Source organism: Rhopalosiphum maidis, chromosome 2, assembly GCF_003676215.2.
Source record: "Rhopalosiphum maidis isolate BTI-1 chromosome 2, ASM367621v3, whole genome shotgun sequence".
Taxonomy (NCBI): Eukaryota; Metazoa; Arthropoda; class Insecta; order Hemiptera; family Aphididae; genus Rhopalosiphum; species Rhopalosiphum maidis.
Window position 1 is genome coordinate 39,323,652 of NC_040878.1, and position 144,179 is coordinate 39,467,830.

Below are 144,179 nucleotides of genomic sequence, written 5' to 3' on the forward strand. Positions count from 1 at the left end.
ATATTTAATCTAAAAAAAGAAACTAAAATTGGTTAAATCAATTTTGAAATACATTTATAGTTACAACTTATTTGAAAAACTAATTAAAAATTATAAAAAAATGTGTTCTAACGTTCAATGACCTATTTAATATTTTTAACGAAACCTTGTCCAATTTTGAATAAATATAGAGCTCTGTCGAAATAGTTTTTTTTACACACGTTGATTTATCATCGCTTTTAAATTTAAATAATCTCGTGCAAGTGGCCAAGTCAACTACCCAATCCTTGATTACTTTTCATGATAATATATTACATAATACTATGAATAATTTTATTTTGAAGTTGTTGACTAATCCTATATTTATGTTTTAACATAAACATAATAATTTTTATAATTTCTTGAATTTAATTCGAATTAGGTAATTAAACAATTCTAATCAATTAATTCACACAAACGTTGTGATTCTATAATTAAATTGTGTATTTGCATGAGTTAAGTAGGGTTTAGGATTTTAGTAGAATAATTAATTAAGTTCACAATTATGCAAATTTAAATAATATAATTATAAATTATAAATCTGAAAACGTAAAACATAATTAAGTAGTACTAAAATAGACATTTTTTTAATATTATGATAAATCTTGATTTAATAACTAATAATAATATTGTATCATTATTTTAAGAATACATTTATTGAGATTTTAGTTTTAGATAAAATTTTAAGTTATATTTCAACTATTTTTTCTCATAAGTTGATTGAAGTTTTATTAAATAAATATACAAATCAAATTTATTACGTTACAGTAATTTATTTTATCTTTTGTTGTGACTTAGTCATTTTTTTTTCGATTTCGTGTGGTTAAATATATAAACACATTTTTATTTGCTAATTTTATAATGCAAAATATCACTAGGTGCCGGCGTTGAATAAACAATTTATTCATTAAATGGTTCACTAAAATTTAATGAACTACTCGTTGGCCACAGAATCATGAAAGACATTGACATATATAAGATAGATATAATGTTTATGGATGTCGTATCCACAATCATTATTTATATTTTAAATGCTTGATGTGCTAAAATTTACTTTCAGCAGTTACAATTTCGTGTTGTTAGCTAAAATATTAAATATAAAAAAAAATAACCTATATAATCAAATTTAAAATTAAAAATATTATCTGTATTATTTTGTCGAATTTTTGCGATATTTTAATTTGTAAGTAAGTTAAAAGTACGTAAATTATTAATATTTAAAAATGTTTATGGCTCACTTAAGAATTAAAACAATGTATAAAACCATTGAAAAACATAACTAAAGTTTTTACCTTAAAGTTTGCGGGTAGGTCAATTCATTCTAATATTAAAGTTAGTTATATAAAACTAACAAGCTTATTATATTTTAGTATATTATGTATAAGTAAGACGGAGATGACACGTGTGGGTATAATATCCTCTTAAGGGATCATTAGATTACTTTTGATTCATTAAACGAATTTGTATGCAACTAAGAAAGCATATATATAGGTATATTTAGTTGAATTGAAAATATTACGTTGGATATTTTTGGTTCTCACGGGAAAATAATAATATAATAATGTATGTCTCGGAAAAAATAAAAGTATATATAACAATAAAAATGTATTCTGAAGTTTTGGCAAATGTTAATTTAGATGTTTAACAAAATTGTTTGAATTTGAAATATGCCAGTGATACGCAATAATATAAAATGTGCTATAGCAAAGATTCGAATGCACTTTTTCTTTGTATAGATATATTTTACGATGTAACCCATAATACAATTTTTAATAATATGATTTAAAATGTATTTATTTAATTGTATATTTGTATGATATAATTTATATTGATATTTTTATAATTTTATTTAGCATTTTCTATTTATTTTTATACATATATTTATGGATGTTAGACTTTCCTATGACCTCATCTGTAGCTAAGAATCGCTGTGATCTAGATCAAGGTTTTATAGGGTATAGGTTTGACACTTGAAGGCAACCACATTTTAGTTCCACTCAAAACAAAACATAAACTTCAGTCACTTATTGACTTTGAATATCTCATACAATTTAAATAAATATGTTTTTATCTAAAAAAACTATTTAATATTAATATATTTGAATTTTCCATTCTGCCTTCTATTAAAATTTGAGAAATAATTATAAGATAATTAACTATTTTTGTTCAAAGTATATTATTAGGTATTAAGTAAAATTAAAGTATGAAGAGATAGGTGTATCGGAAAATACAAGAAAAGAGATCGATATGGAAAACAATTAGAGACATGAGATAAATATGGATAGAATAGGACACCTGTTAAGGAACAACGCATGGATCACATCTATAATTGAAGGAAAAGTCAGGAAGAAGAAGACCATAACAATCTTATATGAAAAAAATCATGTTGGATTTAGATAAAGGATCTTACAGAAAATTATAAAACGTTGCTATGGATAGGTAGGAGTGGAAGAACATTTTATTTATAAACCAATCTACAGATTGAAAAATAATTATTTATCATAGTTTAATCGATGGCCAAATAAAAATTAAATAATTTTTAAATTGTTCGTGCAATTTGTAGAATGATTTTATTTAGCTTACAGTCAACAAGTGTTTTACCAAAAATATCATTATCCAACTATTATGTATGGTTTAATTTAAAGTTATATAGCGTGGTCAAATGTTCAAATAATGCAATCTAAGCTTATCAAGGTTTATATAATATTATATTATGTTGTTGAAATAATACACTTTGAGTACATACATATATTTATTATGTGGTAGATGATGCTATGCACCTATATAATTTAGTGTCCTTCTTTCTTTCACGCATAATATAATATGTATACCACCTATCGATCATCAGCTGTCCGAATATCCGACCGTATATTGTTATTGTCTATTTTTATTTGTTTTTAGATACCAAGATTCACAGTTGAATTTATTTATACGGTCGATTTTCCAAATAGGTTTTTTTTAAGCCATGAAATTCACTATCCAACTGTAGCTTATAATTTTTAGGTTAGGTTATATACATTAAAACTCAATCCCTATTCGGAAAAACGATTATACTTAAATAGTTCATTGATTAATATATTGATTATATATTATGTGTAGTGTGTACAGGTATACAGTATTCACTATGTAATGTTCTTATACAATTGTCAATTAATAAATCTCCATTAGATTATGATGACTTAAAGGATAACATAGATACGTAGGTATATTAACTAATTTCAATAAAAGAAATAAAGTTACGTTTTGTAATAATTAAAATCATAGCCTATAAGACTATAAATGATATATAACATACAATAATGTAATTTTTATGTAGACATTAAAAACTGTTATGCATAAAATAATACAGCAATATGATACATTATTTTTAATTATATGATACATATAAATATAGTGATTTGTAATTTGTATTATGACTATTTACATATTACTGTCAAACATTTTCAGGGTAAATGTTATAAGCAAAATAACGTTGAACTTAAAGTATACCTAAAACACAAAAGATGAAATAACCTATAATTACTAAAAAATAACGTTAAAGAAAAATATTATTTTATACTAAATTCTTTTGTTGACGATTAGTTTTCAAACTATTGTGACTTCTTTAAATGATATATTTTTTTAATCATATTTGCTTTTACTGCTTATACAACAGAATAATATTAATTGCCTGGTTTTTTATATCATTATATATTATACTATATTACCGTAGACGGCAGCGAGGGCTGCAGATATTGCACTTTGTCGTTATTAATACATTTTCCATTTTTTCGTTGGACAATTCCAGGCGCTGGTTTCCGATGAAAAACGACGAGTCGTTAAAAACGAAATGAGATGGAAGGATTTTGTGTCCATACTTCGATTTGATTGAAAACACATGCGTGCTAAACCAGGAAGGGCTATTTTGCATATACACGATCGCAATCTGTTATTGTGTCGGAGTAGAAAAAAGCGTATACACGTTTCCCGTGTTAGGGTCGAATAAAGAGTTTTTGTTTTTCGAATGAAATGACCCAGCAAGTTCGTCTGTATATAGGAGCGAAAAAAATACAAGCTTGGCACAAATAGAATTTTGTGGTTTTTTCTTTCTCTTCTTGTTAAAAAAAATTAAACGTTTTAAGATGTATACATTAAAAAAAAATATATATCAGTAAAATAAAACAGTAGAACTTTCAAAACAAACACATTTAAATAACACACACACATATATATATATTTTAGATTAGACGAGTGTAAGTGTTTTTCTTGTTATGTTATTATTTGTTTTGTGTGTATTGAATTAATCTTAGTTGTTCTTATGATACATTACAGGTTGCCGAAGATAATCATAAAGTATTAAGAAATTATGTTGTTTAAGATAATTAACCAAAATTTAAATATTATGAAAATATAATTTAAGACATTAGACCATCTTTAATCACATTTAAATAGAACTTATAACTCAGCAGTGTTTAATTTTGCTATTAATAAGACTTAAATATATTTCTGAAAAACTATTCAGTTTAGTTTTTAAAATAATTTATTTTTATATTATATAGCCAATATAGGTATACTTAATTTGTGTTGCTTATCTATAAAATGTTTTAAAATAAATAGGTTTGTATTTTTATGAAATGGTTTATAATTATATTTTATTTAAATTTAATTAATATACTACATTGTTTCATAACTTGACGAAATATATAAACACTATTTTTTTCAGTTTTTTGTTTAATTATTATTTAATACGTAGTGAACAACTTAAAATAAATTAGTAAAATAAGTATATATTAGTAGTAATTTTATATTAATACTGGATTAGTCTATATAATTAACGAGGCATACTTGCAAATGGAACCATACGTCCCTGGGGTCTACCGTTAATTTAGCAAGTTTAATAAATATTTGTTTCGGATTCAGAGCGGAGCTATGTGCAGCTATTTTAGTTTTAAACAACAATACAATAGTGTGCCGGTAAACATTTTTTAAGATAGTAAAAAACTAAAAAGTTATAATTTACGACTATACAGAAATAATTTTTCTAATTTTTCAGTGGTATTTGAACTCTAAAATATGAAAATGAAGTAATATTTTAAATGAGTGATGCTAGTTGTAATCAGTAATACGCTGATGAAGTATAGAAATAATTTTTATTTATTCTTTCACTCTGAAAGCTAACTTAAACTTAATTATTTATTGAATATTAATAATTTGACAACGTAAGTATTACGAGTATTATTGTTTCCATATTTATATTCATGATTTTCATAAAACTATTAAGACTTTTACAAAATAATATATATAAATCAAATCTAATAGATTCAAGTTTCGACTAAGATATCTTAAACAAGGTAGCATAAATAATTTAAAATTTTAAAATAGGTACACTCTCACGTATTTTTACTGTTACGCGTGTTATAAAAAATAATGCTTTACATAAATTATCTTTTGAACTTCAATTTCTAGCCAAATCTCAAGTCTAAAGTTTACGTTCGCCAAAACCCTCTTATACATATTTAGAAATGACGACCTGTTTTATTGGAAAATGTTAGTTTGGTGTACAATAAGGATTGCGGTAGACGGCCGACTTATAAATAAATCATGAATTATACTGAAGAGAGGAGAGGTATAAAAAATGGGTCAGAAAAATACCCCTGGGCTAAGAAAATAATGAAATACACGCGGGTTTCGTTGAATTGGCATTAAGTTTAGTTTCTCTCTCTCTCTTTCTCTCCCTATTTTGTTGTATAATGGCCTTCTATAATTTATACGAACGATTCATCTCCATAAGAGTGAATTTCCGAATTAGGTTTTCTTATCCTTCAATATCTGTAAGAGCAAATAACATCCAAATACATTTTTTATATATATATCTCCTACGTAGATTCACTGATTTTGGGACTTACGAAAACTCCCGATGACAATATACCTTGCATTTATCATAATTTCATATTATTTATGTGTAATACTATTTATGTTCAATACATTTTAACGTTTTCGTTATAATTAAACTTAAACGTTAGGAATTTTAGTGTAATCGATAACGTTATATAGATTAAAGTTGTATGTATAGTATACACATCATTTGATTCTATTAGTTACGATTTGATTTATTATGATGATTTCATTACATACCTGCTAGTGTATTCATTAAATAATTCATTTTGATAAGTAATTAATATAATGCATTGTATATTTTTAATTACATTTATACAATATTGTTAAACAGTATTTAAACATTAAGTCAACATTTATGGAATATGAAATAGATTGACAGATAAAAATAGACTCCATTATATAAATATTTTATAATAAAATTGTAGCCGGTAAAAATTGAAGATTTATTGGTTCACTATAATGTTTAAAATATTTTGACTTGAAATTTGGCTAGAAATATTGGAAGTTGGATTAAACTGTTATAAACGAACTTTGAATACGAAGTCATTTTAGACGTATATTAGTTCGTGTCGTGGGAATTGAATGTTTTCGAAAACCAACATTACAGCATAGCACGTATTTGAGGTTCGGAATGTTCGAAGTATATATAAAAGACCAAGGAAAAACAAATTGAAACGAATTTAGTTGGGTAACGGGAGCAGACGACATTGTTCTCTTGGGTGTTTGAAATTTAAGTGAAAATAACATACCTACCATTCTATTCTCTAAAAATCAATGGTCGGTTTAAACTTATACAGAATGAAATGTAAAAATCAGTAATCCTGTTTTAAAAAATGAAAAAAAAATACTTTAAAAAGGATATAGAATATGTGAAACAAAATAATATTAATGCTATCAAAAATGACATTTTAAGTATTTCACAAATTAAAAATTGATATTTTTATTTAAATATTCAATTTTTACCGTACTCCGAATAACTGCCTATTTAAAAATATAAAAATTATTCTACTAAGAATAATATGTCTAGATGACGTTAAAAGACACAAGATTAATTTTTTTACATACTTTATTGTTAAAATAGTAGAAATATAGAAATTTTTAAAAGTGAAATATCCCTACAAATGGATACTACAGTTTGAAACGGAATACAGGTATATGTTATAGTCGAATCATGTAACAAAAATCAACAAAAATTAATCGCGATTTACAAATCTTAAATTTTTTGTAACTATTTATGTATATAGTAATAATATTTAACATAGAAACAGTGGTAGTTATTATTTATATGAAATATATATTTTAATCAGTGATCAAACTCGTATTATGGAGAAGCGGGGTAATTGTAGCTTGTATATATATCCAACGCCTGTAGGTAATCATAAATTTGGGTACTTTCATAATATCGTATGCGCTACATTGAAATTAAATGGGTGATTAAGGGGTAGACGACGTGTTGCAAATCACCGGTTTGGATGGCCTACGATGGTGTCATTACAGAGGTTAGTATGCCTAGTAGCTAAAGACGTTTGTTAAATACCGCGTCTGTCGGAACTACTGCAGTAACAGGTGTGGATTGCTCGTCACAGTAGTCCCGACGTAATTATTTCCTCGTTTATGGTTTATTAAACTTTATTCGAGTTTTTTCGAATTATTTTTTTTTACATTTTTCTACCAAAATTAATAAGAAAAAAACGTATACCTACATTTTACGTATCACAGTATTTCACCTAAAACACATATTCAAGATACACTTTGGTGAACAAATTTAGACGCGCGCTGCAGTGTTTATACGTATCACTCAGAATCGGGTTAACCTCCTGTTCTATACCATGTGTCCATGTGTACTACAAATGTCAAATATACAGTAGGTATCTATTATAATGCTTAGTATCAGCCATCAGTTGGGTGTGTGAAGGTGTACGATGAAAAAATGGATAAACAGCAAGTGTGTGTGTAATTGTATACGCGATACTTGTGTTCAAGTGCAACCGCCGATTCTAACCATGTCGGAGTCCCGCACGGATAGTAAGTCATACTATGTACTTTGTGTATTTCATATTCTATTAACTACATCTCTATTTATTTATAACTATTTGTAATCTATTAATTATATATTTAATTATTAGCACAATAGTCAATAATACTACCTATCTTATATTTTAGGTTTTATAACCCGGTGCATTGCATTCCGAATATCTGAAGTACTTTAGGTATGAACATATTTAATATATTATTATTTTCACATTATTTAATTTGGTTAACATTTTAATAGTTAACCACTTGATTTTCACGTTAATATAGTAAGTACGAATTACAAAACATAAATATCTTTTTAAAGTAACACGTTATTGGTATATACCCTAAAAATGTAACTCACAGGTCTGAATATAATTCATTTTTAACAACATATATTTTAATAGGCTATTTTACTAATTGTACTATTGTTCTTCGGGGAAGTTGATTTATTTTGGTTAAGAAATTTTGGATTCTGAATATTTTTTTTGCATTAATATCAACAATTGACTCTACATAATTGTGATACAATTAATAATATAAATATACAATTAATGAATGTTATCATTTAAAATTATAGAATTTAATTTGATAATGATTAAATAAAGGTAAAAAAATGAAAACAAATGGTTTAAAATAAATTTTATTTTACATTTTTAAAAATGTAATCATCTGAAACCATAATTAAAATATATATATTCGATTGAATTTAAGAGAACTGAATATCATGAAGTACAACTAATATATTCTATAATAATAATAATTTTAAATTGTATATTATCCTTACATTCTAAACATTCAAAATAAATTCTTTGCTGATAAGGCAGCAGACCTCGCAATTGAATAATCTTCTATCTAATAATCACTAACTTATGACATCAAATTATCTATCAAAGATAAAATATACGCGTTGTGACAGGTAAAATTATCAGTACTTAATTTCTTCCGTTGATAAACTTAAAATAATTAAGAAAAATACAAAAATAATGACTTTTATTTCCTCGCCATCTCAGCAGAAGATAAGAAGTTGTCAGAAAAAGAATTAGAATAGGATTCACTCACTCTTTATTCATCAGAAAAAATCTTCATATCACATGCGATAAATGTCAAACTGACCTTTCCGTTCAACACATAATTCAAAATTTAACGAAACAGACATAAAAACCAATCTTTCTTACCACCGAGCATGGAAGAATAGCTTTTAACGAAGATAAAGACAACGCTATAATAATTATCAAATTCTTAACTAAAACCCATCTTATAAATAATTTCTATTGTATAAATCTTATACATACCATAATCTTTATTAAGCACTACCATAAACTTTTTTTCTTTTCTTTTTCTTTATTTATTTATATCTTTAATTTTTAATTTCTAGGCAAATGACCTGTGATGTTGAAACATTTATTTAATAATAATAGTAATAACAATTCTTTGTTATTTTCCGATAATAAAATCTTTATATTAAGTTAAACAGTGTTTATAGAACAATCATAACAATATTAGCTTTATTTAGACTAACGTTTAATAATAATAATAATAATATAGTGCGTTACATGACTACAATTGACAAGTATCTCAAGTATTTGTGAGTAAAATACTGTGAGTATTTGACAAAAAAATGTCCATAATAATCAATTATACTATTATATACTATTTGTATACCTATATATATATTCTATATGTATACTAAAAATTAAATTATATGTAAGATGAAATTGATTGTTAGTAAAAACTATCTTGTTTAACTAATAACTATAATACCTTTCACCTTTCTTAGTAAATTTATTTTAATGTTGTAAAAAAGTTGATAATGTCAGATTTCATTATTTTAAATCGTACAATCAAAATCAATATTTATATTTAAATGTATAGAAAATAATTATGATTTTTTTAAATAGTAATAAATAATTTTAATTATTCGTATGAACTAAGAAAAAGACTGTTAATTAGTTATTCGGTTATTCCGATATGCAACATCGAGTTACGAGTATTATGGAAACATCGGTCGATTGTTGGTTGCTATAGTTGCCACTATCGATACAAGCGCATGCAGTGTTTTTAGAATTCTGACCGACAACACATGGCCAGTAGACAGTAGTATTCGTTTTGACGCGGTCGTAAGTACATTCGTGCACTCCGTCCATTCTTTAAAAATACTCGTACTTCTTCGTATCCGGAGTTCCAGAATTTTGAAATAAAAGAGGTAAATAAATAAATATTTTATTAAAAAAACTCTTCAATAGTAATAATTTAAATAATTTAAAACTAACATCATAATAATCAAATAAATAAAATAATTTTGTACGCTACCTATATATATAAATTTAAAAAAATTTGCTTATTTTTTTTTATCTTAAATATATATATATATAAAAAAAAAATACTTTATAAGTTAGTAACAAATAAATATTAAGTTTTGTAGGACTATTATAATATATAGAATTTATTATATAGAAATTTCTTTTAAAAATAATCCCGAAGTACTTATTAAAATTATTTGGTTTCAATTTTCAATTCATTACATATTCTTTTTTACTTTAAATTTTTAACAGCGTAAAGCGATAAAGTATTAATTTTACTATGAAGTGTATTTTATTGTTTTTTTTTTGTCTGACATCACCTTTGCAGTAAAAATGCGTAAATCTTCAACTTAAGCTATTTTTGTTGTTGTATCCGTAAAAATGTTTTTAAATTTTTTATTTTAAATAAAAAAGCTTGAAAAATTAATTCAAAATAAATATGTTGTTCTTACAGCAATTAAGTGATGTAGAAAATAAGTCATAACTCAATAATAACTTTTTTTTTATAAACATTTAAAAGTTTAAATACTAATAACATTTGTCTAAATCAAAAAAATGTGTAAATTATTCATATATTTTTTAATAAACAAAATAATTTATATGTGTTTAAGTTAAAATTTTGAAAATTTGTAAATTACATTGTATTTAAAAACTATTAATATTTTAAATTTTAATAGTTTCAACTTTTAAAATAAATTTAAATAATTACAAGGTACATTGCGAAAACATCAAAAAATGCTTTATATTTTGTAGACATTAAAAAATTGAAATTTGAATGAAAATAGATATTTAAACGAAAAATAACGATTTTAATTGTTTTTTATGGTTAAAAAAATATATTAACTGTAGAGACTTGAAACTTTTCGTAGATTAAAATTTTTAAATTATTTAGACTACTTTTAAGCTATATTATATGTTATACTCTTATTTACTGATTGTTACACTTTACAAAATACTGACATTTAAGTTAATAATAATATTACATGATAGTATGATACACTTAATATTATAAAAATTAGCGCAACATATTGTAGGTACCTACTTCTACCTAATAATAATATAAGTAAATTATAAAATATTCTTAATATATAGACACGCAATCTACACTAAACATCGTTTTTCTTATGCAATGATTCATCATTAAATTCAAATTTAACATATTATCCATTACAGTGACCCACTTAAAGCACATGGAACCTAATATTATGCAGCTGAGTGACTTATCTTATTTTTTTTTTAAATATTTTTAACCAATTTCGTTTAACTTCAATTTTCTATTTATATTTTAAAAATATAACGCAGTATTTTCATTTTTCTTTTTGTACCCTGTACACGAGCCAGTACGAGATCTCCAAGTTGCAATATAAAACTCTTCCAATGTCGTATTTCTGTTACAGTAATTCCCACTGTACGATAGTAACGGTTACTATTGTCCTTTGCTACTGTATTTTAACCGTTTTTCAAGCAGGATGTTACTGTATGGATATATTTCTCATCTGATATCTACAGGGGATAGAATTATAAGGTAAAAAGGTGTTATTATATCAATTAAAATCTCATTTTGGTACTTCAAATGTATTCATTTGTATATAAATAGTAGGTAGTAGAAACATAGAAATATATTATTTTTTTCAAAGCAGTTTATTTTATTTTTATTAGTTTTTGTCTAGACTATACTTTCTTTCTCCAAATTATCCAGCCCAAATGACCCATACTAAGTAAATTTACTAATTTTAATCCGTAAATGATACAAATTCATAAGAATTAAAAGTTATTTTTTATTTTAAGGTGCAGGTGAATATTAGTTAATATTTATAATTCATGCATAATTATATCTATGTTTATTATAGTATTTAAATTTATCAAAATTATTTATTGATTTATAAATTTGATTTTAATACATTACCTTTATTTTATATCGTTATAGAAGAATATTAATAAAAAATATTAATATAATAGACATTGAATAAAAACTCAACGTACGCAAATATCATGAAATTAAATAATTTTGTTTTATAAACTATAATATTAAACTTAAAAATTATTTTTATATAACCTTACTGGTTAAGGTTTTGGCTTTCTACATGTAGGTTTTTGAAAACTGTAATATAAGATACTTATTTTATCATAAACCTTTAAATAATACTAAACAAAACAAATATTCCAATATTTATAAAAACATTGAGATTTACTCTTGTGAAAACAAAAACTTATTGTAGTTTATTTAATGCATATGCCTTATTTATTTATGTAAAATCATTTGGAATGTAAAAGAAAATACTTAGGTTTGCAGTAACTAGAAAATACAAACAGGTACTTTAAACAATTTTTGTCGTTTTTTACTCGAGTAAACTTTAGAAAGACAATAAAAAACTCTACCAGATCAGTGCAGCAGAGCAAAATATCTAGTTTCCTTTGTTAAACTGTAGTTACAGGCTGCCGAACATGATACGTTGTAGTTTCTAGGTAAAAAATCCTAAATAATACAAGTTTAATGACCCTCATTTTATATGGAATCACTAAGCATTGTACTTGCGAATTTAAGTTTCGATTTTGTATCCGTTATATAAACATTAGTGTACGTATAGGGTTTCGGTCGTCCTTTTCTTGTTATTTTCATAATTTATAGTCACCGGTTTCATAAATACTGCCTTTCCAAAATCATCAGTCTTCGTACGTGTCAATTGTCACACCAGGATTTGGATGCAATACTTGGTCTGCATACGTAATTATTTACCGAAAATCAATGTTTCAATATCATTTCCCGCGGTGATAGGTACACCATTATTATACCTACCGGAACCGATGTGGCGATGGTGAAGGTGTCTCCCAGCCGTGATGTTTGTGTATAATATAATAACTAAGTACAAACGGGTATTATATTTCGTGACATACGCTCTTCCTAGCTGTAACTCTTTCTGTTGTCTTATATACTGCATTCGATATTTTGATAACTATAAAACAATGCGAGGACAATACATAGTTTGATAAATAAAATTGTCGCAAGTCGGACGTTCTCCGTATAATTATTTTAGTTGTCACAATTCTCTCAACGATAAGTCTTGACGGGTATCTAGTCGTCGGATTTGACTTTGATGGAATAGTTAGAAGACTTTATGTTTAATAAATCATCCCAAGTAGATATAAAATATAAGTGCTCATAAAACCTGTATAAGTTTACTAAATAAATATAATAAAAATAGTTCTTAACGACACTACACGAGGACTAGTAAACATAATAATATTCAATATTACCCGTGTGAAAAATAATAATTTAATAATTTAAAATTTATACTAATTAAAAACTATTAATTATGTCCTCCCGTTTCAGTTTTTTCACATAATTATTAATTATTGGGGTTTTAATTTATCACACATAATAATGTGCTGATTATTGGTTATAATGTCATTAAACTGTGGAAAACGCGTTTTATCACCAACCTCCCCGGTATTTATAGATACAGTATGGTGGGTCATCAGTTTCAGACTTTCAGTGGTGTTAACCGATATCGTTGTACAAACAATACTTTTTCCATACAAGTACTCTAGGTCTCTAGGTTATATATACGTAGATTTCTATCGGGAGACCATATTGTAAAACGTTATTCGTTCTGGCCTATGTTATGATGTAGGTAGTGTAAACCGGAGTCGCTGTATTTATAATTTATACGTTATTTGCTCCATACCGTTTTAAACTTGAAATGTGTCGATACGCGTGCACCTATGTATTATTATATTCTGCCCTCGAATGTATTTTGGGAAATGTGATTGGACGATCGGAAAATAATCGGGCCAACAATAACAATATGCGACTTCGCGTATGTGCTACAGTGAAAACAAATTTGCCGAATTCCCGATATCGAACAGGACCGATTGGAAATCCTGCCAATAACAGGTGTGCTCACGCAGTCACTTTATTTTATAATATGTCAAACGTGTGCTGTTGTTGTGTGTGAGCTAGGCGTTCTGCGACGTATACACTGTACAATATTATACCTGTACACCCATACCCGAGTAATGATGTAACAACGCCTGCACACTATAACAACAAACTACGGGGTGGGTTTTAATGTGTTTTTATGTATACCGATACATAATAGTCTGCGTGGTCATTTAGTACAAAAATGTATATAATGCTGTAATACAGGTCGCGTCATTGTGGATCTTCGGGACACGACGACCAATAACCATACAATGTACGCACCACCGACTTCCATTAACAAGCTATCTATACAACCCAGTGCCCACCCCATCCGTTTATCACTACCGTTGTCCTGCTATGTATTTTGCTTATTCATCTACACCGAGATACGCTAAGAAAAATATTAAAACGTATTTAAAAATACATTTAAAAACAAATAAGCTTTACTGACTCGAGCATACATATTTCTTGCATAATATGCTAAGTATGCTTGACACCTTAGAACGTTAACTCTAATAATAGTCCGGTATACTTGGACTATTTTTATAAATTATACATTTTGATAAATTGATATTAATTACCAAAATTTAAAGTCACCATAGCTTTCGGTATTTCACCTAAAAGTCCGGCGAAAAAAAGTTCTGCAAAAAAAAAGTTCTGTGAAAAAAGTCCAAGAATAAAGGTTCATTATAAAAATCTAATATTTAATTTTATAATTGCATGATATGCAGGTACTATTATTCTTTAAATTAATATTTAACTTGTTTTTATTTTGCTTAAATACAAAAAAAAATCATTAACACAGTCATACAATAATGTCTAAAAACATAATACAAATTTATATGAGTATCTTTTATAAAATTAAAACAATTTAAGTGTAATATATTTATGTATATATAAACATACATAACATCTACAAAATATCTATACTATAACATTACACTACAATAATATAGAATACATTATAGTAAAGTTATAATAGAAAATAAACATAATACATTCATATTCATTACAAGGGAAAATTTCAATATACCATAAGATTTATATGAGGTTTATTCTTCGCGGCTAATTCGAATATATAATTTTCCGATTCAGAAGTATTAATATAATAGTATACATTTATATCAACATATCTATAGTTCTATTTTCAATACTGATAAATTTATCTATATATGATCCCTACTTAATAAAATTACTTATAGCCTAATAATTTTATAATTGTTTTACATAAGAGTACTTACTCGTGGATTTTCGTAAATAAATATTTGTTCCATTAGACTTTTTGTACTAGTCTTTTTATTGTCAGATTTATTCTCATAGGACTTTTATTTAGAGATTCATATCCCTCATATCTTCTAAATGCATTATCATGAATTTATTATCCTTAGTACTAAAGTTAAATAATTTAGAAAGAAATCATTTAAATTTTGATTTTGATACCTCAACATTTTCAGAAAAATTATTTGCCAAATAATTTACGATTGAAAAAGGGGAGAGAGTATAAATATAGAAGTTTTTATCTCAGAAAATGCTCCTTATAAGTAGTAAAACAAAATTTAAGATTTTGACAGTATTTCCTTTAAAAAAAATGGAATAAGCATTCACATACTTGACGAATAACCGTATATATAGCAAAACCCGTCGTAATGTATATGGTTGGACTGCAGAAAAAATTATAATAGAAATTTTAATTATTTTAAAATATAGACCATAGAGAAGCGGTATGGTGGTAACAAAAATGTATCGTTTAAATTTTCGCGGCTATATCTAGTGAAAGACTTACAAGGTAATTGAAAACAATTGCCCGTGGCAGTTAAAATAAATAATCGTGTACCTTGAAAAGTTTAAACCGTTGATTTTGTTCTAATTTCGTGACGATCCGGTCGTCCTTACGATGAAAACAAAAGGTCAATATTAGTTTTGCCATACATTTTTAAATCAAGTTCACAATTCGTATTATATAACGACTACATAATGAAGTTAACGCCGCCATTGGATAATTATGTATCTAATTAATAAAACTCCCATATACTTTTATATTAGGTACTTACTTATTTTTGTCTATCGGCCAATATAATAACAGATGTAGATTAATTGACCATAAAAAAATTCAACACTTTGAGGTATTTTTAAATAAACTTTTATTTTTAGTAAATATCAAACCATAAATAATATTTTGTAAGTAAAGGTTCCCGATAAATTTACTCTTTGAATATCTTAAGAAAATTAATACCCACTGACTATCCGTATATTTGATGTAATGACTATAAATCACGTGCAGTTTATTTAGACTATCGTTCTCCTACTTGTCGGAAAGGTGAATAGGGACGGTAAATCGAAAATAAGAAAGTTCCGATGACTGTAATTACTATAATCTCTTATCAAACCGATTATATGTTGTTATAGTTTCGTTAGATATATTACAAACCGTAATTGGACATTAAAACTAAGATTGAAGTATTTAGCGTTTGTTATTGTACGTAATATAGAACTAGTAAGGTTTTTTTAAACATAAGTAGCATAGGCACTTCAGTTTTACTCCAAGGTTATATTATATTGTAGGTTATAGTTTTATGTTGAATTTACCAGAATAATATATAGAATAAATACTATATTTATGTATACTTATAATGGTTTTGGTGTACAAATATTAAATTTACTGTGGGAAATAAAGTCGTCGATGTCCAATATGATCTTAAATTATAGTCACCCATTTGATATAATTTCAATGCATCAAATTATGAGAAATATGGATAATATATTGTTTAATAATTTAAAATGTATACTTCTTAGACTTAAAATAAAATAGAGGAAATTTTTTTAATAAAAATCGTTAGTTACATTACAAGCCATTTTCATTATAGTCTTCTTTTATTCCCGGGTATTGTAATCGCTGGGTTTCCGTCAAAATCCATTTTTATTGCTTTGCTGTCTAAATAATCGGTTTAAATTGGTATTTTTATATAATAAATATACGAATACAACATATTTATATATACGTGATATGGAGCTCTTGGAAACGCGATGAACACTTGATGAATGCTTTTCCTCACTACCTTATACCTTATCAAATCAGAAAAAAATACTTCCTGCACTCTATGCAAGTTTATATATAACTCACTATGTGTTTGATACATTATATGTTACACGCGTGCGTTGTAAATCCAAAAGGGTTAGTGGTTACTTATAATAACGAGAACGACAATATGTACGTGTATTGTTCAATACATTATGTATTTATGTAAATCGTAGACAGGAAATCCACATCATTTATCCTCATTCCTCGCGACCGCGGTGAGCCGGTGAATGGTTCGTATATAATATTATTACAGTTATAGATAGGATTAACACTTACGTGTAGTTGGTATCCCGACTTTGTCTGATCGGTTTAGTATTTGGTGTCATATTTTTGCAACAAATATTTGACAAAAACGTTATTATTATTACTATGTTAAATACTCGTATACTGATTTAAATACGTATTGCGGTGGTAATTGTCAAATAAAGTCTATTCAAACCAAGTCAAGTGCAAAAAGATATGTTTTAATCGGGGTAAACGCTGTACAGTTATCACTCATGCATTGGTAGGAAGGCTTTTAACCCTAAAGTCTACACACACACATTATTACTTATATTATACACAAAAATGTGTAATAATAATACGCGTGATGGGTTACTGACCACGCGTCAACCTTATGGCCTCACAGGAAAGCGTATAAACGCGATAGCCCACCCCGTATCTTAAACGTCGAGTCAGTATCACCCTCGAACCATGGGACATCACCCTCGGAATGGAAACGTGACGCGCCAGTGAAATTGCTGCGGCAAAATCAAGTAGGGCCGCGACGTGCCCGTGAATAGCTTATGCGACTTTCGCTATCGGGACTTGGGCATCGTTTGGTGGTAATTATACGCTTGTATGTATCTTATGCGAGGGTGTGTACCGTGCAGGGTAGGTGTTAATAATTGGAGTTTTCATTAAATCAGACGTGGCCCCGTCGTGGAGTGCGATGCGATAGCGGTAGAATCGGTGGTATTCAGTAACCTCGGTGCTGTAGCGGTTAGGCCCCCCCGAAGGTATATTCTCCTCGACCTTCCAATGTCCACGCAAACCCCTTCCATCACGCTAACCTATGATGTATTTACGTATGTATGCGCGCGTTGCCCCAAGACTTGCTTCACTCTATCCGTTTATCACTTTTGGCCGCCGATGACTGTGCACGCGTGAAAAAAATCAGATGGTATGTATAGATAATATAAATATATAATATGTGCATACGTATACAGGACGGGCTGCCGTGTAAAGTAGCCGACTTCCGTTCCATTAAATAAAACAAAACGATAGAAACTCCGAGGTCCACCCTGTATATGCGCATTTATAGCAGGTTAGGTGTATACGGGAAGGAAAAACGACTTACTGCTGACGCGATGATAATGTTATGACGGAAACGACGAAGCGAGTTAAATTAAATTTTTCTTTTACAACGTCTGCGGTGTGTAGATATTATTAAATACGACTATGCGGTGTGTAAATATATCTTCTTATTTTCGCGTGCTTTGACGGAAAATAACTTGGTTTTATTTTCATTTTTCCACTAGTGTATTGTGATAAGTAATTTTTTATTTTTGTTAGAAAAAAAAATTATAATAAAAGATTAATACTCTACACACTTATTATTAGTTATGTTTAATTGTTGCATTTAAAATTTAAATAATAAATGTGAAATGAGAACTCGGATACGTATTAATAATATTGCTATTAATTGATCTTAATTTTAATAGTTTAGTTTATAAAAATAAGTAATCAGAAATGTGTTTGCTTCGATTGATTAAACAATTATTCTTGTTCGACACCAATGATAGATCTGCGTCAAGCTGTTGACTAATTTTTACAACGGTTTATTTAACGGATTTAGTGCTTTAAAGTTTATTGAAATACGCCCATGAAAATAATATGTAATAGCATGAACCTGAACACGGATCTTCTAAAAATGTTAATTTTAGTTATGGTTTGACAGTGACTGTCTAAAAACCGTACAGCGATGTTATAGTCCCGGCGTAATAAATTCGTATCGAATGAAAAAAATCTGCGTTTCTATGATATCTGTTGAGAGTTTAGATCAAGTCTGATCAGCTGAAGGACATTTTTGTAAAAATAATAAATTTCTCATTTCGATAACCTCGAAATCTGTTAACGCGTTGTATAATGCTTGTTATTTTAAGCCTTAGGCTTTAAGGATACTGAGCGTTTAATTTTGTAATACAACGCCAACACCTCAAGTCTGAGAATCATTTCTTTTTCCGTCACACTCGCCGTATACATGCCGTATTGTTTTAGTAATTCATTTTAACTGGAATCCATACACAAGCTGATTTATGAATTGATTTTTGTTTGTGATTTTGTCTATTTTATTAATAACAAAATTTCTTTTTGTAGTTCTATGGGCGTGGGATGGAGCTTTACATACATCATTTTCCGATAAACAACTCAAAATAAGTTCTTAAAATTTTTCCTCTGATTGAGAGGTTATATTACACATATTTTTAGTGGGTTCGAGGGCTAGCTAATGGCACACTTATGTTATAATCCCTTGCCCGTGCATAGTTTTAATTACATAATTTCTATATGTATATAATGTATACGATACAACTGAAGAATATACTAGATTGTTTCGGTTAGGTACAGTATATAATATATGTTATACACATTGCACGTATGTAATATATCGCATTAAATATACTATGTAGTACATGTCACATTATATTTTGACATCAAGCATTCGGAATTTGATGATACGACGGGATAATGTTCCGCGTATTAAGTCGAGTCGCATGTAACTAATTGCGGTCCTGCACCGAGGGATTTACGATGACACCGTCCCATTTGCCCACTGAACGTATTTACTAGGTATTTGTTGCGGTCACTACCGTACATTTACAAATATACAACTATCGACTGCAGACTGAATAATATTGCGTTATATGTATAATTCCAACGAGGTTATCATTTTGATGGCGAAGCGGTGTAAATATACATACACTGCGCCGTATATATATATATATATGGATAATATGTAGCACAGTGTGACTGCTCTGTTTGCTGTGATTAGTAGTTTTCCATTATACGAGTACCCCATAATAGTCGTACGATTGTTTCGAATTTAAACCTTTGTACGAGAATATCAATTTGAGTGGTGATACCCAATCGTGTCGAAATTTTTTTAGTGTACTAGTAACCATAGAAAGTTTTTATCTCGAAACGGCAAAACTAGGCGGCAGACCGATTTTAATCGAAAAAGTTGAAAGTATTTTTATCAAAACTTTCAAAAAATTAAAATATTGTTGAATAATATCATTCTAAATCTATATCGTTATAAGATCTTAGATCGTTGAATATTTATCAAAGTCAAATAAATTCTCAGTGATGGTATACATCATTTTGATTTCACATAACATGAATATACTTATAGTTATACACCGATAGTGCTCGTTCGTTTTATACTAAATTATTTGTTATTGTATATCATAATAATTTATTATGATATGAAATTTTGATTCGGTTTTTTCGTGACCCGATTCCTTCGCGGAAGATCTTAGAGGTTTTCGCCTTTGTTTGTGAACTATATAAAATAATAATACACGTAAACAAAAGCAGACTTATTATACTGTATAACTTCGCAAAACTATTCAACTTTGATCCAAACTACGAGTCTCGCCAGTCTCGGTAGTCATATAATAATATGGTTTCTTTCATAGTAAAATTTTAACGATCATCCATAATATTATACAATGTATGTATAAGCTGATACATCACTTGCTACGGGCAACCTATATATTCCAATAATGACTATAAAATATTCTCGAAATTTCGTTTTATGTCGCTGCTATAAATCAATCGATAAAAAACTTCTGATAGAAAATAATAGGTAATTATTAACATATTCGATAGACTTATATAGCAAACCAGATTTTTATCGATTTATAAATTATTCGTTTTTTATGAACTCAAACTCTTAGATAATATATTATAGTATTTGTACTGTTACTAGAGTTTTTTGTTTGAATTAATATTATCTTATAATTATTTTAGTTAAATTTTTTTAATTTCCATAGATTTTTGGAATGTCATTATGCATATTGTTTTATTTTAACATTTTGAATTTTAAAATAAAACTATTTTGGTGAAATACGTAATTTCATGCGAGTAGATAATAACTAAGTTATTTATACTCATCTAGTTCTATGCGCACATACGTAAACTTAATATATAGGTATTAGGAAATCGTGATTATATAGTTAATCATTATACTGTAATTTGTTTGTATTTATAAAATTATTTTTTACCATAAAATATTTTTTTTTTAGTATATGAACTGGTTGCAGTTTTTATTCGGCTTAATAAAAAACCCCCGTAGGTACGCGTACCTATTATTATAATTTCTGAGTGACTTTTGTTTCGGTGTCAGCGTTTATGCCTCCTGGTCACCGCATCGGCATTCAAAACACAATCGTGATTTATTGACTTGGTTGGTAAGAAAAAACAGATAAGAGTGAGAGAGGAATGAGCGCAATGAGAAACGTATTTTACCCAATCCTTTCCGCGTGAAGATTTATCGTCATGTTAAATACTGTCCACGTCGTGCTGTAACGTTGCACGTTTTGCCCCTTCTATATATGTTGATACACCTAATATAATGAAAAACAGATGTTTCCTGTATAGTTATATGCCAAACGATACATATTACGTTGAATTTATGGGGGGTCCACGTGAACGAAATACTAACCATGGATTATTTTAATTATTTCCTTCAGTAAGACAACAAAACGAAAAGTTTTCATCTATTTACACAAAAAATCAGATTTGGCAAAACCATGCATAGTTCAATAGGTGGTTGTTCTGTTTGATGAAATACAAGATTATAATTCAATATACTGCAGACGTTAACATTGGTATGATACGAAAAAAAAATGAATAAAAAAAGTAAAATTGACAAACGTGAAAGGCTAGTTTTTTTACTTTTTTATTTATTACCAGAAAAAAAAATAGTCCATTGGTAGAAATTAATTAGTTATTCGTCTTTAGCTGTTTGGATAACCGCACTTTTGAGTCTTTTCATTAAAACCAAATTAAACCGTATTTGAATTCCAAGATTTTGTTTGATGTTCTACCGACTTAATAGTTAACGACGTGTTAAAATCGAAAAGGACAAACGAACAGTTTCTATACATTTAACGGGGTAAACTCTACTATTGCAGACATTCAAAACTGGTAAAAACTGGTATTCTCCAATCAAAAATGTATGTGAAAAAAAGAATAATAACATTTTCTACAATCCTATTAAAGTAAATCTTAATTATAATTTATAGTTAATTTTGAAAATTAACACCGTAAACAATTCTTTTAGCCAAAGTAAATCAAGTACATTTTTCTTCTATAGCTTCATTAAATGTGTTCCGATTCTTCTCTTCCAATTGTTATTATAACCGTAAATAGTATTTAAAAAGTACATATATTATGTGCAGAGATATAAGAAACAGCAGCTTACAGTTAGGTAAACTCGTTAACTGCGATATAGATGGTAGTTATACTATATTATTATATACCTAAATTATACAAAATATATACGATATTTATTGCAAATTGAAATATCATTATCTTGAAGACATCATTAGATGCTAACGATTATATATATATTTAGTAATAATCTTTATAAATTTATAATTTTAGTTTATGTTCGTATTATTATACACACGTGGTTTATTCTAATAGGATTAAGAAAATTCGATAACGATGAAAACGCTGAATCCGCTGTCGTTCATTGAAATTATAACTCAATTTTATTCACGAAAGATGCGAGTTATTTATTCTCGTTAATTAACTAATGTAATGGTACATCGTACATTGATGCCAAGTTGTAATAATTAGGAAATTGTTTAGTATAACGAAAAACGAGTAGGTACACTGAAACGTAATAGGTAACTATATTGTGTTTTACAAATTAATAATAATTGTTCACGGAGCTCGGAAGTCCAAACGAGAGTCATAAACAAATAACAAAAAGTATTGATTTTGAATCAAGCATTGAATGTAACGAATTTTTATACGTCAATTACAAAACAGTTTAAGAAAACGATTTGACATCAGTTTTGGCTTTTATAGAATTGTATTTGGGTAACCTGAAAGTCTGCAAATAATAGTAGTAATATTAGTAGGAGCAAGAAAATAACCTTTGTTTATATGTGATATTTCATCATTTTTAAAATTTAGTGTTATTATATTAATCATATTCATTTCATCATTAAGAAATATTGATATCAGTTAAATTACTACCTTTAAAAAATAAAATGATCATTAAATTATTTTAGTATTTAATATTATTTATTAAAACGTTTTTTTGAAACGCAAATAATGTTTTTTTCAATTTATTTGCGCTACGTTTACAAAATTATTAAAATTTTACTAAAAACTGGTTTAAAACTTGAATAGGTAATTAGCATGAGAATAGTATAAAATGTAGAGATTTATTATAAAAATTAGCGGACTTACAAATACTAAAAAAAAAAAAAAAATAATACGCATATATTCATAATTATAATTTAAGTTTTAAAATATTAAAATTTATTTAAAATAATTTAATCATAAACTATAGAAAAACTACATACCTAAGATAAAAAAAACAATAATAAATAGGTATATCGTGTATTTAATGAATTCCGAAAATAGTTCGATTATTGATTATTATTATTAAATTCTAGTACTACTTATATAATATTATTTACCTATAATACAAAAACATGAAGTTATTTTTGTCTTTTGAAGTCACATTTTTATGAATAAATATATACAACTGAAGAGACTAAGATCTTAGTGGGTATACGAGTATGTGTTTTATGTCTGGTGAATGGTGATTCAATGTATAGACATTTTTTTCACATTACACCTAACATCTAGGCCAACGAATAACGAATAACGAATTCTAAGGTATATATTATTGATATATGACATGAAAAATTCACGTATACAGAGCTGTGTTTTATTCTTTGTATGATTTGTTGTATTATGAATATTCTTTATCGTTTATTAATACATCAATCGTTTGTTAACTACGTTACACGAATCAAACGTACGAACAAGCAATCCAAATTTCCTATACCATTATGTGACTATTGTCTACCGGGGTTTTTAATATTCTAGCAAAATATTTTTATAGACAATTTTTTTTGGCAGAAACATATAACGACGTCATTGTATTATTACAAAAGTATTTTGGCTGAATTAAAATGAGTATATGATAAATTTTTAATGTTATATCTACCCAATTATTGCTATGTAAACAATATATTTTCTAGAATTTTAAATTAAAAGATTCCATTGTAAATAAATTTATTTTAATTATTATTTATAATAACCCGTACTTATATATAGTTATAATATTAAATACACTTTTTTTAACATCATGCATGTTAAAAAACTCGTTAGTATTGATATAATATTTGTAAGCTTTTAAAATTAATGTGTTTGATAGTAAATATTAAAATATATTGACTTGGAGAATTTGATATATACCGATAAATAAGTATACATGAGCGAACTAACTCTCTTTTTGGTCTTCTAAAGAAGTAAAATATAAAAAAAATATTTATATACTCATAAACATATTATTTTAATATTATACACTGTACTACAGATAGACATTGAAAGATAAAAGTATAAAACACTTTATTATGCATTTTAAAACAAACTATTTAAACACGAGTTTTGAAAAACCCTGAACTTGGGATTTATAACCGTCATTATGTCTATCTGGTTTGTGTAATATTTTATGAAGCGACGAAACTTTTTCCAAAAGAATATGAATGATAATTTTCTGAACTATAGGTAGGTATTAGTGGATATAACAATTGTATAAAATATATAATATCGACTATCAACTATTCTGAGACTCCTGAGAACAGTCAAACTCTCCTCTGAAATATATATTCAATGCAATAGTCAATAGGTATATTATTTGTATAATATTTTAGTCGCTTAAAGTTTTTTAAAAAATTAATTGATGTTACGTCATTACAGTTGACGGTGAAATTCTTTTTATAGTTTTTTGTTTGTATTTCCATGTAAGGAATATTCGCATATTCCCATAAACTTGTATAAACGACCACGCACGTGTTGTTTTTAATTGGCTTGCACCGTGTACACATATTATGTAGGTAAATCTGCCAGATTTTTCGATAGTTGCGTGCGCGGGATTTTTCTGCTTCCTAACACTATATGTATACTCGCCCAGTACTATGTGCGAATTAACAATGTATATATAATGTATTATATATTTGTGTGTATTATATAAACTTGTAATGACGGCGTTCCATACGTAAATAATATGCATAAAAATGTATACAGTGTCTAGTTGTATTCGTAATTTTCGGAGAAAAATTACTTTTTTCCAACTAAACCTTTTTGAAAAAATATATTACTTTATCGGATACATAGGTAATTATTGTTTTCTAAATTCAAAATTAAAAAATTATATATTTTTTTTTTTTTGGTCGCTCTAGTTCTAATAGAATTATTTTGGGCAAAGTAAAAAACAGTCAGCTATACAGATCACAGGCTCATGTTTAAATTAAATACTATACTTAGTTAAATAAACAATGAACGTATATATTATAGAATAAGTATAGTATTTTTAAATTCAAATCTTTTTTTAGTACAAATATTTTTAGTTCAAATTATTTCAACTTAAATAAGATCTTTCCTTATGGTGTTAATTTTTTATTGTATCCAATCAAAAATTATTTAAAAATTTTTTTTTTTTAATTTAAACGGTTACGGTTACACGTCACAGCGTTCCAAACAATCAAAATAATTGGATCGGAATGTATATTTACGTAGAATTATAGTTGTTGAATTTTTAATTTCCTTGCTGTCCGTTTATAGATGACCGAATAATAGGCTTTATTTTCAATTCCGCCAGTCTGTCATCGTACGTGCGCACACAAATACTATACAAAATATATAATACATTTGTTAAACTTTAAAACGGAAAGTGAATTCAGTCGATTATCATCGGAACTTGCATACTAGTTGCAGTATAGGTATATATATTATATGTGTGTGTGTGTGTTTAAGCAATATAAAAATATAACTTATTATTTTTTTTTCGCAACGTTTTTTCTTCATTTTTTACGATCGGTAATAATTTTTGCTTATACAGTTTTATTGAACCGTCTGTATATACAATAGACATATAAACATCGGAGTACCACTATATTATATTGACTGTCGTCGGTTTATTTTTTAACGGCAATATTTGTATCGTATCATTTTCTCGTAACCGCTTTTGAATGGCTATAGCGCGAAACGCTAAACCCAACCGTTTTCCTCGCATATACGATATACCTAATAACAATATTATCGTAGAATTTACGGTTTTATGCATTACGCCACGCGGACGTATTTTATTTTATTATTTAATCTATTCGAGTCTTGATACCCCTATCCTCGTCAACGAATTTCGATAAATTATTATACACACAAAGTTGCGTATGGCGTACCACATTGCGTGTGCTCATACATCTATATACATACGAGTGCTGTTTAGAAACTTTTCAATTATAACGCAGGTGATGTGTGTGTATATTTAATATGGGCATAATAATTGTTGTCTTTAATACAACCACACGCGGCGTTTAATTGCGGCATGCTGATGATTTACCTTTTACGTTTAGAGACGACTCGAAAAGCGGTTTATGATATATTATCATTCTTCAATGTCTGGTTTATATGCATATATTATTGTATTTCCATTCTCCGTCTTTTGTAGCGGGCCGCCTTGCCATCGTCTTGTACGAGTATTCAATATATTAATATTATGTACTATATAATATAATATGACATGAGTTTTCGCTAGTGTCACCTATTGCGTAACCGTCATCGTTAAACTTTAAATTAAGGTTTTACTTTTTGTAGTAGGTACATGACGTTTTAACAGACGTGTAGTACAACTAATAATTACTATAATTAAATAAATTATTATCAACAGATCTATCTGTGAATTTAATGAACTGTAAAAAACTAAAAAATGTTAATTGTGCAATTGCAAAACATTCACATTTTTAATTGAATAATAAAACACAGATAAATAATAATACAGGAAACAATAACGTGTTTCAAAATAAAGGTTGATATTATTCATATTATTTACGTAATTTCATTTTTGAAAGTATTGTTTTGTGTATAACACTACAGTGTATCGATAACAATCAATTGCATATTATATGATGATTTGTAAATAGGTTTTAATGCATCGATAAACAATATTTGTGATAATACGTATTTGATAACGATAGTAAAATTATGTTTGTAATTATAAATCAACTTTCACTTATAAAAAATACCTCAGAAAAAACTCATCGCCAGTGTCTAAAAAAGAAAAAAAAATTGTAAATGTAAAAAGAGAATTATGAAAGAATATGCATTTATAATGCTGTAATAATATAAAAAAAATGTTTATTGAATTTATATAATATTCTACTTAAGTATCAAATAAAAACCAACGAATACATTTGCAGTGTAAACTATTATGATTTCAATTTAATTTTCAAAATTATATAAAAATTTTAGTTTAATATTATGTAATATAGATTTTAGTTTTTCATTTTTGACGTCAACTACGAGTTTTAAACCCCTACATATGTTACGTACCTTTCGGGAATATCGTGTCACTAGAGAAATAAAAATAAAAGATATTTTTGCCCTTTTGTTTAGATACCGTCGATTCCAATACTCGTTGTTTACTCCTTCATACATTCTATTGTGTTTTTATTCCTTTGTTTAAGTTTTACTTTTAGTTTTCGATTTTGCCCCAACCTTTTTCTGAAAACAGTTCTTTCTTTTTCATTATATTACGAATATATTTTATTGAAAATTAATATTGTAAAAAATGTACATTAAAAATGAAATCATCGATCAAGCTGAATGCGTTAAATGTCATTGTTACTCTACGTGAATATAAAAACACCTACTGATAACTTCATTAATAATTCTAAATCAGACATTGTTATGCTAATATTCGGCCATTCAATATAGCCTGCAGGTTTTGTTGACCTTTTCTTCCATAGTAATGTGCAAATATATATATTTGTTTAAAAACGGAGGTAGGTTAAGAATCAGGTATAAAAATATATTATAAATGTAAAAGAAGGACCTACTCAAAAAACGCCAGTCAGACATTGATAACGAAGAATAGTGTATTGGAGAGAAATATATTCAAAATATTTAGTAGTGAAGTGTTTATGAGTTTATTCGTGTCGATTTTCACAGTGATCGATACATTTGATGTCTCCAAAGTCAGAATCTTTCATTTTATGATCAACTTTTGAAATAATAATAAAATAACATTTCCAACTCAACACAGATGTGGTGGACCACGATGCGAAATAGCAATGTATGGTTATGTGAAAAATAAGAAGTTCCCATAGGGAAATCAAAAGTCTGCCTTAAAGAGTATATAAGAGAACTATATCTCTCCAAGTTTTTTTTTCCCATAACTATTTCCATATTATGAAAATCACGGAACTTTAATAATATATATTTTTATATACACGAATAAAATATGAAAAACATGAAAAGTCTACGAGAAGTTTGATATTAATTGAAGTCGTTGTAGTGGACGAAGTAGGTATTTTTGAATAGGACGTAACATGCATAGTCGTCACTATACATAGTAGTCTATACTACTATACATGCATATAAATATTTATCACAATATTTATCGCGCTTTGCGTGATATGCAGACACGAAGTGGTCGAAAATTGAATAACTAAAACCAAAAAAAGGGTTTGATCGTGATTAAATTTCAAAAAAGATTTGAATTCGACGATCATATAAGACCATAGTGTCTGTCAAGCGTCAATGCACATTGCTCGCGTGCAGCTGGACGCGTTATAGCGTGGGTGTAAGTTTTGGAGACCGAGAGAGACTACAGACAGAAACGTATACATAAATATAATATTACTCCACTGTTGTATAGCATGCGTCCATTATAATACAGTCGGATCACGTGGGATGCAAATGACAGCGCTGACGTTTTATATCTGATTTTTATTTTTTATTTTTTTAATATACATTATTAGAACACTCTTTATAATAATATTGTGTAATATATTTGAAAAAAAAACAGCCACCGTCCGAACCTCCGTCGACCGGTTTCCGCATGGACCCAGTAACGTTCCCATACTCTGCATTCTATATGCCTCATTATTATGCTATATTTATTTTATACGAAACGAAATAAATACAATTATTATTATATATTATTACCGAGAGAGCCGGGCCACCGCAAAACGATCGATTAAATACACGCGCGCGCGCGGTATTTCCAATAAATAAACGTCACATTTAATTAGTGTCGTTTACACGGCGATGGTTTTAATCGCGTTATCATTATATATTATTTTTATGTGTGTCGGCTAGGAATTCTAGAGACCTGTGTATGTATATGTGTGTGTATGCGAGAGAGAGAGATGGGTAGGATATGAACAACTCGGGGGCAGCCGATCACTGACCGGATAAGGTCTTACCACCGCAGGGAAATCGCTAGTATGCCAAGCCGGGACAACTCGTGCAAAAGTTATCTGCACCGAAGTCAATATTACAACAATTATTAGGATGCCAAGTGTGTTATTTTGAAATGAGCACCTATTATCTACGACTAAAACTAAAATATAGTGATGTCAAAAACGTACAACACGTTACACTGAATAATGTCTATTAGTTGAAAAATGTATGTATCAACAAAACTGTAGGTTGGTGAATAACGTTATCGATAAAGTTATCGATCATTTACAGTTTTTAGTTCAAATTTCAAGAAAATTCAAAATCATTACAATGAATTTTATGCAACTCTCATAGTCAATTTATAGTTTCTGTGAGATTAAACAATAAAATTAATTTATTGTTATTTGTCAGATCTTTTATTTATTTTGGCTTTTAAGCGTGGGATGTCAATATACGGTAGATTCTAATATTAAATATTCTATTTGGTTATCGTTTGATAATATAATCGTTACCACGCATAAGCAAAATTTTAATGTATAATAACTTTAATAAATAGCAATCTACGGTTATATGCTTAATATATAAAATACATCATTAGTATTTTTCGGTATCACGGTTCACGGGTGACGAAAGTCATATTGTTCGTAATTATAAACATATGACCATAAGCAGTGGTCGGTAACCTTTTTGGACTGTGGAGCATCAATCAGAAATTAAAAAAGTTCCACGGGCTGTGTTGGATAAAAATAAAAATTAAAGTATTTCAAAAATATTTAATTATTATGTGAAAATATTAAAATTAAACAGTTCCAAATTAGAGAATAATGAAAATACTATTGTTTGGATACTTGAATGTGATTTTTGTTGTTGGATATTGTTCATTATTTTTTTGAGTTTCACATCAAAATTGCTTATGCACGTTCTAAGTACATGGTGATGGTCATCTGTTAGCGTAATCGGTGTGTGTTTTAAATTGTTTTCGAGAAAAGGCCTGTTTGCACACATAATATGTAGATCCAAACATACAATAATATTTTGCAGCTAAATTTTTAGTTTTTGAAAATAATTAAGTAAGTTCAACATAAAAAAATAAAAGTGATTGTTTGAATTTATTTTTAAGAACAACTTACGACTGAAAATCTATTATTTCCACAACAGAAACATCATTAACATCAATGTGGGTTCACAAGTAATTGAAAATTTTGGAACATCGTTTAAAATCTTGAAAGTGATTGTTAATATCGTATTAAAGTTCAAAATAAATTAAATTAATTTTATTAATGAAAATCAACATTTTGACAATTCAAAAAGAGTTTTATAAGCAGGAAAATATGCCAATTCATTTTTTTCAAGATGAGACCGTAAAAGTTTCAATTTTTCTTCAAAAGACTTAATATGAAACTACATATTAGGAATAGTTTGATTTTTACCTTGTAGTTTTATATTAAGGTTATTCGTGTACTACAATATATCAACACAAAATGCCAATTCAGAAATCCAAACTTTATTTTTAAGCATTGAAGCGCCTTTTCGCTTTTTTTTAAAAATAATTGTGTATATCTTGTTGTATTGTAAGACCAAGACTCATTAAATAAAATACAATTCAACTATTAAATTATCATTTATATAGATATTAAAAGTGTAGATTTAAGTAAATTGTTAAAATAAAAAATAATAATAATAAATTTAATTGTCATTTTGAAGCAGGCTATATGAAATAGTTACTTGGACCGTCGGTTGTCGACCACTGACCTAAGGAAACGACTTTTTTTCAAATCCATTAACTTAGTTATACTACAGTTATCCGATTAATTGTTGGTTTAAAGTTTGTCAAGAATATTATAATATCAAGTTATATCGAGTTCACTTGTAGAATCTAGATGTCGCCCACGTGTCCTTAATGCGATTGCGATCAACTCAACTTAAGTATTGATTTCAGTTAATAATTATAAAATATGCTTATATTTATATTTATAATGAAAATAAACCACGATAAACAAAAACCATTTGTTGCCGTTTTGCGAAATTATGTATAAGAAGATTTGCACATACACTACTCTTTTTCGACACAAATTACATACACTAAAATTTGTACGCTGCACATTATTACAAATTGAAGGTTAAATAACTATTAAAGTAATTATTATGTTATACACATACGTAATAATTGTGTTAGTTGTATATAGATGTACGACGTACGTATTTAATAATACAGTTAATACAATTTAATTGAAATTTGATGACCAACCGGAAAAATACGTTTCAACGGTGAAACATAACATAACAAAATTTGTAATCATATGCTTTTTAGAGGATAAAAAAAAAATCAAACCTGTTAATTAGTTTTCTCATTTATTCGTGCGTTGTTTGATTGAAAAAAAATACACATGCAAATCCTTGTGAAAATGAATGCAATAAATTGTGTGTATTTTACGTTTGCTTCTTTTGTAGATTACGACATCCTGTCGGGCCCACAGCAATGCAGTATATATGTATATAGTAATACACGCAACACTGATTAGCTTTTATCGTATTAATTTTAAATTGGTAAACTTTCCAGTAAACTTGTATATAATTAATTTCCTCATGTTTCTCGTAGACCGTTGGCAGCGAAAATTAATCGATTCGCATATGCATACCTTACCAAAGTAAACATTAATATCGGTGACTATGCAGGAGGGGAGAAGGATGTAGAGGTTTATTCTTATAAGTGAATTTAGAAGGAATTAATTTAAAAAGTCAGCCCGGATACTGTATAAAGGTTGATGGTCGGGCACTCGATTTGCCATAGCCTACCTTGGCATAGTAATGGTGGTATACTGATGGTTCTATTCTAAAAGTTAATTTCTTATATGATTAATTACTCCTATACAGGGAATAATCTAGACATATAATTTATAATATATTGTAGTTTTAGACTATATTATAGAAATGGAAGTTATGATGTGTTTTCTGATATATTTAACACTGATAAAAACAACATTAACTACTAGGTAATTAAAGTACACGTGCTTATACATTTGGAGTACATTTTGATATTGTTTACAATCCACGAATGTATTTAATTTCAAAGTACCTTTATAGTATGATAATTAAAAAAAACCTTTTTTTATTTTACCCTTTATAAATAAAATATATTTCAAATTAAAAACTTTTTTTCGAAAAAACGAATTTAAACACCTTCAGGATGTCTAAGGATTTCAAACTTTTATTTTTATTTTCGAATATCAAACTTTTTTTAAATAATTTTTTCTATCAAGGATTTTTCATACATATAAAAATCAAAAGGTACCGTAGTGATTCACGGACACAAATATTTTTGAGTAGTTTTGTGCTTTGAAATTTCTTATTAGAAAGTTTGTTTAAAGAATCCATACGTGCTTTAACTGCAAATTTCGTATAAGACATATTATTCTGCACCTGTGGTAACTATAGTTCCGGAGCTCAAAAATATCAAATTACGTAACACAAGAATATAAAAATATTTTTAGTTATTCAGACATTTATAAAATTATATTTTACACGATACGCTTATACTTTTGATATCACTATGTTATATACATATTTTTATACTGTAAATTAGATAAATAAAAAGTTTGCATAGTTTATTTATGTAAATTGGTTTAAGGTTTCATCTTCAATTAGTACAGTGAATGCACGATATTCGTAATCAAAATCTAAAATCATACGAATATAATCGAATGATCTATAAAATATATAAATATTACACAAATGGAAGTGTAACACACAGTAACTAAATCATAGTTTCTACATAATATGTATAATTTATAATTCAAAAACAACACTTTAATATCCGTTTGGATCCATCTAATACTGTTGCAAGTACCTAACCTAACCTAACCTATTACGCATGGCCGTATTATATACACAGTACACGTATTATACACAACTCTATATTGTACATACGCGTGTTTAACGTTTATTCTATATTTAATCGGACACAAGTGTGATGTCTATATATTCGAAACATGATGTACTATCCGTACAACGACCACCATGGTTGCATTTAAATAAGCTCATAAATATGCATATGGTATTATTGTATATATACACCGGATGTATAAAGGAGTGCGGCTAATTGTGTACCCTCCAAGAGATCCACACGCTCACCTTTGTACTTACATATATATATTAAACGAGCTGTAGCTAACGAAAATTCAAGTACTACGATATACCAGGCTTTTGTCCGCTGAAACGTGAAGCAAGCGTGCACATACGTTATGTGCTATATATTATAAGGGCTCGCGTTACACACTGGCTTCTTTATATGCACGGATGGGGTTATTATTACCCTTATGTCCGATATATAAACAAAGAGCATGTGACATGAAACCACTTTTGTTTTGAATTTTTCCTTGTTGTTTATTTTCTTTATATGCACCCTATAGTCGCGGTGGAGAGTATATTGCAAAGGCTTCGATAATTTTTTTTTTCATAAAATAATACGTGCACGCAAAAACTGCATAATGCATAATAGCGCTGTGCACACGTATTATAATATAGTAATTACCCTATCCGCGGATCCAACCCCCGATTCACGCTCTCACACTCGACCCATTCCCCACCCTCTGTTCCACTACTATCACCCCGGGACTTAATCGCAGAGTAAATATTCATATTATACAGGATCTGTCTATACGTAGACTATAGCGCACTTAGAACAATCGTATATGATAGGAACCCCGAGGACTCGATTTAATTATCATTTGTCGTACAGCTAGCTCTAGTTTTGTATTCGCTTGAGCACTTTGTATAGATACCTACCTATATTAGGCGGCGTCCTGCAGCGAGCAAATATTATATACGCATTATTTTCGTCATCGTACTAAAATTTGATAGATGTGCGCGTCGCATATCATTAAGAATAAAAACCGAATTAAACATGAAATAGTTGTATTTAATTAAACGTAGAAATTTCGAATGGTGTTAAATTTTTTCAACTGGTTTAATATAATAGTATTTTGTCATTATACGGTATATCGAATTGATTAAGTCGAAAACTTGTCCAAAATCTTCCCTCTACGTTCTCGGTTCCGGGGAATTTGAATCCTGGCTGTTGACTAACACAGTAACACAGACCATTCAATATAATATTGGTATGCGAATGGTAACCGTCTCTTGCAACATATGTATGGTACCTACCACGATTTCGATGTTAACAAGAACAGTTACTTTTTATATTTTGTTTTCCGATTTTCTCTTTCTATCTTTATTACTCCCGCATACACGCTCGTACGCATATATGCTGTATGCACGCAATTTGAGCTTACGACAGAGATGGCTTGAACGCGCTTTGGATAAATGGTTAGAAGAGAAATAATATGTTAGCAGTTCTTGTGTTACAGAACAATATTACAAAACGGCAAACAGACACATACATGCTATAATAGTATGTTTTCTAACAGTGATACGTGCACATTTGTGTTTTTAGACATAAAAAGCAATATTTTTGAAAAATTTGCACCTTTTGTTTTCTGACTTTATAAAATGATAGGTACACGCGAATGCATTTCAATTTAATATGTTATATCTATGTACTACAATATACAACGATTCGTCAAATATGTTCACCCCAATTTTTCATTTAATAATGAATTTATTCGAATATCGAGTTTTTCAAATAAGAACCCCTCATTTTTATTACAAATTATTTAATGGATAATTTAAAAGAAATATGTTTATATATCTAATAAAAAATTAAAACGAGCAGTTTTTTCAGTTATTTAATTATTTATACTAAGGCTAAGAGTCCTTAAAAATGGTTTTACAATAGTATGCAAAATATACGTAATATAAGATCTATAGTGTTTATATACTTCAACCATTTTTACAAATTATTAATATTAATTATTAGAACATTCTAATTCATTATCATGATAATTCATGGACCTATTATTGTTAGTGCACAAAATAAAATAACTTAAAAAGTATTGTACTCCTTAGGTAGTACGAACAATTTCAATAATCTTAAAATAAGGTCTTTAAGTATGTTTGAAAATTCCAAAAATTATATTTTAAATAACTGTGCTGTTAAATAAGAAAAACGGGGTGAGCATGCGCTTGGTAAATCACCTTGTAATGTTTAAAACAAACCCAAGGCTTTCAATCTCATTATGGCATCACATAATTTATACTCTATAATCTATATCATGTGTTACTACACATTTAACTGGCGTCGGTAATTTGTTATGAGGTTAATCGTCAGAGACGGGCTGTATTACGTGAAAATCTATATTATCTGACAACTTAAGATTGTATAATTTATGCAAAACAAATTACGCGCTACTTGAACGCGCCATCATTAAATAATATCTTAAGCAATATAATTTATAATTGCTGTGTGCATGTATGTATATCAAGAGCGTATATAGTTCCGAGGAAAATTAAATTAAAATTTTCAATCGACAAATAAAAACGATTATAGTTTTTAGCTGCAGCTGTTACTCTCTACGTAGTTACGTCCACCTGTACGTTTTTCTACTCAGTGAAAAAATACTTTAAATTATGAAATACACTTATTTAGCATTTTAGGCACTTATTAACTCTAAAAAAAAAACCTCGGTTAATTAATATTTAAATTTTACGGTACAAAAAATGATTGCAAATCGCTTTTTATTTAAATTCAAAACCACTGAGCTGTTCGTTATTTCCAATTCGAACCTATATAGTAACAAGGTATATCATAAATATATTTAGGTATCCATTTCCTAGGTACAATAGGTGAGTACCTGTCTTATAATACTATTGCAGGGGTCGTTGAAAAATTACAAGCTCGATAACAAAACCATTACAATAATAATACAAACAACATACCCTACTGCCCGGCGCGCTCACATTACACGCGTTGTATTATCGTCGATTGTTATCAATACCCTACTGTCTTGTTGGCCGTGCGTGGGTGGATAAAGCAGTGCTCGTGTCAGAACGATGGCTATTAGTATCAATAATAATGATAATGATAAAAATGCGTATCATAATATTATTATATGTATACATATATAAGCATATGAGGTATGCAAACGCATCCGCAGTGCACGGGGGTAATATATACGAGAAATAATATCATATATTATGATATTAGGTACAGCGTATATTACATTACCTCACGTATATGCACATACCGCGCGTTTACACGAAGCGATTATAATAAGAAGACGGTGCAGATGATGGAGGTTCATATCATATATATATTATATACATCTTCAATATATATATATACATACTCGTATAGGTGTACTTATGTGGCTATGTAATATACGTGCGGGTATATACTAAAACGACACAGAATGGACCGCGAACGAGGCGTTTTTTTCTATCCAACTCGGACCTGATCGTGACCAGATCCAACAGCACGCTGTGCCCGATAAATCTTTTTAATATATTACATATATATTTATACGCCATATTATCGTATATAAGTACAAGCGTATACATAATATTTTTATCTTTCTACCAACTTCGCCGCCACCACGGTTGTGCATTATTCAACGAAGTGTCCCCGTCAATATCGCAGTGTGTGCTATTTGTATATAATGTACAGAGCGATCCATTACTTAATACAGTAGACGTCGCTTATAAAACTCATGGATATAAGGTTTAGTCGCTTATTAGACTCAAAATCATCAGGAGCGGTCCAGGCGTATCAAAATACATTAAAAAAAAATTGGTTATAAGACTCAAATTTCGTAAAATAAATAGTAGAAAATAAAGTTTTTTGGTTATAATTTAGAAATAAATTGGTATTGAAAAATTAAATAATATTCGTATTGATTATTTCTAGTTTCTGTTGGTACCTTATAACGTATAATAATTTTTATCGCAGATAAAAGTTCACATTTATCGCAACGATTATCGTTATTATATTTTCGAAATATTAAAAAAAAAATAGAAAACAAACTAAAATTACATATTTTTTTCAAAAATAATTTTTCAAAATAAATAATAAATACATCTTTTATAATTTTTTATTAATGTATAATTTTCATAATATTTTTATAATATGTAATATTTACCTATTATAATTTTAGTTTTTTTTATCAAGATTATTAAATTTATTTAATAATAAGTATGTGATATGTAATATGTGTTAAAGTATTAAAATTAAAGCAAAATATGTAGTAAAATAAAATTTATAAATACGTAATTAATTTTTTTTTTCCACTTCGCCTGTAAGATTCATTCGGTTATATGACTCATTTTGTGCTGGTCCCAAAGTGAGTCCTATAAGCGACGTTTACTTTATATTATTCAACGGCATATAAACGTTTTGCCCTCGACTTTTAGGATTTATAAAAAAAAAATTGTTTCTTGGTAATTAAAATAACAGGTATTATTGCATTATAACACTACATTAAAAAATGATTAATTGTTTAGTTACCATTTTTTTTTTTTATCAAAAAAACGTTTCAATTTTATATCGTGAAACATGTTATATAATATTATTAAGCATAGTTTTTAAAAATGTTTAATAAATATTTAGATATATTAATTTTATTCAAAAGCATTCCAAGTCAAAATGTAATAAAAAAAATTAGACCTGAACGAAAATATAGTGTTATTACGTCGTATACCTATATATTAATGAACATAGTAAAAAAATAATTTTTTTTAATTCTTGGAAATTTCCGAGCAAATTACTTTGTCCCGTTAAACTTGAATAAAATTGTTCACTCTGTATAGTGTATATATGCATATGCGTGTGCTTCACGCTATAGGGTCATTAGACTTGTTGTTAGTCAGCGGCTATCTCATATTGTGTCGCAGCCGCGTTTTTTGCAAAAGATGACCGCCCGCGATAAGTCTGTGCCGTCGGCTGATGTTTTGCAGATCGCGGCGATCACGAGAAAATAATGTACCTATCTCTCTCTTTTACTCTCCTCTTACTACTTTTGATTTTTTTTTTCCTTTTCTATCTATTTGTTCTTAAACGCCGTCGCACCCCACCGACGTTTCTATATAGTTTTCATGACGATCGCCTTTAGGCGATGAGTTGGTATAATAGGTGAGCATCGAGAGGTTTTTCACGATTTTATTTTAAACCACGGCGGTATACCTATAGTATAATATACATATTGTATGAAAATTATTTATGTCAGATAGGTACAACAATATAGTATAATACATTTATGCATATTTAAGATTCGGAACAGGTATCCATTAAAATATTATCAGCTACTATATCGTTTTATAATATTCCAGCAATAATAATATATACGTTTTTTTAATTTTTTTTCTATTTGCAATTTTTTTTTTTTTGTTTTTGCTAACCGGATCTCTGCGGCAATGCATATATCGTTATTGTACCGTGGGGTAACTCAATTATAATAATAATTTTAATTCGTAATATTCAGTGTATCGTAGTGATACTATGTATCTTTAGTAGACACATCATATTGCATTATATTTTATTTTCTGAATTATTAATATATGATATAGATTATTGTATGTATTATGTGCTTTGTGCATTATAAAATATGATATTCATTGTTATTTGATCGCTGCAGTATTATAAATAATTTGTCAAATTATAATAATCATAAAATATTAGGCTATTTACTTTAAATAATAATTATTAATGTGTCTAATATATAAATATATAGTACAGTAAATACACACTTAATTATTTTTATTTATGTATAATAAATTATATTTTTAATTTTAATTTAAATCCCCATGTTTATTTAAATAAAACAAACATGTTATGATTTGATCATTTTTATGTCTAAATTAGTTTTAATTAATTTTAATTTTTAGTCGAAATTACAGTGTAAAGAGTGCCTATATGGAAACGATCTGAAATTAAATTTTCATTTAAATATTTTACCATAATAAAACAGTTTTTATAAAACGATATGCAATAATAATTTTGAATTTATGGAATTAGTTTTGATGCTAAATATCAAAATATATTGGATAACAAAAAATATAAAACGTTTATATTAATGACTTTTGTCGCTATTGTTTTAATCGGTCGATCAATTAATTCCACAAATGCGAGACATAATATTATATAACTGTCCCATCTATCATAATATTCTATTGTGCCCCGGTTGTGTATTATTATAATATGTAAACTGAGTCTGTACATTGTATATAATCATTTCACATCTTCAATTATTACTTTTTTTCTGCATTTTTCTTTCGGTTTTCATCATCTTTCCCCTCGATTTTTTTATCATCATTCACAAATAATTGTCATAAAAAAAACCAATTCAGTTGGTTGGTGGAATAATAGTTCCCATGTTTTAATATATATATTATATGAATACATTTATCTTCAGAGAGTGCTGCCAGAGTCCCGCGATATAACATTATATACACTACGCGCGCATATTTAAAATGTAAATTTCAATAATTAAGACACTGCATAAATCGATATCTGATATATTATATTTTATATAGAATAAATCAAACAACAGCAAAAACAATAAACATATGACACTGCATACGTATATTATACACTATTATTATATCGCAATACTTACGACCTACCTATACGAATGTACAATAACTCTTATTTATTTTTTTTACATAAAGCATGTTAGATTGGATGATTTAATGTACAACATGCATAATTGGTTGCATTTCGGGTTATTATGTATTATTATAATTATCACTGTGTACGTAAGTCGGTACCTAATGCTTTTACATCATCGTTATGTTATCATATGTGGGTCTTGGGATTTATCATGACGTATACAGTAAAATACGCGTCCCCTACACAACACACACACACATATTGAATTGCGTATGTTAGGTAATTTGTTTCTGTGAAAAAACAATCGATAACTTACAATTCGTTTGATTGCGGTGGTGGTGGCAGGACGCACTTAGCCCAAGACTTTCACTGTACGTTTACTGGCATTAAACCTACATAGATATATTGTATAATATAGCAAATGGGTTCGAGGAAGGCTCGCAGCAACGTAAAACTTATAAATTTATTCTTTTTTTATCGGGTGCCATGTATACTCACATACATAAACATACACATGCCACCTATATATACTCTTTTCGCAAGATTTTTCTTTGGCTCTTGATGAGCAGCTATATATATTATGGCTCTTACACGTAAAGAATAAACGCTATACATATATAGACATATAGTAATCCGCCACAAAGTTGCCTGTTGTTGTACGTCCTTATCGGATTCCAGTCGCGACTCGTAAACGGATTTTTCTCGTTTGCCGGTTTATTGACGATGGACCGATTGGCCGTCGTCGAATCGTTGTAATTTTGTTCCAATAAAATAGATAATATCTGTCCAATCGTTGGATTATGTACTTAACTATTTTTGTCTTCTACATCTATTTTTACCTCCGAGGACAAAGATAGAGATAATATGTGGTATTCTTTATATGGGCCTGTGGTTCTGTATATATGAACTTGTTCTAACCGAAAATCTAAAGTAGGTAATGTATATTTGTTAAATATTTATCATGTGAAATATGACAGACCAAATAGATCGAATATATATAAGTTTCTATATTATGATCCAACCTATACCTATGTATAATAGTATATTATAAATTATAACTTTGTAAATGCCGTTTGGCGTGAAGTAAATAATAAATAATTATTCAAGTTTGATCGTCTCATATAACGTAAATATTATGTAAAAAAATAAATATACAATATGATACAGTGACACAATGTACATAATATAATAATATAGAATATGCTAGTGTTAAATGAATGCAAAACGACGAACTCACAAGTAAGTTTTGTTGTAATTAAAACTTGATTATATAATATATAACTGAATAACTATATCTAGATTCTAGATAATAATGTACCTAACATATAATGACGAAGAACTTGAATTTCATATTTGAATTAATTGATGTAAAATTTAAAATGATTTGTTTATGTTATACTTTTCGCTATGTAACATCATATACATTATTCCTTTGCAATAATAAAAATTAAAAAAAATACATATATTGCACGCTTGGTACACTCAAGTACATTCCTTCACGAATATTAACTATGACCGAAACATTTTTTTTTTGAAAATGGTTATATGATATTTTAAAAAGTCGTACATTTATATGAAACACCATAAATGGGATTCATTGTATACGTTTTCATACTAATTGTAATGTATATTGTGTATAATGTGTACGCAAATGAGTAGTAGTTTTAGTAAATGTGCACAAACTAAAACTGTCTTGACTAACACAGGTTAGAGTGCATCTTGTCTATAATGATGCGCAGCAGTTTATTATATTATTATTATAATGATCTTTGCTGTAAACGCCTAAGATGTTGACGAATGGTTGAAAAATTCACGTTAACATTTGAACGCAATGATATTTTTAAACCGTTTTAAAATTATATTTTCTTCTACCGAATACCACGGCCCCTACTGATGACACACAATTCGCACGAATACCCATCATGATATTATATGTATAAAGTATATATATATATATATATAACCGCTGCAATATAATAAATAAAAAATGCACAAATAACGTATATATTCATATCATAATATTTATATTGTATATTAAATATTATGTATTTATGTATATATGAGGTTTCGAGTGCGTATAATATAATATATTATCATTTATCACAGGCGGTATTTGCGTCAGCATTTATAATAATATAAAATATAATATTATAATGTATAACTTATATAATATAGTGAATAATAAAATATGTTTTCGAATGGGCGAAATGATTTTTATTATTATCTTGCATGTGCAACTATACCTATAGGCTATATGGACGTATATAATATAAATATTTATATTTATAAATTATGTTTATTATGATGCTACTCGTGTATATATCACAGTGCAAGGCAGCGAAACGATGTAATATAAGGACGTTGAAAATATTAAATTAATAATAATAAAATAAAAATGTTATTAAACTATATAGTATAATGTTGGTCTATACATAGACCTTTAAATTCGACAAGCCTTGTGTATATAATATATATAATAGCGACGAAATTTCAACCTCGCTATATAGTACTGAAAGGGTGAGAGTTATTTGACAAAAAACAACATTTTTTATTAATTTTATTGTTCGGGAGACACCAAACATTTTATTATTGTAATGTTCTACATCTCAAGAAAATCATTAAACGCATTTTCTTTTCAATTGTTTAGTCTCATTTATTATAAAAAAAACCGTTGCTGGCAATTGAAATTCTAAAAAAGTTTTCGAAAAACATAATAGTACTTTAGATTTGTTTGTTATCTATCCTGCAGAATATTTGACATAATTTATTACATATAGGTAGGCTTTATTCATGAACTATAACAGAATTGTAATATTACTTTTTTGAAATAAAAGTATTCGATGTTATGCTAAATAAACTTTTTCATATTGCGCAAAATGTTTACAAAAATAGTAATGGTGTATACTTAATTTTAAATTCTACTCTTACATTATAAACCTGTTTCGTTTGAAAGTGCAATTTTAATTTATTATTTAAAGAATACAGAGTGCTGAATGACGTTTTCGAAATTCTTTAATGGAGGGGTAAAATTGATTACTTAGTTAACCGTGTGGTCGTAGCCCATACAACCTCTCACAATAACAAGCAATATAATGTACATTGAATTGCAATAAGTACTATGCCTTGTATTAAAAAAAGCTATAATTATTGTCATATATATTTTATAAAAGTATATCTATACATTTTTTACTATGAAATCGACATTTTTTTTTCACGCTAAATGGTCAATAATGTTTCTAAAAAAAATGACATTACATTTTGGAAAAATAATAAGTACTTAAATATAAATACTTTTAACTCTTCGGTCATTCTGTTTCAATTTTGTATAGGTTTTAAGTCTTTTCATAGATACATATAAACATGTTCTCTTGAGAGTTGACGTATGGATACTTATATATACTGAGGTATAAATGTATAATGACGTGTAATAAATAATATCATTGGTAAACACACTGAGAAGTATTGAACCAATTCGTTTTAAGTTTTTCCTGACATATTTTTAGTTCAGGTTTAAATATCTGAGTTAAGGTAAAATGTAACAAGTTTTTCAAACGGTTGATCTTGATACTCAAATCCAATATAAAAAGTAAATACCTGTTATTCGGTATTATAAAAAACAGGCCATACGGATATATATGTTCCAATGTGTCCCCCCTGTGAGGAAGGCCACAAGGATGCAAAATGTGACGATTGATTTTGCACAGTAAGCACTTCAGAGTACTAGTTCAGAAGATCCTCGAATACCGCACTGGTCCTTTTCTATTGCCTTGCATAGTCGATGCAGCGTAAAGGTCGTCACCCTCACCGCTATATGTATATTATATAATATTATAATAACGTTTTCTGCTTTTTATTTTTCACCGCAGCAAGACGTCATATCACCACGAATACAACAATATAAATATGGGTACACGACCCCAGAGTATAGGATTACAGTTTAATATACATATATACCTTTACGAGTGTATAATGTAATATATATATATATATATATTATTGATACATATAATATAACAATCGGAATAAATCTCTCTTGACAAGCAAAATATGACGAAACCTTTCTTTGACGTACACTACCGCGGTGGCATTATTATATGAAAATGCGCCCGGATTATTATATTTTTCCTTTTTGAACCGGCGGCGACGTTCGTCCGTCCGGATCGGCGTTTCCGGCGTTCGTGAAAAATAATCTTATAATATAGCGAGTGCACGGTGCACCGTTCCATATGCATACGTGAAAACACTGAAAACACTCTTTCGCCATTTAATTAAACAATATATAATTATATAATATTATATGATATACATGTGTGTCGTTGTTATTAAAGGTAGTCTTTATTCTTCTTTATTGAAGATGTATCAACCGAATCAACGCACATACCTATATATTCTTATACTAATACGTACTATTACTACGTAATATTATAAAATAAAACTATACACGCCCATTTATAATAATAATGTGATAGGTAAGGTACTTATATCGCTGAAAAGTTAAGACTATTAAAAGCCGTCCCAATCAAACAAAATTATTACATAATATGCTATGACAAATCATATTATTCTGGTTTAGAACTCCTTATTTATTTATTATTATTTTTTTTTTTTTACAGACAATGGCACCCAAAATCATGTTGCTGATCACCTTGTCGGTTGCGTCCGCAGTGCTAGTCTCCGCCGCTTCTCCGCCGTTCGTAAGTACATCTTATACTTATATGTATATATATTTATTTATAAACATTGCCCACCGTTTAAACGCAATAAAACCTTTCGTCTGTCAAAAAAAAAAAATCTATATTTTGAAAACATGCTCATGCACCACGGGGGAATCTCATTTAAATTTTAATTGCCTCAGAGGCGACCGACTAATAACAATTATTAATATTAATACCTCTACCGTGGCATATAGTTCGTCACGTTTCCCAGGTGGACCTCCTATTCCTCGACGTTATTTTCTATACACGTTTAATTAATCGTAATTCATAACTTATATAGGTGTGTATATAAACGTGTAAATTTAATATAGTTAAAATATACGTATACGTTATATGATATATATACATTATATTATGTGTAATAGGAAAATAATGATTGCCGGCTACTGTTGTGTTATAATAATATAAAGTATCGGCTGTAAAACCGCCGACGAAATCGTAAGGGATACCGGTTTTCCGGTAAGACGGGGAAATAAACAAAATAAAATAATAATGATTCGCTGAAAAATGATGACGATGGATCCAAAAAAATATTAAACTTTCCGTTATAATATTATTATCATAACAAATTACATTATGACGTACAAGCCGTGTTAGCCTCGAAGACCGGATCACGTTTTGGAATGCACTTTATATAAAATAATATTGGCCGCCGTTGGGTGTGAATTTGACATTGAAAACCATTAGGTTTGCCGGCGGTGTAGTGCGTACCTATACATTTATATATGTATATATATATATGTGCCGGATACATGTAGCGGTAGCGAAGTAAATATAGCGGTAAGAGTAACCCTTTTTTATGAGAATAATAAAATTCTATCATTTCGACATTAAAATTTAAAACACATTATATTATTATGTATCTTGATAAAATATTAATAGTACCTAGTCCGAATAGAAGAGGTAGGAAATTTCATGGTGTCATTAATACCCGCACTTTAAGACGTTTTATAAGCTATCCGTGCCAATGCAAAGAAAACCCGCAATGCCAGCGTACATTATAAACAATTTCAATAAAATACCAAACTCTCTGATAAATATTTAGATTTTTATTCAACATTTAAATATACTTACCTGTAGTTATACTGGTATAATAACTAAATACTTGAAGTAAACAGTATAATATATACTTTTAAAGATACTACAGACACGATGATAGATATATTATACTTTCATGGTTAATGAATTGTGAAAATCCAAAAATTAATTGATTTTCAATGGAATTTAAAACTTTTATTACCTACTTTAAGTATATAAAACGCGCCCTTTAAATAATATGCTCTTTTTATATATGTATTTCATGGTTGATTTTTCCGCTTTATTACTTGATGTACCTTAAAGAAACTTAATGTATAAACCTATTTCATATGTCACTATGCGAAATTTATGTCACGTATAGCGTCCGTGAAATAATATTAAATTGTTTTAACTTGAAGTTTTAAAATATGTGTGTATAAACGTTTTTGTGTTAGCTGTAGTAATTACAGACCAAGTTTTAAAAAGTGAATTCTTTTAACAAAAAAAAAAGTAATGGGAAAAAATATAATGTAATAATATGGTTGGTCATATTATATTATATATGTAATATAATAAACTATAACGTACTAAAACGTAATAAATAACTTTTTTACTTAGAACATAATCCATTACACAAATGTATAACTAGGCATAGTAGGTACACGAGAATGTTATTTAAAGTCATGACAAACAGCTCTTCTTTCAGTCACTTATAAAAATTTTCTCATTGGACGATATATTTTCCAAACTATACATCGAAACACAAACCATATAATATAAAGCTATATGTACCTACTGCATATTGTATACGTATATTGTGTGTGTATAATATACGTGTATACAATTCGCCGTGTATCCTAATTTCTATAAGCTATATTATTTAAGTGACCATCCGCACCTGTATGTAGGTATATTCATATAATATTATTATTATAATAAATGCATAATTATGCTTAAAAACTAAAACACACTGTAATAACACAATACTATTATATGTATTATATATTATATACAGTTAAAAGGTCACTATTTTACAATTTCATTCCGTGATAGTACAATTTATTTTGATCTATTCCGTAAAAAAGTGATAACTTTACTATGGCGGATGTTGAATAATTTATGTGAGACGCCAGAGCTATAATAGTATTACCTGCATATAATAATATGTATAGTAGTTTATAAAATAAAAAGCGCCTTCTGAAACTAACAAGGTGGGCCGTGTTAATGGATTTTTCTTGCAATTATATACGAGTGTAATACAAGAATATCAATTAAGAGCCGCGGTGAACTTGTATAATTTTTCGATATCTATACCTATATAAGATGTGCTACAATATATAATATAATATAGGTACGTGTTTTAAAATATAACGCACGTGGCACGTGTTTATAATATTCATAATAGCGGTATGACTTTTTGTCGAAAATTCTGAATTTGGCAAGCAAATCCGTCAACTAATCTCCGCCGTTAAAAAATGAACCGAAACGTACGTGAAGGTATTATTATCAATTTATATTTTAATAATTAATAACAGGTATAAGTACGCGATGTGACTTTTGACAGACGCTTCGCTGTGTAAATATTATGTAATATTATTTACGTTTAACTTTAAAAGCATTCGCCGAAATTAGTTTATGTTCACGGGTGTGGTTTGGACCAGAGACCATCGTTGGCGCCAATGATACACACTGCACGCACTATATGCAACGAACGGACTAAAATCAAAATGGTTATTCGAAGTGGTTTTTTCGTTGTCGACCAATATCGATCTTGTTACAGTGTTTTATTTTAATCTCGTGCGGTTTGGCCGTTCGGATTTCATTGTATCGCGAGTATATACATAAATAAGGTCAATACTCTGGATAAGAGCGTTTATACGAGTATATATATACATAGAAAAGCTTTTTTTTCTGATTTGACTAGGTCTATAAAAACGAAACATTATAGTCTAACGTTTCGGATATATACCTATGTATATCGATTGACGATGAAAATATATTGGACGGGGGTGAGTAGAATCATCACTTCGGTCGAGCGAAAAAACGGAAATGAAAACGTGTTGGAACGATTACCCACCATGTCTCTCCCTACACGTGGCCACGTATATATAGCTATATTGTATATAGTATATATATAATGGTTTTGCTGACGTGTTCACAAGTCAAAACTATAACACTACGCGTCTGTGCAGTGCACGAATAAGGTGTCAATGAGACAGTATTGAAAACGAAAGTATTCGCGTTATTCCGTCTTGAGATTCCCCACCGGAAACGTGCGAACGATAAAATCGATATTTCATAAGCCGACGGTTTTGTTATCCTTTATTCTTGAGAACGATGAGCGAGATACTAGAGGCCCACGAAGGCCGAACGCCGGGGACGCTCGCTGCTCGTGTAATGGTCCGGAAACGTCGACTGACGGATATCACGGTCGAAAAAATGCAAAAAAAAACCTCCGAATGAAAGAGTCGAAAATATAAGTGTATAATATCACGGTGGAGCCGCGAAAGTGACCCCGCTGTTAACCACCACCTCTTCACCAAAGATCGTTCGGAACGTATCAGTTTTATATTTCTATATTTTACTATTTAAGATAAAAACAAAACTAATAACAATAAAGACGTTTATCTGTAGCGTGCATGGCGCACATCTCCGTCGTCTGTACATATTTTGATCGAAAATCTACATCGTGATAATAATAATAATATAAAATGTATATGGCGAAGCCAATGTATATATTTTTTGTTTTTAAACGGTTTACGGTATCGTAAAAATAAACGCATCTCACCGTGACTTGTTTTTCGTCACAACGTCGTAACTATATTTTGAGATGCGACGGCGTAATGCACTCGAAGAATTTCAGTAAACATATATTTTAATCCAACGGCCGTGCCCGATATGACTATATACGAGTATACGTACTCTGCAGCTGCAGTCCGTAGCCGTGTTTACGAGGGTTACGTTATACATTATGTCTTAAGAGGAAATTATCCCCTACAACAGTGTTCTCAAAAGTCATTATACAGAGGATAGCAGTAAAAAACGAAATAAACTATTACAGCAGACAAGCCTCCTCGCTACGGCTCGTCCGTGCCCAAATAGTATCTATACGCGTATATTATACCAATCGATTGGGTATACATAACGACTTACGGTTACGTCGTGTTGTAATGTACTCGTGCGCGCGTGGTGGGTTTCAATAATTCGTGAAAATAATATTATTATACCGGTACCAACGCCTAAAGACAAATGTAATAAGTTATAACACACATAATATTATATACAACCGAATGCCACGCCAGTTTAATACCAGAAATCACTACGTTGTCATTGAACAACGACGCACAATGCACCGCCTATATTATATTGCAGCCAGAAACATCGACAATAAATAATAGGAGAATTCGTAAGATGTATATATACGCGGCATAGGTATAGTAATTATTCACAAAATTAATAATTCTTGGTGGTATTTAGTTTTTGTTTTCATCTATTAGATATTAATTGTGCGTGTGATCGTCTTGTACAATCGGTTTTTGAGTGTATACGATTTGTATTTATACGTATCTATAGGCTCTACACTTGTATTTAGCAGTTTCACTCATGAATGTCAAATTGTTTTATGAAAATGTTCTTGTTTTTTTTTGTTCTTTTATTTATGAACATCGTATCCGTATGATGACTGTAAATATGTCGTTATAAGATGTATCTAGCGATATTAGATCATAAAACATTCATATTGGGAAGAAAAACCATCGTTATCGCGGACTGCGAAGAACAGAATACATTTCGAAAACTTGACTATAATATCATAACTTGCTCAATTAAAAACAATAACGAAATGTTAGTATTTCAAAATCGATTAAAAAAAATCTTTATTAATGTTAACGATTTTACTGGTGAAGAACTAGTTAGACGGTATTCGTGGCAATAATAATACAATAAATAATTGTTTTTAAAGCACAAATTAATAATTTAAATAGTTAATTATCTAGTGGTATAACTTTAATTATTATTATTTACTATCTTACCTCTATTCGCTTAGAATTGGCCGATTGTAATTAAAGTGAAAACGTGCCAAGCGAGGTTCATTCATTTGTTTTAATTAAAATTATTGCTTCATTCAGTCAGACGAAACCTTGCAATCGAATTGTATTTAAGATATTGCTTACTGCTTCAAATGCTCCAATTGTTGTACATTAGCGACAAGATTTTTTTTTATATATAATACTCTGTATAAATCAGTTTAGTACATATTATATAGACCTATATAATCTTATAAAACTCCTTAAAATACGTATATATGTATAGCAGTTTTATGCTTCTAACATTCTTTAATATTTTATATAATATCATCTTCCGTCTACACTTATAAAAATGTTGATCTCTGTTCAGATTATACTTCGGGGAAGAGAACCAATTGTATCCTGTAGACGTGTATACTCTTAAAAACTAAGAGGTTATGAATTGAAAAAAAAATCGAAATGAATCATGATGAAATCTTGTCGTGATCTCACAATGAAAAACATAAAATCACTCGTGTTGAAGCAGTAGTCGCTGCTATCTTGACAGAAAAAATACCCCCATTATTGTTGCGAAATCGAGAGATTTCACATTGCTTTAAGTTATGAATTTTTTTTTCGTATAACATAATAATAAATATATATATATATATATATATATATTAGGTATATGACATATAGATATCTATATAGGACTTTTAATAACGCTCAGCGCGCTATGTCCCCCCCTCCTCACGATCCCGTTTTTTCCTATCATCAACGATTTTCAGGAAAAAGAGAACATAATGCAATATTATACAATATAAGCGCACACGATAATATGAACGACAATATTAAGTAACGTGTTGGTGACGTGCGTTTTTCGAGCTTATTATATTTTCGTCGAACATCCGTTGCGCGCGACATTGCAGTTGTCGTAAGAGAAAATAATAATAATAACAATAATCGATCAGTAGACTTTTAGACGCGGACACATGGCCAACGGGTGTATACCGAATAGATTGTTGCGGTTGGAAGGGTTGTGGTTAAATATTGTTGTTGCGGATGAGAAAACCCGTAGTGTTAGAACGACGTCTACAATCAGCCAACACCGGCAAAATGACTTTTTATTTATATACAGTTTTTTTTAGTTATTTTTTTATTACTTCTCGTCTTGACGTTTTCACTGACGACGTCATTTGCAATGCTATATATAATAATATGTTGCAGTATGTCAGTACGCTTCTACATTGCAATGCCAATCGATTTTTTTGTTATACGACAAATATATATATATAATATATAAATACAGGGTGTTTCACCATCACCAAGCATGTGAAGTAATATATTTATTCAAATTCTTGAAGTTCTTTTTATAAAATTCTGTTTTTCAAACGAAAACCCCATTTTTTACTGTAAATTATTTAGTTGATAATTTTTTTTATAAAATGTTGATGTACCTAATTCAAAAAACGAACGGATAATTTTTCAGTTATTAAAATGTTTATGTTAAAGATAATAGTCCTTAAAAATAATTTTACAAAAATATGAAATACATGTAATATGATCGGATCTATTATTTACTATACTTGGACAATTTTTATGAATTAAAGTATAAATTACCTACTAAAATTTTTAAATTACCATAATCTTACATCTACTAAACCCATTTATATTGGTCTGTTATCTTTAATATACAATGTTGAAAAATTTTAAATCTGCATGTCCGAATTTATATTTACAGTAGAAAATGGGAAAAATTTGAAATTATAGTAATAAATATATTTAAAAATTCTAAAAATCAGATTTTGAATAACTGCATTATTTTGTAATAAGAAATGCGCGTGACCATGCTTGCGGAATCACTCTATATACAACTATATACATGTAGGCGTAGTTATTGAAATGTCCGGGTCATTTGACTCGTCTCCGTATCGATGAAAATTATATATATTTGTGTCAATCTGATGATAAATACAAGAATATTACTATTTTAACCTAATATATATGAGATCTCAAATAGACCTCCTCCTCTAGTATATTTATATTGTGTGTAACGTCGTTCACAGCTCTTGTCAACAACAATAATAATATTCGTAATAAAATATTGTAAGACCGTAAACCGTACTCGGCGCATTGAACTTCAACGGTCTACAAAACTTTCAAGTTTTTCGACTATATATCACGCATCTCTCCACGACCGTCTCATTCAATATTCACGGAAAAAATGTATATACATATTATGTATGTGTAATAGTAGTTCTATTACCGCGTATGGTTCGTTTTTAATTTTTTATTATTTGCTTTCGAAACGAAATCAATTGTATTTGCTCGTTTGAACAAATACATTTGCATTTATTATATTATGTACACGTCTTCATCTCAGGACTATATACACATCATATTATGCATAATACAATAGGTATAAATTACCTGCACCAGAGCTATGGGTTACTCGTATGGTTTCAATATTTCCGTGGTATGTGAGGATTTTGAAAAACTTCAGTTCTTTTATTTAAAATAATACGTGATGGTGAAAGTTTAAAATCAAATTAAAAATAAAACAGTCAATAAGCATGACATATTTTATGTATAATATAAATGTAGCTACTTGTATAATATAGATAACGTGTTTCAATATTTTAATCATCTCAAAATAGAAAACATATAATTATCTTGTAATATAATTAATAAAAAAAAAAAAGGTGTTTTAAAAACACATCAACATTTATAACTTTTTAATACATTCGTAGTAAAATACAAAATGTTTCAAGTACCTACTTATTTTTACTTAATTTAATCCTACTTTATTTCCTACTTTAATTGCGTATTGCCAGGGATACTTTATATAAATATAATACATTGTAGTATTTAGTGTAAACGTTCTGAATATCATTTATACAGAAAAAAAAATTAGAAAATTGTTAAATGTAAAACTTTCCCTTTGATAATATTTAAAGTTTTATTTATCATCAAACAAATTAATTTTTTTTTCTGTAAAATTATTGTCATTCCATAATATATACATATTTTTTTACTCTAAGGGGTCTTAAATACAATAATGGAAAACTTTTAAATTCATGTTGTATTTTGTCGTTTAATTTGTTTGTTTTTGATATTTTATGTTTTTTTATTGTTGTCTTTGGTAGTTTTGGTGTAGTCTAAGTAATAGCCAATAGACCTGTTTCATAATTTTTAGAATGAAATGGGCTATTTATGCACCACGCGTATATAAGTACGTTTTTGATACGTGCGCTGACCTGTAAAATAATATGTTTTACACTTTTATGGGCATTTTTTTAAAACTTATTAACATTTATTTAAATTGTTTTTCTTTTTTAATTGTATAGCAAGAACGCAAAGCCATAGTTGTTCTCAAGGGACCCGGCCAGGTGAGCGGTAACGTGACATTTATCCAGTCTAATCGCGGTGGCCCGGTCGCGATAAGCGGAGTGGTGTCCGGTCTTACCGAAGGACCGCACGGTTTCCACGTTCACGAAAAGGGAGACGTGACCAACGGATGCATATCCACTGGATCGCACTTCAACCCACAAGGGGTGAGTAATAACACGTTAAATCTGATAAAATAAAATATCACAATATTTTAACATTTTATGAAATTTGGAATAGTTACCGCTATAAAAAGCAATTCAATTTTTTTTCGCAAACATATCATAAGTATTTTTAAAATACAACATACCTACCACAGTACCACTGCAATTATTATCTGGCGCCATTATTATCTTATCATATTGTGAAAACGAACTGGCGGCACTTGATCGTTCCACATTTTATATAATATAATATCCTTACAAAGTCTATAAAATAAAAATATAATATAATTTAAGTAATAACAAAGATGCGCTGCTTCATGATAAATAATTGTGACGTACAATAATTCTCATACCTAACGAATCGAACGCGAAGCATTTAAATTTAAACTAGCCGGTATATCATATTATTATACGTATAACTACTTGGCGTGGTAAAGTATAATTTTAATATTAAATTTTATCTCTCCGTATTTAACTCAAAAAAAAAAAAAAAAAACATTATTAAAACGTTTCAATAGGTTTCTTCCGACGAGACATCTCGCGTTCGTATATAATGTTTTATAGTTCTTCGCGTACTTTTAATGGTGTGCGCTATTCAGGAGACACTGCCGCCGCAGCAGGTATACAATAATAATGTAATCTGTTATAGTCGTAAAATATACGCGACTGACGCGCAGATCCAACGCGTATACGAGAGCATAATTTATAAAAGCCTCGGTTTGCTTTACCATAAATTTGAAATTATTCAACGATGACGATTATGTATTATAATACGTAATATATATATATATTTAGGTTTTTTATATTATTATTATTATCATCATATTATAATTGTGCTCACAGTAGTTTTGTCGCTAATGCGACGGACCGAGTTTTAACCCGCGTATCAGTAAAACATTATTAGACATTTAAAAACCGTTGTAGATAAGTAGGTATACTAAATTTAGTGGTTTTTGTGTAAATGTATAAATCAGAATGAAAAAGTAATACGTGTTTATAAAAATAGGTATATCATAAAGGACTTACTTTATTTTACGATGTCATAAAATATGGCTTTGAAGTTTGAGGGTCCATTAAGAAATGTTTGTTTCTTATAAATCTCCAAGTTATTTAACCGATTTAGTTACATTAATAATTAAATATAATGATATAATAACTAACCTAAACAACTTTCTGTACTACTATCTTATTTTCAAAATATTCACGCCTACATTCACAAATTCAATCCAAACAACAAATCGTAAATAATTACATTAGATTTTAATTTTTGTAATTATTGTTTTTGTACAAATTCAAATAAATACTACAATCCCATTTATAATTAAATTTTCTTATAAATAAAATTTAAATTTACACATTTTGAAATCGCTCAAAATTTAAAAAAAAAAAACTTAACATTTAATATATTTATTTTATGAAAATATAATAAGAAAAATTAAGAATAGTAGACAATTATTTATGAAAACATATATACGAGTAACTTGCATACTTGATGAAAAATAAATCAAAAACCATTATTGTTAAAATATTTTTTTTTATAATGAAATAAGTATGAGTCTTTACTAATGACTAATTAGTAATTAGTGACCATTAAAATTGTTACATAGATTATTTTTTAATTTAGATATTTAGTGAATACGAAATTACATCAGTAAATTAATTTTGAAACATTTTATAATATATATTACATTCTGCAAACTATTAAAATCATGCCAAATGTTTTCTGAAAAATGTCATGCATATGATTTATCATATTACGTATACAATAAAACTTATATGTCAGCACAAATTACTTAACAATTCTCCAACTTTAAGCGCAGTAATAATAAATAATAATATGTTTATTTTAAGTTTTTTGTACAACCAACTGTAATTGTAACTATAATGTATGTATATATAAAATAAACAGTATAAATAATAGGACTTTAGAACTTGTTTTATGGATCGTATTTGAACTGTATTATAATGTTCACTAGACTGCAAATGTTAACTCTTAAAAAATACAAGTGCTTATTTTAACGAATCAAATTAATAAAATCACATAATCTATACAATACCAAGGCGTATAACAATAACATCGTCGTTCCCGTAATGAGATTAAATAATACCGTTGCGTACTACGCGATAAACATATATTTTTACAAACGATATTAATTATTTTTGGTCGAATAGAGTTCGATTAATAACTGCACCAGCGATGATACCAAATGTACACTAGTAATCATGAAAGAAAAACTGTCCCGAAAATTCGTCGATTTATTCGACAGATAACACTGCACACATATCCGCGATACGTGATTAATCGTTGCGGCATCGCGCGCTTTCTTTTCTAAAAGGATTTTCTGGACGCTTTTCACTCGATAAAAGCATTTCTGTGTGACAAAAACGTATTCCGTTTCCCGCATGTGGACTACAATAAATTGCCAATCCTGAAAATAAAAATAGTGGTCTAGTATACTCATAACATATTATAATAATTATAAGTACATTTTATTATAATAATTCGTTTGATATATGGTACGCGTTTAACGTGATCGATCAATGGCATAAATACAATTTTTGATCGTACAGGGGGGGGGGGTAAATTTATGGGAAGAAAATTTCGAAAAGCTAACTATTGCTTTTAGATATACACAAATGTCTGTAAACTAGATTTTTAACAGTGCTAACATCTTTGAAATTCGTATTTATTATCGTGATTGTTTAAAGTCTGGTGAGTGAAACATCAATTTAACTATCGTAATTTGTAAAAGCGATATGAACGGATCACACCACCGCGTATATGTGCTCGACGTTAGTCGGCGATCGTGACTAAACTCAACGGTCGCCCCTGAGCTGTCCCGTCGTAGCGTTCGCGCGGAGCGAGGAGGCCGACACGTCGCGTAGTTGTCGGGCCGCGTGGGAAGTATTCGTATTGAAGTGTTGTGGAAACGTTTTGTGCTTAACTAGCCATTGTTTGTCTACATTATATTATTATATATAGTTGGACGACGATTGTCATTGCCACAAAGCGAACGATTTCAATTGTATAATATTCCCGGCGTGTAGACTGTAGAGTATGCGTGTGTATATGTGCGACGCGCGTGTTCTTCACGGGTCCGCGACGATGGCAGCAGGCAGACCGATCCCCGATGGACACATAATAATAATAATAATAATAATAATAATAATAACGATAATAAGATATAATAGAGCTACAACAACAGTAAGCAGTCGTCGCAGTGTCTATACAGTAGTGTGCGTGTGTATATATGTAGGTATGTGGTATAATATGCACGGTCGAGAGAGACGCGCGCGTGATGAGGAACGACATAAAAGAACCATTCGAAAACAAATTGAAAATACCAATCCGTGTGGGCGTGGGAAAACTATCGTAGTTTTCGATACGTTTAAACATTAAATACCCGACGCGGTAATAAGACATTTTTTCGTCACGTTAATCCGCACGCGTTGCTTTATTGACGTCGGCTATACGTAATGTAACATTATTGTTATCACGCTACCTAAGAGTATATTGTGATTCTCAGGAGACCTCGGGAGACGCCGTCTGACGTCCAAACATTCGGAAGTTATTATTGTAGCTCGACCAGGTTGTACACGACATCATTATAGACTCTCGATGTAAAAAACGATTTTTGTATTTAAAATGCTTGTGGAGCATTCTAATCACATACGTCAAATCGTCATTTAGGTACACGAGCTACAGGACTACCTGTGGATGCTGTACGCACATTGTTGCAGTAACCGCGCATATAGTCACTTAGATACCAATTTTTTTGTTTTTTTGCAGAACTCAGACGTTAAGGGTTTTTTATTTTTTTATGATATTTGTACTGTAATAATAATGTAATTTATCGTGCTGAGTCATCGTATTTTACGCGCATTTATAATATATAAATATTGCAATATTGTAAAAAAAGAATATGCATTAACATTACAGATGTTTTTTGTTGCTTTAATAAGTCTTTATCGTCTAGTGGAATATTATCGTTAAACTTTACAATACTTTACGTTTAATCGTCTTAATTGTTTTTACGCCAATAACATGTGTTTTAATTGCCGGTACGTGACGCGTTAGCCGAAGTCATTAAAAACACAGAGAACGTGTTGGAAAAAAATGTCACATTTATTAGTTGTCGTTAAAGCTAATGTAATACTTACTTAATATTGGTCGTAGGTAGTTGAAACGAACGACGCCATGTAACAGTATATTAATGTTTCAGTTGGAGGTAGCTTATATTTTCCAATTTTCAATCGTAAAACAAATCTGTGCGGATAAACAAAAATACATTACTGATATAAATATATAGGTCCTATATACGCATATAAAACTTCTCTACAATCGTTTTACGGCTTCACTATAAAAGTGCAGATCAAATAAATGTACGTACACGATATACAAATGCTTTTTAAATCGCGAAAAGTTATATCAGTACACTCTTATAATCATATTATTAAATATGTTACCAAACATTGTATAATTTGTAGCACAAATATGTGAGCTTTGAGCTGCGATTAGTGATGAAAATTAATAATTCTTTGAAACAATAAGTTATCAAGAAAACAACTTCAAGTTCCATTCGAAATCCAAATAATTAATAATCATAATATACTATACAAATTTCTATATAAATTATATTTTATTATTTTAATAAAATACAATCGGTTTTATGTAAATATTTTTAAATTATATTTAGGTACAACTTGAAAAACAAAATTTAATTTTCACATACTTTAAACTTAAAATTTGGTTCTATCTTTTCTTGTTTGACAACATCGAATAACATAAATATACAAAAAGAAAAACGTTATAATATATAACTCCATTTAATATCTACGTAAATACTTAATACGCCTATTAACTAAGTACACGTAATAATAAGAAATATATATTTTATTAAAGATAATTCGCGACTTCAGTGATTTTTAATAATTTTATTCAACCTAATCGATTATTTTGTTTTCGCAATCGAGTGTGTATTATTTTGGGTACATTCGGTTATTATATTATATCGATTTACGTCTGAGTAAAGGTTATCGGTGATACCACCCGTGGATAACCTTAGAATATACTATAAATTATTATATTCAGTTGCTTTTGATCGTTCAATGTGCAGTCATCAACGTTCACAAATCGCGAAAACCCCCACGGTGTATGAACATTTTTTATTTGCATTATTACTTCCCAAGACCGAGCGGACGCTATATTCTATAATATATAATTTTCTCATTGACGTGTTTTACATACCAACCGATTTATATTAATATTATATGTATACACTTTTTTTTTTTTTTAATTTCATTACGATGACATACTAAAATGTATGATTACTGCAGTTTAAAATTTCTTTCATGTTGTTGCAATGATTATTAATATTTATATCCATTATATAAGTACATTATAAATTATAATATAGACATATTACATGTCCTCATAATACAATAGTGCTATATGTAAATGTAAGTTTATAATGTATAAATAGATACACACTTATATTTAATATGAAACTTTTCGTTTTAAAGGTAGAAAATCATTTTTCTAGGGTTTTGTATGTTTAATACTATATACACATAAGTATATATATATATATATATATATATATATATATATATATATATATATATAAACATATACAGTATAATTGATATATATGATGACGTAATGTATATCCAATTATTATCCATTATATATAAGTATATAACATTGAACTATGTTACATATAGGTACGGTTATACATTATGATCTTATGTGATATAATATGATGAGAATGCGGAATAAAAACACACTAGCGTGTTCGGTCTTATGGATATTTAAAATATTTAATAACATTTTTATTCAAATACTATATATATTAAATAGACATAAATAGTATAGTATAATATTTATATATATAAATATATGTTTAAGTAGAACTACTTGCTACTTAGTTTAATACCTACATTAAATAATAAATATACATAATGTTATGCTCAACTGCTCAAACACATTTATATAAGATTGGCAGGGCCTTTTAAAAAATTAACATAAACTTAAATCTACGCAAAATGCAAGTATTGGATTTAAAATAATTTTTTATAAAACTATACTATAAATTTAATATTTATAACTATTACGACACTAATTATCTTGGTTATATATTTCCTTAATTTCTAAATACTAATATTTTGCTTCGAGTCTCATAATTAGTTATTATTCATATTATTTATTATAGTTTGCACAGATATGCCATCTTAATAATTTCGATTATAATTCCTATACATTATAATATTATACAATGTATATAATTACAAAATTGTATAAATTTGAGAACAAATTATTATTTGTGATGATGACTTAGTGAACGTTTAATAAACATTTCTTTGGAAAAATTAATATTTAAATTAAATACTTAGTGCCTTAGTGGTTTAATAATAGTTATAACATAAAACTTAAAAGTTATTATACAAGTAAGCTTTTCAGTCATTTTCAAATTCAAAAATTATTATTCTCGCTCGCAATTTACAGAACATCAGAACTAGAGAGAATGATTATTGTTCGTATAATATAATTGTAAGGAACAATGCACAAATAATACTAAAATCTTTACTTCCCATTCAGTAGAGCAAGAAATTGAAACATGTCAATATTTTAAGAAACTTCCATTGCAATAATAACATTAACGAAATTTAATTTTTTTTTTTACGTTTTTATATATAATTTAGAACTATTTAAATTGTACATTGTAATAATGTAATTAATAACCTGGCTTATAATATCTATTTATATCCATGCAAAATATCTACATAATATTAGACATGGAATCATGTTATAAAATTAAATATCGTATATTCGTATTGTATTATTTGTATTTAAGTACAATTGCAATAATTTTAATACGCAATTTAAACTATAATTATAAAAATAAACATGGTTTTCAAAATAAATTTTTTTTCATTCCATGTTATTATTTCGTTGTTTCATACTTTTGTTGGTCTTCTTATAGAATTGTCAAATCGATTTAAAAATGATATAAAATGTATACCTCCAAAAACCATTTTTTTTTTTTAATTTATATAATGAAAAGCAATTGTTAAAAGCATTTTATACACACATAAAATTAATAAATTTAATTTTAGAAAAATAATAGTCTACAATTGGGTTGTATTATAATTATGAAATATTAAATTTTACTAATTTCTACTATAATTTTCCATGTTATATAACATAGTAATAAATCCACACTTATAATAACGTAATTAAACATTTCTAATAATTCTATGTAAACTTCAAGAATCTTAGTACGTCAGTATTTAGAAACATTGAACGCCATAGTTTAATTTTTAATTATCACAATATTCAATATAATATTTTATACGTCATAGTGGTTATATCTATAATTATTGATTATATATTCTATTAAATTAAATTAATACGTTAATAATTATGTTTGTCGAATTTAATTTGTGTTTCATATGAAAACTACCGAGTCTAATATTTAATAAAACCGTATAGCTCGTTCCTGGTATAGGAATACTGCCTACACAATATTGCTTTCAACTATTTAATTTTTTCCAACTAAACTTCCAAGCCACTAACTTCTTTCCATTTAAAAATGTTGAAATATACGTACAACAAATCACTACCTATATGTTTTGTATATAAAACCGACAATATAATATACAATGGCATTTTTCTTCTTCCCCGTCCCTTCGACTTCCGGGTCAAGATTGAAAGTTCTCGGAAGAGCCACGATATGTGTCAACTGTCACTCGTGCTTAATCATAGTGTTTATTCTCTCACACAACATTTAACTTAACGATTCTCGTTTATATCATATTCTGAGTACGGTTGTTTTAAATCATGCAATATTTCAGCAACTAGCGTACAAGTTATAAGCCAAAGAGTCTTTAAAAAATCGCACAAACTCTTAACCACACCCCATACACAAACAAAATATTATATTCTGTTCATGTATAATATAAATATATACAAGGCTGTACTCAGAGTAAATTTTTAGGCTGGTGAACCCTTAACTTCCCAGATACGGCATTGAATATAAATAATATTGTTTATTTTATATATAACCAGTATGGTCAACAAGAAAATAGCACTGCCGAGAAGTGCATCGTATTACGTTAATATAAAATCCAAAAAAAAGTTTTATTGAAACTACGCATCATTATTATATAACAGATTAGATTAGATTTAGACTTGTTCTGCAAATGTTTGGTCTAGTTATATCTAAATATAGTTAAATATTAAAATAGTTTACATCAATTTAGATTATAGTTTTGTAGAAGTATTGTATAAAAATATCTTAATATAGGATAAATATATTGTTATAAATATAAATAATAAGTCACACTATAGATACCACTGTTACGCCTTACGAGGAGGTATCATTGCTACACTGGATTTTTACAAAATTTGAAATCTTCATAAAACAGCATTTTTAAAAACAAATGTGAGAAATTTGTTAATAAAAATCGATTTTTGAACTATTAGTTAGGTAATTAGTTGTATAAGTATTTAAATTATTTAAAAGTGAAGTAGAGTTGTATGGGGATATCCTATTAAATATTGTTTCACTATACAAGCAACTCTACTCATCTAAACTTGCATTTATAACATTTATAAGTAATTAAAACAAGTAATAGCCACACGTAAAAAATTCAATTTTTAGAATTAAAATACTCCGAAAAATAATATTCTTAAAGCATAGAATATTAAAACAAAAATTTAAATAGTGAAAAGTTAAAAGTTTATTTTAATATTACGAGCTTGTTTACGTATATCTAAAACGTCTTAAAATGTTAAGATATATTGATTTTAAGTATTTTACATAATGTTTATAACTCATTGTATTATAATAATTGTAATTTACATAATGATCGCTTTTCGTTAAATTATCAGTTCATATTGTTTAAACATCGCTTAACATATTTTAACCTTTGAACAGATATGGTAAAATTTATGAACATCTATTAGAGCCTAATGAGTAATAATTAACGTTTAATAAAGCCATATTTACGATACCCACCTACTTATATTGATTAAAACTTGTATTAAAACGTAATGCAAATAAACTTTATAAAACAAAAATATATATTTTTAATTTTTTGGTTAAATATTTACGTAATAAACATCAATCTGTGTTTTTTTTTAAATAAAATTATATAATCTAAGAAATGCAGCAATAAGTTACTATTCTGTGTCAAAACCAATGGATTCCATGTAATATGTATACAATTGTAAATTGTAATTAGGTATTGTTATTCCTTTTGTTTTGTTTCAAATACCAAACATTTATGTGTGAAATCAACTTATTGCCATACTATTATATATTATTATTATTATTTATATATATTCAATGTCTAGTCGAAAGGCAATTATAAAACATCCAAGCAAAACGAAAACGTTTTGACAACATTCAAAAACCCGTTCCTATACATTTTAGTTAAATTAAAATACATTGCATTTCCGCTGTCCGTATTTTTAAAAGATTACAAAATAGGACGTGAGAACCCACTTCGGTTTTTTAAATGATTTATAATTTTCCAATGGATACTGTTTATCTCACTTTTGACATCCCATCGGTCACATTGTGTACGTATTTTTAAAAAACTTTGCCTAGGAAAAATACTTTCCTGGATAAACAATAACAATATTATGAACACCACTTTAACACCATTACAAAACTATAGAATAAAATGTAAATTGTTGAAAACATTATAATGCTTTTATAAAAAATGAATAAAAAAACCTTTTATGCGTTTATTTCGTTTAGTATGAACGTTTTTAGTATAATATTTATTCTATAAGCCATTTGGACATATCTAGAAGACCATTCAACTGTCAATAAAGAACTAAACTTTAACGTTACCAATATGATTATTATTCATTACAATATTATTTATCGTTATGTACCTATTCGTCCTATTCATAATATCATTTAATGTAGTAGCGTGTGGATTAAAATGATCATAAAAAATAATAAACTAATAACACATATTTTAGTTGTCAAACGGAATTTTTCTTGGTGTGTATATAGTATGTACTTCCTTAAACGTATAGTTAGAAAACACATTTAAATACACTCACTAGCTGTTGGGTGACACGAAATCGTATTGAAACCGCCTGCTGTGGATACAACCGAAACGTATTATTACTTATTAATATCTATTCATGAAGTAGGTACTTACAACCTACACGAACTGGTGTCTAATCGTTACAAAAAATTAAAATAAGACAATACGTTGTTTAGTATTATAACCGTGATCATAACAATTAAACGGCGATAAAAATGATGATTACAAGCAATCCGAACACGGTGTCCGGACGGACGATCGTATCTAATTTACAGATTTTTTTATTATTATTATTACTTAAAATCACTATACGGTCTGAAATAACCGGTTTTGAGTTACACGATAGGAGCTAAAAACGTTCAAACGTACCTACCTAGTACCTGTGTATACCTGCCTATATGTTCTCGTATATGTATACTATAAATTTAATAATAATATACAACACGGGCAGCTATACGCATGTATACAACAATACTGTTATGTATAACCTACCCATTACGAAACGACCGGTAAAATAATGCTCACATACACGATTTCAATGAGGGGAAAAATCTGTATTTCTCGATGCTGCGATCGAATTTCGTTTAAAACGTACTTACGTGGGTTTACAAGTAATTCTGTCGTAGAAATGTTTATACAATCATAATATTAATACAATATGTGTTATATATTATATTGTATACCAATATAACAGCAGCTATCCAAAGACCTCGGACTCCGTCATCAGAAGGACGCGCAATGTACAAGATATATTTTTAATTTTTATTTTTTTAAATAGCGCATTCTTTGGCGACGAAACAAAAACAACAATATGCAACAATATAATAATATACGTGCGAGTACATATTATTATACCATATACTATATACGCTCTTCACGTAAATACTGGTTTCGATCTCGAGGGATGAGCGGACCAATAGACGGCGGAACAGACGACTCGACTACGCGTGTACACAATATATGATATAGTGCATATTAAAAAAGTATACGCTTACTGTGAACACGCACCATCACTAAACCGAACGAGCTGACATGTGTACTTACTTATATCTGTGTACGTCGTCGTCGTTATCGTGGTCGGGCGCCGTCTCGCATACGCCGCCGACTAGTGTTAGCTATATGCTTATGTACCTAATACCTATATAATATATGTATGTATTATATTATATTAGTCGCAGTTGTTATCCCCTCGATGGGTCGGCTAATAAGTCTTACCACCGATGATGGATGTGACGGCTGCGGATGCGGCGTAGAACTATAACATGAAAACGGATGTATACTATAATATTATGTACTACGCGATATATAGACACACACACACACACACACATATATATATATAAATATCTACACGCTCACACAAGTACTACGTTTATGTTTAACATTACGCTACATATTATGCGGAAGACAACCTTATTATAACAATTAAAACGAAATCAAATTCCAACCGACACTTCGTGTTATCTAAAAAGAGATTCATTAGCCTCAGAAGGTTGAAAAAACGTCATGGCACACTCGCACATGTTCGCGTGATCAATTTTAGTCGAGACCAAAAATGTCCAGATCGTAATTGTGGAAATATCATTATTATCTTCATCCAGTATCATTTCCAGCACCATAATTCACACACGAAAAGCATGCAATACTATAGCATTATTTATTTAGTCAATGGCGATATTACAGTACCTATTGAAATCTCCGACCGAATTGTGCGCTATTAAAGTAGGTTTAATGTACCCAGGGCCGACTCAGGGTATAGACGAGCTAGGCACCTAGCTGGGGCGGCATTTTCAAAATTAACTCATACATTATTTTTATTTCTATCGGTATTATAGAAAAATGTTTTAAAAAATTCATCCATGAAAACCAACTTGTCTATAAAATAAAATAATATTGATTAAAGTTATACGTTACGCTGTGTCTAATGTAAATCCGAATTGCAGCCAACGTGAACTATTTAATAACGCATTTATTGCAACGCATTCCGAAATTCGTAAATATGTCCATTTTAATTACGTCTGATGCGTAAGATGCATACGATAAACTATAGACTTGCTACAAATATTTTCAGTGCTCAATAAATGAAAAAAATTAATTCACTTATTACCCATTTTAGTTTGCTTAGCTAATGCATTCCATTATTTATCCTTTCCTTATGCTTAAGGTGCCATTTATTCCATAAAAATAAAACTCTTCGTTTTTAGACCTCTAATATCAACAACTCCATGATGATATAGGTAATAAAATAAAATATAGTACTTAAACAATTATTATATCGGTACCTAATAATTATAATTAAATAATAGTTATAAATACATTTACCTAATATATTTATAACGTCGTGTCAATGTTCATAATTGAATGTTCGTACGGCCAAAAATGATTTGTTTTCAAACTAAATTTGTCTGGCAAATACGGCCGATGCGATATCTACTCAATTAAGTAAATGAATCACGAGACGAACCTATTCATAACCCAAACGAAGTTTTAAAATTAATTTTTCAACCAGATTTTAGACACTATTATCAAATTTCTCTATAATGTAATTGAGAATTCTGATTTTTACGAAATTATGAAAATTTTTAAAGATTTACAAATAGTAATAATAGCACTAACTTTAAGTGATGGATTAAGTTCGAATATAATTGCTGTAGGTATATCACAAAAAATAGGGGAATGGAGGGGCTAAGTTAAAATGAGAGTACAATTTTTTGTTTTTAGAGGCGGCAAAATTTGATTTTGCCTAGGACACTATTTTTGCTTGAGCCGGCCCTGAATGTACCTAAACAACACGTGTACGATGGTGAACTTTAGTCTTCTGTCTTGGCAACCTCAATTTATTTGAGTTTTAATCAGGTGCATAATTAATCACGAGCGACTAAATATTATTATTATTCCCGCGTGAAAATTATTTAAACAGGCCATCGATTTTTACCTGTACGTGCCTGATGCCCAAACACAATCCATGTACGATCATTTAGATCATACTCGTGTATTAATGTTTTAACCATTCGTTATACGAACATTTTTCGCACACATTTTATGAATTTCGATTTTTCGTCGATTATATTCGAATATAATGTCATTATATTAAATTGTATAAAGTCTTAAGTCCTATGTAATATATAAGTACGTGGGTCAATATTATGTATTTATTGTATTTAATACAATAGAAAACGTACCGTCGATGTGTTTTATGGACGTTTAAACGACAGAGGCGGCGATCCGTCGACAGAAAATTTAATTAAATTCTATCCAAAAAGTTTGTTTGGCGTGCGCTATCCCGCCGAGCGCGCCATTAGTTTAAACGTAGCCTGAAGTGCATAATATTATGTAATATAAACTACACCTATATCAGAAATAATATTTTCCAATGATTTTCAAAAGTATTTCATATTTAATAACCGTTTGCTGAGAGAAAGAACTAAAGTGTCAGACATAATTATAATAACCATATATATGCGTATTTGTGTTCTTGTTTTTTAACGATGCGTTTGAATTTGAATTCATAATGAAGAAACTTTCTGATAATCGATGATAATGTCTTTGAATAAAAGTATATACCTAAAACTAGCAGCGACCAACCCGATGTAAATAGTTTCACGAATAGGAACGTCTTGAAAAAACGTTTGGAAATGCATAAATAAATTATTGTTAGACGGTTACTACTTATTTTTCTATTTCCACGCCTATATATACGCGATGGCGTAGTCTTGGAACGGCGTACGTTACAAATACACAATACTATATACTATATTATATATAAGTGATATGTAATATATATGCGATAAAAAAATCAACAAGGCCAAATGATAAATCTTTTTTCCCGCGAATGCGATAAATATTTTATCCTCAACGACTGACGAGGATCTCTGTTGGTTTCTTTGCTAATGCAGTTGGTTTCACTCGGTAGTTTTTGTATTTTAAAGGCGTATATTTGCGTGGAATGCAAATTCAAAGGTCTTTGCGCGAGAACGGTCGAGTAAGACGAAAAAAAAAGGTCAATCATAAATCACTGCACCGGTCTGTTATGCATATAATACGACGTCTTATACAGTTATATCGTATCGCCTTTATACATAGTTCGCCTGCAGTGGTGTTTCTATTATAAACACAATATATGTATAGTGCATGAGCAGGGTTGGCTTTCGAGTCCTTACATAGTTACGGTTGTTAGTTTATGCCTTCAGTGTTAGTGAAACGTCCAGTGTAAATTCAGTGACCCTTCAGTCAAATAGATAATACTAACGTTAAATCATATCCTCAGAGTTATTAGATTTGAATTTAAGTTATGAATTATGATACAACCAAATATCCCTATAAGTTTCCATATACATACATAACAATGTATTGTTCTGATAGTTATTGTAATACATTTTTAGATAAATTATTGGGATAAAAAAATTAGGGTCGGAATTGAGGAAACCTCTTACAAGATTTCTAGGCCTCTCTTATATCATCATTAGTATAAATCTTGCAGACTAATGCTCACCTATATTAAACCCTAGCATCTATTTCGAGGCTGTCAAACGCACGACTAAGCGAAAAACGTCCTTTTTTTTATCAAACGACTGGAGCAGCCTATACGTGTAATACACTAATACATACAATAATATATAAATTTCTTTTAAAATATTTACACAATGTTTTGACACCCGGAGGAGAAGCTGGGTATTGCAGTCAACGTGACTTTTCTCATCAGCTCTCAGATCGCTGGTTAGACGGCGTCCCGCAGAGCATGCCGCCAACGAGTACGGTTTAACACCAATTGTTGTACATACAAGCGGGACGCACGTCGTATACTTAATACTATGTTGTTTATTGTGGTGGATTACGAGCCGCTATTGTTGTCATTCCGTTTTCATTTACTCCCTCATACCCCTGTCCCATCTTTTATTTCGAATTATTTATCGTTTTGTAAGTAGTAATAAACACACACACGCACACACATAATACAGGATAATAAGCATACTCAGTATTCATGATCTTTTTCTTTCACAATAATGTAATTATTTTTGATGACAGAAATAGATAATTAAGCATTTTAATAAATTCAAAACTACGTGTTTACATTTTGAGTTAGGTTCATCAAACTTTAAAAAAAAATTATCCGATAAATAATTTTCAGGGAAAAAGTGGGGTTCTCATTTGAAAAACAGAGATTGCGTCGTTACAGGACATTCTTTAAGTATCTACTAGTACAAACGATGTCAAGAATTTAAAAATATAATCTCTAGGTATTTTTGAAAATTCCAAAAATCGGAATCTTAAGAAATGAAAAATGGGAGTGATCATGCTTTGTGAATCACGTCGAAGTATTATTACAAAGTAATTCGCTTGTCGAAAACGTTCGAGACATCATAATTATATTGAACATTACATTTTCGGTATTCCGGGTATTCGTACCAGCATTTCAAACTTGTCGTTTTTTTCAACTCGCATCGTATGCGCGGTGACCGACGAACATATCAAACGCACTAAGAAGACGTGCTTCGGTCGCTACTATTTCCAAAATGAAAAATAAAATGGTATACTTCACGCGTCAAACTTACACCCGATAGGACTCGGCGACGGCGAGTATACGTTAAATTATTAAACAGTTTTCCTTCTTATCATTTTTATTATTGAATTCGAGCCGCATTATGTTAACAATACGATAACGCCGCTATACATTTATTACAATACATAAGACGTACCTGATGTTTTGTGTACAACGACGACGTGCGACAGGGCGGCGACTGCAGTGGTCCATTGTTATTTGTTGCAGAGACCCGCCGTCTTTGGTTTATTGATTTTTTCATTTAGTTAATTTACAGGAGCTAATTTGACGTTGTGAGGTCGCCACATAAGGACATGGTCGTTAAAGTCGTCTCTGGGCGGCGTGCCCGGAAACTCTGTCTGTCTCTCTCTCACTCTCTCTGTTTCTCGTATTATATTATTATTATAACATAAATGCATTACGAGCGTATTATATCGTAACGACCGTCGAATTCCGTGCGTCCTTTATTGAATTATAATAACACGACGTGCGTATTTGTTTACCCGACGTTGATAGGTTTTGTTATACGATCCAATTCGATCACGCCAGGATAGTGTTTAATGTTAAGTATATTGTATACTGTTGCAGGAATATTACTATTGTTTTCAAAAACCAATTATTGTAATATATTTTATATAGTTGTGTTTAATGTACCACGCAGTAGCACATTATTAATTATGTATATTTATTATTATTACGATGACGAGCTGACGACCCGCCAAGCAATTACTATTGTGTATTTTTAAATTTTAATGTTTCGTGCGTGAGAACGAAATTTACGTTCTTACACATCAAGGTGTGTGTGTGTGTGTGCGTACACACAGGCGCAATTTTTTTAGTTTTTTGTTTTTACTCATTTTCAATTCATAAATAGCTAATAGGGTTATCGATTATTCATTCATCTCACGACTCACATGTTGATAAATAGTTTTAAATTTATTTATGATTTGACAACGTTGAGTTTTCGATCGAGTAGATTATGTTCAATGACTATTGAAATATTGACTATAATATATCAAATCTAAATCTAAAAATTATACATATATAAGTATGCCCAACAGTTCGAAAAAGTTAAAGAGCATTAACTTCTTACATTATTATAACTTTCATAATTCTCCAAAGTATATTTAATAATTAATTTTATTTAATTTGTATAAAATAATTTATAATACTATTATAATGTGTGGGAAATATATGGCTATAATGTAGATACACTTTTCAACTCAAAAGTCAATTATTCCGCATTATTATGTTACAATTATACGATTTTTTAATGAAAGAATTTGATGTAAAACTGAATAATTTTATAAAACAAACGTAACGTGTCTTTGCACTATAATATTTATCAGTCAATATTATAATAATATAATCTAAATTTATTTTTGAAAACGGGTTGCTATTGGGAAGCTGGGGGCTATTATAAATGTTGCGGCACATTAAGATGTACATATACTATACATATTATTTATGTGTATCATTGAGTATACCTAATAACCGTAAAGGAAGGTAATTTTATCGTGTATGTCCTTATAAAGTTATAATGTATATACCGTATGTTTTGTGCGCGTTCGATTTGATTTATTTTCCCCCAAAAAATATAATTTCTATGCATCTGTTATCTGTAATACATATATTTTTAATACGACCATTTTTTATTCTTATCACTCGACTGTTGTTGGGTTTCGATTTCATTACTATTATCAGTTATCACGAATATTCTAACGATATAATTTATAAAACGTCGTTAAAATACGATTTTCTTTTATAGCCATCATCAGGTCGTACACACATGTATAGCATATCTGTTACTTGTGATAATGTGAGATTGGAAACGATTCGTCATCGCTCGAGCAACATATTATAAATACACATGTACAAAGAATACAAATAAAAATGATTTCGATTTACAAACTCGCATATAAGTATGCAAATATGTATCTAATAATAGAAATATTATTATTATTATTCATAAATTCATACATATAAACGACATACCACCGCAGTCATAGGTTTGACACTTATTATATACACCAGAGGCATCCTTATGACGTAATCTGAACGATTCTTCTTTCGTCTGTAACATGTCTTGAAAATCAAACGAAAAACTTGAACTTTTTTTATCATTTATTATAATACGTATGCGTGTAATATGCGAAGCGAAATATTTAAGCAATTCTATGTATTCTATTGTAATGAATTTGATGACTTGTCTGTTAACAATTGTATACTTGATAAAATAATCATATAATTATATGCACTATATTACAATATATTATATATATATTATATTATTTATAATAAGACTATGAAGTGTGAATGGTGTAATACAGTGATTCATAACTTATAATAATATTATAGATTGTTTTTTATCTTGTTAAGGTACAAATTTAAAAGTCTTTAATTCTTACTGTCACTTTTTTTTATAGTTTCAAAATTGTATTAATCTAAATTAATTTATCAAATTAAGGTTCGATTATGAAACCTAATTAACGAATAGCTGCTATATTATAGTATGAGATTCAAATAACTACTATAACATTAATATAGATTATAGGTATTAAAATAATTATTTGTATGCATCGTGGTCATGGGCGTACTTAAGACTACTGAGTATAACATCAGTAAAGTATTCATATAAAACATTTGTTGGTAAACGTTTTTCATTTTCACAACGTATAAATATATAAAAATGTTTCACAAAATAAAATCTCCACATAATCTACTACTTCTATTACCCTTACTCGCTTTCTAGTTAATTATCATTTATCAATGTCTATTGCAAGCATTACGGCAACATGTATGTAATACACTCCATATCTCTAAATAAATTACAATTTAAATACTCACATACCAACACGTAATAATTACACACAGAAAAAAAAACTACGAAGGCGTTATATTATTATGTTAATATGAAAATGGGAGGCAGTGCCAGGTTCACAATTTTTACACCCGGGAGCAAATATTTTTTGTCGCCCCAATTCATCTAAGTATATATATATCGTATTAACCCGTTTTGAAATACATGAGTAAATCAATTTAATATATACGTTATAGATTATTATAACTAATTGAACATCTTATACCATTTTATAATGTTTTCCCGCCCATACCGCTTTCATAATGCGGCTCAGATAGTGTACACGGGGAAGGGCTGTAAATTCCTGTATTATATGGACAACAGATTTCGTGGTTTTTAATGATCAATCTCCAGAATTGTCCCCTTGACGACAGTGGTTATAGCTAAATTTATTTTTTATAATACCATCTGAACTCTGCTGTGAAACAGATAAAAGTTATAACTTATAACTAACATAGTGACACCGTTATCTTTTTATGTAACACTAACATACTTATATCGTTGTTTTGCAGAACAAACACGGCGGCCCCAACGACGAAACCAGACACGCCGGTGACTTGGGCAACATCCAAGCCGACAACACTGGGGTGGCACAATTCTCTTTCTCGGACCCGCTCATCTCGCTGGTCGGTGCCCACAACATCCTTGGTCGCGCTGTAGTCGTGCACGCTGACACCGACGACATGGGCCGCGGAGGATTCACCGACAGCCTGACCACCGGACACGCCGGTTCCAGGGTGGCATGCGGAGTCATCGGAATCCTGTAGGCACACTGCACAATATATTCCTGCAATTATTAATATTATTATTATTATTTTTCGCTTAATTTATTATTCATTTTATACGTCGTGTATTATATACATGCGCTATAAACACGAACGTATACATAGTTATCGGGATATTTGTTTTCACAAGGGTTTCTGTACATTAATGTTTTTAAAACACCTTACCCGCTCGGCCTATCTTCCTTCGCACTAAATTTATTATGGTTTTCTGTGTCTGTCTCACATTCGATCTATCTATCTATTATTTTTCTATTTTTTTAAAAACGGTGAAAACGTTTAATACGCTCTCTTATATTATAGTATTTATAGTCTTATAATTTATTTTTTTTGTAATTTATAACTATTTATATCAGTATACTAAGTATATAAATAAACGCGGATTTTATCTTGCATTTATTTTAATTTCTGTATTTTGAGATTTCAACCCAATAATCATAAAGAGGTACAATACCTATACTCTGTCCAGCGAGAGAACGCGCCGATTCTGCGCAACCCTCCGCATTACTTTGCTATCAAAACTGGTTCGCCTATGGCTGGATATCACTTGGGAATGCGCAGAAAAACTGATTTTGATCGGTCTGCGGTGCGTTCTCTCGCTGAACAAAGTATATATGTATAATATTATTAATATACACAATGCGTTATACTGCACAGTGATATACACGTGGGCGTGCACCGACTTCGGTTTCAGGTACAATAATAATAATTAATAAGTTGATCAATTAAAAACAATGATTTTATAAAATACAATATATTATTTTATTTTAAAAACTAATAAATATGGTAATGAGTAATCAATTCTATTATATAAATTTTATAAGATTTAATATTTCTTTTTCTGATGACGAGTTGATGTGTTTTTCAAAATGTATATGAAATACCAAAAATATACAATTTAGTTGATATAGTGAAATATAACATTTAAGTTAACGTATTCATAACTTTTATATACCTACATATAACGATTTATATTATTCATTTATTGTTTTTATATGCGATATAGAAAAAAAACTAAGGGCATTTTCATCATTATTGTTCATCGAGTCATAGTAGGCGTAATTTTCTAATTAATATACTTAACTATAGGATATGTATCTCACATCGTATTTTTCAAATCAACTTTATTTTTATTATTTATTTCCGGTTTCAAGGTACGACAAATATAATTCGTTTAAGAAATTATTTATTTTCTATATTCACAATTGTCTTACGATTGATCAATACGTTACACTCATCACCTATTATTCAACCGTTTATTTTTTTTTATAGCATATTATTGGCACATATTCTACTATAAACTGATCGTTTATATGTGTTTTAATTCCATTTTATCCCCATCCGCTACAGATAAACAATATCGAATGAAATATTTACGTATATATAAAATGTAAAACACACGTTTTTTTAATAAATGTATATCGCTTTCAAAGGTGTAACATATGCTGCTCTTGTAAATACGCTTATTATGATATAACTACTTATGCTCCCTGCTTTCTATATAATACGATTATGATTGCTTTTCCGTGTTCATGTATGACATCGCGGGCGTTCGTTTAAAGTATAATAATAGATGATAACATATTAGTTTTTTTTTTTTTTAAATCAATTTTTTTTGATGAAATTATACAAAATATTTAAGTTTTTAAATTACTATTACCTCAATTTCAATGATTTTACTTAAGTTTAATCGGGGGCGGACCAGGGCCAAGATTACGGATGAGGGGCGGATGATTTTTAAAGGGCAAACATGATATTTATGATGTCTTACGAAATACGAATAATGAACTATGAAGTAATGACATCAAAAACCAATGTCTGAGACGTGAACAGGGAGGGGGAGGGCGATCGCCCCTCAGTTTAATAAAAAAAATCATGGGTAAAATGTATATATTATATACATATTTAGCTATTAAATTAGGAAAATAAATTTGACCATGCCTTCTACATTCTTACAAAAACGTCCACTATGCTTAAAACTTCTTGAGTATCCAGTCGGTAATCTGCTGTACTATAATATCAACTGTATTAGTTTTTAATACATGTTGTTGAAAGTTATACACCCGTATGTGTTTACATTATAAATTATGTGTGTATACTTTTAAAGTTTTAACAATTATAATATTAAGATTTTATTTTTATACTTCAACATGTCGTCACAGTATAATGCTGTTCGCTTTATATAGGTACCAATTGAATATAAAAAACAATGACCGTCACCGAGTACCCGTGGCGTGACATTATAAAAACGGCTTAATAAGTTTTCGGGTCGAGATCAAGGGTAGAGCGATTTAAAAATTAAAAGTTTTTTTCTAACATCATAAATAATAACGATAGAAATATGTATGATTATTACCTACAATGGCAGCACGAGCGTACATTATATTATTATGATAATAGTTTTCTAAAGTTTTCGGAAAAAATAATAATAATAAAACACTTCAGTTGCGGGTTAGAGTTATATAATACGTTATAGATTTAGGTTGTACGTCGGTTGTTATACTTTTCATTTTAAATCCGCCAGTACCTACACACCTATAATATATAAAATATAGTATGTACAATATACTTTCAACTATATTTACGCATACAAAATGTAAAATACCTTATATACCGATAATATATTATTATTAGTATCTAATATTACGTGATTGATGGATATACGAAATAAATCCCATGTCGGCGTAGATACAAGACTTGATGTGGTTGAAAAAGTGTAATAAACTAATAACAATATCTAATAATAACAGTAATAACATTTTGTATAATCTTTATATCCATATCATATAACCGTCATCGGCTTCTGCAGTAGTTTAACGTTTATATAGAAGTTTATACAGTCGTTGCGTGTAGGCAAGACTAAGATTATATCCGCCAAAGGTCCACCGAACTCTCCACAATTAAAATACTCGTCGTAGCCCAGATTTGGACGTTTTCCATAGAAAGTGAGGTACCTACTTTGAAATTAATAAATTATATGTTTTCATGTCCAAGCAAATGGCGTGTAGAGTCGTCGGTTCGCCAAAACATTATATAATTATATTATATTGACTACAAGAGGGACAATATGACCTTAAAAGGGGTGATGGGACATCGGGATAAATAAGAACACGAATGACCGTGATATAAGTTAAACAGATCAAACATAAATGCGATGAATATACATGTGATAGTGACAATCAAGACCATGTATTTATTATTTTATTATTTATTTTTCCTGTCCCCTACGATTCTGAATGCTATTTTTCCGACTAGTTTTCACCGATTTAATATACTCCCTGTTCTATTGAGAATTAAGAGAAATATAAGCTTTATAAATCTTAAGTGAATTATTATATTTTTATATTAATATGCTGGATCGGGACGGAGGTCGTTGATAAAAAAAAAAAAAAGATTACGCGTTAATAACTATAGCGATAATAAACACCGTTCATAGTTTTCTACTGTACCTGTATGTTCCCTTAAATAATTCTACCCCAATCGTCATTAAATCTTATTTGTAGATCGACCGTTTTCCGTTGAGAAAACAAGCTTGTATTAATAAGCGACGTCAAATAAGTTTATTTTTCGAATACGATCGTACAGCAATAATACACTCGCGTACATCATTATAATAACTGTTTTGAAACGCGCAATTCAAACGATCACTTCGCGTGCAGCCCGTAAACGATTATTGGACGGCGGCAATGACGGTGGATATAATATTATTTAATAATATATAGGTAGGTAAACACGTCGACGGAGACCGATTAAATCTCATGCACACTCGGTGTGTATATTATAATTTACTCGTACTAAACGACGATTTACGTGCTGCCTGTGGTGTTACCGTTATAATAAATTCAAGATGATTCATTGTACATACTCACCTCCGCCCCCTTTTATTTTTTAATAATGCATTTAATCAAATCCTGATTTTTTTGAATTTTTAAGTATACTTTAAAACCATATTTTTAAAATCATCGATTTTAAAAAATACCATTTAAGAATGTCCTTTATACTAAAGTGATGAATTTTTTTATTTAAAACTAGAACCGCCCTTTTCACAAAAAATTATTAAGCAGATGATTATTTTTGAAAATATTAATGCACATAAATAAAATTTCGAACACGTATTTTTCGAGTTTAAAAACTTTTAAAGATAATAATTAATAATCCTTATTCCTTAGTAATGAATTTACATCAAATATCAAATAACTTTAATATTCAGTCAAGTACTTTATTATTATACTAATAAAACAATCTTTAGACATATAAAATACTAATATTCTCTTACCAACTATATAGTTACTACCAATTACTATGATTTTTAAATCATTATTGTCCCCATATCTTTAAAACTATCATAGTATAAACTACATGGTACAAAATTATAAATATAATTATATTATAAGTATCATAATAAACAATAATGTATAATTTAGTCTGTTTAAAGACCTATCGTATTTCTTTGCAATGCATATAATATTCATATGCAAATACTTCCTGCAGGCAGTCTACAATGAATTCACATTTAATGTAAATGTATTGTATTAATATTTAATATACTACTATAAGTATATGTATGCATAAATATATGATGTATTTTGGGGAATCTCTTCGGAATAATATTATGATATTGTTTTATCAGACTCGTGTGCATCCCTTCTATTACCGAGTTTAATACTTGCTCATAGTTCAAAACCGAATATCATTCGTGTCTGTAGCGATACTTGGTCAGTACTTTCCGAACAACGGATATATATATATATATTATATAATTATATATTATCATATACCTGCACAAATATCAACTGAAGTTTAATATAAGACTTGAAAGTTTAGTATAATATATTATTGTAAAGCGTACACGCCAAAAAAATACACCTGATCGGGCAAAACACGCTCATCTGGCTCAGTTCCATGTGCAGCAGTGAGGGTGAAAAAAAAATAAATGAAACATATATCTAACGCACAAATCGGGAAATAGCTGGCTAAAGCAAATTGTTATTTAATACATATACGTACATATACAAACGCGCTATAAAAAAAACCGCTTATTAGATGCAATTTATGTAATATCAATATTAATAAAACATATTTCCCCTCGTTGAATTTCCCCGCATAAATACTACCACGGGCACGTCTTACTCTATCTTGCACCCGACGTCCGAATACCATTGCATAAATTCATATATTATATTATATCATTATTATATAATATTTGTGACGATTGAAACTGTATCGAACTGTGTAATTCTGCACAACTGTCGCGAGTATACATGTATAATAATACGATAACGATAGTTTGAAAACTACATTGCAAAAGGCACGTGACGATATTTTTTTGCCCCCATACGATTATTACATTTTTTTTTTTTTTTTTAAAGTCAGGGATATTATTTTTTCCCGTTGCTATATACACAAGGTTTTTCTGTTCTTTTGTCGCGATTCTTTTCTTCGTATATGTAGACAATACGCGTTTGTGACACGTCACGCACATAAATTGCAAATATAAGGCCTGCGTGATTTTTAAAGGTGGTTAACTACTTTATAAAATCAGCCATTTAAACTTACCTAAATCAATTACATTTTTGTCTACTATTTTAATGCGTGGTATATCTATATAATATATAATATTATAAATTGTTAAAATAAGAGTTTGTAAGTACCTAATACCCCTATATTTGCAATCGTTGCTCAATGATTGCACATAATATAGGTATGCGCATTGTCTATTTACTTGTGCCAAATATCGTATATCGTTTGCCAATCAACAAATCGAAAAATAAAAAAATATTGAACTATACAAAAAATTATAAAGGTCTATCAAATTAAAAATAAATTGTCTTATTCAATTACATTTTAAATAATAATAATAATACATACATGTACATATTTCAATAAAAATGTATGGGTTGGTCACCCGTACACTTTAGTTGTTCAATATATTGTTGTAATATATTACCTATATTTTTAAACAGAAATAACTACATAATATTTAAAAAACTGAATATTACGAACATCAAGTCTTAAGTTAAAAGCTAGTAAACAAGTTAGTACTCCTAGTCTCTCCCAGTTATATTGTTGAATATGCTGATAATAAAAAGAAATAAAAATTAAAAAGTAGCAACATTTTTTGAAATTAAATTTATTAGTAAGTACCTAATTTGAATATCGTGTCAATGAATCCACATTTTACAATGAGCTAAAAATTCTGCATTTTTTATAAATTCAATAATCCATAACTAATAATAAAGAATTGCTCAAATTTCAATGAAGGGTATTTACAGTCACATTATGTACGAGAGTCAACAAATACTCGTTTATTTATTTAAAGACAATTTTTTTGTCATCATACCATTGTGGATTCAAGTTCAGTCACCATATTATTATCTTGTCATAGTTATTATTTTTAATGGGAAAAAACTCATGTTTAGGTTTAATATATATATATATATATCGATTTTCGTGAGTACATTATTACATTCAAAGCAATTGGAAAATAAAAATATTTTCATCGATTTAATTGTTTGAATTCATTACTCATGACAAAAATGATTATTAATTATTCCACCGTGTGACACAAGTACCTACACTTGCAAAATAACTGGAAATGGCTGTTATACAACAATAAAGAATAAACCCCTAATGAACGTACAATATACTATATAAGACTCGTACAGATAATTGTCGCGTATTTATAACCGAGACGTAACCAATTAATAAAATCGAGTATAATTGCATGTCGTTTCGCAGTGTTTTTTACCATTCGTGTCACAGAACAGTGTATATAAACAAGAAAAAAATAATTAATCGATCCTACTCGAGACAAACTTCTTTTTAATTCAAAACCATCATAAAATCGCCCAGACGTTCGTTTTCATCGAGTATTATTATTATATCGGAAAAAATATATCTAAAATTATTTTATATTCACAGTGTGATCTCGAAGTGTAATATAATATAATTTATATAATGGCACGAAACGAAAGTTTTTGAGAAAAAAAATAACAGTAATAATACTGTAATGAAAATAAAAGTTACAGTTTTATTGTATATTTGGTATAAAACTGAGGGCAATCTACGCGCACTACAGAGGAGATTGTGGCGGCGCGGCGTGGCGGCGGGTCGTCGTTACTTATTACACTGTTTTCGCACTGCCGCGGTTCCGCAAAAACGTCCAAGAAGTTTCTCTACACCTAATCACCTCGGGGACCGACCAAGAAACTCGCAACGCCTATAGGAAAAAAAAATTAATCGGCTGACCTTGACCCATTTAGAACGTCGAATACATTATAGGTGTAATTATATAATTTCAGCCGACATGATCTTGAGCAGAGTATGCGCTTTCGGATTTTAAAATACAATTATAACCTCAGATCCTGTAATGTGATATTGTATATAATTACAGATCGAGGACGAAGTTTAAACGTTTCGCTATTGATATCATAAATCTGCGACGGTTTTCGATGTCACAACTTTACAAGCATTTACGAGCGGATGTATATTGCAAAGGAAACTATAGAGTATATAGATCCTTTGTTTTGTCGATGACACGCTGCAAGTCTAAGTATTGACGATGAAAGCACAGGACAAACGTCAAAACCTCATCAACAGATTAAACGCGTATTTAAAATATTTCGATATTCCGTCGCATTTTATATAGTTCCGCAGTTTTACTTGAGATTCGGTCATGATACTATGTAATTATACAGTTTCAGCGCCCGCATTTTAATTGACGATGCGTTGTAATCAGTAATGGCGAGAAATTAGTTTGAACAACTATTTCGGCGAACAGCGTTGTATAAACATTTCAAGTCCATAGTTAAAAAAAAAAACAAATCTTAAACTGTATTTGATATACTGTTAATACAGTCATCGTGGAGAATAAAATAACGTGAAATTTACTTAAAAACAATAATTCAATATATCTAAGCACATTGCTTTTATCTCGTGAAACGTTAAAATTAAAATTCATATACGATATACAGATTTACAGTGTATAAATGTAATATTTAGCATTGTTTAACTTTCGTTCAAATTAATATTCAAAAACATTTTGAGTAATACAACAATAAATTGATAATGTTTTTTAATAAAAAAAAAACTCAAATTTCACATGCTTTACATTTCTAAGATAGATAGACAACACATGCGGGTGTGGCATCCTCTTAAGTATATTATTTGTTTTTAGTAAAAATTATACTTTTTTCTTACTATATTGAGACGTTGCGATTGGGTTGGAACAACATAATATGCAATCTTTTGTAAGCATAATATATATATTAATATGTATATTTGCATTTAAAGTTTATATATTATGTACATAATAAAGACGACGATAATAAAATACATTTTCTCGTCATCGGCTTCTGCCGCTAAACAATCAAAAATCTCGGCTTTACATTATATAAATATAATATATACCTAATACCTATGTGTTTTTAATAAACCACGGACACTGATTAATACTCCTTTGATTGTTGAGAAATATATTAATATTTCCATTTTTATATTATATTTACAATTCGTCCGGCGTACTTAATATTCCTTTGATGCATATAATATAATATAGTCACATCATAATATTATAGGTACCAATAAATATATATATATATATATATTCCCGCAAGTACAATATACACGCCCTCGTCGACATCGCATAGTGTGTGTTAATAATAATAACAACAATGTATGTGATATAATACAAAATTTGAAAACGTTGGAAGTGTATGACATATAATATATGTATACATCGAAAGAGAAAGAGAGAGAGACGAATTTTCGTAAGACCCGACGACTAGGCCGCCGCCAGCGACTCAACAATATTATAATAATACTATATTACTATGTACTATATTATATAGTATATATACATTTTTTTTTGTATGAACTCGATGGCATATAATATTGCAATATATAAACTACCACGATGGCGACAGCGAGAGGCGAGAGGTTAATTTCAAGAAAAGTTCCACAAAAACTGCCACCCCTTAAAACCGTGTAACAATGGAACCCGATAAAGTGTCAAAGATTAAACATAAATCATACCCCAATATACCTCACACAAACATACATCCTTGGCGTGTATGCCGTGCATACAACCTACACGATGCATAATATAATGATATATATATATATATCCGTTATTGTCGTGCGCAGAGGTAGAAAAAGATTGAATGACTGAAATGTTGCAAGTCCATAACGATATTTGTGTACAACAATTCGCGTGTAACGTAACATTATTAAAAATATCGTCTGCATAAATGGTTTTTATCGTTTATTTTCTATTGAAAAATATTTTTCGTACGTGTATAAAAAATATATATATATATATTGATGATATATATACATGATGACCATGTCGAAACTGATATAAAATTTAAAAAAATTTAGACTCAAAAAAAAATAAAATAAAATCACAATAATCATTTTTAATCAATGTACAACAATTTGGTAGTATTTTTTTCGATTCTCTCGTTGAATAAATTTGTCTTTTTCATTGTCGTGCTTCTCAGGTTTTCTCCCTTTAAAATTATATTATTAACTTGATAAAAATGACGGGCCGAGCGTGGATTATGCAAATTATTTGTCACTCGCTTGCGGAGAAACGGAAAAGACAAATCCTCCTTTTTAAATAATAAGCATATATTATATATGTATATATTGTACAGCTATAGGCACTTATAGCTGATGTTTAGTTATTTTCATAAGGCGCGGACGAACGGGCCCGTTAATTTGGTCCAATCGAAACGTGAAGTTTTTACCGATGAAATTTAATTATGTCGACGACGAGACGTTTTAGCAAAATAGTAATAAAGTAATAAAAACGATTTTTCAAAATATCCACACAATTTATAACGCGATTGTATTTTTTTGTTATTTCAAAAAACGTATATATAAACGCGTATACACTTGAATAAATACAAATAGCGCAATAATACTTATATCCTGACTACAGGGTGGTCACTATAATATATGTGTCCTCAAAAAACAATCGAAATAATTAATTAAATTAAGTAACCGCATTGCGTATTTACAAGTACGATATTTATTCGATTCACTTAAAGGGCAACAAGTCGAACATTTTCGGGTTATTTATTATAGTTGGGTCATGGATTATTAAAATAAGAACCACTGCACTTAGTGGTCTATAGTTATCATTAGGGTGCGCGTCGCGCGATTTTATATGCAAATGTTTATAATATTATCGTGTGTGTAGCGTATATTATATGTGACGGAAGTGCGATTTTGACCTTTTCCTTATTTTTCTTTTTACACTTAATTCGTTTAAATACATTAATGCAAAGCGAATGTGTTGTGTTATTATCAATTTCAAAAACAGCATTAGTAATAATTTATTACACAAAATCAAGTGTTAACGTATATTTTAACTAAACAATAGTATCTACTGCAAATTATATCAAAATTTTTATATTATTAAATTTTTATTATATAAATGTCATGATATTAAAGTGTCTGTGTATACTTGAGTTGAGAAAAACATCGCACTCGTTTAATATTATGAGGTACGCCGTGACAAACGCATTTCGTTGATTTCGTCTGTCGCAAACAGGTCAAACAGTTTATTATCTATAAAGTACCTGCGTTCGCGTGCGTGTATAACGATAATGACACGACGTGTTAATGTGCGTTTTAATAACGTCAACATCAACAATAACCAATGATGCCCGTAGGTTAGGGGGGGGGAGCGTGCATCCACTTCACTGCTTTTTTTGTTCAGTTTTTGTATGAACTATAGGGTGTATTTTGAAAAGTATATACATATATAATACACACATCGCCCCCTCCCCCGGGGAAAAGTTTCCGAAATAAACGATAAAAGACCTAGTTTTCTAGATTAAAAGAAAAAATAGATCCTCTGAAATTATCGAACTTGACCGCCCCCGTATGACGAATGGTGAGTGGCGTTTTTTTAATGCACCATTTTCGTGAGTTAATTATAATATCTAATCAGTCACATCAAAATATAGGTATAATGAATAATAAACATTCAGATGATATCGAATTATAATATTACCTCTGAGACTATTTCCAGCTCAGTATAGAAGAATATTATTACGGCCGCAGGTACATATGTTTCGAATTCGCACGTTTGGTATTCGTATATAATTCTCGTACAATGATATTTTATAAAATATGTATACATAAATTCGAGCGCATTATCATAAACCACAACAACGTATCATTAATATAATATCATCATAGTGATGGACGATGGTGATCGTAATATGAGTGGCGTACGTGTTATGGGTCAAATCCCTCGCGGTAAGATGTCACTACATTATTGTTGTTATTATCATATAAGAAACTGTTTTTTTTTAATTTGTTTCTGTACGCAAAAGAAACTGTATACCTCATATTTTGTTTCGGGACACTAATGCTAGGTAAAGATATAACATTATATTAAAATATAATATTTATGACGTACCGATGTCGCGCATGCAATTGCGCGTTTCAGTGTGGATGATAATCCTGCAACGGCTGTGTTGTTATTGTAACGTAATAATAATGATATAATATAATAATATAGTATAATATATGCCGACTATACACGCGCGTATACCTAATCCAATATAATATATGTAACGCGTTTGTTTGTCAGTAATGGTTTTTAAACGCGATATTTAGTAATAATAATAAAAAAAAGTGATTCCACGAGATCCTCGAAACCGAAACGATGTTGAATATTAAAATCACGTTCCTCCGAAACTCGAATATATACGAATTACACTATAGTATTATGCGCGCACAGCAATATTCGCCGTAATACGCACATCACAATAATAACAATAATTCGGCGCAGGATATATTCGGGTAAATCGTAATAATATTATTGTAATCAAAAATAAATCGCTCGCGGTCCACACGTGTCCGAATTATTAGCATAATAATAATAATATACACTATTGAGTGTTATATATTGTTATAGGTATGTATCGACATAACCGCTGCAGCAGGACGTGCGCTCGGACGTGTCCTGTCCACGTTATTGTAATATAATGTGTGTGTGTGTGTATATTATTATAAACCAGCCGCGCACCGCGAGTGTACGCGATAATCCCACAACGGCGACCGGCAAAACCGTGTGTACATATACATGTAATTATTTTACTTATTCGTCTGTTCCGCAAAACTTTCGTTTCGTTTATAGTGATATACTTCGCAAAAGCCGGCGGAACTATACGACAAAGCATTTTATTGTCGCCGGTCGTCGAGCCGGCGCGATGTCTCCTCTCTATATTATTATTATTATTATTATTATTACATTACACACGTATCATAATATTTATATAAGGCTCTCTCTATATATATATATTTAATATAGTTGTCACAGATGCAACCGTCGTATCCCTTTCTTGTGGCATACTATACGTTACTGCTTATTATTATTGTTGTTGTTACGGTTGTAACTTGAACAGCGGCGGAATTGGCATCAATTTAATTTCGTCCGAGTGCGTTGTGGATTTCGCCGAAAATAAAATGCTTCAACAAACTCGTCGTGTGAAATATTGAGAATTTTAACGCGCGTTTATATAATATTATATATAATTGGAAGTTTTTTTTGAATCGATTTTATCGTCACAGTGTTTTTGTACTCTGTATGATATAGTGTGTACGTGTATTATAATATGCACTGTCTATAATGGTCATTGAGCTGCATATTTTTGGAGAGGGCTGCAAAGTCCTCTATAGTTTTTGCTTTAAACAAAAACTATGTAACTTTGTAAAATACTTAATTTAATGAAATACAAAACGACGGTATTTTCGGCAAACAATAATTATTATTGGCTTTATTTTTTAAATCATAGACAAAAATAATAAATGTAGTAATTATACTCGATAAGGACTTGATACATCCTATTTGGGTCGATTTCGATTACACCCCTATATTATAATTTGTTATTATAGTCATATTGCTATTGAATTTTATAAAGCCTTTGCTGAAGTATATAATATCCTATAGGAAAATCTTACGAAAAAATACGTTTTACTAAACAGTTGTATTTTAAAATTTTAAAAATGTACCTACGTATTTATAGTGTAGGTATATTATACAATACAAACATACCACTTGAAACAATAAAATTTTGAAATTGTCTTTTGATTTTTGATATGTGTTCTTAAAAATAAATAATGATTTACAATTTTTTTTTCTGTTTACAGTGATCCAGTTACGCCGTGGGACAAATCGGCGGGTCACCGAAGTCAGAGCACATCACACATCATGTTACTGACTGCCGTGGCAGCGATAGCATCCAAGTTAGCCGCCAACTCGTTCTAATTTTCTAAACGTCTCCGTCATCGATATGCCCTGTCCACCTGCATCTCTACCGGCACGCCACCGCCGTCACAAAAACCTTCTGTTATGATTTTTTTTTTTAACCATTATTATCATTAAGATTTAAGACCTCACTGATCCCCTCATCACCAAAACAAATTCTAGTTTCGTCTAAGGAATTACTTGGGCAATGCATCACACTTGTCGAACTTTATCCACATACCTACGTTAATACAATACACAAACGACCAACATAAGTACATAGGTCCTTGGTAGTTGGTAGATATTATGTAATGCGATATTTTAATGGTATAATATCACGTTGCAATATTTATAACAAAGGTGACTTTAATATTATATAACATTTTTTTTTTTTTTTTGAAAATCGTTAAAAGACACTTTAGAAGTTTAGAATATACATAGAAATTGATGTAGCACGTGCGGTAACGTCTATTATATTATTATTATTATTATTATTTATATTAGTTATTATTATTTTTTTAATTAACATTACTTTATTATTATAATAACCTATTACTTTTAGCGCTGAACAAAAATTATTATAAAATATTGAACTGTACATATATATTATATATATTAATATACATTTAAATCGTGTTCTCGCTTATTTTATTAGTCGACATAGATTTTTTTTTTGTACTTACAAATAATTTATTAACTAAACGTTTGTCACCGCGCATATAATCGTAATAAAACGATATTTGGGAACTAACTATTTAATAATATTATACATATAAATAATTAATATTACAGATATTTTAAGATTTGTATGCAAGAAACTATTGTACTTAAAACATAATAATATATTATATACGCCTATTCGTTAAGCCCGTGTACTCGTTATTGTTTTATATACCGAAAAAAATACATCTAATACGCGAAGATCCTTGTCGGGCATAATACCACTCATTACGAGCTCAATATTACCAAAATTGTTTTTTCCTTTCTATATTATATTATATTATGTTTATATGTCTTTATAAATTATATTATGTATAAGAATTATTTTATTATTATCATCGCGACAGTTATGTTATTCACGTAGGTTCGTAGGTAAGACACTATATATTATAATATTATATATCTTCCATAATATATAGATACCTATATATGTATGAGCTATTTAGATATACGGTATTTTCATATTTATATAAATGTAGGTACACTCTAACCATTTAAGACATTTTAGTCAAGTATAAAAATAAAATATTAAAATAATATACTGTGATTGAAAAGTCAAAAAATAATTATTGTTCTCTTGGCCTATATGTTTTCATTTTTGCTCCTATTGGTAAAAAAAAAAAAGATCCTATAGTGGTTCTACTCATTACTAATCAGCTAGTCGTGTTTAGAGTAAGTTATTGTGCCATTATTGCCATACTTATTATAATTCTTACCACTCTTTAAAATATCAATATTTTAACACAATATTATCATATTTCATCTGCATTTTCATCTAATTTAGTATTTTATTTTTCTAACAATAGCTAAATTAATTCTAACAGCACTTAGGTAACCATTTAGGGTTTATTTATTTGTTAACGTTTTCCATTTTTACCTTTCTTGCCACTTTAGGGATAAATTTTGAAAAATCGTTTTTTAGTGGGTCTTTGCATCATAAAATAAAATAGCTGACCAAATTTCAAACTTCTACAATTCTAGCTATAAGCATTGATATTGATGAATTGGTGATATGATACAAGCTGATCTTGTAATGTGTTGTGTTGAAAAATTAAATGATGCCAGTTTTAAACTCTGTTAAATATAAATTATACATATTTTTAACACATTAATTTTGGTGATTTGACCAAATTTAATACAGAGGTCTAAAATTATTATCATAAATAAAAAAAAAAATGGTAATAAATGGCAACATATACAAAAAGAAAAATTGATATCCGCTACAAAAACAAAATTTCTGTTTGAAATCTTTAAAATGCGATTTTTTAAAATCCTTTCTTATTTTCTCATCGCTAGACCAATAGATATATATACCACCAAAATCTCAAGTCTCTAGGTCAAGCAATATTTTCTAGGTGATGATGAGTCAGTGAGTGAGCAAATTGGGCATCCTTCCATTATAATAAAAATTCAAAGTATAGATTTGTATATAGTTTTCTACAACACCAAAAATCCATTCAATTCCAGCTTTTTATCAATAGATTTTGCCAAAAAGTTTTTTTCCAACAAATACTTACTTTTTCAGGTAGTATAATTATTATATTATATAACCGTATGTCTTATAGGACTTCTGAAAGTATACTGAATATTATATACCTCATTGTTCATTACATTTATAACAGTAATCAAACAACAACTATGTATCAACTAAAAATTTTAGTTGACAATTTCAACCGGTAAAAAATAAAAAAGCAATACAGTACTAAATTTATGACAAAAATAAAATTTATATTAAAAATTAACCTTTGTACAAAAAATTAACAATTAAAAATAGATATTACACTATTTATTAGTATATTTAAATGTATAAATTGTAAACTGTGGCTGCTATAGACTATGCAATGTAGGCAGTTTAATTTTTTTCAATAATTACAGACAGTCACATATCTTAATTTATATATTTTTTACATAACTATAACTATAATTTTATTATTTTATTTAATATTAATAATTCCAAAATCAATGATAAAACCTTTTACTGTAACTATATAGTATTACAGTAATACAGCTTAGTTATTAAAAGTGAACATTGAATATTTATCACAGAAAAAAAAAGAAGAAGCAATGTTGTGTAAACTACCTAGGTACCTATATTATAAATTAATTATCTGACAACCAAAGAAACCTTTTTAAATAGTACTAAGATTTAAAAAAATTAGGAAACTAAAAAAAAAATTGAATGAACGGTCATATAAATGTTTTGATTATTATTTGTTTTTAATGTTACTAGGAACGTCAACAAAATATTTTTTTTTTTTCATAAATTAAATAGCCAATATTTTAAGGTAGAATGTGAATTTAAATAAAATGTAAATGATTCAAATTATCAAATTGTGTTAGTGGTTAAATTTGAATTTATAAATTAAAATTATATGATTTTAATTAAAAAGAAGTAGGTAAATAATATCATTAATTAAATAATTATTCTAATATTTCTGATTTAACACTTTCATAGTTTTTTAGTTGTTTAAAAATTAAGAAAATAATATAAGATTTAATTTTTAAAAATACCTAATCAACGAATTTAACTATTAAAAAAAATAATATGTTTGAGTCTTGGTATCTAGATCATTAGGCTAATAACCTTTAACAAACACAACTTGTACAAGATCACACTAATAAATAATATACATCAAATTTGTTAGAGTGGTCAACAAATTAAAGGGAACTGTTTTTAGTTAAAACTTTTTCGATAAAAAAAAAATTAAATGATCACATGTTTAATTATTTAAAAGTGAACAGTAACAAAACAGTTTACCACTGCAAGTTAGTGCTTTATAGTTTTTAGTTGTGTTCTAATGTGCTAGATGTACTGTTCTCCCACTGTAAATCTGACCATTGACTTAAACACGAGCAACGACAATTACCATTTAAACTTGATGTGGCTTCTATCAGTTCATGTTCCTGTACAGACTTGTTGATTCGTGTGTCCAACAGCATGACATTCATGGTCTCTTCCAAGATACGTGTCTCTGGAAAATCCACCTGCAATCAATTCAACAGATTAATGTTTGGCTTATGTGTACTCACAATTAAAAAAAAAAAAACAATAGTATTAATATAAGCCTAACCTTTGTGTGTTTTTTATCCGTAGCATACACTATTGAAGTGCAACACACTTCAGCAACTTTTTTTACTGCTCCTCCAGGACCATAAAATGTCCAACAGCAAATTTCATTTGATCCGATAACATCTTTAATGAATAGACCACGTTCTCTATGTTTTTCCGCCAGTTTATCAAACAGCTCAATGTTTTTCAACAGATTATCGTCAGATGCCCTGTTGTATAACAAATGCATCCATCATAATCAATCCCATGATTCTTTATTAAAATTTAGTAACACAAACATACCCTGTATAAGAATATTTGTTGTTGTGACGATTAATTGCAAATTTCACCACCGGCTAGTTGAAAAGTTCAAAACCATGTAGGTTACATGCAAGTGGTAAATAAAAAATATTTGAACTGAAATGAAATAAATACCTTTGATGATACGGATATCAGTTTTTGGGCTTCATTCTGAGACGTTATCAACGTAACCCATGTTATATTCGTATTCCGGTTTCTTTTCTTCTGCAATGCCTGTTCACATGCCTCGTGCAGCTCCGTAATACCATAAAATTTGGTTTCAGCCAGTATCTCGGATATCTCCACACATGTTTCGGGTAATGGTACGGAACCATCTCGCAGGAAGTTGAGTATGGTGCCAAAATGTTTTCCACAACGATCAATAAACACCCACCCTGTCGGTAAATAAAACAAAATAAATTAGTTATGCAAATGGCCTATAAATCATATAATATTACAAATAGTTAAATGTTTAACAAGGACTACAATACCTTCCGATTCCAATGTTTCAGCATTTTGTGCAACTTCCGACAGTACCATATCGCGTAGCTTCGAGTCAAGTTTTGAAAGCGTTGTCACAGTCGTGTAAAACAACGACCCGCCGATGTTCAACTTGACATAATTGGAGATTTCTGATTTCGGTTCGTTTGCCACCGTAGCACCCATCGTAACCCGGTCACGCGGTCCAACTATATTGAAATTAAAGGGTTGACGAACAAAATCATTTTAACAGTTTGTTAATTGTTATTATTATCATCATAATATGAGTTATATCGTGATGATTATGTTATTGTGTGGTGTTATTATTGTTATTTATCAGCGTCGTGCCTCAGAATAACGTCGTGCTGACATGCCGTCGTGAATTCGTGATAAGAGAACTTCGACTTTCCAGTTGTTCCTTTTTTTACTTCTATAGTAATCTTGTTAACAATTCTTTTCAAATGTATTCATTTAGAATACGTCTTTAAAGCTTGGTCTCGTTTATATTTAAAATACGTATTCAAATACATAAAATATACCCTTTTAAAAGTATTCATAATAGATATTTTAACAAATACTTTTTTTTTAGTTAAATATATTTGAAATATTTATTTTAAATAATAATTAATATATAATTCATATTATGTACAAATAGATAGATATTTAAACTTATTTATAAAGGTCTAAGTTAATAAATATAATACTTTAATAGGTAGGTAGATGATTTTATAGATAATTACTTATACAGTATTTCAAGTATTTGTTATAAGGCCGTAACTGAAAAAAAATTTCGGGGTGTTTCAACATTTTTTAAATATTAGTAATTGGAATTTGGAGTTATAGTAAAACACTAGAATGAAAAAAGTATTTAGTACTTATTCTAAAATAAAAAGTATTTTTAAGTATTTCAAAAATATATTGATCGAAAAGTATTTAAAATACAAGATTGTTCTATATAGTACAAGTGTAGGTACAACAGACGACAGCTGTGAAAGAAACCGCGAAAGATTGTGATCAAAAATAAAAATTATAAAATTTGAATTGGTGTCTGAATGTCATTTTTGACGACTTAAATCATACTAAAATAAGAACTGTAGTATACAATTATTGAATATTTATTTAGGTACCTATACCGCTCAGTTTTAAAAAAATCTAACTTTTTTTTCTTATCAAAGATCAAACCGAAAATCAGTACCTAGGTATCTATTATACATATACCTACTTATATCCATGATCATGAAACATAATTGCACCAAAGATACATTTTTAAAAATTAATTATAATCTTGTAAAAATATAGGTGTTATTGTAATTAATGAGTTAAAAATAAGTTGTAGTAGCTAGTAGTTCAGAGGCGTATCTGTCTTAATCTTAACTTTATGGGTGGGGGTGGCGAACCAAGGTTAACTCAAGGAGGGGTACTATAGAGCCAAGCACCTCCGAATTTTATTCACTTTAACATTCTAAATAATCATTTTCTTGACAATATAGCCCCCTCCCACCCAAAACAGATATGATTAGAGTTGAAACAAAGTACCTTATAATATAGAGTATTATAAACCAAAGGTGTCGCAAACTTTATTTAGGGTACCGTTAAATTATTTGAAATATAATTTTTAAGATAAAACGATTTCTTGAAAAGTATAGCACCGTGAGTAATAAAACAGATTATAATATAAAACCTAACACCTAGGTAGCTATATTATAAGAAGAAATGAGAGTGTATGTCTTACAACTATTCGACCACAAATAAAAGATTTATGTAAAAAAAAATAAGCACAAGTTGTCACATTAGTTTCATAAATTAACTAATTTTTAATTAATCTTCATAATCAATAATATTATAAGATAATAATGAAAATTAAAAATATATAATTAATGTTCAATGTAATAATTTGTCTTATAAAATATAATCTGTGTATATACTCAGTGGCGTAGCCATAGGTGGCAGTGGACCTGCCCTCCCCCCATTAGCTGTATCAACTTAATATAAAAATGAACTGTTATTGTTAATATTGTTGATTATGTTTTTTTTTGTATTTTGGGTTTTCCACCACCCATTTCAAAATCCTGGCTACGCCACTGTATATACTTTACTGGGTGTAACAGATAGACTTGACCAAAAAACAAAAAAAAATAATGCTACTTATATTAATATTAATATTAATTAGAATAAAAGTTATTCCAAAAGTCCTTTCTATCTGTTACACCTTGTACTGAGTAGTACCTATACCTACGTCTTACTTCTATTGTTTATACTTATGTACTGCTAAATAAAACTGAAGTTATCTATAGACCATAGGGTGACTCCGAATTTTTAGAAAATTATTATGGATGCCGTGAGTCAAAAAAGATCTGGGAACCTTTGAAATAGACTATTGAATTATTTATTCATACATTAAATATTTACAATACCTACATTAATACATTATAATAATTAAATATTATATTGTAAAAATTGAAAATGGGATGTCGCCACTGGGTGACTTCCCCCTCCCGTCAATCAAATCTTAATCTTATGTGTTATGTCATCCAATTTACTTATTATATAACATGTAAATACAAATTGTAAATATACCTGATACATTTTGTTTCAATAAAAAAAAAAAAAAATGTCTATTTACGTTACAGTAAAGCCAAACCACTTAAACGTTCTTGCTCCATTTTCGATTTAAGCTATGTTTTCAATCTACAAAAATAAAAAGAGTGTCAAACCATGCATAAGAAGAATTAGATGAGATATTGTAGAAATTGTTTATGTAATATCATAATACAGTCATAGTCATACAATTTATAAAATGCAGTATCATCAATATCATATAAATATATTTATTTAGATCCATACGGTACAGCCACTAAATACCTTTTTCTGTATTTAACCTTAGTTAAACTAAACACATAATCATTTTTAATGTCTTAATAAAATATATAATTTAGCAAATTTCTGTACAAAGAATGATGTAATATAATATATAAAATAATAATGACACTGATATAATAGTTGAGTCGTAAGTAACCAATCACCAACATATTCTAAATAGGTATTTTAATAAATGAACTGAATTTTGTATCACATGACCCATATTATATATTATTTATGTTTAATCTTTAATGTCTATAATAATGTTAATTTTATCTTTATTTTTTTTTTTAATTCTGAGCGGAAATATAATGTATTGATTTTATAATGAAGTGTGCTTCTATAAAGTTTGCTTATACGATATGCAGTCGAAAGAATACTTCGATTAGCTCGATTATTTTCAACTTTGAAGTTTAAAATATTTTGGTTTTGGATAGATAAATTGGATCTATAGCAAGTAAATAGTTACCTACTTACTTTTAAAAAGTCAAAATTTAAAATATAGAAAATACAACCTACCATATTACCAATGGTGAAATTACCTAGGTACTAAACTAGAAACATAAATATTAAATACAATACAATATATCATACAGTATATTTAATATTTAGTATTTTAGTTAATACTTATATAGAATATAGGTTGACAGACCATCTGGCGTATTTGTAGTATACGATGATTTATCATTGAATGCAAATTTAACTCAGCCATTAAACGAGGTACAGTAATTAGGTATACTAAACAGTAAACACTTAACAATTGCCATTGTGCAGCGAACTGTGAAGCAAAGTAGGTAGTAGTTACCTCCATTGCCTCTTGTTTTATTTTATTCATATATTTACATATCATATTATACGGGTATCTATAGTTTTTTTTTGTGTAAAACAACTTTAAAATTGAATAAAATTTTTGTTTACTGGAATTTAAAAAGAAATGTAGTGTTAAGCTACATTTTATTTAGAGAGATTAAAATTAAAATTTTTACATCAGATATTCAACTAAGCAATTATAAGTTATGATTGTGTAATTAATAATGACTAGTTATAGTGTAACATTTTTACTTTTATTTATGGTTTCTACCATCATTATTTGCCTGTCACCCGGATTAAAATGTCTTTGGACACATCTACCTTATTTTTTACCTTCATAAAACTAGGAACGGGTGGAAACTGCTTGTCACAATACTGCCACGCGTATCGTTTATTCATCAACTTTTAAAAGCGTTATCTATACATAAATGGGAAGGGAAGGCTCTGACCGTATAGAAAAGATGGCCTGGCTCAACAGAATTATATCACAAATTAGCCTAACCGTCCTGCAGCTTTTGCTTTCCTGCCACGCTCTGTTTCCGCCGACGATTCCTCAATGTATTATCTGGCAGGATTTCTTGCTGCAGTCCCAGAATGATATTAACATTAGGGACATCCTCGAGTCATAGTTAGCAAGAGCTGATTTAACACATCTCACACCAGTTACACTTGCCTATGTTTTTGTGAAAGTACCTATCTTATTAGCATAAGCTTGCCGTTTACAAACACCCTAACTGCTGATGTATAAAAATTAAAATGTAGGTACTTATAGGTGTTATTAGTAATTGGTATGAGTGTATAATAAAAATTATTTCCAAATTAACATAAAATATATGTATTTTTATTTTTTACTATAATGAAGAAACGGACAGACAATAAAAAACAAAATAGCTCTGCTTAAAAATAGGTATCTCCACTCCTATTATTGTTATTAAAAAAGTAATTGCACCTTCTGGTGATAGCTCAAACATTGACATAATATTATTACAAGAAAAGGTTTGACCATAAACACCGGTACAGGCCTTCAGGATGCAATGTATTTGCATGTGTGATGTGTCTACTTATCATGATTGGTTTCCTGCCGTGACCATTTTTTTTTATGTATATAATACAAAGATACATTGAAAAATAAAAACCAAATTATACGAAATGTAACTAATGTAAGGGTAGGTATTACATGATAATTTGTAATTACAATGTAATTGGAAAACAATTTTTCATTAATATTATATTATTTTATTTTTTACAATTGATAACTTTGTATCGAAAATAATATCTATTTTGAAAAACAATTGTATTGTACAAAGTTATAAAATATTAATATTCTGTTAAAAATTAAATAATTTAAATTCATTATTTTACAATAATTATATTATTAAATAGTGGTTATAAGTCTTCATTATATGTGTGTATTTATTTAAGAAATGTTTAGGCAATACACCAAACATAAGCGTTCAGTAATTCACCTTACATACTTATATAAATACATATCAATGATTATCAAAATAGAGATGTGATGATGCTGCTACACAGTTATAATAATTTCAACATTCAATTATCTTTTATATAAATATATATGTGTGTGTATGTGCGTCTAGAATAGTTATTTTATAATAATTAGAAATTACAAGTAGTAGTAGTTAATTATAATTTCCTATACGGAATAATTAATAAATGGACTTTGTTTTGACCACAGTGCATTAATCGAATCTAAAGTTATATCAGTTCTGCCAAATTAATACACTTTTGTTATACTAAACCAGTATTATGTAAAAATTATTTTAACATCATTTTGTCTCCCAGTATATAATATATAACACATAACATAATACGAAATGAGTATTCAAAGTCATAAAATAAAGCGCTCAAAGATTTCAGAAAAAATACTTTAAAAATACAGGCTAATATCTAATTTAGTATAACAGTGTTATTCTCTTAATTGCTAATTGTGCATAGGTATTGACATGGCAAAATAACAGATATTATCCTAAAAATATAGAATGACATTTAAATAGTCAATAAATTATGTACACATAATAATATAATTTGAATGGATACCAGCACCTTATGATGATAATCAAAATATTACAATATGATAAAAATGGAACAATCTGAATGAGATACGGACAAAAAATTGGAGGGAAAACAATAATAATAAAGTAAATGGTAAATTTTAAAATACGAACAAAAATAAAATAAAATGATTCACATGGGAAATAAATTCAATAACTTAATAGTAGAAACTATGTAGGGCAGTTATAATTCGATATGCCACATAGTATCGTTAAGCTATAATTCTTCTTTTAATAAAGTGTAACGATTTTTAGATGGTGCCAGTTTCTTAAAAGTAGATTCAGGTGGCATCGTCTGTTCAGCAGGTTGGTTATCACCATGGACTATTTCTATAGCAGAAATTTCCTGAGGACCTAAATGGTACTCTCTATGTAATTTACCAGAGTACAGATCATCAATGAATGTTTTTAGATGCTCATGATTTTTGTAATCACTTTTTGATGGGAACTGATACATGTGTTTGAAACTGTCAATAACGACTACAGGTAAATCAGTATGTTGTTTCCCAAGGTGCTGTAATGGATGAGCAAACTTAATGCCATCAGCTGTCAAAAAGTTTACCCGTTCTGAAAGAATAATACATAAATTAAATTAACTTATAATTACTACTATTATTATAATAAATAATAAATCGTCAACACTTACGTTTCTCTTGTACTAAATGAGTGCCAACAATTTCTTTGAAGAGCTTAATTGAATCCAAATCATTAGGATGATAGAAAAATAGTAAGAATGGTAATCCTTCTTCTGTGATTTCTTCAGCATTCTCAAACGTTATTTCACGTACTAATGGTAAGCAATTGTCTGTCGCCCATATATTTAATGAATCATAATCGGCTGAATTTCCTGTGAAAGTATGATGTTCAGATTTCGGAGATGCCCGATCAGGTCTGAATTCTATTATCGTTTCGTTGGGCGGATGCATAGCACGGAATGCTTCACTATAAATTGAAATGTCTTAGTTGCATTTTTTATAGTAAAATACATAAAAGATAAATCATAGTTACCCAACTCCAGCATAAAAAAGACAATCATCTTTGAGATTTGTTGCCACTTTTCTAAATATTTGATATTCTTGAGAATCTTTGTTTTCAAAGTATCCAATTACAACTCTTGACTTCACCTAGAGACATAGATTAATGTAAAAAAAATTATACAATTATACACTTTTATTGTATGGTTATTGATTAACTTACATCAGACGCAGCAAACAAGCTAGACACTTCTTGTATGGGATCTTCAAGTTGTTTTTGTACAAAAGACACAAAAGCTTCAACTGATCGCTTACCCCTATATTCTCTTTTAGCTGGTTGTCCATTTATTAATACTTTTATAGTAGGATATTTAGTAATTTGAAATCTAGATGCAATGGAAGCTAAAAAAAATTGTTGAACCATAAGTAAAAAAATTATTTTTGGATATGATATCTATATTATATATTTGTAGTAAATTATTTTATTGTTGTAATGATTTATAGTTTATAGTATATAATATGTATACATTATAATGGTCCCGATACACTTGAGTATACAATAATTGCAAAACTACCATATGTATATACATGATGCTGATGAAATTATTGAATTATTATACAAACTAATTTTATTTAAAACAGGTTTTCTGCAAATGAAAAATCAACAAAATTTGAATTGTTTGTATTTAATTTATTAAGTAGGGTGATGACAATTTTATGACAACTTGGATATTTTTTTATATTTGAAACTATTCTGTTACCATTTTTAGTATTAACCTTGAGGTAAATTAAAGTTTTAAAACTTTTAAAAATGATTACTTTGCATATTATAAATCTATACATATATATTTCCTCCATAAGCTGTAAAACGCACAACGAAAAATAAGATAAATTTCAAAATACTAATTACATACTGTCTATGTTTTAATTTATTAGGAATTATAATAATAAGCCAATAAAAATGAGCCAGATATTCCATAAGCATAATTTTGATTTTAACATAGCACTTAATAATGATTTTAAAATTTAAGCATACTTAAAGAGTAAATATTCATATCAATTAAAAAGTGTTTTTGTGTCTAGTAAAATGTATTACGTTAAAATAAACATAAAAATCATAATTAATCATAAAATGTACACATTGAAGAATGATAAAATATCCAAAGAACATTTTAAATTTTAATTGACAATTTTTAACTGGCAGAATTTAGAATTTTTAAAATATTGATTAACCAAATATGATATGAAGCTAAAATTATATAAACTGAATTTTAATATTTTTTATTAATTTTAATTTTGAGTGTAAATAACTTTAGTATAGAACTGAATATTTATATTGAACTGAATGATATGAAATGCTAATTTTATAAAACATTAAGTACCTTACTGATGGGTTATCTTAAATCATGCAATAAGAGAAAATTTATATTTATAGTAGATAGTAATAAACTTAATTACTAATAATAGAATTAAAATGTATATTTAATTATGCGCATACATTTATAAACTAACTATTTTCTTGATAGTAATTTAGTTTTCAAAACAAATTTATACAAAAAACAATTTATAGTTTATACCAAAAATCAAACACATTAAATAAAAAAAAATTATTTGATAAAAATATTGGAAATATTACATACAAATAATTATTATAGATGAGTAATAAATAATAATTAAAAAACTAACATGATTATTCCCTATACAATTTATTAATAAGCATCAATTAAATAAATTTATATCATCAATTAAATTTAAATCTTTTAAAAGGATATCATTATTATTATTGTCATTGATAATTTTATCATCAGAATTCAATCTAAATTATATATAAAGTAAATTGTTTTATTTTAATATATAAAAAAAATATTTTTTAAATTAAGTTAAATTAGATAATAAATGCATAGTAGAGAAATATAAAATATGATTACTTACTTTCACTATCACAGTCTACTTTCCCCAATACAACTTTACCAGACTCTGGATAAAGTTCAGAAACTTTTGCAGCAGCTTCATCAAAGATTGGAGTAAGAATACCACTAAACCGACACCAATCGGCATAGAAGTTTATTATAACTAATTCATTGGATGCTAAAAAAAAATATTAAATAAAAATTACTGACAAACACTATAGTGTATAGTGTATAGTGTATAGTATTTATTATAAATAAAATACAGTGTTTGGTAATTTCAAGTTAGCCATTCCAAATATATGTACATTTTTGCAGAGATCGTAGTGTTTCATAGATGGCTATTCAAATCAGTAATTAGGCATATGAAGTGATTATTATTTAATACATTTTAATCAATAATGCACATAATTTAAACAGTATTAACATATTGATTAATAATTACCCAATGTCATGTCAACATTCTGGCTGTGGAGTTTTACAGCATTACTGGTTACTGGATTGTAGAACAAATAAGTCTAAAAGCAAAATTGTTAGACAATAAAACTATATACAATTAAACAATAACGCCTGACTTAGTCGGTATACTTACAGAAGAAAAAAAGAGTAGGAACAATTTATTAGCGAATATTTTCCAATAATTTTGATTCATGATATTTTGAAAACTATGCTTGAGGTAACATCAGGGTATGGACTGAATGTTTATTTCTTTTGCAAGAGCATAAACTCAATTTCTTGCGAAGTATTGACTGTGGAAATTACGACAACAAGACTTTTACTGGATGGTGAATTGCGACCAAATGCACTACGGATGACGATTTAGAGAATAATAGAATATGTCAAATGATTTTAGTTTTAGGAATAAAATTTGAAGATATCACAAAAACTATTATAGACGTCATCCGGCGAATGTTCGTTGATTACGACACGTCGATTTGTTCCATGAGAATGATAACGGAACCGTGGAGTACAAAATGCGACAATCAGAGGGACTATAATACTGAACAAAGACAACAATACGGTATCTGGTATCTTCTATACCGTGACTGTAATAATAATAATATACTAATATACCTAGTAACGCAACGGTCTTTTAAATAAATACATTTATTTTATTTAAGACCACAGAATGAATGAAATATTAATTTTTATTTTTTCATTTATTCCGCGACGACCACGTGTAACGTATATTATATAATATCAACATAATAAGCAGGGACGTACGCAGAAAAAAGTTTTGAGGGGTGTTTTTGAAAATAAGTTATGGAAAAGTAGAACTTTTTTTTTAATAAACATACGAAATTTCTTTATGAAAACTAGCTATACCTACTTAAGAACTATACCTACTTTAAACATTTTTAAATCTAATTTTCGCGAACTTTTAGCCATTATGTTAAGAATATCTTCACTAAGAATGTTAAGTCTTATGAAGATTATAATCGTTTAAAAGTTTTATTATACATATTAAAAAAATAAATGATATACATATGATTAAAAATTGATTAGTGTAGATCGAGTGACCAGTGGTTATTGGTCGGTGCACTCAAAACCATGTATCGTTTCGGTGCGTGAAATGCACGGCCGCCCGACGATTCACCATTCGTCTAACGTCTTGGTACGTAATTTGCATGGCCATCACACACATATATAATGTATATAATACATGAGTCAACCTCTTATGTTATTAGCGGCGCATCAGTTTTGTTATGGATACCTATGCGGCCCGTCAAATTCACTATTACCGGACGACGCGTCACGTCGAAATAGCGCGTCTTCGCCGGTGATGCAAACGCCGGTCAGTCACCCTGTAATTGTTCCGCAGTGCTTATTATTATTGACGTTATCAATGGCGCATTGTATCACACGTAGTCCGTGACCCGATGTCAGTGATGTCACCACAGTATTTTGACACACACAATATATATATATATCGTCACCATCGCGGCTACGGTCAGGATATATATATATGTGTATATAATAATATAATACACGTGTCTCGTTCAGTACCGCCGTGTCACTGCGACTAGACACTGTCACCGGATTCAAAGACACGTTGACCATTGGTTGTATGTTCCCGCAATCCGCGTCACACGAGATTTGTTTTTTGTTTTTTTATGAAGTTAAACTTCTTTACGCAGGGTAGTGAGGGAAAAAAAAGCGAACGGGCGGCCGTACGAACGCAAACACGGACATGTCGTTGTGCGCAGCCGCGGATTGTCGTAGCTGTATTTTGTAAACATGGGTTGTGTCATTAAGCGTCAGTATTTTTGGTTGGGTCATTAAACAAAGAATACTCAACAATAATATTAATGAGATAAATATTTAGATAAAAACGGAATGATCGTCCGAGATGATTTCATACGGTCGTCGGGGCGGCGGTGCGAAGCGTATCAGTACGTCATATACATAATATCACATAATAATAATAATATTACGTATTATAATTTCTTTTCTTTCTTTATTATCCTCATTACCCCATTCTATCCACGCCTTACTTTCTTTTTCACTCACTCAGTGAGTACCGTTCAAAAGAAGTTTAACTTCCCGCGCGCGTACTGGTAACACACACACGAGTTTTTTTACTTTTACAATATGTCGATGAGACGTCTCCCGACACCGACATCGTATTTTTGTACGATCGCAAAATACCGTTGTCGATTTCGATCGGCTGCTTTACCCCGCGGTCACCGTATCATTTTTATGCGTCTTCGATTGCGTTCGGCGGTTCGCCAGCCTCCGCCGGCCGTGTCGCGACAGGTGAACGCCGTACACCAAGTCCCAGTGTGCCACCGCTTCGTGGCGATAACTTACTCGACGTCAAACGCCTTGGTACGTTTTTAATGTTTTTATCGTTGTTGTCCGGCTTCTTCGCCGGCTGTTCCGTCGCCGCCCGCCAACTTTTATACCGTTTGCGGTTTTACACCTTTGTGCGCGCGATGCAGTACTTTCTCGTTCCAACTTGTCCCACTCCGGTACCGCTTATAATACAGCCACCGTGTCGCCGCCGGGCCGCGCGTTGGTGACTTATCGTCAGACTCCGTGCCTCCTCCTTCTCGGGGGTCCTACTCTCCGTCGTTCTGTCGTTCTATCCGACGGCTTCAACCGAGAACTGTAATTTTACATTTCGTCAACTGCTGTATCGTCAACGCCCGAAATCACTGTATTGATACCTAACCTGCAGCCATTTACTCTTGTGTGGTGTTTGATGTTTGAACTCTGAATTGCAAATGAACTAAACTCTGGTTTCGTCCGATGCCGTACCTTCCAGACGACGGGTACAACGTTTTTTTTTTTTTTTTTTTTATTGCTAGCCAGCTATAGTGTGACGCTCGTTGTTCTCAACGGCCAGTAGATATTAGGAATTAACGTCTTTTTTATTTTCTAGACTGTATAGTCTTTTTGGAGAGCATCATATTTTAATTTCACCAAATAATATTATAACAATATTTTTTTATTACATATTTATAGAGAATAATATCTATGTCACCATAAGCGCAAATTTAGGGGGCTCAGGGGTCTAAGCTCCTCTAAAATCAATCGTAGCGGGCCTAAAATGGTTAGTATATATCCCCTTGGGCCTTCCACCTTTATATATCTCAGGGAGTTGAGGGAACATACATTCAAATTATAATTTATAATAGTCCCCCCCCAAATTTAAAACTCAAATTGCGCCTATTACGTATGTCACATCTGCAAGTACTTATCGTAACTTTTTACAAAATGAAATCTTTACCCTCGACCAACATCCATAATCCATCATAGACATATAAAGAATTTTTTTTATTGATAAATCGTATTATGTTTATGTAATCTATAACTACGCAATTGACATGTGTAAAAAGAAAGATATTAATTGACACCTCGTCACCACAGCTAGTATAGCATAGTCGCATAAGTAGCTATAGGCATATTACATTGTTACATCTAACATGTGTTGCGTCTATGTATATGTCGCATCCATTTCGCGTTCTGATCCGTTAGCCGTTTCGTGAAATGGATAGAAATTTCATCCAGTTCACGAAACGGAACTTTTTTCTTACACATCGCGTAATTAACACAATGTGGATAACTTTTCACGAAACGGAAACGGATTTCTAGCAGTACGGAACTTGTTCCGTTATCTGTACATACACATAACGAAACTAATAATATGTGAATAATTTTTATTAATAAAAACAACATATTTAACCTATCGTAAAAACCTGTTATAATAATTAAGTATTCTAGAAAACTATTCATATTGAAAATTATCAATAAAAAAAAAATGTAAAATAATAATAGCGTTAGAAATCAACTCTGCTAGTGCTATTATTTGTAATTTATGCAAAAATAATGAAAGTATCATCGAATCGAGACAACATAGATTAAAAGGTTTACAAAAACACTGCGGAAAAAATGTTAAAGATAAAAACATATTAAATATTTTACTTAAAATTATTATAAAATAATATGAGTTCTATTGTTTACAGGTAAGTAACCTTAAAATTATGGCGTTGAACATATCACATAACAATGTAATGTAATTTTTTTTTTCTGCAAGGGGGATTGTCCCATCAACCCCTATAGTCCGATTATTATTTGTATCTATTATTTAACTCGGTGTTAAATAAACGATAGCGGCGTTGTGGAAGTAATGCGGAAGCGGTTTCCACGACGTCGTGAATTCAAACACGAAAAAAAAAAGCTTAAGTTAACTCAATTCTATTAAGAGAATGTAGTACCCGGCACCCACGTTTCGCATTTGTTGGTCTCCGTCTTACACACGTACAATAGCAAATTTTCGTTCACCAGTTTCAATATTGTGCTGTTAGTTTTGATATTAGAGTGAACTGACTTATTATAAAATTTAAAGGTAAGATTATTACCCAGGACTCCGCGTTGCCTTTTATTGATATTATTATTTTTAAATAAATCATGATCTTTTTAAAATGTTAACTTCATCAGTTTACTCAAATACCAAAACTAACAGCACAATATTGAAACTGGTGAACGGAAATCTGCTATGTTGTACGCGTGTAAGACGGAAACAACATATGCGGGGACTACATCCTCTTAATAAAAATTATCACGTATTATTAGTTTTGTCATGTGTATGTACAGATTATGGAAAAAGTTCTGTGCTCCTAAAAATCGGTATCTGTTTCGTGAAAAGTTATCCACGTTGTGTAATTACACGATATGTAAAAAAAAAAGTTCCGTTTAGTGAATCGGATGAAATTTCTATCCATTTCACGAAACGGGTTAGAACGCGAAATGGATGCGACATATTTACGCTATATTAAATAATATATTATATTATATAATTTATAACTTTATAAGTAAAAGAGTAAAACCTTAAACCACATGTCCATAACAGTAGAAGTACCAAGGTACCTATTTTATTTTTATTTAACCTTATCACGTATACTTTTTTTGATATCTCTAATGGCCGGATTTGCCATGGATGTATTTTTATTTTTTAATAATAAAAAAGAGACCAAAAGGTTCATATACAGTATATATTATAAAAATTTGCCATACGTGATGTTGCTTGGACCAACAGGCTACATTGATGTAAGTACATAGAATATAATGTATGACCTATTATATATTTATACATAAAAAGTTATGTTTCAAAATAATTGGAAAAAACAAAGAACAGATTAAGGAAAAACGGCAATTTTTACGCAAAACTAATATTCGATAAAATCGTTTTAGTTTTTGTTTGTTTGAAATTTTTATTACACAATATTTGTTTTCGTTGTAATTCCAAAACAAGTAATCGCAGATATTTGAAATTTTCATCTTTTAGGAAAATAAGAGTGGACAAATTTCTATTATTTAATATTTTAATTAACATTATGGTAAAGGTAATCTCGTAGGGCGGGAGAAAATAATATCAGTTAATAGGTATAATTAGGAATATACATAGCAATTTATTATTGCTGTTTGTACAAACGATAAACATTAAAAGAATACAATATCAAATAATAGATATTCGTAAGTGGCGCATAAGTGCATAATACACTAGAGTGTATCGCCTTAGTTCTTTATACGTTATGCAACTTATATTCAAAATTAATTTCTATCGGAAAGTAAAATTAATTTTTTAAGATGGTTAAATTTAAAGTGTTTACAACAACGGATATTCATCCGTGAAATTATTTTTTTCTTGAACGATTTTTGATTTTGAATTTGTCAAAACTCAGAATTTTTGAAAATTTATTAATAAGATTCCTCTTAACTTGTTTTTATACTAGTATAAAATTATAAAAAAATATATAATTACAATTTTTTAACAATTTGAAGTTAAAATTTTTACTAAATTTTTCAGAATTTCCAAAATTACAAACTATGAGTATTTTGCACTAAAAATATTAAATCTTAAATTTTTATAGCTCAAATTTGAAAATGAAATATAATATAAGTATTTTATACTGGATCTAACTAATACACAAATACAACCTAGTATATGTATAGTTTAAATTTAAAAATGTTAACTATTTTGGTATAAATCAAAAACATAAATTTTAAATCTTTGACATATATTCTTATAGATTTTAAAATGTGCAATAAAATTTTTGATTTATTTTAGCTTAGGTATAAGTCTTACTTTGCACGTTTATTGATTTTTCACATCTTAAATCATTTTTCCACCTTTAGTGTTTTCTTCCACCTTAGCTTTTTTTGTACTTTCAGCGTTTTTCTTGCACCATTAGCGTCTCATACCTTATTAATCCTTTTTTGTACCTTAATTGTTTGTTTGCATTTTTAATTTAAGGTTCGAAAAGCGTGTTTTTTAACCGTACATTTTGAAGTATTTTAATTACAGTTCTATAGTTATGATATGAATTATTAAATATCCCAAATTCACTTATATATTTATGAAATTTTGTGTAATGAAAAATAAATTAATTTTGAATACATATATTATTAAAATCTAACTATAAAAATGATATTTTACTTAAATCAAGGTCATTAAATTGGAAAATCATATATTAAATGATTTTTGATTTGTATTTTATGAAAATAAATCTTAAATTTATATATTGTGATAATGTATTGTAACTGCTAAGATAATAATTGTTATCACAAAATATAAAAATTAAATTATTTAAATTTAAGAAAAATATATTTACATTTACGAAGAAAAAAATATTAGGTATTTAAAAATGTTAGGTGTTCATTTTAACTTTAGATTACAGCAATTTAACGTTTTTTAAGTACTTATTTCTAATGTCGAAAATAAATATTACAGTTGCTTTTCATTCACAAATAAAGTGAAACTTAAAATTAATTCTCTTTGTAAAAAGTTTATATAACTTACTGTAGTACAATAGTCAATGTTTATTCAGTTTGTTATTAAGTAGATATTTAAAATGCGCATTTAAGAACGGATAAATACCCAATTCAAAAATGTCCATATGATGAAACTTATAACATCCAAGGAAACTTGGTACTTCGAAATAGGAACCAAAGCAAAAATAGACATCTATGACCCAGATCCCAGGCTATTATAAGACGTACTTACTTTTTCTTTTCAGATGATACTTATAAGTTATAACTCTTCCGCCGAAGAGCAACAATTACACACAGATATCTTAAATAATTTAATTAAAATTTATCGACACTAGCTATGGCATATATTTTCCTTAAATGTTTGGTCTGGCAGTGAGAATTTTCAATAAGGGCCAGCGTGTTTATCGTTTATGAAAGGATTTTCATGATTTTCTGATTGATAAAATAATCGTTTATAAAAAATGCTGCTTCTACCTAAAGAAGAGTTTAATTAAATACAATTAAAAATCAAAAATCTTTTGCATGTATTGTTATATACAAATTAATATTTGATTAAAACTTATTATCTTACTTGTCCAAATAATTGATTATTAAATTGTTAAATTGAAGATTGTATTTTAGACTGCAGAACATGGATATTTGAATAAGCTAGTATATCATTATAATAATATTCACTCTATAAACATAATTTGTTAATTAATAACAACTATATTATTTGCGTTTAAATTATCATGAACGATGATAGTAGTATAAATTATAATTTCATTATGTATAACAAATTAGTTGATTAAAATGTATAGTTAAATTACGTATATAATAAATAGAGTTAGAGAAATAACTTATTAAATCCCCGAGAATTGACTAACGGTTTATGCTATCTATTTTAAATTCCGAGTGGAGTATGAACGTGGGTGTTGTAATAAATATGGCTATACCTACATTGTATAGTATCTGTACAATTATGTGCCTTATTTCATTATTTTTCTGTTATCATTTTTTGGAGTGAAAATGATTAAATATTCTACTTCAGGGGTGGTTTTTAGTAAATTGGATCTAGTTGATACTTTGCTTGACACGATATCATTTAAAAAATATTTTGGTTACCTAGAAAAATAACATATTTTTAAATTTTTTATTTTTAAAATCTACCAATTTGATACATGTATTTATCTTACAATGATGTCTGTTTATTTTATTTATTTGTTTTTGTATTAGTCATCTCATTTTAATCTATTAAAAACGTTTTGATCTCCAATTTCAATATATTTTTTACCTGTAGGTAAGTAAATCTAGTTGGTATTTTGGAAAATAAACAGTAAAATTTTCTATTATTATTTTCTTGATTTTTAATCAAGTAAGTATGGTAATTGAAATGAAAAAAGTCTGAATTTTTGTTAAATAGGAAAATGATAAAAATATAATTCAGTTGAAATGAGTAGGTGCATAATTAAACTAGCTTTAACATAAAATATTAATGAGAGAGATCTGATATCACACCCAAGTGGTATAACGATTTGAATCCACAAAAACGTTGGCGTGAACATTCCAAAATTTATATTTTTTTTAACTTTTCTCCAAAACTATGATAGTTAAAAAGTTGGTTGATAGCTCATTAAAAAGGAATTATCGAGCAGATACAAAATGTGAGATTAAAAACTTTCAAAAAAATTGATTTAATTTTTCACAATTAAAAAAACAGTTATTTTTGCTAAATTTTAATTTAGCGTGGTAGATTGCCGAAAATAGAGAAAAGATTTTGTTAATTGAGATCTTATTACATTGGCTAGGAGAAGTGCTGTGAAGATTTTCAGAACTTTATCTTCAATCGTTAACTCACTTTAAAGCTATAAAGCTGAAGAACATAAAAAACGCCCAAAAAAATGTGTTTCAATTTTTTTTGAAGCTCTGTAATGAATTTACTACAAAAGATAAAGTTCTCAAAATTTTTACTGTACTTCTTCTAGCTTATGTGAATCTAACAAGATCCCAAATAATAAAATCCGCTCTCCGGTTTCAGAGATATATCTCACTAAATGAAAATGAAAATAAAATACATTATACATACATATTGCAAACAATTAATACATTTCTAAAAATTGAAAATCAAGAAAATTGTATTGCCGATCTCTGACTTGGCAAGCGTTTTTTTTTTTTAATAATCGGGAAAAACTAGAATTTTATTTTTGTGCAAAACTAGTGTTTAACAAAATCTTCTTATTTTATTGTTGCTCAAAAAAGAATAATCATTATATCTAATTGAAATTGTCACCAAATGTATCTAACCCTAATACACATTAAATTAGTATGTTCTATACATAATATAATTGTCAAAATATTTTAACTATATTTGAGTTATTTATAGACATATTAAATCTATGATTTTTTGAGTTTTAATTTTTTTCTTTAAATTTCCACTGTATAGCATATTTTAAGGAGTAATATTTAGGTAATTAATATAACTTTAACATTTAGGCTGAGTCGCTGCGTGAGTAGTAAATGTCCATTATAGTGTGTGTAATCCGTTATCGTTTTTGTCATGCTACAGCCCGTCATAGATTCAAATATGAATAGTATAAGTACAGAAGACAGAACTACGATCGTAAACAAAATAAATAGTTATTGCAGTTATACACTTTGATTTTTATAATTTTATATTATTATAACGAGTAACAAAATCCATACGGACATACACTTTTTTGATGATATAAAAATTACAAATTTCTTATATTTTTTATTAAAATGTGAAGTTGAATATAAATTAAAATTTATATCAATTTTTTTTATTAAATTTAAAATATGATATTTAGCAACTTGTAGTTACTGTAAATACTTGTAACGAACTCATATGAATTTTAATTTTTATGATAGGCATGACGTATTAACATTAGTACAACAATTATATGAATATAAGTTACCTACCTACCTTCCTACCTACGATTTACAGTAAACGAATAAGTAATAATACATATATATATACATATATATATTTATGAGTATATAATATATAAAAATAATATAGATTTATCGAATTAGGTCTTCTTTATTAAGACAGGTAAAAGATTTTCTAAATAAAACTTTATCATTTTGATTTTCATATTATTTATCTAAACTCGTTTTATATTTTCACATATCAAATCTGTAAAAATTAGATTTTACTATCATATTTTAAATAATTAATTTAAATAATTTTTTTTACATTTTCTGGGGTCCATACATAAAAATAGCAATAAGGTTTTTTGATTGATACACAGTTGATCATCTACTTGATAATAATAATTGTTAATTATCGTTTTGTTTTAAGTTGCTCATCCTTAATAAAGCATCATTTAATTTTTTCATTGTTTGTAGCATTTTCTGGTACAAATTCTTTGGCACTAGCTGGACACTTGATTTCAACTAACGATCTATTATCTAGTAATCCATATCAGGAGAGGCTGCTATAAATGGTGTATTGTTGCCTACAATCAAACTAGCAGGTTGTATTTTTTTCTTTACAAGGTCTTTTAATTGTTCTTTAACGATTATTTCATTGGTAATTCTATACCTAGTGGCGAAATTTTCCAGTAATTAAGTTAAATAAAATATCATTCACTATTTTATCACGCATTTTATGTATTTTTTCAATAATGTATGTTAATATTTTAAATATGATACACGAACTATAATATAAATAATAAATAATAATCCATAAGACTAAATTACATAAATAATAATAGTAAAAATAATAATTAAACATATAGTAATTTAGATAAATTTCACATTTATATATATTTTTGTTTAATATATTATAAATAAATAAATTTAATATTTTATGTTACTAATTAAATACATACACAGTACAATAGTACATACATAATCTAATTATCTAAATATGCGCCTGTTTAATATAATACTAAATAAAAAATAGGTAGTAGCCGTTTTTTCATCACATTGAAGTTGTCTTTTTATTCTCATTTCCAACATTTTTATTTGACTCTCAAATAATGATATTTTATCCAAGTATTGACGTTTATGCTCTTCAATTTGGCTTATGGTTAAATCTAAAATGGGCCATACAGCCCTTACAATACATTTCTGTAATTTTCATCTGGTTCGCTGTTAGTCAGTGGTTTGATAAGATTTTTTGTGTGTTCAGATATTTTAATAAGGCAATGACGTCGGTTATGATTTTAAATTCTCCTTACATTTTTTTTTGTGATGTTGATTTTTTTTACATCTTGGAGTTTTTATCAATAATTTGTTTTATAAACGAAGATATAAAACAATATTCGTCCTTTCGTTGTATGCTGTAACTGTCGCATTACATCAATGTTTATAAGAACCTAAATGTTTTGCGTTTAAAATTAAAAAGTGCATAAGATGAACAATAAACTATAAAGTAAATACTAATACTAGTAATAGCAATACTATAGACTTTTACTATTTTTAAATTATTGTGTAGTATAGATGTAATGAATTGTTAAAAGATAAAAAAATAACTAATGTTTAAGTTATAACAAGAGGAAATTTAAAAAGTTACCTTAATGGGAAAAGTTGATTAATTTTCGTCAATAAATTTGGCCAAGATAGATTTATTAGGTTTATCAAATCATTATTACAATTATACATAATACTTTCCGTGTGGTAGGTCAGAAATTTCAAACAAGTGTAATATAATCCCAAAATTTGAATCGTTTTATTTCATCAACAAGATTATTTTCATCTATAATTGTTAAAAATATATACCATATAATATATACTACTTATATAATTTTAGAACCAATAATAGGGTTTCATAATATGATATATTTGTCTGAAGGTTTCGATTATATTTTACAGTTTTGGTGGTAGATTGATAGCGTAATTGCAACAAATGGGTTTGAATATTTTTTCTGAGATAACTTGATATTGACTCACCTTTAGAGTTATTCCGTTTGTTTGTCAAATCTCTACTAAATCAATTAATGTAATTTTGCTTTTAATGGCTGCTGCATTTAACTTTTTGTACCATGAAATTGGTTTAGCTATGGGAAAGCGTTTCATAAATTGATATCTCGTCAAACTCGCCATCATCTAAAATTACATTTAAACGTGTTAAAAGTAATGCAAAAATAATGATAAAACTATTGAAAGCACGAGCACTCGGGCCACAATATGTTGATACAATGATACCATTGTCGTAAATAATTCACAGTTTTTTTGGAAACTATAAAAAATATTAAAAATCAGGAGGTTGATGAAATTAAAATGTTAAAACGTCAATATTTTCAGAAAAATGAATTCTACAAAATGGTGTTAGAATTAGGTGTTTTTTGTCTAGATATATTGTAATATTTCATATCAACGTAGGTTCTTTGGTTGCTTTTTTAGCTATTTCATATATGCTATTTCTATAAATGGGTTGTTTATACAGTGTTTCATGGAAATATGACAATTTTACATTAATATTACATTTGAAATGTATCTGATTATTGTGTTACACTCTTTATACTCTTATAGTATATATATAATACATAGCAAGGGTGGCTAAACTACGGTTCGTGTCATAGACTCATGCGTTTAGGTATCTTATCGTAAGATACAAAACATTTGTACAAAAAAAATTTTTTTATATGAATTTATAAATTAATGTATTTGAAGAAGTATATATTTTAGTAAATTGCAATTTATAGAAAAAATTACAAAAAAATATATTGTTTTTCATAAAATATTTTAATATATATATTTTTTCATTTTTAATTAATAATTAGTATCTTATTTGTTGTGTGTTAATTTTTTTTTTGTAGGTTTCTTGAAGCTAGGATTATACGTTGTTAAAGCAGTCCTTAACAATAGTTTTGTTAAATGATCATTCGTTAATCTGTTAAAATTGAGCGATGTTTAGATTTAATCATTTTCATTGTTGAGTATAAAGACTTGTAAGATTATGTCGTTTCGAAAAACGATATAAATTTTTGAGCGCAAAGATTAATTTTTGGATATTTAATAACTATCTTATCTTATTTCTGAAAATCATTTATATAATTATATATGTATAAATTAATATATTAATAAAGCATTTTTTTTTTAATTTCGGCTCTTCCATATTATTAATATATTGGGCGGCTCGCAAGTTTCTTCTCGCTGACTATCCCTGATATATATAGGTAACATAATTATGAATTTTAGAAAATTAAAATGAGTGAATATAATAATATAATTATTATTGAATACATGTTATTATCGCAAAATAATTCATTGTTTACAATAGCTGTTATCTTGTCATGTTAGGCTGCTGTAACCAAAATTCGCGCAATGAATTTTTCAATTTATTTAGATTAATTTTAAGCTATTGCCTATTTATTTTGTACTGTAAAACTATAAGTAAAATAAGTAAAATAAATGACTATAATATTAATATGAATATAATATTATGATGAAATATATTTAGTAAATAGATTGATTGTCTCTATTCAGTATAATTTTTTGTATACAATGATTTATCATTGAACTCAAATTCAACATATCTATTTAAGTGGTCTACCCAAGTACAAGGTACATTCGACTCCAACTGAGTCGCAGAGTAGTTACCTCCTTTTTTATCATTTTTTATAGTTTTTTTTTCTATAAATGTTGATAAAAAAGTTTTTGCTTAGTTAAAAATGTTGAAAATTTAATACAAAATTTCTCATAATAATTATAGTTGTTTTAACTGGAATTAAAAAAGTTTTGGGTAAAGCTAAATTAATTTTTATGAGTTTTTGAAATTCAAATTATTATGAAATTGTATATTTAAATAAAAATATGAATTTATTTATTTTGTTTGTGATTTATAAAATATTATTTATAAGGATTTGAAACATTTTCTTGTAATTATAATATCATTTATTAAATAAAATAATATTTTAAATTAATTGAACCAATTTTAATATTAATATACTCTTATATACTATGAACCTATTCGCATGACACAGCATTCAACTGCATGTGGTATGTCGTCTGGGAATATCTATTTAATTGTTATAAAAGTTATATAATTTAATTAATAACGTTAAAATTTAATTAACATTTCTATGTTATAATTATTTATTATTTTTCTGCGATCACTGCTGATAGTTATAAATTAAAATATAACGATGTTCAATATACGTTACCGTACGTCTTGAGTGTACCTATGCAATTTGTTTTGGGCAAAAAATAGTGCAACATATATCATATTAATAATAGAAAAATAGAAAATATTCTTAGAAATATAGGTTATACTGTCTCCTTTAGAATTGATTTTCGTATACAAATATATATAAAATTTTAATTTAACACTTCTACTCAATGGCAATTGAAACCTATTATTCCGCTAAACGAATTATTTGGTTTTTAATTTAATTTAAGCCTATATATTTAATTTAAATGTAAATTATTTATTTTTATGTACAATAATTAAAACATAACACCTTAACCTAGTAGAGTTACTTATATTTTTTATGTTATAAAAATATTTAAATTAACTATATTTTAGTATAAAAATTGTTATTTCTTTAGATTATTGTATTGTAGTTGAGTATGTTTAACGTGTAATTATTTAATTGTGGGGAATTGAAGATTAAAGCAAAAATACAATACGATGCAATGTTAAATTGGAGTATTCCACACCATTGTATAATTGTGAATTAATAGCGTGCGTAGATGAGATTCTTTGTTTTCTGCTACACAGTTGAAATAATGTTACACATATTATAATAGTTGTAAATGCAAGTGAACTATTTAAATAATAAAATAGTTGTCGTAGATTTTCGTAAATATTTTGTGTCATACAATTTGATCAATTGATTAGGTACATCGTAGATGGAGCTGTGTCGTGTTTTACCGATTTTAAGTTAAATAGCGAGGTGGGTAAAAATAATTTTACTTTTTTGAATACATATAATTATACATGGATATTTTTAAAGGCTAACAGTTCAAAAATTACTTTTTGTAAAAGTATAGACGTGAAAGGGAATCGTAAGTTCCTATACAAGAGTAATAGGTGAAGAATTACATATGTTATGTGTAAGTTCCTATACGAGAAAAATGGTACGTATGTTAGTTCCTACACGGCATAAAACATGGACATATGAAAAAAATTATACTATATTTAATATATTATTATAAGTAATCAAACTGATGATACTGTCTTAAAAAAATAAAAATATCATTAAACATTTTATTTTTATGCATCTTAATGGTAAATATTTACATATATATATATATATTACATTTTATATAATACTATAACTAAAGTTATCAAACTGATGATTTGAAAATAATATAATTTAGAAGAATAGGTATACTACTATGGTATAATAGTCTGGAGTAGGTGAAGAAATATTATAATTACATAATAAATAAATTATTATGTAATTAAAATGTATGACAGTATTATATCATATACCTAATTGATATTAAATTGATAACTTATAAATTATATATAATAATATACGCAGTGTAAGAATTTACATTTACACATCGTACCTATATTTTTTACTGTGTAGGAACTTACATATGTACCTTATTCTATTGTGCACGAACTTACATTTGCCCGACGTGGAAAGCAGTTTGTCTATGTGTGATCATGACGGGTAATCTTCATTCTTTGCATCTTCTCAGCACCAGAGCATAATATGTTAATTTTAATAGATAATATTATTATGATAGGTATAACGCACGTGAGAAGTGTTGTAAGGTTTAAAATCAGACGGTTAAACAAAAACATATATATTGTATGGATAAAAATTAAAGTTTTCGTTATTTTTCTGATGGTAATGCCTAGTTCAAGTGTTTTATCAACATACATATTATATAATATCATTATTATCATATGGTGTCTCGTGTCAATGGCTATCTAATACAGCATCAATAGAACATATCTTCATATATTTATTTACACCTCTATAATTCTACGTGCTGTACCTATTGAAGCTTAGTGAGATAAGAAAATAACCCTTTTTTCTTTTCTTAAATTGAGTGCTAATATTATTTTTAAAATGTCAAACTTCTCTCCGCGACCTATACGCGTCATGGGTTGAGCCATAGTGGGTTTGCTGCCAAGTACGCGGAAATTAGTTTTGGTTTTGGTCCAGTGATTTGGGCCAATTCTCACAGCCAATACAAAAATATATTTATTAATCAAGTAAAGCAGTAATATATAGTGCATTTCATGGTTCAGTTTAGTTTTGTTGCTTTATAATTTTCACGTGATATTGTCAGAAGCATTTGTTCAATCGAGCTTTAGGTTAATGATATACATATATTAGTATTAAAATTTTCATATAATAGTATTACAGCGCATGTTAAATATTTATCATCGTTTTACTAACAATATTGTTTAGTGCAGTTTTTTATTTGCAATTTTAAATATCTAAATTTCAACTTTTTGGGACTAAAGATTCATAATGATCAAAAACGGTTCTTATATATTTGTTGTTGTTCGAAAAACACATTTTATTGTTGCCAAATTGCATATATAGTTTTGTAAAAACTGTATAGAGATTTGAGGTTATTTGTTTCATTAAAGTTTAAATCTATTGAAGTGATTATTTAAATTATTCAATATTCTGGGATTTTCAATATTATCCATAACGTGTTTGTATAATACATAATACAACGAATAAAACAATAGCCTCATTCGTGGAATGTTTTTATATTTTGCCGAACAACTATACTAAAACTTGTGAAAAAGTTCTCGTCAAACGTCAGCCACTGGTATTGTATTAATATACTGTATGGCCTATACTTTATCGCAAAAAAGTTGTTATTATTATATTGTATGAAAATGGGGCTTTCTTGTTATTTCTTGACTGCCACAAACATCTTCTGAGTTATCGCTATAGTCGATATGGATGAGTCGATGTCGGCTCCAGGGAATGAAATTCTGCAAGAGCCAAGGGGCAAAATGTAAATCAATAAATATACAATCATCAATAAGAACAGTTTTAACCAGTGCATATAATATCACTTGCTATTTTATAAGCGTTAAAAATAATTAATTGGGACAGTTATGTAGGTGTAATTTGATATAAATATAATTATATTGATCAGATTAATCTATTTTCTTAATTTCTTCCATATTGGCTTGTTTCAAAATATTTCTTCCCCTTAAACGATTAATTAAGTTGAATAATAATAAACAAAAACGTTAGTAATATAATATAGTTATATAGTTATAATCTGACGAGCACAAATCAGAATGATTGTAAATTGTTTTAAGCACACTCATTTTTTGAAAGATTACCTTAATTTGAAGATATTTAAACTTTAAAGATTTGAAATCCAAAAATTGTATGAAATTCAAAGTTGATACGTAATTTTAGTGAAAAAGGATCAAATTATGGATGATTAGTAGATAATGTATTAATATATAATTATATTGATTATGAATAAATATATATAATTTTTAAAAGAATACAGAAGCTCAAACGTGAGGCTTTCCATCTTTTATGTAATTACAAAACCTATAGTTTATAGTGTATATTATATTATTATAAATTAATTTTGTTACACCACGAATAGCTTATAAAATCTTATTCTATTCGTGGTTGTGTTTCAAATGTTTCAATTTATTAAAAATTTGATTTTTTGTAAATTGTGTATTATCTTCTAATAATTTTTTTTTTCATTTATTATAACTTAAAATGTTTCAACACACTGGGTGTTATTATAAGTATTTTGAAAATTTTAAAATTTATAAGTAACATATTTATAACATAAGTAATATTGATAATAAATAATTAATATTTTGGTAAAATAATTGAGATTGTTGTTAGAATAAAATTTTAAAACTTCATAAGTATTTAATATAAAAATAAAAATAATAAAACTTCTAAAATGTTTACATAATATTATGTATATTATTTTTTTTTCATAAAATAGGTATTTTAAATTCTAAATAAACAAAAAAAAAAAAACAACTAATTAGGTATCTTCGATACTTTTAAAATTTTTTTTAATCAAATATCCCTGAAGCTCCATAAATAGACGGAGTTCTTTCAAATTTGTCAAATAGTCTTGTTACACCTTATAAATTCTGTTTTTTTATTGATGCCCTTAATATAATATAATATTTTTTAAATTCATTTTTTTGTTGAACATACATACAAAGGTAAAATTATTGCAAAAAGATTGACAGATTTTTTTGTACAACATGTAGTCGTATATATGGAGAAAGGACGTAAAGCCTTCTTGCATTGCTCACTTCCAAGGAAAATATTCTAAAGACATAGTTGTTGTAAACTTTTTTATATAGGTCTTCAACTACTCAGCATGGCCAGAATCCTTTAAAAATAATCTAGCTCCGAGTGCGACTGAATAATTACTCTAATACATCTGAATTAATGACTCCTAACGTAGTAAATTGGAACACTAGGAGTAATAAAAAATTTTGTATCAAATTGTACTATATTTAAATTAAACGTGTTGTATGAAGATGTTTTATTATTATGATTGTGTAAGATATATGAAATAATTTTTAAGATACTTTCATATTATACGTATATAATTAGTTTTTTACTTATAAATGAACTATATTCGATTATACATACCTACCTAACTCAACTTAAGCCCACACACACTGTTTTATCTTCAGCACTATTTATTTTAGGGATTATCAGGTCAGGTTAGATCTATATTTTCGTGAATTATTTTCAAGAATTGAGAATATTATATATAGGCAAATGTACCTACACATCATTCAACGCCTATGAATTGTACGTACTAGGATTCACCTCTGAATTCACCTATAAATCTTCGGATTTAAAAAAAGAAGAAAGAAAGCAGCCGCACACAAATAAGAGTAATGTGACGATTAGAGTCACGCGTCGAAAAAAAATGTCCAACATTATAATGATCAATTTAAAAGATGAATAAACATAATGTTTATTACCCACCTTATTTAAACATATGTGACAGTTACAGCAATTTAATTTTACTGATACGAAAAGAAATTTAGATATAATGTGATGATATTTCTAGCGTTTAATTTTAGATGAATATGATAAATAAAAGTTAAATTTGACGTTTATTTAAAACTAATGACTTCTTATTGATTCCACAGTGAAATTTAAACTACAGATTTTATAAAAAGATATAATAATAATAATAATACAACGTAATTGTTCATTTTTTCTTTTAATATTGTATTTAGCATAACTCGATTGATTGCCACATTTTATTTAACTTTTAAAACTAAAAGTAGGTAGATGAATATTTATTCCATGATACTTTTTTAAAACATTATTACAGGAAAATAAATGGTATACTTTTATACATATTTTTTTTAGATTAAAATATGTATTTTAATTTTTAATAATTATAATATTAATATTGTATAATACTTTGTTAATATATGTTTGGTATAATGATATTGGTATAAGATATATCTTTAAATATCTAATTTTAAATATATTAAGATACCGAAACAGATTGTATCAAATTATAAATTGTATTTATCTCATAAAATAAAATTGGAATAATATTATGTTACACTGTAACATTATAAAAAATCAATACTTTAATATATATTTTAATGGTTGAAGAATTGAGAAACATCTTATTAAAGTTTTGAAAGAATTTTATTTACTTATACCAGATTATCAATAAATAAAAATAATCGATAACTTATTCATGAACTATATAATATATTTTATAATTCCATATTTAGGCGATGATTTCTCCATGTATACTTTTATTGTTTTATGTAAGCTATATAACTATTTTTTCCTAATGTATTTTTTTCGTACTTTTGAATTAATTTAAGAAGAAAGCAATTAAAATTAAAAAAATCTATGTACGAATAACTTGCTATGTTTCTGGAGATATTAAAACACAAAATTAAGCTATTATTATTTATACTATTAACTGTAAAATTGTTTGTATTATATTATTTTGTGTTTAAAGCAAAAACTAAAAAAACTAAATATATTTTCAATATTATTTACATTGTAATTTTGAGTTTATAACTTGTTGTTTATATTGTATAGGTATAAAATAATATAAGGTATATAATGCAAATGATGCAATTTTCAAGCTGATGAAAAAAGTAGATTCCAGTCTCTCGAGAGATTAGTGAAATGAAAAATAAACACAATTATGGTAAAAATCGGTATTACAAAAAAACAACCTGGATGATAGCGTTACGAAAGGTTATTTTATTATTGACAAAACATTTTCGCAGTCACTTACACGTATAATAATAGTTATGTTATAACTCACCAACTAACTTTAAGATAGTTGCAAGATATATAAATTGAAGAATGATATATTTTGAAGGATAACAAAAGGATTTATATTAGAGAAAATTACTTTAAAAATATTTGTCTAACCAGGTGTTTGTTTCTGCTCTATGTGTAATCATTGCATGTTTACTAAGGTTTATCTGAAGACACTAACATAGCACTTGAAAAATCTAAAAAAAAGAGTTATTACTCATTAAAGTGTCAGCTAATGACACATAATGCTATATTTTAGAATAATCAATTAAGTACACGAAAATCATTTAGTGTTTAGAATTATGGTAAGTTGATATATTGCATTTTTATTATATTATTAGTATTGAATTATTAAAATAATTTTTATTTATACCATATTTATCAACTTAAATTTAAACATTATATAAATTGTTATTTCATATAGTAAAATTCATAATAATATGATAATAATAATATAATATTCATAATGTATTCATAAATACACGGAAGTTTGAGTTCTCACAAATAATGTTTCTAAATGTATACTCGTAATAAAATAATTTACGTTATTTTTATTTATCATTTAAAAAATTAATTTCGTCCAAATTAGAACTTAAAATAGTTATAAAAATAATTGTCTTTATATATTCTTTAAATTTTATGATTTCAGTACAATTTCTTATGATGAATCTTGTACTAAATTTTCAAAACTAATATACAAAAAAAGTATTTATACATTTTTAACTACAAAATAGTATGTAATTTTTTGAAATTTCATAAAAATTCTAACTTTAAATGTAAATAAAAAAAATTGAATATATGTATTTTCAATATTTTTATAGAATTATAGGAATAATTTATGTGGGATCTTGTATCCAATTTTCAAGAATTTTGACCAAGCGATTATTTTTTTATCAAAAAAATGTATAAAAAATAAATAAGATTTCACATGTTTATATAAATAACTCAAAAATAGTAAACAATTTTAAACATTTTATAGTATTATGAAAATTATAATTTAAGTATTTGGTGAAAATTTCGAAAATCTTTTGTTATTATTTTTTTAAATTAAATTAAATGTAAATATATTTTGAGGAGAAATAATAATAATGTTAAATGGGTGAATATCGAATGTAAACATTTGAAAATGAAATGCTCTAAAAATTAATTAGACTTTCCAGTAGAATTTATTTTTATGTATAAATTAAAACCTAATAAAAACCTTGTATAATTGTACTACATTTTTTATTATCCAGTATGAAAATTAAAATGTTACGAATTTCTAATTACAAAATGATTTACTAATTTTCATGATTATTATGAATTTTATAAAAATTCTAACTTAAAGCTCTTATAAAAAAAAATATTGCTCTGATAGATTTTTTTAATAGAGAAATTAAAAACTTTTAAAGATCTTTTTATTAAATTTGAAAGTGGTCCTACCACAGCAAATAATTTTTAATCGACATTTATAAAAAAATAAATGAAAATTTCTTTTACCTATAATTAGCTCAAAATTATTCTAAATATTTTGATAAATTTAATAAAAATTAATAAAATAATAATTTAATAACATTAAAATATTAATTAATTAATACATTTTATTCTAAATAGAAAATTATAATGCACAAATTTGGTGGAAATTACAAGTATCTACGGTTATTTGTTTTCAAAATACATAAAAAAAAATAAAATAGATTTTGAAAATTGGATTTGCGCAAAAATTCCAGTTTTTCCTTAATTTTTATTTATTTTTTCTAATAATAAAAATAAGTATTTGGAAATTTGAAGTTTGTACTTTTTAAAGTATAAACAAGATCCAATTTGATATCCAAAACCAACCCAATTTTTTAAAATTTAATCATTTTATCAAGAATTTATATTATATACACACATACAAAAAAAACTAATACATTCATTGCTCTGTTCAGAATTTAGAATTATTAATCGTATTTAAACATGAAATATTCCACATTCACTCAATAATAATCATTTTTATACTTAATGTCATTTTAAAAATACTTATGTATTTTAAGTTTTTTTAAGCATTTGAAATTTGAAATTTCTTTTAGTTTTTCTTTACAAATGTTGTTAAATAATTTTATTTTCGTTACGTCTGTCTTTTCTGCGAATTTATCCATTGAAACACTAATAATTTTTTATTCCTTTGTTTCTTTGTATATTAAAAAGGGATCTTTTAATGAAAGTTCTCAATAAACTAGATGAGATGACTTACTTTGTTGGCATAGTTAGTTTTACTCTAAAAACGAAAATCGGTGCTAAATTTACCATACTATTATAATGCATAGTATCAATATTATTGAACATTTTTAACTCAACTATATTACGTCTTATCTTCTGTAATATATATACAATTGTATAATAAATAATAATAACAGTATATTAAGGTGGCACAGCTTATTCTGTGGCATTGGTGTGATAATTATTTCGATTATAGTAATATATTTAAAATCGAAACAAAAAGATACTATACATATGCAACTCAGGTCACCATTATTTTTGTATTTAGAAAGAAAAACGTATGCAATAATTGGTATTGAATTTAATAGCATTATATTAGTTTCATTTTAATTTAATTTACTTTATGTTCATGACATGCAAATGTGCGTTGAAATCTTAATGTTTAAATGTCGCGCACTATAATTATCTGGCTTAATAATTGTTGGGCCACTATGTCAGCCCATGTCAACAGGTGCTTCCCTAAATTAAATCTTATGACAATAAATATTATGTATTATTACATTTGGCATGTATTTTTTACCAAACTATTTGACCATCTTCAATACCGTACAATGACTTAACAAAATATATAAAATAACATTTAGATATGCACCTTAACCTATATATTATAAAAGTTCCATTTTTAATGTAGAATAATCCATTTTTTAAGTAATATAATTTATTAATATGATAAGTGTTTTAAAAAATAGTACTTTTTATGATATTATTATATGATTATATTATATACATTTTATACATATATTTAAATGTTATTATTATTAGTGATGATATTATTCTTGTAAATAAAATATTGAAGTTTTATTTATTATATATGATATTCATACTAGATATAAACAATTTGTGTCGTAAAAACTATTAGGGTTCTGGGTAAATATTATAATTAATTAATTTTTATAATAAATCTATTATAAAAATATATAGTTAAGAATATTAAACTCAAGTCTTAAGGTAGGTTTTACTGTATTTATTTTATATCTGTAAGTTCTATAAAACAACATAATATAATGTACATTATTTATTTTTATTTTTATGAAATATACGAGATAAACCATTTTTAACATAATGTACATTACAATATATATATATGTTTATTAATTTTAATAATTTATGACATAATGTCCTAATAGATGGATAGAAAAGTTATTATATAAAAAAAGATTCAAAAGAAATAAAGGGTCTACATTGGCATTGGTTATTTTTAAGAAAGTTGGTGGAGACAAAGGGAACATAAAAAGGAGCTACGGATTGGGAAGAGCGTTGAGGTACTCTTAGGAGATTAAGGAAAGTAATATATAATGAATAGACAATGAAGTGACTTGTAGGAATACTCTCAGCATTATATTTAAGATGAATAATTAAAATATAAACACATATTTATGTAGGAAATAATATTATTACACTTACTTATTGCATTAGGAATTTTAAAATTGGAAAATATTAACAAAATATTTGTTGCTTTTTCATATTTATAAATACAACATATTTTAAAATATTCTTATTGGAATATAACAACTAAAAAACATAAAATAATGAGATGAAATACTAAACAATACTATATAATGTATCAGAGACAGCAAAACTTGATCCACAAAACGTACCTACATATTATTTTATGTGTTACATATAAGATGATTAACAAAATTGTGACAAATTTACGTAGTGTAGAATATTATTAGAGGTACAAATAACTTTATTATATAAGTCATGCTAATAAAATTGCTTTAAAAAGAATTTTAGTGCTTTTTATAAAACATGCAAATTATAAAAAATAAAAATGTTTAAGTATTATTCAAATCGTTAATAAATAATAAGTATTAAATATATTCGTAAATTATAGATACTTATATAAAATAAACCAAATTTTTTTCGTTCAATCATGTATCAAATTAAAAGCATACATTTATTTAATTATTAATATTTATCATGCCTTCAAATTTTTATTGTAAACAAATCTAAAAGAATTTATTTTTTTAAAGATAGTAATTTTCAATTTTATTTTATATTCTTAAACTAATAATAGTTTAAAACAATTAGTTCTGGATATTACTATTGATTGCAAGCTAAAACGCCCTGAGTTGTTTGAAGTGCATAAGCTGGCCCTATAGGTTCTAATTCAATCAAGTACTGCTCGAAGCAGTATGCGTAATCTCAAGATTATACACCCGACAATATTTTGGTAGGTAGGTAATTAAAAGAATTACCATAAGAACGTGTTTAACATTTTCGTGGCTATTGATCAGGAACGGCTCATTAATATAATCAAGACTTAGGATTAAAAAATGTATTAGCAACTGTTTCCTTCATAAAAGAGAGACATAAAAGAGGAGTAATATTTGTCCGAGATATCTGAGATGTTAAAGCTTAACTATATATTCCGATATTCGAATACAAATATATAATATTACGGTACACAGTGATATATTGCTATCTAAATTCAGGCAACATCGCGGTGTATTATGATTTTTGCTACTGGCCAGTGATTTTGAAGTTTAGTAATTTATAACATCTGTGAGTGTTTATTGTTTATATATACAGTTTTTAAATATAAGTATAGGTACGTTATTAAACAGGAATTTGACTACCAGTAAAAATGTATTAGAGTGATTATATGTGTAGTGTTGGTCTTTTAAAGATACATAAAGTTGATATCAAATATCATTCTGCCCAGAAAATTCAAGGAAAACCGTAATATTAGAAGAGTTTATATAGAACGTACAGTATATTATGGCATTATCAAAGACGACTAGAAATTGTAAAATCCCTTTTCTGTGACCAGAATTGAAATCGACAGTATTCTGAAAAGTTTTTCAGACGCACGAATGAACGTGTTAAATTCAATTTGAACCAAATTATCTAAGTAGGTTAGTTATATTACCAAAGTGTTCGCTATCATACACTCTTATATATACTATGTCGTCAGGGTACATCTATAAAAGTGTTTTTGTATTAGGTACTAAATTTTAGCAGTTAGTAAAAAAAAAATCTATAATCTGTGGTTATTCATTCAGTTCATTGTCTAAAAACCATAAATTAAACAGGTTAAATGGTTACACTTAATATTTTTTCTGTTTTCCAATAACCCGTCAATAACTCTTGTGAAATGATTTGGTATTTTCAAAAAAAGAAAAAAAAAACTGAAAATAGTACGCTCACTCTATAACACAAGTTACTATATTAATATTATATAGCCCAGTTATATATTTCACTGTACACAAATCCTTATTTTTATGTAATGCAATATTGTAACTACTCAAAACATGTCAGGCCAAGTGCGCAGTGGTGATTACTTTCACTACCTGCTAGGTTTTTCGTGTTTGTCTTCTGACTAGCCATGATGGATTAGCTAATAAAATATACTGTAGCGAGAAAATATGAAGACAAACGAAATATGGAGTACGTATTACGTGCAAATAACAAAGCTTTTACATCGATAGTGTAGAAGACATATTGACAGAAAGTATACAAATGAAGACTATAAAGTTGTTAAAATTTTTGTTTAAAGACTGCAGTATTATATTATTATTATTATTTTATAAGTACCTATCTGAGACTGGAATATACTTTAGGTTACTTCGACTCTAGATTCAGATTTGACTTCATAAAAACAATATATTATTGTTTTCATTCTGGTATTGGTTTTATAAAAATAATGTTTAAAGATTATGTTCTTAATTTTGGTTTTGTTTAGGTTCGAATCTTTAATTAAATATGTTTCTAGTTTTCAATAATTTTTTTAGATGTATAGGTATAATGACATCTATATGCGTATATATTCTACAAATAATAGTTATAGAAATAATTTTATCTTACATTAGAGTGACAAACGTTGATAATATTATGTATAATATTTTTATTGATCTATTTGTCTAATTTATAAATATTAAAAATTAAACAGTTGAGTATGTATTGTTGTAATAATATAATTCAGGCGGTGAAAAATTATACCAGATGATTATATTATTATATCTACTAAAAGTCTTGAAAATATTATTTGTTATTGAAATTTATAATTTATACATTAAGTATCAACCAAAAGTTACCAGTTATTTTTTGATTTTTTTGTTTTGTAAAATAAAGGTTTAAATTAGCCAACTAAGGAATCTTAAATACATAAGTAAATTTTCGGGATTTTGACAAATTTTGTCAAAATTTAACTTTGAACATAAAAAAAAAAATTGTTCTTAGACATTTTCTATATTTTTAAACTTTTACGTATAGTAACAACTTATATACGACTTTCTATTTAGCTTATAAACTTTTTGCTGATTCTATAAATGATTATCAACATTTTAAAAAGAGTAATAATGAAAAAGCATTAATAATATTAACTATAGGCTTTAAAGTATAAAAATATTATTGTATATATATTACATACTAGATAACATATAAATTATTAGTATTGTAGGGTATAAATAAGTTTTGAATGTCTTATAAGTTTAGGTCAAATCAAGTTTTTGTTTGTTTTAATTTTTCTTTCTTTTCACAAGAAAACTGATCATCGTCTTTTTAGCATGGTTATTATACATTTGTATGTATCAACTATATAGTTTAATGTAAGCCTATTCTATATAAATACTTTTTCAGATATAATGATTAAGTATAATTTATTTTTTAGTAACAACATTTTATTTATTTATCAGACTTAACAAGTTTATCTAAAAGTTGTTTTTTTTTTTAATTTTGACTAATTATTATCGTGACCACGCCAATAGTCATTAAAAATAGAGACCTATATTATAATATTATATTATATTATGTTGCAAGACACGTTCAATTTTTTTTTACACTGCCGTTTATATTCATATCAGAACGATATATTTTATACGATAAGTGACTATCACCACTTAATTGCCTGGAATCGAGTTCACGGTGTACGGACTTATACCAATACAGGGTTACTCTAGTAAACATTGATTGATTCACTTGTTCAGTTGTCAATCGTACGCCATTCCATACTAATTAATTTTACCGACTTGCCTATTGGATATTGTAAATCGTAACACAAATTAATTGATTTTATTCACATATCATTTTCATATTTAATTTATTAATTGCGTTCCGAGTTCTAAACTAAGCGAGAAAAAACTGAATAACTAAAAAAAATGTTTTTATTCTTTCTTTTTTTTTTTATGAAATAATAAAATCTGTACTGCAGGCAAAATAAGTAGTTCGTAGAATAGAAAAAAAAATGGAAATAGCTTGATTTTAAGCCACCCTTTTGGTATGGATAATCCCACTGGATATTTAAAATTTATTTTACGCAGATACTTATATAATATACGCAATATTATGTTATGTTAGAATATTTCTTTATAAATTATAAATATTCAATATAATAGGTATATATATATACTATATATATATACATATATACATATTAGAATAATGTTTTTTTCTAAAATTAAATAATATTTATTTCTTGGTTAATTAAAAACCTCCTTTAGAATGATACACCAAAAGTTTACTGCAAAGCTGAATAACTATTAAAATGTTAATTTTTTTATAGTTTTTATCAACAATTTGTATTTTTTTAAATCATCTTAATAGTATTAATAAACAATTTAAGAATAGCGATTATTTAACAATAAAAGTCTATCATATTATTTTTCATTGGTTTCTATTTACTATTTGAATATAATAATATTTATCTTCTTAAGATTATAAAATAAAATTATTTGTCAATGCATTTGAAAATATGATAGTTAAATAAACAACCACTTTTTAATAATATCAGTTCCAAAATGTAACAGAAAATAATTTACTAATGTAAATTACAACTAATAATAAATAGAGCCGTTCCAAAAATTGGTAGGTATCATAACATTTAGAAATTATTATTAATGATTATAAAATTTAATAATTTGTTGCTTTTTTCAAAAACAAATTAAAACAAACAGTTGCATACACAATACAATATAATTCGATTAATAATAACTTTTCAGTTAAAAATGATTGAAGAAGCAAAATTAAATTTAAAAGTTGATTTAAGGTAAAACTAGAATACTTAGAATGTTTGATAAATATATCTCGCTAAGGAGAATTTAAATTCAAGAATTTCTTGAACTCTACTATTATTAAAAATATTTAAAACCGTTGAAACTATATTATTCATGTTAAAAAATTGTCTATCAATAATTCCAATAAAAAATCAATATAAAATATATAAAGTATATATGCGATTCAAATGCATTTAGATAATGATGCTCTTGGAATAAAATTATATTTAATTTTTAAAGAGTTTTAAAAGTTTATATATTTTTAAATTAAATTAGTTGATTTTAGAGTTCACAGTTCTAACTATTGAATGATTGAAATAAATCTTATGATCTACATATCAAATAATATATTTTAAATATTCACGCTACCAAAAAATGTATTACCTACTTTTAAAATTGTATTAAGAATATGTAATTATTTTGTATTTTAATTCAAAATTGTATATATTCACAAAACTTAACTATTTTTACCTAATTATTTAATAATGATTAACGATTTATTGATTGTACAATTTAATTATAAGCCCGCAACTGGAATATAAACACTTCCATGTTAAATTTACATTTATGCATATACATATTTAATTAACTTTGGTCAAAACCTAAAGGTCTATCAACCATTTTTAATGTCAGTATTTTATGAGTAGGTATGATGTTAAATATTTTACTAAAATAGTGTAATATCATAAAAATAAATTATTGACGTATCGAAAATAAAAGTTATTTTAATATGAAAGTCGATTAAAAGTTTCTATGCATATTATAATAATTTTATGTAATGACTAAAAAATAAATATTTTGAAAATTATTTACATAAATAACTAGTATAATATTAACTGGACTTTTAATTAATTCTATAATTTTAAATGCCTTTCTTTGTAGAGAATATTTTTAGTTGTTTATTGTACTGTTTTGTTGTTGAAATAAAATGTTGTGTATGGATTAAACTAGAAAACACAAATTTAATTTATTTAATCAGATAAATTAAAAAAAATATATCAGATTTCAAAAGATATCCACTAACTGCTGACTTCATCGTTTTGATATTTTTTCATAATTTGTAATTTTAATTCATCAATATGAAATTTGTTTTATATTAAAGTCTATAACTATTGTTATTTAATGAGTTTGTATTACACATTTCATTACGTAACCAAACCATGACATTTTAAGTTGATTTAAAAATAAAAATGAGAGCTTATCTTTCTATGCTTATTACATAGTTTCACTGTTTTTAATAGTATTGTAATTTCACTTCGATATGAATTATATAAATTTAACAAATAGACATTGGATACATAAATTAATTATAATTTACTTAAATTAAAAGCAAATTATTTATAAATAGCTTAAAAATCCTTAGATATTTTGAAAATTGTATGATGTCAAGTAAAATATAGTATAAATATTTGGGACTAAAAAAAAGTTGTACCTTTTAAAATTATATAAAAAAAATTAAACAATAAAATGGTGGAAAACTGGCATGTAAATAATCCTGTTTTACAGTCATTTTTTTTTTTATTTTTCAAAATTATTTTGAAAATGATTAACTTTTTCTATATTTAAACTACTTAATGTACCAATTAGATTCTATTCGCCATCAGAAACCATACTTAATTTTTAAACCCTCAAAGAATTTTTACTGCTCCAATATCAGATGATCGATTACAAAATAACAATAATTTAAATCACACTTCATTGTAAAATAAATATATGTGTTGTACCACTCAAAATTTCAAATTATATTCCTCATTTGTTTAGACGTAATATTACAACTTTTTCAACAATATACTTTATGCGGTTATCTAACGTTTTGAGTGGATAAACGTGGTTTCGCGAGTGAATTTCTTTATTTAGCTGATTGTTATATTTTCCATTATCACTACTAAAAATGATATACTAAATTGCTAAACCATGTACTAAATTTCCGATTCACGCGTTCCACGTTTCGCCCAATGAGTTAAACCTGGCGTTGGTGTGGCATAAACCTATCGTGTTTATAGAACATTTTGAAAACGATAAGAAAAAAATCAAAATAAGTCCAAAAAAAAAGTACACGTGTTCCTTCTAAAACGAATTTGAACTGAAAATATTACATTACATGTTGCAGGTGAATACGTACACAGTAGTGAACGAAAATCCATCACTTTCCTGCGATTTATATATTTATTATTTGTTGACGTGTATTTACAATCATCTACACTTAGGTAAATTTTATAAAGGACATAACTACACATGATTGAATGTTAGTACCAGCATAGGTACGTCATATTATCATTATACTCGAAGACGACGTTGAGCATTTCACAAGTTTGTTTTCCATCATTTACGTATAAACATTTATTTGATCTCTTTATTTTATTATTTTTATCAAAGAAAAACTGTCTTGTGTCAGTATTTTTTTATACAAGACCGGTCGATATAATGATATAACATGTTATTATTATTTTTTCGTAACGATGTAGGATGATGCGTTATTTTTATATTTATAGAACCAAATTCTTGAAACCGGCGCCCATCACGTCGTCTTCGTTAACTCTCTTGGAAACTGGTGTTTATCGAAATTAGATCTTGTAAGGCACGTTCTACGAAAATCATAATAATAGATATTCTATACACGCGTGAAGTGATGTGTTTGTGAACGACGTGTACTTCAAATACGTCTAAGTTTATATTTATAACACTATAATTTAAGGGTCACGCAGCTCCTGATAACCTTTGACCAAAAAAAAAAAAAAAAATAGTAATGCACTAAACTAACTATTTATCAAGACTTGTAGGTCGCGATTATACTGGTAGTCGGTAGACGATTACTACTTCGTTATATTATGTATCTTCAATTACTAATCAACTTTTTTGACGGTAATGGGAACTTGAAACTACCACTTTAATTTCAAATCGATTACGATGCGAGAATTTAAATAACTCATACCATTTGCCATTTAAAGCAGATAAAAGTGTGTTTGTTTTATAATGTCCTTTATATTGTCCGGTAGATATATACTTACGTGAAGCTAGGATAGACATATAACGTCGCACGTCCGGTAGTTGTGGAGATAATAGCCTGCCGGATATCCGACTGCCGTTGCTTCGGAAAACAGGTAGGTATTGTGGACGAAATATAGAAAGAAACCTCTTGCATTGCATTAAAATAATAATAATACAAAGTATAATGGTCGCGAGTACGTCAATAGTATCTGAATCGGGGGGTTGCATCATGAAAATGATATATTTATAAAAAATATAATGACAATATTCATCACTTGAAAATATTCGTTTTCGTCGATATGTGATGTTGAAGCGATGTTAAGCACACACCGGGGGTCGGGGCCAACACCCGTCGCCACCGTTTGTTCGTAAATGTATTTGCACAAATAAAACATACCCCTAAATACAAGAGAATACCATTATTTCAGAACGATGAACTTAATACATCATATCAAATATATATGTAGATATTTCACGGAAAACATTGTAAATCGCTTATGGTTGGTCGCAATATTGGCCATTATATTATTAAAAATAGTTTTTTTTTAAAACAAAAATCAATTTAATGAGTTAAATACTTAGATATTAGATCAGTTGTATATTATAGTGCCTTATAATTATTATAACGTACGATTTGTACCCGTGTACATGTTTAATTTAATATTACACGTATTCAAAGTCGACCGAAAGCAATTTTAAAATCCTATGCGAAGTACACAAAAGTGTTATGTTTAAGTAATTAACGGTTTCGGAATCAATAGAAAATCAAAGGTTTTGAGTACAGTGTTATGTGTCATGCGTTGGACATATTCCAAAGTGATTTGAAAGTTGTAGATATTGTTCATATGAAAATGATTACAATTTTTTTATGTAGCTGGTTTTGAATATACATGATTATACACGCTAGACATTGAAATATGTATTTACTGTAACTATTTAAGTAGGTATGTTATAAAAACTATCACTAGAATTGCAAAATATGTAACCGTATTACGATATTGTACTATCAAACTAAAGAGAGGTTAGTTATATTATTTTGACAAAAACTATTCACGGTTGTTAAAGTTTTTGAAACATTATAAATCGAAAAAAATTTAATTTACAATTTTTTAGTAAGATTTTATGACTATAAATTAAATTATGATTATGATAATATAAAACTAAATTCAAAATATTTGATATTTAAAGCCTAATTTTACTTCAAAAATGGACAATTCCCAAATTTAATGAATTCCCAAATAAATAAATGAAATATATTGAAACAATGTATACGGACTTAAATAATATTAAATCACGTGATGGTAAAATCATGGTAATTGCTTCATCGCTTCACTCAGAAACGAAAAAAAAAAGGTTTTTTTAGTTACATAATTAAGTTAAGTATTTGGTTGGTTGTCTGTTGTTACCTTGGGATATTTACAGACGTTTATTTCTTTTTTAGAGAATAAATTTACGTATGAGTTATGTAGAATTGCGGAAGCACAATAATGCTTCTAAGAGTGGTTACTATTTTATAATGCAAAAACAAGATCTTTTTCTAGGTAATTTACTATATTTAATGGAAGTTTCCATATTTACTGCATTTATACATTATATACATAGATAGGTATATTAAAAAAAAAAAAATAATAATAATAATAACAATAATATTGTTGATTTGAATAAAGGACAAACAAACATTGTAATACTTAATTAGTCATAAAATATTAAAATTAAATAAAAGTGCTTACACATAATTGTAAAATTTTTGGGTTTGTTAATATTATATTTCTTTTTAAACATTTAGAATTTAAATGCTATATTATGCATGTTATACTAAACAAATAAGAAAATCCCCGCTTTTTAAATAAGGTAAAATTATGATTATGAAACTCAAAGGATTAAAAATTTAAGATAAAAATAAAAATTGTAAATAGGTGAGTACTTTATAGTTGATAGTCATGTAAAATATGAATATTATAAGTTTTAATAAGAAAGATGCTATTTTGTATTCAAATAAGTTTTATTTATTTTTGATTATTATGCACAATTTTTACGTCAAACGTAATTAAGTTCTTTTGATATAGGTATTTTATCGATCGCCTTATTATTTATTTTTATTAAATTATTTTTGTTTTTCTTTAATATAGTCAAGTTACTGGAAAAAAATATTTTGGTGCTTCTGGTTTTGATGTAGATAGCTAATTGTGTATCTTAAAATTGAAAAAAATGTAGTTAAAGCATTATTTTGTTCAATTATACTAACTATAACCATATATTTTCTCAATATTATCGATTCTAAATTTTTAAATTAGTTTTGTAAATTAGCTGAATGTGTTAAACATAACAATTTTATTTTATATTTTACTATTATAAAATAATAAAATATACTAATCTTTTGATAATAAATTAATTTCATTACTTTAATTTTGAATTAGTACAGATTCTATAATTATTTGTTAATATATCAAAATAAGTGCCTAATTTTATTATTATTATAAAATGTTATAATTCTATTGATGTATTGTTGGATTAATATTATGAAATAAAAGTTCAGATAAATTTGAATAATCGAATAAATTGAGTGTCAAAGGTTTTTAGTTTAGTGAGTATCGATGCTTTTTATTATTAGTATTTTAATCATGAGTTATAATAATGTAATGTATTAATGTATATTTAATAGACAATAAATAAGGCATATTTAATTGCATTACGAGAATATTTTTTTAAATCATATTTCAACATATAAATTACAATGGACAATAATGTTCTAAAATGTTACAAAATCGTAACAATGTGTTTTAAAGGTATCATTATGTATGGAAATCTGAAAGGAAATTAATACAATTTTTAATTATAATGCGTATGCCTACTTTCTATGTCTGTACTTCATAAGCATTATTCAAATTAAAAATGTGCAATTATGTAATATGTTTTTAAATAATCAATGAAATTAATTTGAACGATCGCATATTAATTTTTACGAATTCGTAGCGTACCTATAGTATTTTAATTCAACGATTAATTTACTAAAAAAGTACACTATTACCGTTTTTTATAGTAAATTACTTTTTTCAGGAATTCATAGACTATATATGCTATATGCCGAAATAGTATGGGATGGTAATATGGGACAGTATAACTGAAATATTATGAATATAATAGATTAATACTTAAAATTGGTAAATTTTTGTAGAATATCTGGTAATATTAGTTTTTTTGTTTCATTATCTTACCTTAGGTTAATAATACGTGAATAGAGTATGCTTCATACGTGTTGAGAATGATTAATTATTATAATGCGTTTCCTAAGCAAACAGCTGGGAACAAAATAATTGTTAGAGGAAATTGTGATGATTCGAAATTAATTTATAACATAAAAGGTATTTTCTTTAAGCTGGCATTAAAGTAAAATAACAAAATTACTTTTCGTCGCAACTTTAGCACGTTTTATTGTGTTATCAACATAGTTATTATCACCCGCTATTATGTTTGTGTTTTGTAAACAATATACTAGAAGAACTTCATTGTTTTTAAGAAAATGAAAACGAGAGAAAAAAAAATCTTAATTAAAGTGAACTATTCATAACGACACTGGAATACTTTGACCGGTCCATTTATCATGAATATTATATTATACCCATTCAAGTATAAAATAGAATACAATTGGGTAGAAAAAAATAGTTATCCACGAAAAAACACTTTTACATAGACGTGATAGTTTAAAATAATTGATTAAAAAGATATAGGTTACCAGTGCATATTGGATACAACTATTAAACTATACGATAAAGTATATTGATTTTAATAAAGTATAGTTATACAACCTGTTGTCTCTGAAAGAATGACGTTTACTTATAATATTTACATACATCTCAAGAATTTATTCAAGAGAGTGCTGGGAATATTCGAACTAATTAAAATATACTATAGGTATACCTCAGGTCATAATATAGATATCACATTTGAACATATAATATTGTATAAATTCTTACACAAGTATTATTTATTAAATCATATCGAACAATTAAAATTAAGTTTTAAACAAGTAAACAGTAATTACTTATAACATTATCTAAACGCCGTGTTATAAAAAAAAATGCTTTTAAAAACATACCAGTCTCATAGTCTTAAAACTACTTTTACACAGTATTTAAATTAATTTCAAGTAAAAAATAATTCAAATTGCACTGTCATGTAATTATTTTTCTAACCCTCCTAAATATAATTTATGATGATTGTGAGAATTAATGGTTAAATAGTCTATATAGGTACTTTTAATCATTTTACAATAATTGATCATAAGTGGCTTCGACTACAATTGTTTCATTGATAGTCAATTTAATAAAGAAAGTGGCTAATGTAAATGTAAATTATATTAGTTATTATTATTATCATTATTTACCAGAAAATTATAAAGCTCGACATGTAACGTTTAATATTTAAAAAAAAAAATAGTGTTTATTATAACTTTTGAAAACATTATAATGTATTTCAATATAAACCCAAAATTAATAAAATCGCATTGCAATTTTATTTAGAAATTTGTTTTAATAGCACATTAATTCTAGTTTTGTATTATGTGTAGTAGCAAAACACAAAAGGTTTTGGCAATTTTAGTCGTTTTACCGCGTATTTAAACAGTAATAAACTGCTGAGTTTGTGAGGCATAATAATACGGTTATGTTACATTGACTGATTTTGTCATCTAGCCCGCAGCGAACAATTATTATTAAGGTTAATTTATAACATTAGCGTACACTTTCGTCGGAAAGTGTTGGTAACTTACTGTTTTTCAATCAAACAAACATTTGTTGATCGCGATTGAACGATTTATAATAGTTTATTTCGCTCTGTGATCGGAAAATGCAATCACCGCGTGTATTATGGACTCGTTTAACGACAGATCGAAACATTTTTTAATTCTAAACATCATTATATGTCCATATAATACATTATACATTTATTATTAGAGTAATAAATTATTATTGCACATTATGAAATTACAGAAATTACATACAAAATAATGCTTATTATAATATTAATAATAAGAATTCCGATGGCATGAAAAATAATCAAAATTAGAAATAAAATAAATATTACTTAGATTTGAAGCATATTCTACTCAACTCTACACAATGCGAGACTTTCGAATAATTTATATTATAATAATTTCTGTAATTTCTGTTAATAATTTATTACTCTTATAATAAATGTATAATGTATCATAATACGGTGTTTAGAACAACAAAAAAATAATAATTTAATTTATCCTAATACATTTTTTTAAAGTTTATACCTAGCTCTAATTTTATCAATTTTGGGTTTAGAATACATGTTGATAAATTTTAATTGTTTGAAAAAAATTGATTAATTCGAAAATAATATTAAAAATAGAGGTTGCCATTTAAAAAAATGAATTTTTTTTGCGCATTCACAAAATATATGAGTTAGGAATTGTTGATCCATTAGTTGAGTTTAACGTCCCACAAACAGAATTAAAAAATATTTACAGGGTAATGAGTGATTAAGTGTACCCTGTTTTCGGAGACATACAGTATATTATGGTTCGTTTGCATGTTTTGACGTATGAATGAGATAGTATATAAATGTATGTATGTGTGCGAGGTATGTTATATGTTTAGTGTGTGGTTTGTGTGTGTGTGTGTGTGTGAGTGTAAATATTTATGCATCTATATAAGTATACATGTAGAAAATGTTTATTGTATGCATATAGTGGATGTATACGGATTGGAGTGGTACTGGGATACATCCGCAAAAATAATGGTCTATTGCTCTGCCCACATAGCTTTAAATTAAATACATATAAATCACGAATGACTCATCAAAATTTCGATATGTATCGAAACACTCCCAAAAAAGTTAAGGTGTCCATTTAAATTTCTGAAATTGACCTGCAAAGTCTCTTTTAAAATATTGTAAAAAAATATAAAAATTACTAATCATTTTAGGTATTTATAAATAAAAAGCTTTCGTATTGAATTTATAATGAATATTTTATATTTATATAATAAAATGGTTGTAACATAAATTTTGATTTACCTTGTTTATTCATAGTATTTATTTCATATTTCGAAGTGGAATATATTTTTTTAGAATTTTGACGCATACAAAAACGAGTATTTGAAATAATGTCTTCCTAAATATTTGTTAACTACTCAACTTATTATCTTATCTTAAAATACGTCTTTAAACTAGTTTAACTGTTTGTTCAAAATTTGATGTGTGTATATAAAAAATATATGTTATTATTCAAAATAATCACTAAAAATAAATTAAACGGTATTACATAATCAAAATGTTTTGTAGAAATGGCTTCAAACTTTAAAGTATAGAGAATATATTCAAAATTTTATCAATTTTCCGCTGTCCGATACTATATAATATTAATATTTGCCACCGAAAACTAATTTATTAACTGAGTACCGACGCATCTCCGTGCTTTCTTCACTGAACATGCAGCACACTTGCTTATTCCTCACCCTGTCTTCACAATAATATCATTATCTTGGTGTTTTCAGGTATTTTTGTATTTTTTTTTTTACGTTAGAAACTTTACCGGAAATGATATTTATAAGTAAAGTTTATTAAATTTTCGAAACGTCAAAAGTTATATCGTTGAGATTTTACGTATTTGAGTTTATTAAAAATTATTTTTTTCTCGATCCTAGAATTATTATGCTTGCCTCACTTGCATTACGAACCAACGTCACCTTACCATTTATTGAATTATACTGAAGACTATAGTATACAATTTCCCTATTGATTATGCATATTTTTATGCACTATAATTATTACAGTTATTCATAATTGATTTTGAGAATATAGTTAAAATATTAAAATAATTTAATAAATTGTTCATTAATAATTATTTATACATATAATACTAAAACGGAATGCAGTAGCAAAGAAAATATTAAAAAATATTCAAGTCTTTTTAATATTTATTTTATTATTTTTAAAAAACGACTACTAAAAATAATAAATTAAAATATTTATGTATTATAATATTTATATTTTAGTATACTAAAATTATAAATTTATTTTTAATTAATAACTTGTATTTGAATAAATATTTAAATTTTATGTATACCAACGATTATAAAAATATAGTATTATTTTAGGCGTTTCTACTATAACTGCTGTGAATTCATGAATGTGTAACAGGTGTCTATAAATCAATCATTCGGGCGCGAGCGTTTTTTGGATGATTATTAGACTGTTTAAAGGCAATTCGATTACAAAAATCAGCACGTGTATTGTGTGTGAATAATGTCTGGTGATTTTTTTTTCATATTTAAGTTCGTTTCTTATCTTAATTTACAAATCTTTAATCTAAAACAAGCGAACACAACATTTTTTATAGCAGTTTTAAACTTTGTTAACATATAGTTAATTTATACGAGTATGTATAGAATATTTAAGGTTTTTTAAAACTATTAATGAAAAAAATAGTACCGGATTAGTTAATTTTCCAATGTTATAATTTGTTCTGTTAAAACTAATTGTTTTAACATTTTGTACATGTGTATAAAATAATATGTATATAAAAAAAGTATACATTTAAATTTTAATCACATAAGCCATAACTAGAACTAAACGGATTTCAAGTTTTTTTTCTATAGTTGGTAAAATCTGGACAGTTTTACTTTTTATGTAGCCTCAAGTTTTAGGTTTCGTTTTATTTGGATTATTTTACATAATGGTCACTTCTACACTCGAATACTCATGATTAACGTCAAAACGTTTATAAACAATTAATACGTTATCAAAATTCTTTGAACTGATTATTATTTATTTATAGATGTATAAAATACATTACTTTTGATCAATAAATTATATATATTATATTATGTTTTTTAGTTTTCACGTATATTGGAATTCTTGTCTGCTAATTATTACATTATTATATATTAACTTTTTAATAAAATAGGTAATTATTTATGTGAATCAGAATACACTTTTATATTAATATAAGGATTGTTTCAAATGTATATTATAGTAGGTTAGATTAGGATAGGTTAACCCTATAGCATCTTTACGGATTTCAGGTTAAGCGTAAAAATGTTAATACCCAGCTATAGGTTAGGTTATACAATATACATAGCTATTTAAGTAATTTATTTTGGTTTTAATATTTTAGTAGATTGATATAATTTTTTTCTAAAAATATTGTATTTATTATATTATTATTATTATTATTATTATTATTATAATAATATAGTAAAATTCTGTTACAACGAACTACAGGGAACCGAATTTTTTTTCGTTAAAACGGAAATTTCGTTGTAACGAAAATTCGAATAACCTCTTTATAAGCCCTGATTTTTAGCAGGGGACTTCTATGACTTACGTTATAACGGGATTTTTCGTTGTATTGGTATTCGTTGTAACGAGAATTTACTATATATTATTTTTACTATATTATATCAACTTACTAGTATATAGCTTAATATTAAATTACAACTTCCTGTAAATATCGTAATACAGTAAAAATAGATTCATAATATAAATAAATAATATCTTGATATAAATCGAAAACTGTATTACGTGTATAAAGTAAAATTCGTAATGATATGATATAATTTGTAAAAGTTGCAAGTTACCATGAATACATGAATAATATTTTAAAATTATAACAACATATTATTACCATCGTTATTTTATCGTTTAAATAAGTAATTTTGTCTACATTTGAATTTAAAATGTCTAATTAAAACAATTGCTGTTAAATATTTCTTAGATTTTATGGTTTCAGTATGAATTACTTACGAAAAACATTGTATTAAATTTTATAATTTTGGATATAAAAAGAAAATTTTGTTTGAATTTCTAACTACAAAACAATTTGTATAATTTTAAGATATTGTAGATATTGTATCAAAGTTCTAACTTTAAACGTTTATTTAAAATATAATATTGTAATTTGTAACTATAGATATTTGGTATTAAATAAATAACTAACTAAATAATTAACGGTATTATAAATAACTCATAAATAATCAACATTTTTTAAAATTCTATTAAACGTACAAATAAAATTATAATATATAACCTAACATTTGGTGTAAATTTCAAGTATCTACGGTTTTTTTTTTTTTTTTTAGTTAGTTACTCCAAAAAAACAAAATCGATTTAAATTCTGTAATATTAGATACAATAATCATATGAGTAAGGAAAAAATAACTAATAGAAAATGAATGCTTGAGGAGAGCAGCTACCCAGAAGTAACACTCAGACGACACACATCACTGTAAAATCAATACATTCATCGCTCCGCTCAGAATCTAAAATTACACCAATAATAGTATTAAATTCTAAATCGAACATTGCTCAATTCAGGATAGTTTTTCAAATTTTAATATTGAAATAGCTTTGTAGTTTAATGCACATTCTTGTGCCATGTATGGATAAGTATAACAATGGACAATTTTCGTTTTATTTAAGATAAAGGATAAATCTCCTTAAAATGTGAAGTCTTACTAAACCGGAATTTTATACGAAAATGCATTAATATTTTTAATTTGTATATACCTATTTATTACTTATGAGTATATTATTAGTAAATATTTAGTAATCTATAAACATATTTTTGATATTATTGAATTGTTATAATGTAGCGTGTTATTAAATCTTTTCTCACTTCAAGTGGTAATTATAATGGTTAGTAAATACTGATAAGACTATATATCTCATATATCTATATTAATTTAACCAAATATAATTAGACATTTGTATGTGTAAACAGGCATCATACACTTTTAATTTTATGTATATTAATTTTTAATATGACTATCATAACATCACTTCATACTACCTATACATACATTCTAATTACCTCTAGTACGTAGATTATATTTCATTGTATAGTTTATTGAAAACATCATAGAAAAATACGTGAGTTATAAATACTAATAAAACTTCAGCACGACCGTCTATTGACGGTTACGATTAAATTGCTTTACATTATTTCTTAATAATATGCACGGCGAATCGCTATTGGAATACGTGTTGATAAACTATCGATGGGTGTTCGTGGTTTTCTTTCTTTTACCGTGTACCGTATTGGGTAAGATATGGTCGGTATTCGAAAAAAGTTCGTGGTCACGTCATTCCGGACTAGAACACGAGAAAAAGCTTAGCAACATTCAACGCCAGGTGAGTATCTGATGTAAAATCACCACCATGTGCACGTACCTATATAATATATATTATTGATATGGTATCTGTTGCGATTGTACCGACCGTTTTGTTTTTCAGATCCGACATAGAAATAAACATGCTCCCGATCAAGTAATGTGTACGGCTAGACCAAGTTGGAGAAGTATGACTATAGCTGACATGGTTTACAAAAAATATATGTTCAATGTAAACGTTCATCTGGACGGAATCATTTCGATCGACGCTAAGACTCGAGTAAGCGACCGTATGCCTCGTAACCTAGATAATAATATTGCCCACGGAGTAATACATAATAATATAAAATTCAATTTACCTAAAGTGTCTATTTATTGATGTGACCTAAAGTGTCATGATTTTTTTTTCTTACAACTATTATTGCATAATAATGTCCATTAGATAGTCAGAGTAGAGCCGGGTATTACCATGGGGCGATTGATTCCGATTTTGATTGAATCTGGTTGGACGTTGCCCGTGGCCTTAGATATGGAAGATCTAACCATCGGTAAATAGTTGTAGCAATTAGTGATTAAATATTGTTTTATTTTGTAAATAATAATTCACAACTGATTTAAATATTTAGGCGGTCTCGTTATGGGAATTGGATTGGAATCGTCATCACACAAATTCGGATTATTTCACGAATCATGTATACGTTATGAACTCATTACGGCCAACGGCGATTTAATTATATGTTCAAAGGTTCAATTATTATTCATATTTTAGTAAATGTTCATTTTTTTTTCATACAAAAATAAACAATTATTTATTTAATGTACTTTAATTGATGATTATGCACAGTCAGTGAATACAGACATTTTCGAATCCGTACCATATTCGTATGGAACTTTGGGATTTTTAACAGCGGTTGATATTCGGATAATACCAGCGAAAAAGTACGTCCATCTAATTAAAAATGTTACTATTATTAAATTATAAAACCGTTTTTAAAATATTTAGGTATGTAAAACTCAAGTACCGTCCAATTCGTACTTTAGAAAAAATGGAGTCTAAACTAATAGTGGAAACTAGTGATTTAGAACATAATGATTTTGTTGAACTATTAATATACAACAAAGACGAAGGAGTTTTGATGACTGGGAAAATGACAGATGGCCACAGAGACACTGAAGTAACAGTTAAAAAATGTATTGTTTATAATTATTACTATTTGGAAAAGTGTATTTTACTTATTTCACTTAGAAAAATGTGAACAGAATTGGTCGATTTTATAAACCATGGTTTTTTAAACACGTTAAATCATTTCTAATGACATGGCAAATTGGCGAGGAATACATTCCACTAAAAGATTATTATTTTAGACATAATAAATCATTATTTTGGGAAATTCAAGTACCTAAAAATTATAAAACTATTAATTGTGTTTTTAATTAATGCATACACTGTATATGTTTAGGATATAATACCTTTCGGAAATCACCCAGTTTTTCGTTATCTACTAGGATGGTTGATGCCAGCAAAAGTGGCTTTATTAAAATTGACACAAACAGATACAATCAAGCAGTTGTATGATAAACATCATTTCATAGATGACTTCATACTACCGATTGAATGTTTGAAAAAATCAGTTCAAAAATTTCATACGACTCTCAATGTAATTTACAATATTTGATAATAATTATTACCACTTGAATCAATACACTGTGTAAATCGTGATAATTTAATTTTAGATTTATCCAATTTGGGTGTGCCCAGCGGTTTTGCGTCCGGGAAAAGGTCTTATGCATTCACACACACCAGTAGACAATATGTTCGTCGATATTGGTTTATACGGTGAACCTAAAGTCTCTAAGTATAACTCGACTGTTCTAAGAGATTTAGAAATATTCGTACTTAAATTGAAAGGGTAAGACATAAAATATATGTATATATTTTAAAATAAAATTTTTTTTTTTAGAAATATTTAATAGGTACTGTTGCAAACAAACACAATTTTATTTGAAATTATTTTTTCAATTTTTTGTAGATTTAAGATGATGTACGTTGGTACATATTTAAACATAGATGAGTTTAAGACAATGTTTGATCATCGATTGTATGACCGAATAAGACAACATCTTGGGTGTAAATCGAAATTTCCAGAAGTGTACGACAAAGTAAACAGGAAAGCTAGAGTATAATACATTTTTAAGTTATAATAAATAAAAACTGATTAATAAGATCATGTACCTACACATAAAATATTATTATATTTTAACTACTCACATTTTATGAAAAAACCGTGTTTTTATAATTATTAACATATTATGATTAATTATTTTTTAATTTAATTTTAATATTTACATATTTTAGAATGTATAATAGTTGTTTTTCAAGAATTATGATTAAAAAGTAAAAAGTAAGCTGATTGGTTACTGACCGTAATTCAAATTAAGGTACCATCAGATATTGTCTGTAGTGTTTATAAATATGAAAAAACAAATTTACCAACATTATTTCCGCCAACGATTTAAAATAACAGTATATTGCAGTGAATATTTTTAACAGTAAAATTTCCGTTGAAATGCTTACTCGCAAAATATATGTAGATACCTATTATTTTTGTTTCACAAATGTTAGTTTACAGATAATTTTAAATCCAATGTTGTACGATTCTATTATAAATTTATACGTGCTGTTTATATAACTATATTGTATAGTATAAAATATTAAATAATTGCAGATTTAATGACACTGAATTCGTAACAAGTTGAGATTAAATGGTTATACTTTTTAAACTTAATATATTTTATTTTTGTTTATCAAATACCACAAGATCTTGGCGTTGAGTTGATATAATAATAATATTACGATAAAACAAACAATTCTATAACATACAAGTTAAATTTTTAATAATAGGTACTTTTTCTTGTATATAATATAAAATAGAGTTAATCCGAAATAACAGAGCACTTGAAACACGGTGTCGAATACGAATGCCGAGCCGTTTCAAGACATTATTTTTTATTTGATGCTTTGCGCCGTTCTGTTCACCTACGTATAAGTTCGACACAATTCTTATGACAATGTTTCGAGCACAGTGTTGTTTCAAGCTGATTCCATATAATATTATATTATTTTTACTTTGAACTTTAGTTACGTGACGTTTTTGGAAAAAAAAGATGTTTATCGTTTAATTT

The 144,179-nt window shown here is 27.7% G+C and overlaps 4 protein-coding genes across 4 annotated transcripts; 2 read left to right on the plus strand and 2 right to left on the minus strand.

Annotated features, from left to right (window-relative positions):
• The first annotated feature begins 9,982 nt into the window (after positions 1 to 9,982).
• On the plus strand, positions 9,983 to 87,249 carry LOC113550924 (superoxide dismutase [Cu-Zn]-like). The gene is made up of 5 exons (XM_026952887.1): positions 9,983 to 10,114; positions 44,801 to 44,881; positions 53,271 to 53,477; positions 72,454 to 72,704; positions 85,894 to 87,249. Exons 2-5 carry the CDS (start codon positions 44,804 to 44,806, stop codon positions 86,009 to 86,011), a joined length of 654 nt encoding a protein of 217 aa, XP_026808688.1. The 5' UTR covers positions 9,983 to 10,114; positions 44,801 to 44,803; the 3' UTR covers positions 86,012 to 87,249.
• A 1,902-nt stretch (positions 87,250 to 89,151) lies between these two features.
• LOC113553157 (BTB/POZ domain-containing adapter for CUL3-mediated RhoA degradation protein 3-like) lies at positions 89,152 to 90,898 on the minus strand. The gene is made up of 5 exons (XM_026956333.1): positions 90,551 to 90,898; positions 90,195 to 90,454; positions 90,063 to 90,115; positions 89,782 to 89,989; positions 89,152 to 89,695 (listed from the first exon to the last, which is right to left on the minus strand). The coding sequence occupies exons 1-5, from the start codon at positions 90,723 to 90,725 to the stop codon at positions 89,495 to 89,497; spliced, it is 897 nt and encodes a 298-aa protein (XP_026812134.1). The 5' UTR covers positions 90,726 to 90,898; the 3' UTR covers positions 89,152 to 89,494.
• Positions 90,899 to 95,519: 4,621 nt separating this feature from the next.
• Positions 95,520 to 100,042, minus strand: LOC113551482 (endoplasmic reticulum resident protein 44). Its single transcript, XM_026953748.1, has 7 exons — positions 99,754 to 100,042; positions 99,607 to 99,679; positions 99,187 to 99,342; positions 97,478 to 97,656; positions 97,289 to 97,404; positions 96,927 to 97,222; positions 95,520 to 96,847 (listed from the first exon to the last, which is right to left on the minus strand). Exons 1-7 carry the CDS (start codon positions 99,811 to 99,813, stop codon positions 96,498 to 96,500), a joined length of 1,230 nt encoding a protein of 409 aa, XP_026809549.1. The 5' UTR covers positions 99,814 to 100,042; the 3' UTR covers positions 95,520 to 96,497.
• A 40,799-nt stretch (positions 100,043 to 140,841) lies between these two features.
• Positions 140,842 to 143,782, plus strand: LOC113553420 (delta(24)-sterol reductase-like). Its single transcript, XM_026956743.1, has 10 exons — positions 140,842 to 141,018; positions 141,121 to 141,276; positions 141,439 to 141,544; positions 141,623 to 141,741; positions 141,841 to 141,935; positions 142,000 to 142,171; positions 142,243 to 142,392; positions 142,457 to 142,654; positions 142,731 to 142,906; positions 143,027 to 143,782. The coding sequence occupies exons 1-10, from the start codon at positions 140,842 to 140,844 to the stop codon at positions 143,178 to 143,180; spliced, it is 1,503 nt and encodes a 500-aa protein (XP_026812544.1). The 3' UTR covers positions 143,181 to 143,782.
• Positions 143,783 to 144,179: the final 397 nt, after the last annotated feature.

Coding starts and splice junctions, on each gene's coding strand:
- LOC113553157 (XM_026956333.1), bottom strand. CDS start 90,725: ATGGGTGCTACGGTGGCAAACGAACCGAAATCAGAAATCTCCAATTAT. Junction 90,455..90,550: donor TGAAACATTGGAATCGGAAG/GTATTGTAGTCC, acceptor ATTTACCGACAG/GGTGGGTGTTTATTGATCGT. Junction 89,990..90,062: donor AACAAATATTCTTATACAGG/GTATGTTTGTGT, acceptor GTTATACAACAG/GGCATCTGACGATAATCTGT.
- LOC113553420 (XM_026956743.1), top strand. CDS start 140,842: ATGCACGGCGAATCGCTATTGGAATACGTGTTGATAAACTATCGATGG. Junction 141,019..141,120: donor TTAGCAACATTCAACGCCAG/GTGAGTATCTGA, acceptor TTTGTTTTTCAG/ATCCGACATAGAAATAAACA. Junction 142,172..142,242: donor ATGGCCACAGAGACACTGAA/GTAACAGTTAAA, acceptor TATTTCACTTAG/AAAAATGTGAACAGAATTGG.
- LOC113551482 (XM_026953748.1), bottom strand. CDS start 99,813: ATGAATCAAAATTATTGGAAAATATTCGCTAATAAATTGTTCCTACTC. Junction 99,343..99,606: donor GAATGTTGACATGACATTGG/GTAATTATTAAT, acceptor ATTTTTTTTTAG/CATCCAATGAATTAGTTATA. Junction 97,657..99,186: donor AGTAGACTGTGATAGTGAAA/GTAAGTAATCAT, acceptor AATTTTTTTTAG/CTTCCATTGCATCTAGATTT.
- LOC113550924 (XM_026952887.1), top strand. CDS start 44,804: ATGGCACCCAAAATCATGTTGCTGATCACCTTGTCGGTTGCGTCCGCA. Junction 44,882..53,270: donor CCGCCGCTTCTCCGCCGTTC/GTAAGTACATCT, acceptor TTAATTGTATAG/CAAGAACGCAAAGCCATAGT. Junction 53,478..72,453: donor CGCACTTCAACCCACAAGGG/GTGAGTAATAAC, acceptor GTTGTTTTGCAG/AACAAACACGGCGGCCCCAA.